At 46.9% G+C, this 144179-nt stretch overlaps 1 protein-coding gene and 2 non-coding genes across 6 annotated transcripts; all 3 read left to right on the top strand.

The window, feature by feature from the left end:
- The first annotated feature begins 27215 nt into the window (after positions 1–27215).
- On the top strand, positions 27216–127735 carry pabpc4 (poly(A) binding protein, cytoplasmic 4 (inducible form)). 4 transcript variants are annotated; one of them, XM_072500958.1, is made up of 16 exons: positions 27781–27923; positions 30125–30304; positions 41541–41734; positions 42867–42982; positions 59409–59548; positions 62120–62214; positions 78557–78694; positions 87052–87147; positions 103632–103904; positions 107389–107479; positions 111266–111382; positions 113405–113544; positions 119940–120033; positions 120484–120614; positions 121119–121228; positions 127283–127735. In XM_072500958.1, the coding sequence occupies exons 3-15, from the start codon at positions 41561–41563 to the stop codon at positions 121203–121205; spliced, it is 1692 nt and encodes a 563-aa protein (XP_072357059.1). In that variant the 5' UTR covers positions 27781–27923; positions 30125–30304; positions 41541–41560; the 3' UTR covers positions 121206–121228; positions 127283–127735. The 4 variants fall into 4 exon arrangements, 2 of the variants coding, with proteins under 2 accessions (XP_072357058.1, XP_072357059.1); XM_072500957.1 differs by lacking the exon at positions 30125–30304 and having other exon boundaries at positions 27222–27923; XR_011943266.1 differs by lacking the exons at positions 30125–30304; positions 113405–113544; positions 127283–127735 and having other exon boundaries at positions 27220–27923; positions 121119–121147.
- On the top strand, positions 79932–80063 carry LOC140430779 (small nucleolar RNA SNORA55). The gene has a single exon (XR_011949543.1). It is a non-coding gene; the product is annotated as a small nucleolar RNA SNORA55 (small nucleolar RNA).
- LOC140430774 (small nucleolar RNA SNORA55) lies at positions 105723–105854 on the top strand. The gene has a single exon (XR_011949542.1). It is a non-coding gene; the product is annotated as a small nucleolar RNA SNORA55 (small nucleolar RNA).
- Positions 127736–144179: the final 16444 nt, after the last annotated feature.

The following is a 144179-nucleotide window of genomic DNA, read 5'->3' as shown; positions in this document are numbered from 1 at the left end:
GTATTGTGCCGACCGGGCATACAGGGCCTTCGTGAAGGCGCGGATGGACCTGTGCCCCAAAGTCTGCGAGATCACAGATGGGACCCCATGTCCTGGCCCTCTCTGCATGCATCCTCATCAGAAGAGGCCTGGCATTCATCCGCCTCCTCCATCATGTAACCCCTCTACTGCGTGATGTTGTGGAGGACGAAGAAGGCCACCATGAGACTCTCCTGCAACTATACTGGAGAATCCCTCCAGAGTGGTCCAGGTGCCTGAACTGCATCTTCTGGATGCTGATACACCGCTTGATCATGCCCCTGGTCACTGCATAGGCATTGTTGTAGCGGGTCTCCACATTGGTCTGTGGCCTACAGGTAGGCATCATCAGCCACCAGCAGCAGATAACCCCTGTCACGGAGGTGCCAAGCCCTCACCCCAGGGTGCACCTCAAAGGTGTCAGGAACCATCAAGTGTGCCAGGATGAAGGCGTCGTGCATGCTGCCCAGGCATCCTGGTGAGCTCAGTCAATATTCGGGCTGATGTATTGTGCCAACCGGGCATACAGAGTCTTCATGAAGGCGCGGATGGACCTGTGCACTAAGGTCTGTGAGATCACAGACAGGTCCCCACTCACCACCTGGAAGAACCCCCGTGGCATAAACGTTCAGGGCAACTGTCACCTTGACAGCCACTGGGAGCGGGTTTCCTCCCCATACCCCATTCCAGCAGCACCATGATCCGGCAGATATGTCTCACTGTCCCCCAGCACAGCCGGAGTCTTCGGCATTTCCAGTCCCGGCAGGTCCTCAAATGATAGGCGTTACCGGTACACAGGAAGCCGGATGCGGTGCCTCCTTCCTACCTCCTCCTGTTGGGCGGCTGGCTCTCCATCCTCACCAGCTTGCTCCTGTCCCTCTGGGGCAGACTCCGCTGCTGCAGGGGAGCTCCTGCTCGTTCACCCTCAGTGCGTCCCCCAGGCCTGCAGCAGATAGGATGAAGGCCACCACTCCTAGTTGGATTCTGATGTCTGCAGGGGATGAAAGGCAGGCATGTTAGCATGATGCATATGCCCATGCCCAACCAGGTCCAACAGAGTGGTCCTAAAGGAAGAGTGTTAAATTGGGGAAAGGCCAAGTGTAACAAAATTCGGCAGGAGCTAGGGAATGTGGATTGGGAGCAGATGTTTAAGGGCAAATCCACATTTGAAATGTGGGAGTCTTTTAAGGAAAGGTTGATTAGAGTGCAGGACAGACATGTCCCTGTGAAAATGAGGGATAGAAATGGCAAGATCATTGGTGCCTATATGCACCACGACAACTGGCTGTTCACCCTCCCCCTTCAGTATGCCCTGCAGCCAATCTGAGACATCCCTGACCCGTACACCCGGAGGCAACATACCATTCGGGAGTCTCGTTTTCGACCACAGAAACGCCTGTCTACTCCCCTTACAATTGAATCCCCTATGATTATAGCCCTGCCGGTCTTCTTCCCGCCCTTCTGTGCAGCAGAGCCAGCCACAGTGCCATGAGCCTGGCTACTACTGTCTTCCCCTGGTGGGTCATCTCCCCCAACAGTATCCAAAACGGTATACCTGTTTTGGAGGGAGATGACCGCAGGGGACACCTGCACTGCCTTCCTGCTCTTTCTCTGCCTTTTGGTCACCAATTCCCTGTCTCCCTCACCAATACTAATCTGCGGTGTGACCAACTCACTGAACGTGCTATCCACGACTTCCCCAGCATCGTGGATGCTCCAAAGTGAGTCCATCCGCAGCTCCAGAGCCGTCATGCGACCTAACAGGAGCTGCAGCTGGACACACTTCCTGCACATGAAGGAGTCAGGGGCATCAGCCGCGTCCCTGAACTCCCAGATTGAGCACGAGGAGCATAACACGGGTTATCAGACATTAAAGACAATGTTGAGGGCTTATTGTCGCAGAGGATTGGGATAAAGGAATTCCATTCGTACTGTTTGCAATTAGCGATGCACCTAATGAGTCAACCAAATGTAGTCCTTTTGAACTAATTTTTGGTCATGAGGTAAGAGGACCACTTAAATTGATTAAGGAAAAATTGGTGGGTGAGAAATCAGAAATTACATTATTGGATTACGTGTCAAATTTTAGATAACGATTAAATAGAGCAGGTGAATTGGCAAGATAACATTTAAAAGTTGCACAAAATGTGATGAAACGGGTAGCAGACAAGAAATCCAAAGTTCGTAGTTTTGCCATTGGAGATAAAGTTTTAGTGCTGTTACCAGTGGTAAGTGAACTTTTAAAAGCTAGGTTTTATGGACATTATCAGATTGATAGGAAATTAAGTGAGGTGAATTATGTGGTAAAAACACCAGATAGAAGGATGACTCACCGAGTGTGTCATGTGAATATGCTTAAAAGGTACTTTGAAGGGGGAGAGAAAAAGGAGGAGGTTTTAATGATTCTAACTCAAAGTGATGAACCAAATCCAGATGACTGTGAATTTGACATACCTCAAATTAAATTGGAAAATGAGGATGTTCTTAAAACTTGGGATAAATTGTTGAGTTACCTTCCAGAGGAAAAACGAAGTGACCTGAAAGAGTTATTGATATCACATGGGCAAATTTGTGGAGATAAATTGGGAAGTACTAAAATTGCTATACATGATGTAGATGTGGGAAATGCTGTTCCAATCAAACAACATCCATACAGACTTAACCCTTTTAAATTGGCACAGGTTAACAGAGAGATTGAGAGTATGCTTAAAAATGGCATAATTGAAGTGGGTTGCAGCCAATGGAGCTCACACATAGTGATGGTACCAAAACCGGACAGTACCCAACGGTTTTGTGTGGACTATAGAAAGGTTAATGCAGTTACAAGAACGGACTCTTATCCTATCCCACGTTTGGAGGGTTGCATTGAGAAAGTGGGACAATCAGCTTTTATTTCCAAACTGGATTTACTTAAAGGTTACTGGCAGATACCTTTATCCGAAAGGGCAAAGGAGATTTCAGCTTTTATGACTCCAGATGGAATTTACCAATTCAAAGTTATGCCATTTGGCATGAAAGACACTCCAGCCACATTTCAACGGTTAACTAACAAAGTTGTTTCAGGATTACCCAATTGTGCGGTATACATTAACAATCTGGTAATTTTCAGCCAGACATGGAAAGAACATTGGAAACATCTGATGGAGTTATTCAATCGACTTCAGGAGGCGGGGTTTGGTGATAAACCTAGCCAAAAGTAAATTTGGAAAAGCCCAAGTCACTTTCCTTGGCCATACAATTATTGAGGAGTTTTCAATACCCTCGAGACAAAGGGAAATAATGCGATTTCTTGGCATGAGTGGATTTGAGCGAACATTTGTGAAAAATGTTTGTAGCGTGGTTGCTCCACTGATGGACTTGCTGAAGAAACGTCGAAAATTTCAGTGGACAGAGGACTTTCAACAGGCATTTGACTGCCTGAAAGCTGCGATAACCAATGCTCCTGTGTTGGAAATTTACAAGGGACTCTGTGATCAGATTGAACTGAAATATCTGACTTTAAAGAGAAATGCCGAGGTGGAGAGAAATGGACGGATCGTGCAGAGACCTTCTTGTTCAAAGAGACTGTCAATCGAGAAGGATTCCAGTTGGAGGAAAAACAAAAAATGGACGATATTATTATACCTGTTTGCGTGTGTTTTTTTTAAAACAAAAAGTATATTTACTGTGTGCATTTCTTAAAGGATAGTGAAAAGGTGAAAAATGAAACCATCTTGAGGTTGATGTATTTTTTTTTTCTTGGTGGGAGGTGTCATGTGAGAGTACCTTTAAGAAATGGGTGTTTATAATTGGGTGTGTATATAAATATCTGTAGTGAGAGTACCTTTAAAAAGTGGGCATTTATAACTGCAGTGATGTCAGAGAGTGGGTGGAGCTGGGCTGTCTGTCAGCTTTTTACTTTCGTTTTAGGCTGTTTGCTGCATGGTGTGTTTTAGTTTCGTTTTCAGAGCTGGATAGCTGCAGTCACAGCCAGAAGGGGTATTAGTCTCTCTCTCTGTAATCTAAATACTGTAAATCGATCCTTTGGTGGTTTAAAACTAATAACTGCTCTCAGTAGCGACTTTGACCTGATGTGCTTCTGTTAAAATTTCTTTTTTAAGTCTTATGGATGTTAAAAGGACAGCTTAAGGATTACTTACTAGTATTGTATTCTTTGGGGGTTGTATTTGAATTAATGGTTGCTAAGATGTTCACTGTATGTTTTAAAAAGGTTAACTTGAGTTCATAGAATAAACATTGTTTTGATTTTTTTTAAAAACTTTTCATTTCTGCACATGACACACACCTGTAGAGTGGGCCGTGTACTCCCCATACCACAATCTATTAAAAGTTGTGGGTCAGGTGAACTCCACAATACACTTTGGGGTTCTCTAAACCCTGGCCCATAACACCCCTGAATCGGCATTTCCCTTCATCCCGCCCACAACCTAAAGTGCTGGCACAACTGCCTCCACATCTTCAACGTCGTCACCACCGGATTCCCCAAACATCTCCTTGGGAGCGGTGCTGCTGCCAACGCCCTCAATTTGGAATTTTTTGAGGACATTACCAGTGTGGTAGACAACGGGGAACCAATGGATGTGGTAAATCTGGATTTCCAGAAAGCTTTTGACAAGGTGCCACACAAAAGGTTGCTGCATAAGATAAAGATGCATGGCGTTAAGGGTAAAGTAGTAGCATGGATGGAGGATTGGTTAATTAATAGAAAACAAAGAGTGGGGATTAATGGGTGTTTCTCTGGTTGGCAAGCAGTAGCCTGTGATGTCCCTCAGGGATCAGTGTTGGGCCCACAATTGCTCACAATTTACTTAGATGATTTGGAGTTGGGGACCAAGTGCAATGTGTCCAAGTTTGCAGACGACACTAAGATGAGTGGTAAAGTAAAAAGTGCAGTGGATACTGGAAGTCCTCAGAGGGATTTGGATAGTTTAAGTGAATGGGCTAGGGTCTGGCAGATGGAATACAATGTTGACAAATGTGAGGTTATCCACTTTGGTAGTAATAACAGCAAAAGGTATTATTAGTTGAATGCTAAAATATTAAAACATGCTGCTGTGCAGATAGACCTGGGTGTGCTAGTGCATGAGTCACAAAAAGTTGGTTTACAGGTGCAACAGGTGATTAAGAAGGCAAATGGAGTTTTGTCCTTCATAGCTAGAGGGATGAAGTTTAAGACTAGGGAGGTTATGCTGCAACTGTATACGGTGTTAGTGAGGCCACACCTGGAGTACTGGGTTCAGTTTTGGTCTCCTTACCTGAGAAAGGATGTACTGGCACTGGAGGGTGTGCAGAGGAGATTCACTAGGTTAATCCCAGAGCTGAAGGGGTTGGATTACGAGGAGAGGTTGAGTAGACTGGGACTGTAATCATTGGAATTTAGAAGGATGGGGGGGGGGTGGATCTTATAGAAACATATAAAATTATGAAGGGAATAGATAGGATAGATGCGGGGAGGTTGTTTCCACTGGCGTTTGAAAGCAGAACTAGGGGGCATAGCCTCAAAATAAGGGGAAGTAGATTTAGGACTGAGTTTAGGAGGAACTTCTTCACCCAAAGGGTTGTGAATCTATGGAATTCCCTGACCAGTGAGCAGTTGAGGCTCCTTCATTAAATGTTTTCAAGATAAAGATAGATAGTTTTTTGAAGAATAAAGGAATAAAAAGTTATGATGTTCGGGCGGGAAAGTGGAGCTGAGTCCACAAAAGATCAGCCATGATCTCATTGAATGGCGGAGCAGGCTCGAGGGGCCAGATGGCCTACTCCTGCTCTTAGTTCTTATGTTCTTATGTTCTCAACCCCGCCCTCCCTGCGCAAACTCTCCTCCATTCTAACCCACTGGGAGCGCCCCCCCCCCCCCCCCCCCCCGCCCCCCTCTAACCCTGCTCCTCACCTTCTCGGCATTTGCCGGCCAGTAATAATACAGTAACTTCGGGAGACCCAACCCCCCTAACTGCAGTCCTCTCTGTAACAGCACTGTCATAATCCTAGCCAACTTCCGCTCCCCCAAAATAAACAAGGTAATCATCTTTTCTACCCCCTTTAAAAACGCCTTTGGCAAAAGGATTGGCAGGCACTGAAAAATTAACAACCCATTCATCTTAATTATCTGTACCCGCCCTGCCAGCAACAGAGGAAGACCATCCCACCTTGCCAAATCCACTTTCACCATCCCCACCAAACTAGTAACATTATACCTACTGAGCCCCCCCACCCCAATCCAAGTCCTGTGTTAGATAACCTCTTTTTTAAAAAATGTTTTTTATTGGGTTTTGTACAAGTTATAAATACAGGTATATACCTCGCAAAGCAAAACACATAGGATCTAGGAAATATACCCGCCAGGGGGGGGGGTTCCCTCCCGTGTCTTCTGTTGCTCTTATTAGCCTTAGTTTATTTCGTTCTAATTACGTCACCTTTGCTCATGAGTCGCCAGGTATCTTTCTGATACCGCCACGTGGTTCAAGCTCGAGTTATGATTAATAAGTCAGCACACCGCTTAATAAGATTGAAATCAACGGTCATTTATTATATACAAGTAATGCTTACACAATAATGCTATTCTCTATATAGAAACCTATCACTACTGGCCAATACTTAGCTTTAGGAAGGGCCCACCAGGTCAGGGAAACGAAAGCCTTATCCAATCGGATCTGGCCCGCGGGATTCAAAAGGCTGATACAGGTCGATGGCTAGGAGTCTCTATCGGGTAGCGATCGCTGGAGTCAAACTTACGCTTTCTGGTCGATGTTCTTGCGAAGGTCGCGAGCAGGCGAAGATGAGAGAGAGAGAGAGCTCTGAACTTGGCCCCATATTTTATAGGGCCCAGGGGCTTCCCGCCTCTCGGGGCGGCCCTTGACCCTGAGTCCCAACTGATTGGACTTGTTCCCAATCACTGGGTTCGATATGTCCAATAACGGGGCGATTCCTCGATCGGGGGGTGGTCGTTCACCTGTCTTTGTTTCGGCCACTGCAGGCGCCGACAGGTCTGGCCCAGCATTCAATTGCTGATATGTTGCAATTGTTCCCGGGTATAGCCGATTAAACTGCAGATGTGTGGGTTGATGGGCCGCTAATAGTCTTGAGTATCGATCTGGGCCGACTTCCCCAGAGCCGAATACGCTATTCTGTCTGCAGCTGTCTGTTTGTGTCCTGTTGGCTTCTTTTCCCATCAGCCTTTTCGGTGAACCATTTTAAATCGGGTTTTGGCCAAATTAATAGGGAATCAGCCATTTTAGGTGGCTACACTTCTACTCTCTCCTCCTTTTTACAAATCATCTAACTAGGGTGGAGAGGGCACCTGATTAGTGGCCCTAATGCTTTTTACATTCTTTTGTGCAGTTGCTTCGGCATCGGCCATTGCTTGTTTTCCCTTTCCGTTTTTCTTCACGTTCTCTCGCCGTGTTGTGATTGCTGCCACTGTTGTCTTCCCCTGTGCTCTGCCCCCCATTTTTGCTCTCTTATCTCTTCCCCATTCTGGCTCCCCCTTTTATTCTCCCCGTTCACCCCCTTCCTCATTGCTGCCCCATTCTTTCTGCTGGATTTTGCTACCTCACCTTGCTTCTCAAACCCCCCCCCCCCCACCCCCACCGAGTCCTCACTCGCTTTCCTCTTTCAATCTTGCCCTGGCTATTTCTCCCTGGCTCCTGGTTACTTATTTAATTAGGTGTTGGCCACAAACATGTCCCAGAACAGTCGGGTGAAAGGCTCCCATGTTTTGAGGAAACCCTCTTCCGACCCTCTGATGGCAAATTTGATTTTCTCCATTTGGAGAAATTCCGATAGGTCGGACAGCCAGTCTGTAGCTTTAGGTGGTGCTGCTGACCACCAGCTGAGCAGGATTCTACCGCGGGCGATCAGGGAGGCAAAAGCAAGGGCGTCCGCCCTCTTCCCCATGAAGAGATCTGGCTGGTCTGATATCCTGAACACCGCCACTTTCGGGCAAGGCTTCACCCTCATCCCCACCACCTTGGAAATTGCCTCGAAGAAGGCTATTCCGTACCCAGCAAGTCTGGGGCAAGGCCAGAACACGAGACATGGTTGGCCGGGCCACCTGGGCACCGTTCAAATCTATCCTCCACCTCCGGGAAAACCTGCTCATTCGGGTTCTGGTCAAGTGAGCTCCATGTACCACCTTTAGCTACATTAGGTTGAGCCTTGCGCATGTGGAGGTAGAGTTGCCCCTGTGCAGTGCTTCGCTCCAGAATCCCCATCCTATTTTGAACCCCAAATCTTCCTCCCATTTCCTCCTTGTCGCGTCCAGTTCGGTGTCGGCCCTCTCTCGCAGACATTCGTAGATGTCACTACAGGTCCCTCTGCCTAGGATGTCTGCGTTCAGTAGCTCTTCGAATAACGTCTGTCGTGGTGGTCGCGAGTATGTCCTTGTCTCCTTCCGTAGGAAGTTTATAAGCTGCAGGCATCTGAGTTTGTTGGCTTTAGCTCGTTGGAATCTCTATGTCAGTTCACCGAGTGTTGTGACTGTGGTAGTAGAGGTATTACGGTACCTGGTAATGTTGGAACACCATTGGTAGAAACTGTATGCTTCCTATTGGTCAAGATGTATGGTAGCTCCGCCCTTCTAGGTGGGGTATAAGAGCCCGTGCCGCCCCAGCAGCCTTCGTTCTGTACCTGAGCTGCTGGGGGAAACATCTAGCTTATTAAAGCCTTCATTGGACTACAACCTCGCTTTAGTGGTCATTGATCGTACATCAATTTAATAAGCTAGTTTTAAAAAGGATGGAGCTCCGAATCAAGCCGGAGTGTCTGCAACTCAGCCCCCACGCGGCGAACCCAGCGGCAATCTTCAAGCACTGGCTGGCGTGCTTTAAAGGATATCTCGGGACGGCCGAAAACACACCCACGGGAGAACAGAAAATGCAAGTCCTGCACTCAAGGGTGAGCCCGGAGATTTACACCCTCATCGAGGAAGCGGAAGACTTCGATGCAGCAATAGAGCTGCTAAAAGGACATTATATTTGCCCGGTAACCAGGTCTACGCCCGACACCTGCTAGCAACGAGGCGACAAATCCCTGGGGAATCGCTGGAAGAATTCTACCGTGCACTCCTGGTGTTGGGGAGAAACTGCAGCTGCCCGCAAGTTTCAGCGAGCGAACACACTGAACTCTTGGTCCGGGACGCTTTCGTGGCAGGTATGCTATCCTCCCAAATCCGCCAGCGATTGCTAGAAAAAGACACTCTAGGTCTCAAGGAGGCACGGGCCCTTGCAGGCTCCCTGGACGTGGCCTCCAGAAACGCCCGTGCTTACGTTCTCTCAGTTGCCCCTGTGCAGTGCTTCGCTCCAGAATCCCCACCCTATTTTGAACCCTCTGCCTAGGATGTCTGCATTCAGTAGATCTTCTACTAATGTCTGTCGTGGTGGTCGCGAGTATGTCCTTGTCTCCTTCTGTAGGAAGTTTATAAGCTGCAGGTATCTGAGTTTGTTGGCTTTAGCTAGTTGGAATCTCTATGTCAGTTCATCGAGTGTTGTGACCCTGAGAGAAGCTGCAGAAGACAGGAGTACTCTGTCCTGGAGCATTTGGTAAGACAGACAGGCTGCAGCTGTGGTTGACAGTAAATGGAAAGGGCTACTCACCTTCTCACTATCTCTAGGTAGCCATTGCACTACCTTCACGTTTTTTTAGGAATACTAAATAACGCCCACGTGACTTCTCGCTGGGGATTTGGGTGACTCCTGGGGGCCACTTCATTCGGCTTCAGTCTTGCTAATTGATTAAAATGAATGCAAATTAGTCATAATTACTTTCTCGTCATTTTTGAGCGAGATCCAGAACTCGCCATCAGGGGCAGTTTGAGTGAATTGCAAAATGGCTCGTGCCCGGCTCGAATTTCAATTTGGACCTCCTGCAATTCACCCGGTGCGCCCGCATCTGCGCCGGGTGCAATGCGCTGGGAAAATCACGCCCATTGACTCTGATGGTACTAGCATTTTACGTCAAAATGCATTTTCAACTGAATTCAAATTTTCAATAAACCATGATGGCATTTGAGCTCACATTCTCTGGAAGCATCTCCAAGCATCTGAGTTATTAGTCCAGCCCTCTGGAGTACTTGTTCAGTAGTGTAACCATTACGCGGCTGTACCTGGATAGTGTAGTATCTTATTTAGTTATGCTGTACTCTATTACATATAATTGGGTTGTTTATTCAATATACTTAAAACCAGTTATTTTGTATGGAAGTCTGTGAACATCAAACATTTTTTGCTGAGCAGGTACTTACATAGGACACTATTGCAGACCATTTCTCAGCTGGTTTCAATACTTTTGTCCAGCACTTTGCACAGAATTTAACTAATTTCTCAGAATTAATTGCAATGCCTCACACATTATTGAGTGCCCAATCCTTCCAAAGCAGACTGTCTAGACTGTACTGCACAAGCTGACTTTTAGATTGCAAAGTTTGGCTGCTTTGAGCCTGCTATTTATCATAGAATATTCTGCACACATCCAGAGCTGGTGATCTGAATTTTTCTACTCTTTAAATATTTCCTGTGATAAAACACAAAAGACATATTGAAATATGTGTGAGCAGGTTTGCAAGCCCTATTACTTTTATCTTCTAACACCCTCCCCCATTTTATCCAACCTCCCTTTCCCCTTCACCTGAAGGTGTTGGCCAACAGAAAGATGGAAGAAGCCATTTTGAGGAGGGGAGACAAGTAGTGAAGTGAGGCCCGCTTTGGTTGAATATCCCAATATTACAATATGAAATTCAGGAGGTTCCTGACTGTTCTTTCTGACTTGTGTGGCTGACAGCTGCATGCAGCTTCTTTGAAATGTTTGATGGGTAAACAGAATCATAGAATCCCTACAGTGGAGAAGGAGGCCATTCAGCCCATCGAGTCTGCACCGACCTTGCAAAAGAGTACTCCTCCCAAGCCCACTCCCTTGCATTATCCCAATAATCCCTTAATTTAACCTGCCCATCTTTGGACACTACGGGGAGAACGTGCAAACTCCACAGTCACCCAAAACCGAAATTAACCGGGTCCCTGGCAATGTGATGCAGCAGTGCTAACCATTGTGCCATCATTCCGGTCAAAATCAATTCTAAATTACTAAGAATTTCTAAAATTCCTGTTTGAAAGGTCACCTGTCACCTGACAATAGCAATCAGTTTGTGAGTTTACGCTGATTTCCCTGATTACCCACAGCAACAGGTGCAGCCTCAGTTGGACTTAGAAAGTGTAATAACCTGCATGGGACACACAGGGAGGGTCGATTGTTTTCCCTATGTGACTCGAGGAGTCTTAGCTCCCTAGCTAAAAACAGGGCTGACAACCATGTTATATAAAAGGTCGGGCAGTCAGGAACCGACCAACACAGAAAGAGGACCCGGTGAGGCATAACCATAGATTATCATAGAATTTACAGTGCAGAAGGAGGCCATTCGGCCCATCGAGTCTGCACCGGCTCTTGGAAAGAGCACCCTACCCAAGGTCAACACCACCACCCTATCCCCATAACCCCACCCAACACTAAGGGCAATTTTGGACACTAAGGGCAATTTATCATGGCCAATCCACCTAACCTGCACATCTTTGGACTGTGGGAGGAAACCGGAGCACCCGGAGGAAACCCACGCACACACGGGGAGGACGTGCAGACTCCGCACAGACAGTGACCCAAGCCGGAATCGAACCTGGGACCCTGGAGCTGTGAAGCAATTGTGCTATCCACAAGGCTACCGTGCTGCCTCATGTATATAGTTGTTCTTATAAATAAACATATTCAAAAAGGGAGGCATGGGGGAGGGGGGTGAATAAGGGCAGGTGAACCAGTGGAAGGGGGGCTGGGGAAGGTGGTACTGTTTGTGTAAGCCATGTTGGCTGGGGTTTGTCACTGGGGGCTGTGTTGATTATATTGTTTCGTTCTTGTTGAAACCTGATGTTTAAAATTGTTAAAATTATAAATGCCTCATTAAAATATTTCTAAAAAAACACATATTCTTTTGTTTACTCGGCGGCCTCCCCTCAGATTTATTAAAGAAAGAACACTCATTGGCGCAGTTGCAAATTAAATGTACGTGAAATTTAAATGGTCGAGTACAATTAAAGAAGTGTTTCACAATAGATAGGCAAAAATTCAGAAAGTTCTTAAAAGGTACTTCAACGCACCATCTGCATTTTCCAAAGCTCCAGGCGCAGAGATTCAGAAGCAGTATACCAGAAAGGAAGTGAAAGACAGTCATTTGCAGAGAATTGACAAAACAGCTTAGTATTCTACCATCTGTTTATTATTAAAGGAAAGGTAATGCTGATTCGGTGGCGGGAACGCTCACTGTGCATTGCTGAGTACATATTGTAGATCAGCTATCAGGTGAGGTCACGTTTCAGACCACAGCTAATGATTAAAGTCACTAAATGCCTGTAGACCAGGCCTTCGGAGTATGGCAGCCACAAATATTTTTGCAGCAGTTTGCACAGCTTTGTATCTATTTCTGTGCTGACCCAGGCCCTGAGGTGATAGGTCCACGTAATCTTCGGCAAGTAGCTACTCCGGGAAATGGTTGGTAGCATTTTGGGAGGTGTGGCCAAGTAGGCAATTGATCACCCTGACATGCCACTTTTATGCAGTACCACTTGAAACTTGGCAAGTTCTAATTGGGTGCCTTTGAAGAACCATCCATCATAGTGGCTCGTCAGGCATTCACATATGGCATGATTCCATCAGGAGCTGGCTGGCACAGGTTCCTTTGGGAAGAGCAGCAGTCACAAGTGCTGCCGAGTGAGATCTCATTTCTCTCTGGACATATGACTGTGTGGGCTCTCTAATTCTGGAGATCTAAAATAAAAACAAAGTGCTGGATAAACAAAGAAGTGTCATAATGGATTAGAAACACTAACTCTCTCCACAAATGCTGCCACACCTGCTGAGTTTTTCCAGCATGTTATGACTTATTTCACCTATCTGCCTTGCATTGTTTCATAAGACATCCTTTTTTTTTGAACACCAGCTATTCCCAATTGGTAAATGTTAATTTACCATTATGAAAGGAAGCTGGGGGCAGCACGGCGCCGAGGTCCCAGGTTCGATCCCGGCTCTGGGTCACCGTCCGTGGAGTTTGCACATTCTCCCCGTGTTTGCGTGGGTTTTGCCCCCACAACCTGATGCACGATCAATTGCACAAAGACTAAGGTTGGGTACAACTGTGGCTTTATTGCAGTCAGATGCGTGGCCTCCTGCTGCAGCTGGCGAAATGGCAGCTGAATGGAGGACATGCATATTTATACTCCTCCTATTGGGCGGAGCCAGCCGCAGGGGCCACCAGCGAACCTGTAGTACAGGTCCTACCTTACATCCCCTAATACAGGTGTACTGTGGTTCACCACACAACCCAAAAGATGTGCAGGCTAAGTGGATTGGCCACGTTAAAATTGCCCCTTAATTGGAAAAAATGAATTGGGTACTCTAACTTTTATTTATTTTTTAAATGAAAGGGAGCTGGGACAGAAAATGAAGGGCTACTGGCACAAAAGGCCACTAAGTGCCTCCAGGAACCCTATCCATAGAAAAAATGGTCCAGAAATAAAAATACTTACCAGAAAAATTCAGTATTCTTAATGACGTGCACGTTGACCATCCATTCCTGGTAACCACGGACACCAGTTTTCCTGGGTGCATTTTTGATTTGATTGGGAGCTTGCTGTGTGTAAATTGGCTCCTGCTTTCCCTATAACAGTGACCACAGTCCAAAAGTACTTAATTGACTGGAAAGCACTTGGGATTGTGAAAAGCGGTATAGAAATGTCTTTCTGTGGCATTCCAGAACTCCATGTTGAATCCCTTCAATCAATATTCCACCCTTGTCACTGTACCAAAACAGTTCTTATCAAAGTCACAATTAAATCCTATGTGACCATGACAATAGTAAACTTTCCCTCCTCGTCCTTTGTAGGACCGTGTAGCAGCACACCTAATCTCAAAGAGTGAATTGAGCGCAGTAGCCACCATTATTCAGTGTTCTCATTATGGCAGGAAAAGGCTGCCCCACCAAAAGAATGAGGAGTGCCATTTTAAATCAGTATGCTACAGCAAAAAGCTCATAACACAGAAATTATAGAAGGAATCGAAAATTGTCAACCATTCAAGAAGTTGATGTTAGACGTTTTAGTTGCTGTGAAATGAAGAGTCTAAAGTTCTTGTTTCCTTTTCACCAAACACCATTTATTTCACTTCCACAGCCTCTGCACAAAACTCTTAACAACACACCACCTGACAGAGGCCACCTGAAGCCCCTTTACATATCAGTGTCAATTAATGGATACTTAACATAAATGAGACAACTAATTGCAATGTCTCTTAACCCATTACTTAACAGTCTCCCCTTCCTTGGAGAAAAAAAAAAATTAGGTGAAAACAAAATTTTAAGAAACTCAAAAACACACACATGATGTGCCCCCTTTTTTTTTGTTTGGACGAGAAAGAAACAAAAAACAGTCACAGAAATAAGTGCCCTTCATTAACAATATCCAAAAGTTTCTGTGAACTCGCCCCATTTTTCGTAAAACAATCTGACAGTTGATAGCTCCTGTTGACCCATTTAATTTTTGTTATTTCCCCTCTGTCCAACATCTGCTTCAAACTTGCGATGTCTACCCGTAACCTCTTTTCATTGACACTTTTTGTAGAGTGCACATTTTCCCACAGGGATTTATTGTCAATGTGACAGTCAATAGGTATACTACCCAAATCCCCTAATCCCAAAATTTCTGTCAATATCATACTTATATAAAAAGCCATATCCACCGCCTCTACAAGGCTTAACATCTCAGCAGCCAAAGTGCTTTTTATCACTCTCCTTATTTTCTTTGTTTCCCACACAAGTGGGCAACATTTACCATTGTTCCCCAAAAGGAAAATTATAAAACCTCCTGCGCTTGAAACCCCATCACATAAATTTGCGTAGGACGCATCACTATAAACGATGAGTTTCAAGTGCTTAAGGTCACCTAAAACCGGGAACTTCAAAACACACTCCTGCATTTATAGTTTGGCCAACGCTTTATTTGCTCTTATTATGTCTTCCACTTTGGGATCATTCATTTTTGTACTCAACTCTAAGACATCAAAACTCACGGCCCTAACTTAGCCTGTCCAATTTCCAGTCCAATATATTTAAATGCACCGGAAGCCTGACTTCCAACCCTGAATTCTTTCCTCAAACCAGAGATTACAATAGCTTCAAAATCACTAGTCCCACCCCACAAAAAATCATCGACATGCATCATAAAAATGTCAGAAAGATTTCCTTCATAGTGCCAGTAAAACATTGCAGGATCTGCTTTCAACTGGCAACAACCTAACTTTAACAAAACTGACCTTACCGAAAAATACCAGACTCTAGATGCATCGTTTAATCCATATACACATTTGTTCAACTTCCAGAGTACCCCTTCTGTGTTAGCTGCTTCTTTAGGAGGACGGAGAAAAATGTCTCTCTGGAGCTGATGCCCCTGCAAAAAGGCAGCTTTTATATCTATAGATTTGCATTCCCATGCCTTTGTGGCTAATAGAGCCAAGAAGATCTTTAAAATAACCTTTCCTGCTGTAGGTGAATCTACCCTTAAATCCTGATCTTCTAAGTTTTCTTCAAATCCCCTTGCCACAAGCCTGGCCTTTGCCTTATAAGTTCCATCTGGAAGAACCTTTTCCGTGCAAATCCATCTGTGGGATAGAGCTCTTTGTCCCTTATCCGGTACTTCCGTGTATACCCCAAATTCACTCCAACTATGCAATTTTTGCTGTTTAGTTTCTTTAATAACTTTTTCATCTAATTTATTTGAAGCCATCAAAATCTCACGTGCATGTAGGCTTCTACTCCTATTAGTATTCATAGTCTTACTCATGTTCCGAGATCTTGACAAACTACGTCCCCTCTCCCACCTGGTATCTCGTTCTGTACTGCTACAGCTTGATCTTTGCCTTCTACTGTGGGATGTCCTTTCAATAGTTCTCGACCTTTTCCTGCGGACCTGTTCACTATCCAATGTACTATCTGAACTGGCACTGCGTTTCTGTGCCCTCCATTTTTGAACTTCATTTTCCCAATCCATTGTCTTGACTCCTTCCCCTGAATGCTGTACATTCAACCAATGTTTATACTTTCCAGTGGCCTTCCCTGCTCTACTAATAACAGTTGCATCCTTCCATTGACTAGACCCTTCAGGCAAGTATGTCACTTTTGTACCAACTTTTGGCAGTTGCCCTTTCGGAAAATGGCCTGTTTTAATTCACCAGAAGTGTTGTGTTCCTCCACAGAAACTCTGTCTATATCAGTTGATTGGTCCTCATAGTTCTGTAACACTTGCATACCAGATGACTCTGGTTCCTCGTCATGTCTGTCTGCTCTGTCTAAATTTGAAAATTTGTAATCTGTACCCATTATCCTTGATGAATGGACTAACAGTTTGATTACCATGTTGCAAAATAATTGTTTTGCTATCTATGCCTATGATCTTCCCTGGGCCTTTCCATTCATTAGAATTGTCTCTCTTATAGTATACCATGCCTCCTTGCTGAAAAACGGCATCGGATGGCCGTACGTTATGTCTTAAAGCTCTGCGAATTCTTTCAGAGACGTCTGCTTCCAAAAAAGCTTTTCTACTGCTTTGTAATGCATTTAAATGCTCAGCAAAACCAGAGCTAATTGTAGTCCCCTCCCAAGCTGGAGGCTAGTCATCCAAAATGGACGGAATTTTAGGATTTCTACCAAACACTAATTGATAAGGACTATAGCCCCCAACCATCTGCAATGAATTCTTTGCATGTACTGCCCATGCTAAAGCTGAATTTAGCCTGCAATTTGGTCGATCTGCCAACATTTTCCAAAGCATGTCATCGATGACAGCATGATTTCTTTCACAGACACCATTACTAAATGGGCTTTCTGCAGCCGTATTCATAACTCAGATATTCATGTTTTCACACATATCCCTAAACTCATCATTAGCAAATTCTCTCCCATTGTCCGTAAGGAATTTTGCCGGTGGACCCATTCCTGTCCCTATCCATTTTTCCACGATTTGATCCAGAATTACTCTCTTTTCTTTGCTTTGTACAATCGTTGATTGACTAAATCTGGTTGCTATATCTACAAAATGCAAAATAAATATATTATTTGCTTTATCCCAGATCTTAAGGTCCATGGCCACAATGTCGTTAAAATCCCTGGCCAACGGTAGGGTTACTATCGGTCGTGCTGGTGTCCTTCTGTACTTCCTACAAACTTCAGAGCGGTCACTAACCTGTTCTGTCAGTTTAGTATAATCGTCATCCCTTACCCCTGCATCCTTTAATAATTTTTTCAGCCTCCGAGGAGACGGATGTGCAAATTGCCTATGTAGTTTTAATACCACAAGCTTTTTATCAGCTAAAGTCCCATTTTCAACTGCCATTAACACATCCTTAACCACTCTACTTGAAAAATTATTTGTCAGTAATGGAATACAATAGTGTCCCGACTGTGTAAATTGTAAGTCCACCGTCTTTCCAAAAACTGTTGCCTTATCCTGTTCCATATCCAGTTTCATGTGTGCTTTCTTCATCGACGGTCTGCTCAGAAGCAAAGGTATCTCACTTGATACAACATCCGTGCTAATGAAATGATTCACTCCGGCAATATTGCAAGGGATCACCACTCTTTTCAGCGACTTCAGAGCATTATCATCCCCAAACCTGAAACTTGTGGAACTTTCAAATTCCTTAACCTTGTTACGATTTTCAGCATTCAAAGAGTCCAGGTAACATTTTAACCAGTCAATTCCACACACAGTAGATGTGCAGCCACTGTCCAATACAGCACAGTTGATGGATTCTGCAACCAACACCCTCATTACTGGCGTAAAACTGCTTGTTAATAGGACAATGCCTTTTTTCTGGTCACTATCTTTTTCCTCTTCTGACTCTTCCGTGTCATGTGTCGCTTCAAACACTCTATCATAACGAGTTGGACAGTTGAAAGCATAATGGTATTGAGCGTCACATTGAAAACATCGATTTATCATGCCCCGTGCATTTCTGGGGTTCATCTTCCTATTGTAGGTTCTAACTGGGTTTCTGTCTTCATAATTTCCTTGTCTCGGTCTCAGTCTATAGTCTTGAGCCCTGTTCGTAGCCATACGATTTCGCCATCCTGTTACTAGTGTATCTTCCATATTCTGCCTTATTGCAGGCTGACCTATTTGGGTCATCAGAGCCATTGGAATCGAATGTTTCCCCAGAAACGTTTGTAAAGCTTTTGTCATCTGTTCGAATAAGGTATCCTTATCAGTAAACTGAACTCCTGTCAAAACCAGGAGCCTATCCATGTTGCTCACTCTCGCACAGTCAAGTAATTTAAAGGCCAACACATACTGTGGAAATTCCAGATTGTGTTTCTGCAGCCTTTTATATAGTCTGCCAAATTCCATTATATAGTCTTCCATGGAGATATCCTCCATTTTCCGGAACTTATCAAAATCCGACCATGCTCCATACGCACTTAACAAGTCATCTTTCTTATAAATCTTATCCATATAATGTAATAAAGTCTCCAGACCTTCTTCTGAGTCTAACTCTTCCAATTCCAGCTCAGAAAGCACTTTGTTTCGGATTTTACTGCCATATGGTAGAGAAAGAGCCAATGCCATACCTTGTTTTCTCTTTCCCAAAGCAGTTACTTTAGTCCACATAACTATTGCACTTCTCCATTGGTCGTACGATTCCCTTTCAGAAAATAAGGGAGGATAGTCATATCCAGCCATCTTTATCCTGGGTTCAGCCATGTATCTTTTTTTTTCATCTCACTCACTCCTTGGTTTGATCAGGAAAAGTTGTATCTTTCAAACCTTCACATTTGCACAGCAACCATCCTCTGCTACCATTGTTAGACATTTTAGTTGCTGTGAAATGAAGAATCTAAAGTTCTTGTTTCCTTTTCACCAAACACCATTTATTTCACTTCCACAGCCTCTGCACAAAACTCTTAACAACACACCACCTGACAGAGGCCACCTGAAGCCCCTTTACATATCAGTGTCAATTAATGGATACTTAACATAAATGAGACAACTAATTGCAATGTCTCTTAACCCATTACTTAACAGTTGAAGATGAGAAAGATAATGAAGCATCATTTTTGAGAGAAAATACAAGATCAAATGGCAACTTTTGGAGAACAGATATTCTGGTCAACAAATAACAAACTTCAAATTAGACACAGCAGCAGGAGTTTCAATTCTTTCAGACATAGAACAGTAGTTAAAACAAGATTTCCGCCAGCCATTGAGCATGCATCTCCACAATCCAGGCGGCTTTCAACTGAAGGTCAAGGGACAGCTGACTGCTAAACTCCAGTACTCCTGTATAAAGGAAGAGAAACCACCCAAATTTTGTATGTCATCCACAACCACAAATGTTCATTGTTAAGTCAAAAAGCTTTTACAGATTTCCAACTCACCTATAAAGCGGGTGAATAGGAAGCCCAGAAGAATCAACAGAATTCAGGACAAAATTCCAAAAATTATTCAGAGGTCTGGGGAAGCTGAAAACAGCCTGCTGCATTATATTTAACCAAATGCAAAACCAGTGTGCTTGCTTGCCCCAAGGAAGTTCCACATTCAATTTTACAGAAAGTGAAACAAGAAATTGAGGGCGGCATCCTCCGGAAAGATTTCTAAGTGGGGTAGGGAGCAGGAACTGCCGCGAGCTTCCCAGCGCTCCGCCCAGCGAGGCCGGCAATGCTATTCAACATTAATTGATCCACTTAATGAGGCCCCACGTGCTTCCCGTTACAAATGAAGACTCGTCAGCTGATTCGCTGGAACCATGCTCACCAGCTCCTCACTAACAAGGTCAAGCAGCACTTAAACAGCTCTTGCACAGCCAATCCCATCCAGTTCGCAACAGTGCTGCCCAGTAGATTTGGGGATGCAAATCTGGCCAAGTTCCTCGATGCAGTGGAGGCCAGGAGAGATGTCATGCTCCCCTGAGGGTCAGCCACAGGACAGCCAGTCATCCACAACAACAAATGTCCATTGTTAAGTCAAAAAACTTCCATAGATTTGCCTGGGACGAGGTGGCAGCGGCTGTCAGCTCGGGCAGTGTGACCAGGAGGACGGCCTCCAGTGCCGGAAAAAGGTCAATAACCTACATAGGGCAGCACGAGTGTGTCGACACCAATGTCCTGTCCATCGCGCCCCCCGAAGCCTTTCCAACCTCATCGAGTATCCACACCCCCAACTCTCCATGCGCCCTCCAACCCTCCCACCACACGCCCCTCTCCTTTCAACCCCCCCAACCATTCCTTCACACACACCCTCCCACCACTGTGAACCACGCGTGTGGTTAACGATACCTTCTCTGTGGCTGGTTTAGCACAGGGCTAAATAGCTGGCCTTTAAAGCAAACCAAGGCAGGCCAGCAGTGAGGGTTCAATTCCCGTACCAGCCTCCCTGAACAAGTGCCGGAATGTGGTGACTAGGGGCTTTTCACAGTAACTTCATTTGAAGCCTACTTGTGACAATAAGCGATTTTCATTTCATTTCATTTCAGATATGTAGCACACACTACTTTTTCCTATTGTAGACATGGACGTTGACTCCATACTTGGAATAAAATCAAGTGAATCTCTGAATCTAGTCGAGCGACCAAGAAGATGGCTAGTCAGCTGAACACTTTGGATCCCGACAAGACATTACAGTGTGTAGGGTGTATGAGAATTCGGAAGAAATCCTAGTGGAGAACTACAAATCAAATGAGGTGAGCATTCCACATTTCTGGTTAACAGTCTTCAAGAACGTGCACAGACTGAATGGCATGATACGAGACCATGATGAACCTGTATTAAAGCATCAGCAACTTATTTGCCGATGACTTGTTATTAAACGTGTCGGAACCGAGTGTGTAAATAGGGGGAATACTGGAGCTGCATTGGGTGTTTGGGTCCTGCTCGGGGTACAGATTAAATCTAGACAAGAGTGAATATTTTGTGGTGTCTCGGCCGGGGGTGGGGGCAGGAGTGAGGGGGCTGCCATTCCGTAGGACAGGGACTCACTTTAGATACCTGGGGGTGCAGGTTCCTCGGGATTGGGGGGAGTTCCGTAGGTACAAAATTTCTAGTTTGGTGGGGAGGGTAAAAGCTGATCTGGCAAGGTGGGATGGTCTCCCTCTGTCACTGGCGGGTCAGGTACAGGAGGTTAAAATGAATGTGTTGCGCGATTTCTGTTTATTTTCCAATGCCTACCGATTTTCCTGCCAAAGGCATTTTTTAGAGGGATTGAAGGGATGATTACCTCGTCCATATGGGGAGGGAAGGTGGCCAGAATTAGAAAGGTGCTACTACAGAGAGGAAGGCAGGCAGGGGGTTTGGGTCTTCCGAACTTGATGTATTATTATTGGGTGGCGAATGTGGAGAAGGTACGGAGCTTGGTCAGAGGGGTTGACTCCCAGTGGGTCGGACTGGAGGAGAGTTTGGGTCGGGGGCCGGGATTGAAGATGCTAGCAACGGCGCCGCTCCCAACGGCCCCGGGGAGATAATCAGGGAGTCCAGTGGTAATAGCTTCGTCGGGAATTTGGAGGCAGTTTCGTCAGATTTTGGGTTGGGAGCAGGGTCAAGGGAAATGCCGATTTGGAGGAACCATAGATTTGAGCCAGGGAAGTGGGATGGAAATTTTCTTAGATGGGAGGAGAAAGGAATTAGGACACTAAAAGATTTGTTTCTTGGGGATCGGTTTGCAGAATTGAAGGAGCAGGGAGCGAAATATGGGCTGGAGCAGGATGAAATATTTAGATACATGCAGGTTCGAGACTTTGCCAGAAAGGAGCTAGAGAGCTTCCTGGTGGAGCCGGCCTCCACATTGTTGGAGGAGGTGCTGATGACAGGGGGACTGGAGAAGGAGGTAATATCGGCGGTTTACGGGGCTATTTTGGAAGAGGAGAAGGCACCGCTGGAAGGGATCAAGGCAAAGTGGGAGGAAGAGTTGGGAGAGGGTATGGAGGAGGGGTTCTGGTGTGAGATGCTCCGGAGGGTGAACGCCTCCACCTCGTGTTCGAGGTTGGGGCTGGTACAATTGAAGATGGTATATAGAGCACACCTTACAAGGGCGAGGTTGAGCCGGCTCTTTGAGGGGGTAGAAGATGTGTGTGAATGTTGTAGGGGGGTGCCCGCAAACCACGTTCATATGTGTTGGTCCTGTCCAAAGCTGGAGGATTACTGGAAGGAGGTTTTTAGGGTAATCTCTAAAGTGGTGCACGTGAAACTGGACCCGAGCCCTCAGGAGGCCATATTCGGGGTGTCGGACCAGCCGGGGTTGGAAACGGGTGTGGAGGCAGATGTTGTAGCCTTTGCTTCGTTGATCGCCCAAAGGCGGATCCTGTTAGGGTGGAGATCAACCTCTCCACCTTGTGCCCTGACGTGGCGGGGGGCCCTGCTGGAATTCATGACTCTTGAAAAGGTCAAATTTGAACTGAGGGGAAGGATGGAGGGCTTCTACAATTCATGGGCATTATTCATTTCTAGAATTGGATCACATCGAACATTAGGGGAGTTGGGGGCTGGGAGGGTTGGGGGAGGGGGACTGTATGTGTTAATGGTGACTATGGGTGATCCCTGATTCCTTTTTGTCATTTGTTTATGTCAACATGAGGGCTAATGTTTGGGGGTTTGGTGGGAGGATAGAATTGTTGTTATTGATATGGGGATTGACATTGCATTCGTTACTGATTGTTGTTTATTGTTGGGTGTAAATTTGGGAGCATATATGAAAATGGAGGAGAATAAAAATATTTTTTAAAAGAAAAGCATCTGCAAGATGTGAATGTTAAATGGACAGAGCATGGGAAGCCGTGCAGCTTCACTCTGGAGTTTACTTTTGAGCCTAATGAGTATTTCACAAATGAGGTGGTCACTAAAGTGTATCAGTTGGACTTGCAGCCGCTTAAGTCATTCTTTGCTGAACCTCAAATCATTGGCTGCACAATCGACTGGAGGGAGAGAAAAAAATGTAACGATGAGAACAATCCGAATGGAACCAAAGCATAGAAGTTGAAGCACTCCAAGAACAGTGACAAGAACTGTACCAAATGAATTGTTCTTTAATTTCTTCAGTCCCACTGAAGTTCCACAGCGTAGAATCTTAAGCCATGCTTCGGCGACCAAACTAAAGGCTAACTTTGAACTTGGCGCCCTATTTTGTGAACAAATAATTCCGAATGCGATTTTTTTCAGGAGAAATCATTGCAGACGATGCTGAATCCGATGACGACTATTACGAATATCTACTCGACGACACAATGATGATGCAGAAAGTGATGGTGAGGAAGGTGAGACAGATGAAGACCAGTATGAACTTCTTGCAAATCTCTTTTCCAGCAGCGCAGACAGGTTTACTGACAAGGCTCCAGAAGCACTGCTCCGGTGGTCTGGAATGAATGACAGGGTGGTCATGGGGGACGCCCAGACCGCTCTGGACTCTGAGAAGAGTGGGAGCTTAGAGATGGCGCACTGAAAAATTGGAGTTGCTGATACAACAGAGGATCGGCCATTAACTGAGCCAGAGAAGAAATCATTCCGATATTAGATAAACTGGCCTCGGAAGTATGTGGTGACTCGCTCAAGGTCTTTGAAACGGTTCCTGCATTTCACTCCCAAACTACCCACAACAACGATGACGAATGGGAGGATGTAGATGACGACTGCGATAATAACAGCAAATTAGATGTTACAATAGTAGGCAACTCTGACACTGACCCTGAGGAAGAGCTGATGACAATTTCATTATGCAGCTCCACAGACCACTCACACATTTGTTAGTTTAACCAAGATGCCCCAGTGCCTGGATCAGCTGAGCCAGAGAGCATTGTCATCTCGAGTGACACTCAGGCACCAGAAACCGAGGTGTTCCAATAAGTCGGTGAGACCACAGAAGTGGGCATGGTCATACCACCCAAATATGACACGACGTCTAAACCTCTGCAGACCTCTCAGCACACAGCAACAATCAGCACCATGACAGAGGTTGCTACGCAGAAAAAACAAAAAAATCCATCATCGTGTTCTCAAGATAAAGAGGAGAAAGAGGAGAAGACTGGGAGAGCTAGCTCACCCCACCAACAAACCAGCAACGGAAACAGTCGCAAGTATCAAACAGCATCATGCAAGGAAGTCCCAAAGAAAGAGACTGGTAACACAATGTGGCAGTCATGGACACAGGCCTTCCAATGGCATAGAGCAAGGAGGAAAAGAAACAAGAGGCCGGCACGTAAACCAGTCTTTGAAGAGGCTGGCAACAGTTCGATTGATCACAGAGGTGATCCCATGAGGGAGGCACAATGATCTGTGCGAAGGAAACGGACACTTGCCTGGCACATTATGTTTATGGACACTTTAGTAAAACATATTCACTTTGTTAGACAAATATCATGATTGGACAATGTTAAAAGGTCATTGTTGCTTGTAAACAGAGCTCAATGTTTTGTGAGGAAGGGGGATGTGGTGATATGTCTATGGGCAATATCATAGATGGAATGTGTGCGACCTCCAACCAGCAGGTGGAAGCGCAGACACCCCATGCGGCATCAAGACCATGGTCAGGTGACCAGCTACTCCCATATAAGTGGAGACACTTCCGGTTATGGGCCATGGTTGCAGATGGTAGTAAGACATACACGTGAATGGTCAGTGCTAGGTGTAGTTCCAGGGGAGTAATAAGGAGACTCCATGATAACGTGCTCTGTAACAGATTGCTATCTTACCTCAATAAAGATCATGGTTTGGACAAGTCGAGGTGTTTGGTGGATTCCTTTGCAAGGGACAGAAGACCAAACACAACAATCATGATTTTAAAATTGTCATGCTTGTTTTCAAATCCCTCCATGCCTAAAGTCCCAGCCCTACAACTCCTGAGACATCTGCACTCCTTTAATTCTATCCTGTTGTGCATCTCTGATTTTAATCAATTCACTATTGATGGCTGTGCCTTCAGTTGCTTGGGCCCCAAGCTCTGAAATTCCCTCCCTACACCTCTCTACCTTGCTTTCCTTCAGACATTCATTAAAATCTATCTCTTTGACCTCTACCTCTATCCATCACCTGACCTAATATCTCCTTCTGTGGCTCGGTGTCATACTTTGATTTAAAATCCTCCTCTCAATGAGCACCTTGGGATGTTTAATTATGTTATGGTGCTGTTTAAATATAAGTTGTTTTGCTACCGATATGCTCGCTAGCTGTGAAATAGAGCAGGCAGATATCTACCCCGCCCCTCACCCTGCCTTGATACCAAAGTCCATGCTTTGACCGGACACCTCTACCTCCTCTCACTGACATGACCACAGCATCAAGATGGGTGGCAATCTGGCAGAACCCAATTTTCTGGTCCATTACACCCCTTGTGTAGGATTGCCAACTGTGATTAAATGTATACCTTGAGGTTTCATCACATGACTGCCCCCCCCTCCCCTCCAGTCAGTAGTTGGCCAGCACATCCATCCTTGTGACGCACTCCCTCCTTTGCCAATTGGAAAGCAAAAAGGCTCACTAATCAATTGGATGATGCTCGACTGTTAGCCAAACAACCTTTATTTGCCATTTCAATATTTTTATAGCTGGTAAAGAGAAATATTCAAAGAAAATTACAAAAGAACCCAATTTTTTTTAATGTCCTGATTTTTCTCCAGGATTGCACACAGCAGTGCCCTGGAGATTGATCTTCAATTCTGGAGGGCTGGCAACCCTACTAATTGAATATCAACACTTACAGGTTTCTCACCTTTTAAAAACAATTCTGCTTGCTTTATTCTTACAACCAAAGTGAATTACTGCAACTTCCCTATATTATACTCCATCTGGAGATTGATCTTCAATCCCAGAAGATTCCAGGTTAATTCTGAAAGGTTGGCAACACTCTGCCCTGTTCGGCCAATCTTTAGGCAGTAAGCATGAAACCATTGTCAATTGTCATAAAACTCATCTGGTTCACTAATGCCCGTGAGCAGAAGGAAATCTGTCATCCTTACCTAGTCTGGTCTACATGTGACTTCAGATCCAGATTAATAGCATCTGAAGCAGCCTAGCAAGCCAATCAGTTCAAGGGCAATAAGGGACTTCCAATCAATTCTGGAGGTCTTGTGACACAGTGGGTAGTATACCTGCCTCTGAACCAGAGGCTCTGGGTTCAAGTCCCACTTCAGTACTTGATGGCCAAAGAAGGTGCACTGGAGAGGGTGCAGAAGATATTCACCAGGATGTTGCCTGGGATGGAGCATTGAGCTATGAAGAGAGGCTGGATAGTCTTGGGTTGTTTTCTTTAGAGCAGAGAAGGTGTATACGATTATGAGGGGTGTGAACAGGGTCTTTGTTGAAGGGTCAACAACGAATGGGGCATAATATTAAGATGAAGGGCAGGAGGTTTAGATGGGATTTGAGGGCAGCAGTCTGGAATGTACCGCTTGGGAGGGTAAGTGGTGGGAAAGCTCACAACCTTTAAAACGTACATGGGTGAGCATTTGAAATGTCACAACATTCAAGGTTATGGGCCAAGTGCTGGAAAGTGGGGTTAGTGTAGATTAGTGCCGACTCGATGGACCAAAGGGCCTTTCCTACTCAATTCTTTTTTTCCAATTAAGAGGCAGCAGTGCTAAACACTGTCACCGTGCAGCCCCCGCTGTACTTTATGACTCTTAGGCGGTCAAACAGGTTGAAAATGACAACCTGTAAATCCTTCCAACACGCCAAAGGCTGGCGGTAAGAGCGGGAGAGACTCCTGATGTGGAGTAGCGGCGCCCCTCGAGCTAGAAGCCTCTGGCAACTGACCAGCGACCTGTTCCGGGAATGATTAGCTATGGAAACAGACGGAGGTCTGCCTTAAGTGCATCGCTGGGCGGTACGGGAAGCAAATTGGAATTGACGCTGGCCGAGCCAGCAATGCCCACATCCCAGGAATGGATTGGAGGGAGGGGGGCAACCTAGCTGAATATTGGTTGCCATGTGAATTGTTTTTCAAGTAATTGGTGAGCAGCCGAATTTGAAGGGACAGGAGCTTTGAGCTGTTGAGCCTGCAGAGGGCAGTGACTCTGGCTGACTTTGTTGGTTTTTCTCTCTCTCTCTCTCTCTCTCCCTCTTGTTCTCTCTTTTTCTTTGGTCTTTCTCTCTCCCTCCCTCATGGTGCAGGAAATGACGGGACGGTTTCTGGCTGCTATAAGAAGGCTTCTCCTCCATTGCACTCCCTCCGTCTCCCAGCCACACGTGGGTGTGGAAAAGCTCCAGCGGCAGCACACACTCATACTTCGGGGGGGGGAAAAAAAAAAAATTAAAAAAAACTTTATAAAGAAAGAAAAACCCAAATAAAAATCGGCGCAACTAAGTTTTAAAGAAAGGAGGGAACTCCAGTTAATTTATCTACAATTGCAAAAAAAAAGAAAAAATAAAGCCAAGCCAGGTCTCAGTCACGCTCTGAGATTTATTATCTGGAATCGGTCCGAAGTTTCTGGAAACTTAATCATTCGAAGAAGGTTTTTTTAAAATTTAAATTAAGAGACGGGGATCCCACCCCAGGCCGCAGGTTTACGGAGAGAAGAGAGATTATAGAACCGGTTCGAGCCTTTCTGGAAAGTTCTTTGCCCGGCGGTTAACCCCCCCCCCCCCTGTTTTAAATCCTCGCTCTCTCTACCCTTTCCTTTTTTTAAAGTTGATACTTCGTGTCGGACCGTCTTGAGGATGAATCAGACCGGCGCCAGCTACCCCATGGCCTCCCTCTATGTCGGCGACCTGCACCCAGATGTGACCGAGGCGATGCTGTATGAGAAATTTAGCCCGGCCGGGCCAGTGCTCTCCATCAGGGTTTGCAGAGACATGATCACCAGGAGGTCACTCGGATACGCCTATGTCAACTTCCAGCAGCCCGCAGACGGTGAGCCCAACACTTCATTTTATAAACCTTAAAACCACACCTACCCCCCCCTCCCGCCCGGCCTAGCCTGAAACCCAAGCAGCTCAATGACAGCTCCAACCAAACCCACCCCACTTCCCAAGATTGGGAATGATCAGGAGCCTGAAACCCAACCAGCTGAATGACAGCTTCCACCAAACCCACCTCCTCCCAGCATTGGGGAGTGACAGCTTCCACCAAACCGTCCACCTGGGAATGATCAGGAGTCTGAAACCAAATCAGCTGAATGACAGCCTGCACCAAACCAACCTCCTCCCAGCATTGGGGAATGATCAAGAGCCTGAAACTCAGCCAACTGACTGACAATTTCCACCAAGCCCACCTCCCCTCAGGGTTAGGGAATGACAGCTTCCACCAAACCGTCCACCTGGGAATGATCAGGAGTCTGAAACCAAATCAGCTGAACAACCTCCTCTCAGCATTGGGGAATGATCAGGAGCTTGAAACTCAGCCAACTGACTGACAATTTCCACCAAGCCCACCTCCTCTCAGGATTAGGGAATGACAGCTTCCACCAAACCGCCCCACCTTCCAAGATTGGGAATGATCAGTCTGAAACCATATCAGCTGAATGATACTTTCCACCAAGCCCACCTCCTCCCAGCGTTGGGGAATGATCGAGAGCCTGAAACTCAGCCAACTGAATGACAGCTTCCACGAAACTCACCACCTCCCAGCGTTGGGGAATGACCGCTTCCATCAAACCCATCTCCTTACAGGGTTGGCGGGGGGGGGGTGGTTCGAGGAAACATCCGACGGCACTCATGTCTCATTACCAAAAGATCAATAACTAGGTTGGCAAGCTCCGAGACTGTTTCTACTCTGTCGACTTGAATAACACCTTAAAAATCATGGCCTGCACCAAACGTTTCTATCTGGGAGATTTCCTGTCCTAATTTGTGAAACACTATCAATTGCCTCGTGATTTAATTGTGGAGTACTCAAATAATGGGCTAATAAGCAGAAAGGTTAAGAATTCTGAAGAGAAATATGACCTTGGGGATCTCCGTTTGTAAACACACAGTTGCACACGTATGAAAATCAATAATGATTTAACACTTGTCAATGTCACGGTTCGCAGTGAATTCACAGATGACAGTTTTAAAAAAAGAAAAAAACAGCCAGTGTCCTCTACCAGATTTTAGTCTTATGAACCTCACCTGGAGAGAGCATGTCAAATGATCTAAAAGTCAGCCAGCAGTTTCTGTTGAGACTTCTATATGAAGAATGACCATTTGGCCATTCACCACTGTGGAACTCTAAAATTGGGTTAGAGTCTTGTGCATATTAAAAATTCAAGATTAGAGTCAGTAGGAATAAACCCACCAGTATTCAAAGTTCAGTGAAATTAGTACGGATGTGTTGAAGAGTCGGTCTTCTTTGTGTGATGTGTACATCAATGACTGGAAGCTTCAGAATGTTGTTGAGCAGTGCTTCTCATCTCCAAACCTCAAGGTGCTGAAGTAGATTGTGATCCAGGATTGAGAACCTAGCAAGCGAGATTGAACACTGGACGTTCTTTGATGTATGGTTTATTGCTATGTCGGGCTATCCATTTACCGCCTAAATGATGAGGGAATATTTTGCTCTTTGGTCATGTGCACTCTTCTTGCTATAACATAGGTTTCTCATATTTTATGATTTTGAATTTAAAATTATTTTTGTTTTCTGTATGCTGTTTTGGACTAGTTCATTCAATCTAATCTGGCATTACTTACTTTCTGCAAAGAGTAAATCTACTCTCTTCCTTTCTCTGATTGTTGGGTCAAGTTTTGTGTATTTACAACAATGATGAGGATTATCCACAGAAGGTATTCATTGTCACTTTGGAAAACGCACTGTTCAGCCATTTCATATGCTACCTTGGTCCCTAAGGTGATTAAATTATTGGGGGAATTGGCCTCTATCTACTTGTAATCTTTGTACGTTAAGGAAAAGATATTTCGCACTGACTTTTAAATCCAGTTAACAATAGGGTAGTAGCAGATAATGTACACCATCTTGTTCAGTAGCGCAAATTTCGGCACACGAGTATATGTCTTGGCACATGTTAGAGTGCTTAAAACAGTAACTTGTGTGCAGAATGATGGATAATTGTTGCAATTAGATTATTAATTTCACTTTGTTTTAATGTCTTAAAATTTTTAAAAAATCTTTTTCAGTTGTTGTTCTGTGATCCTCCTGAAATCACAGCACCAGCTCTAACACAAAACAATGAAAGGTTCTGATGCTGAGCGAAACTGTGCAACTATCGTGGGCTTAACCACAGTTCTCAGCCAATCGGAATCCTCCTTTACCTAATTCAGAAATAAATGTTCAACTACCAGCAACCTACACACATGGTAAGGAGCAACTCGAGCATTTACACGTTATCCATAATGAAATATGAAGAATATTCTAATGTGCTCAGCATACAACTTTTTAGTGTCACTAATTATTTTCTCCCCTGTACGAGTGACTTTTCTTGTCACTTGATTTAGGCAAAGTCTTCCATTATAAAATCTGTTTTCACCCCCTTTCTGTCAAATACTATATATTTTTTTAATGCTGCTGCCTTCACAAGATAATCATAGCAGAGTTGAGCACACCACATATTAGTTGTCACTAGGCTTTTTAGCATATTGATGCCAGTATGCTTCATGGGGAAAATTCATTGTTATGGGTCAATATGCTTCGTATGATGGTTTTAATTCATTTTTTCAAATTAATCTATTGCAGTTACCATCTGCAACAAACCAATACTTTACAGTAGGGTCATAGGGAAAGTGCTTTTTCCAGACAACTTCACTTTGCATGGCCCAATGCTACAATTTCTGGGCATTTTCACAATTGATATGCTTGCAGTATAAGAACATTAAAGTCACCATTACACTACAAAATCCTCGTGACAACAATTCTTACAGGTGTCATATGGAGTAGCTGTTGGGTTGTTGTGAGTTACAAAAGGTTAAGATGGTCTCGATACCTATGTCAGCCATTTGAATTTCACAACAGGTTGACTTGTACACGGTTGGAATTGAAGTGTATTCACTCTACCCAAAAGATATTCTATATGTAAACATTAAAGACACACAATCATCAGTTTTAACTGTCTAGCATCAATGCAGGGCATAAAATCAGCCTAAGCTTTGTCCCATAAATCACTAGTCTCACATTTTAAACATGTTATAATTGCTGTCAGAAACATCAATTTCTACAGGTCCCCACAATGACTCAGTGGGTATCTGAACACTTCAAAATATCATTAATTGGTGAACAAAATCATCCTTTACTGAATTAGTACAAGAAATCAAAGTTAAGATTTTTGGTCCGCTTTACACTATTGATCGTTTTAGATCAATGGCAGCATAATATATCCACAGTAAATTGAAGGTGGGCAATCAGCAATGATGTAGATTGGCATTGAAATGCTTGAGAGTACGAAATGCTTGGAAGTACAGTTGAACTCTACAAAGTGGACTCTTGCATCTGTGCACAAAACTAGCAAAAACAAGAAGGGAAAGAAAAGGTAAAGTGCTGGAAATGCAGAATGTTACCAGAAACAATAGAAATGTCAGAAAGATCCAGATTTGAATGTCAGAAAAGGAAGCTTTAAAAAAAAGTAACAACTTTCCCTGGCACTTTTGTTCAACTCAAATTGCTTATGCAGCAGTTCAGAAGTTCAATACTGTGTTCCACAAGTTGAACGCAATTTTAAACAGCATATTGCAATTACTGCCAGAGATGTGCGATTTTTAAATGTCCCCATTGTAATTCACTAGGCATGAGTACGCTGAGTTCATGAGGCATGAGTTCAAAATGTCAATAATAGTTTGAAGAAAAATTTATTGGTCAGTTTTTTTCAATTATTTATGGTTATTAACCATCAAAGTTCAGTTCTGTTGGTTGCTTTTAAAAAAATACATAGAACTTTGTTTAGAATTTGAGACTAAATATTTTGCTCTTGAAGTTACTTTAATTCTTAAATGTCAGATGTACAACTTTTCCAGTGAATGTACTGTGATAAACTTTGAAAGTGCCTCAATCTTTAAGGCTAATTGTATACCTTGCATTAATGTCAGCTACATTTTCTTGAATTGAATAAATTGTCTGAAGGTCAGGAATGTTCCAGTGTCCCTGATTTCAAACCAGTAACTTAAATAGTGTCTGTCCATTGAGATTTTATTTTAGCTAAACCCCAGGAAAGGAGATTGGCGCTGACCATATGGTGAGTGTAATGTTGAATCAGCTCTTCTGCCAGCACATGCCTTTAAAGGACCACTTGCTAAAAATAGCAAGCAGTGAAGCACAAAGAGGTTACATCGTCCATTGATGGTGCTTTTGTGAAACGGCAGTGTATTATCATCTAACATGGCAACGTCAGCTTTCATTGGCTTTGAGAGTACATGTAAAATAAAATATTTCATAAACTTTACATATCACTTCAGAATTTACACAAAGCCTGGCAACTTACAATGCAAGTGTTTTCTTTAAATGTTATAAAGTACAGGACTGCTAATTTTATGTTGAAATTGTACCCCTGAGAGAAATTTGGAAACTGAAACCAGAGCCCTTGGGAAGAATACGTTTTTCTTAGAAGAGATATGTTAGGGTTTACCTTTCATGCTGGTAAATACAGCATTGCAGAGCACCAATTGTATTGATGTGTTACTGCAAGAGAATAAACTTAATCTGTATATCTGCCGATATGTATTTGATTGGTTTCTTTAAGCAGGAGAGGTTATCATCAAAGTTGAGATTTAAAAAGATAACTGGTAATCTCAGAGGGTCAGAAATGCCCTTCAGTTTTAAACTGCAGTTGCCTGTTAATATGAGTAGTGCTAAAATGTTTGAATTACTATATTAATGGCTGCAGTTAGATTACTAGATGGCTGCTTAATCCAGATTCAAGTCCTGTTCAATCATATATTTATATTGGAAGAAATGACTATTTAAGATCAAGTAGCCATTTAATCAAGGTTGACTGTTCTATCTTTATGGAAAACATGAAAATGCGGTGTATTTGCTGTTACAATGCTCAGATTCAAGCTGTTACTCTCTTTGATGTATTTGCATTATGAATTTGCATCATACTAGTGGCAGTGGTGGTGTTACCCTAAAGTCCAATCAGAATAATTCTTTATGTACGGAATGACTTGGGATATATCTCTATGAACTGCAGGAATCACAGTGCTCAAACACTAACGGAATCCGGGACTTCCGGTTGCGGCGATGACTAGCTAATTTCGGCGGCTCCAGCTCCAACGGACCTTCGGGCTCTTTTAAGAGCCCCAACGGGAAATTTTCGCGCGACGAAACCCGGTGTGGGGGTGAGTGAATAGGGAGTCGTCCCCCCAACGAAAGAGGAAAATATCGGCGGCGGCGGCTGCAGCGCGAGGAATCCTCGACGAGAGGGACAGAAAGGGAGAAGACAAGATGGCGGCGGAGAAAGCCCAGGTGGCATGGGGGCCCGAGCAAGATGAATTCTTGAGACGGTGTGTGGAGCTACTAAAGAGGGAGGTGCTGACCCCGATGCTACAGGCAATTGAGGGGCTCAAGGAGGCACAAAGCACCCAGGAGACAGCTCCGCGTGGTGGAGCAGAAGGTGACGGATAATGAGGACGAGATCCTGGGCCTGGCGGTCAAAACACAGACGCATGAGGCGCTCCACAAAAAGTGCATTGAAAGGATTGAGGTCCTAGAAAACAGAGCGCGAAGGAAGAACCTTCGGATACTGGGTCTCCCTGAGGGAGTGGAAGGAGCGGATTGCGGGGCTTATGTAAGCACGATGCTAAGCTCGTTGATGGGAGCTGAGGCCCCTGCGGGCCCCTTAGAGGTGGAGGGGGCACATCGGATCCCGGCGAGAAGACCAAAAGCGGGAGAACCACCTAGGGCGACAATTGTGCGATTTCACCGCCTTAAAGATAGAGAAGAGGTCCTGAGATGGGCTAAAAAAAGTACGGAGTAGCAGATGGGAGAATGCAGTGGTACGGGTGTACCAGGATTGGAGTGCGGAGGTGGCGAGAAGGAGGGCGAGTTTTAACCGAGCCAAGGAGGTGTTACACAAAAAGAAGGTGGAGTTCGGGATGCTGCAGCCGGCACGACTATGGGTCACGTACCAGGAGAGACATCACTATTTCGAAACGGCGGAAGAAGCATGGACCTTTATTAAAGAGGAGAAATTGGATCGGAACTGAGGGACTGATACTGTAGGGAATGTTATTGTCGATGTAAATAGAGAAGTTAATTGGGAAGGGGGAGACACTAAGAAATGTGGGCGCCGGTGAGGGGGGAAAGAAGGGACATAGGCGGAGAATGAGGAATGGGAGTGGGAGGGGAAAGGGAGCTGCGCCACAAGAGGCGGGTCAGATAAAGGGATGTTCCCGCGCCAGAAAGATAATGGCGGGAAGACAGGCGCAAGGCAGATGGGAGTTCCCCACACGGGGGGGTCAAGGAGGGAGCAGGAGTAGCCGGGGTCAGTTGAAGTCAGCTGACTTGCGGAAGTAATATGGGGGGAGCAATCACGCTAGAAGGGGATCTAGCGGGAGGGGGGGGGATAACTGGGTTGCTGCTGCGGAAATCAAAGAGGAAATGGCTAAAGAGTGGGTGGACGGGGATGGAATGCGACGCCTGGGGAGCGAGTGGGAGCACGGAGGCGGGATATGGGACTGGCCTAGAGAAGGTGATGGCTAGTCGACACGGGAAGGGGGCAGGTAGAGGCCTGAATGGACCGATTAAAAGGGCCCGAGTGCTCGCGTATTTGAAAGGACTAAAGGCAGACGTGGCTATGCTCCAGGAGACGCACCTGAAGGTGGCGGACCAAGTTAGGTTAAGGAAAGGATGGGTGGGACAGGTGTTCCACTCAGGACTAGATGCGAAGAATAGAGGGGTGGCCATATTGGTGGGGAAACGGGTAGCATTTGAAGCAAGGAGCACTGTAGCAGATAGCGGAGGTAGATATGTAATGGTGAGTGGCAGGCTGGAGGGAATGGAGGTCGTGCTGGTTAATGTATATGCCCCGAATTGGGACGATGCGGGATTTATGAGACGGATGTTGGGTCGTATACCGGACCTGGAGGTAGGAAACTTGATATTGGGAGGGGACTTCAACACCGTGCTGGACCCAGGGTTAGATAGATCCAGATCGAAGACCGGAAGAAGGCCGGCAGCGGCCAAGGTGCTCAAGGGGTTTATGGACCAAATGGGGGGAGTGGATCCATGGCGATTTCTTAGGCCGAGGGCCGGGGAGTTCTCCTTCTTCTCCCATGTCCATAAAGTGTACTCCCGGATAGATTTTTTTGTTCTGGGAAGGTCGTTGATCTCGAGGGTGGGAGAAGCTTGAGTATTCAGCCATTGCGGTTTCGGACCATGCCCCACACTGGGTGGACCTGGAACTAGGAGAGGAAAGGGAGCAGCGAGCACTCTGGCGATTGGATGTGGGATTGATGGCGGATGAGGGAGTGAGTGGAAGAGTGCGGGGATGTATTGAGAGCTACCTGGAGGCCAATGACGACGGGGAGGTCCGAGTGGGAGTGGTATGGGAAGCACTAAAAGCGGTGGTCAGAGGAGAGCTGATCTCCATTAGGGCCCACAAAGGGAAAACAGAGGCCAAGGAAAGGGAAAGATTACTGGCGGAGATTTTAAGGGTGGACAGGGAATTTGCGGAGACCCCGGAGGAGGGACTGTACAGGGAGAGAAGACGACTCCAGACGGAGTTCGACCTTTTGACTACCAAAAGGGCGGAGGTGCTGTGGAGGAAGGCACAGGGGAGGAGGTATGAATATGGGGAAAAGGCTAGTCGCCTGCTGGCCCATCAGCTGCGAAAGAGGACAGCGGCGAGGGAGATAGGGGGAATTAGAGACGAAAAGGGAGCTACGGTGCGGAGAGCAGGGAAGATAAACGAGGTGTTCAAGACCTTTTATGAAGGACTGTATAGGTCCCAACCCCCGGAGGGAGAGGAGGGGATGCGGCAGTTCCTGGATCAATTGAGGTTCCCGAGGGTGGAGGAGCAGGAGGTGGAAGGCCTGGGGGCACCGATTGGGGTGGACGAGGTTATTAAGGGGCTGGGGAATATGCAGGCAGGGAAGGCTCCGGGACCAGACGGGTTCCCGGTGGAATTTTATAGAAAGTACGTGGACTTGTTGGCCCCGCTGCTGGTGAGGACATTTAATGAGGCCAGGGAAGGAGGGACTTTACCCCCGACAATGTCAGAGGCGACGATATCGCTAATTATGAAGCGGGATAAAGATCCGTTGCAGTGCGGGTCCTATAGACCTATTTCATTATTGAATGTGGACGCCAAATTGCTGGCAAAGGTACTGGCATCGAGGATAGAGGACTGTGTCCCGGGGGTGGTGCACGAAGACCAGACAGGGTTCGTAAAGGGGAGACAACTGAATGTCAACGTGCGACGACTATTAGGGGTGATAATGATGCCCCCAGTGGAGGGGGAGGCAGAGATAGTGGCGGCAATGGATGCAGAGAAGGCATTTGATAGGGTGGAGTGGGAGTACTTATGGGAGGTGCTAAGGAGGTTTGGGTTCGGGAATGGGTTTATTAGCTGGGTCAAACTCCTTTATGGGGCCCCAACGGCAAGTGTGGTCACGGGTCGGCAAGGATCGGAGTATTTCTGACTATATAGGGGAACAAGACCGGGATGCCCGCTATCTCCATTGTTGTTCGCGTTGGCAATTGAACCTCGGGCCATGGCGTTGAGAGACTCTAGGAAATGGAGAGGGGTGATTAGAGGGGGAGAAGAACACCGAGTGTCGCTATACGCAGATGACCTACTGTTGTATGTGACGGACCCAGTGGGGGGGATGACAGAGGTCATGCAGATATTGAGGGAGTTCGGAGATTTCTCGGGATATAGGCTTAACATGGGGAAGAGTGAACTATTCGTGATACACCCTGGGGACCAGAGTAGAGAGATAGAAGGCCTGCCTCTAAGGAAAGTGGAAAGAAACTTCCGATACCTGGGGATTCAGATCGCTAGGAGCTGGGGAACCTTACACAGACTTAATCTGACACGATTGGTAGAACAAATGGAGGAGGACTTCAAGAGGTGGGACATGCAGCCTCAGCCGTTAGCGGGCAGAGTGCAGGCAATTAAGATGATGGTCCTCCCGAGGTTCTTATTTGTATTTCAATGTCTCCCTATACTAATCACTAAGACCTTTTTTTAAAAAATAGACAGGACCATCACGAGCTTCGTGTAGGCAGGGAAAGTCCCGAGGGTAAGAAGAGAGTTCCTACAACGTAGCAGAGACAGAGGAGGATTGGCGCTACCGAATTTGGGCGACTACTATTGGGCCGCCAATGTGGCGATGATTCGTAAATGGATGATGGAGGGAGAGGGAGCGGCGTGGAAAAGACTGGAGAGAAAGACCTGTGAAGGGACGAGCCTAGAGGCGCTGGTGACGGCGCCGCTACCGCTCTCACCAAAAAGGTTTACCACGAACCCAGTGGTGGCGGCAACATTGAATATTTGGGGACAATGGAGGAGACAGAGAGGTGCGCGGGGAGCCCTAGTGGGGGTCCCCAATCATGAACAACCACAGGTTTGCCCCAGGAAGGATGGATGGAGGATTTCAGAGCTGGCACCAGTTGGGAATTAGGAGGGTGGGAGATTTATTTATAGATGGGACGTTTGCGAGCTTGGGAGCATTGGAGGAAAAGTATAAGTTGCCCCGGGGAAACTTCCTTAGATATATGCAGGTGAGGGCGTTCACAAGACAACAGGTGAGGGAATTTCCGCTGCTCCCGGCACTGGGGATCCAGGACAGAGTGCTTTCGGGGGTGTGGGTCGGGGAGGGCAAGGTGTCAGAGATATACCGAGAGATGAGGGAAGAGGGGGAGGAGCTGGTGGGCGAGTTAAAAGGAAAGTGGGAAGAAGAGCTAGGGGAGGAGATAGAGGAGGGTATGTGGGCGGATGCCCTAAGCAGGGTAAATTCCTCTTCCTCGTGCGCCAGGCTTAGCCTGATTCAATTCAAGGTGCTACATAGAGCACACATCACGGGAGAAAGATTGAGCAGGTTCTTTGGAGTGGAGGACAAGTGTGGGAGGTGCGGCGGAAGCCCGGCAAACCACGCACATATGTTTTGGTCGTGCCCGGCACTGGAGGGGTATTGGAAGGGAGTGACGGGAGTGATCTCGAAGGTGGTGAAGGTCCGGGTCAAACCAGGCTGGGGGCTAGCTTTATTTGGAGTTGTGGATGAGCCGGGAGTGCAGGAGGCGAAAGAGGCCGACGTTGTGGCCTTTGCGTCCCTAGTAGCCCGGCGTAGGATTTTACTTATGTGGAAGGAAGCGAAACCCCCCCGGACTGGAGGCCTGGATAAACGATATGGCGGGGTTCATAAAATTGGAGCAGATGAAGTTTGCGCTGAGAGGATCGGCTCAAGGGTTCACCAGGCGGTGGCAGCCATTCCTCGACTACCTAGGGGAACGTTAGAGGGAAGACAGATGACCAGCAGCAGCAACCTGGGGGGGGGGGGGGGGGGGGGGAGTTTTAGTTTATGTTACATGATTAGTTTACCATGTTGATTAGCCATTTGTTCACTGTTAAATTTTCTTTTTTGTTATGTTTGATTTGTAAGGGGAAAAAATTGTGATCGAAAAATTTTCAATAAAATATATATTTTTTTAAAAACACTAACGGAATCCAATTATAACTTGACAAAAAATAAACTGAAGTGAATTAGGCAGCACTGTGTGTGACTACACAAAAGCTGCTCTTTCTTTAAAATGTTGTTAAACTTCCAATGTTATTTTATTAATCTTGCTCTCCACTGACCTATGAAAACTTTTATGGGTGGGGTGGGGAATGAATGTATGAAATTGATCATTTTTGATCCACAATGAGATTCATGTGTTATCCTTCTAGTAATTGCATTGAATAGTGCTTAAGAAAGTTGAAATGAGGAAGACTTGTTGTCCACAAATTTCAAGTCAGTGAAACTTTTCACAGACTAACACTGAGCATCATTAACGGAGAGCTCAGCAAAATGTGAGCAGGTTCGTTCTGCTGACTTTCAGGGCAGAGGGAATGGTGTAACTGGGGTTTGGGCATGCCTGTTTCAAAAATCTCATGGAATCAAAATGTGAAGTATTAATGTTAAAGTGGTTGACTTAGGTTTTTTGGGAAAATAAATTCTGCTGACTGTGCTAGTTAAATTTAATTTGCATAGCAATTAACTGGTAGAACTGCAAAGAAGCTTATTTGGCTATGTGTCTAGTATTTACTTTTCTAATTTGCAGGATGAGATTTCCCTCTTAAGTAATGAAGCAGTATAACACTAACATTGTCACATGAGTTTGTAGAACCACTTTAACACACTTTGCTAACCAGAAATATAGTATAATAGGTGCAAAGTGGTAAGATGTAGGTTAATGTTTTTGCCCCTCATGAGCTCCTGATTCAAGCATTTTACTGTGAGCAGTTGTGATTAGGTTGGGTGATTCTTTAGTAAAAGGTATTTATAGAGGTGAGGGAAGAGAGTGTTGACCCGAGTCATGCATTTGTCCTTCTCAACATTAGTTTTCAGAGTGTTACTGGTAAAAGTTGAGACATGACTTCAGCTGAGAAATGGAGAGGTGTAGTGTAAATAACCTTCTAAAGTTTCACTTTTATATGTAAACTTTCTTAATTTAAGTGAAAACTACAAGTGCTTTTCCATAACTATACAATGATATTAAGAGAGCTGAAGTCTACGTTTTGTGATATGGTCAGTGTCTATTTCAAGCCTTAATACACTACTTCAGTTGTTCCAGTATATATAAGACTCTTAACTTTCCTTCCCGGCACATAAATATTTTATATAATGGTCCTGTAAAAACTACGGTAAATGTACCTTAAATGCAGTGAGTAAGATGCATGCGAGTTTAATTTTCGTGGATGCTTATTTAGGTAGAATAATTTGCTTTAAAAATATAATATTTGGGTGTGGCTGTTTTAAAACCTGTAACATTTTATTGGTTTTGTAGTTGTGCACTAAGCAGAGAAAACCTAAAAACGTGCATATTGTAGTTCAACAACTTTCTATAACCCATCTCTTTGTTTTTTTATGCCATGTGATTTCCGTATCTGAAAAAGATATAATACATGTCAGTGCTACTCTATAAGCAGCTTTATTGACTTGGGTTTGAGTAGCTCTCACTTGCTGCCTTATCTCCTCCAGATAATTTCCGATGCCAAGATTAGGATCCCATTTATGCTGAATCACTGACGAAGCATTGCATTATAATACTTTATAGAGGGCGGCATGTGGTCCAGTGGTTAGCATTGGGACTGCGGCACTGAGGACCCGGGTTCGAATCCCGGCCCTGTGTCACAGTCCGTGTGGAGTTTGCACATTCTCCCCATGTCTGCGTGGATTTCACCCCCACAAACCCAAAAGGTGTACAGGTTAGGTGGATTGGCCGCACTAAATTGCCCCTTAATTGGAAAAAATGAATTGGGTACACTACATTTATAAAGGAAAAAAATAATACTTTATAGTACATAGTTTTTTTTCTTTGTTATTTCATGGGATGTGGGCGTCACTGGCAAGGCCCTTGAATCAAGTGCTTGCTAGACCATTAAAGAGGGCAGTTAAAAGTCAACCACATTGCTGTGGGTCTGGAGTTGCATGTGGACCAGACCAGGTAAAGATGGCAGATTTTTATAATAATAAGAATAATAATCTTCATTGTCGCAAGTAGGTTACATAAACACAGCAATGAAGTTACTGTGAAAAGCCCCTAGTCGCCACCCTCCAGCACCTGTTCGGGTACATTGAGGGAGAATTACTAAGACCAAGCAAATATTAGAGATTTATTAATTGAATCTAAATTCTACCAACCGCCACACCCCAGAACATTAGCTTGGATGTCTCGATTACTTGTCCAGTAATATTACTACGAGGCTGGGGCGGCACGGTGGTGCAGTGGTTAGCACTGCTGCCTCACGCCATCTAGGACCTGTGTTCGATCCTGGCCCCGGGTCACTGTCCGTGTGGTGTTTGCACATTCTCCCTGTGTCTGCATGGGTCTCACCCCCACAGCCCAAAGATGTGCAGAGTAGGTGGATTGGCCACGCTAAATTGCCCCTTAATTGGAAAAAAAATAATTGGTTACTGTAAATTTATAAAACGAAGGAAAACTATTCCTATGAGGTCACCATCACCCCTTTGATTGTGTTGACAGTAGCAGTGTTCAGAATTGAAGTACAATAGCAATCCATTAATTAATAATCCTGGCATCTGTTGAGCTAGATCTATGTACTTCTGCTTCAGCATAGGAAGTGAACAAGAAAAGGATTTATTATGTTTCGTCTCTTGGTAACAGTGACTTTCCTGATTTTGTCCAAGGTTTCTTGGACGGAGTGATTCTTTTCACCCCACTGTTGAAACAAATTTTGTGGCTTATCTGTGCATTCAATCTTGATCTGCTTGTATACGTTTACTGGGCTTGATCATCTTGGCTTTCTAGACAAAGAAGTTTGACATTGAGAGGGCAGGACAGCATTTTATTATGCAAAGCAACAGCTTCTGTATCTTGATTATAGACCCTATTAACCTCAGGTTAATTTGAACAACTTTTAAAGTTTACTTACTATTGTAGCTGAACGTGCCTTGGACACCATGAACTTTGATGTCATCAAGGGGAAACCAATCCGAATCATGTGGTCGCAGCGTGACCCATCACTGAGGAAGTCTGGTATAGGTAATGTGTTCATCAAGAATCTGGACAAATCCATTGACAACAAGGCTTTGTACGACACCTTCTCTGCATTTGGAAACATCTTGTCTTGTAAGGTGGGTTTGAAACCATGATAGAATGAAAGCTAATCTTAGATTTCTCACTATCCTTTTGTCCCCCTAATGCAGTTGCATTTAAGTTTGTATGTGTTGGAGATCTGATGGCATTAGAAAGTCTTCTAGGAGAATTCTGCCTCCGGGTACATGACCTGTAACTTTGGAAGACAGCTTGCCGCAGTAGCTTCTCAGTGAAATGAAAGATCCAATCAGAAACGCTAATCCAAAGAAAGGTTCACTTTCTCCATGGACCATATTCTGCTGCGGAAATTATGATGTCTGAACAATGCATGCAATTATTAATACGCAAATTGACCGGTGACTTGTAGAAAGGGACAAGTATCCTATGAATTGCGAAGTGCCAGAAGTTTCTAGCCATTTTGTGCCATTCCGGCATAATCCACATGAAAACAGCATCCCACCTTTAACCTCTGCAATTTTCATGAATTAGCTACACTTGTCCATAATTGCCTGTCAAACTAATCACAAAAATTTAAATCAAGTAATTTTATCAGTGTATCCTTTTGACGATGTGAAGACCGCTAATCAACCTTTTGCCAAGAAAGTAACCAAAAGTGTAGAGCCTCAATCCTTGAAGTTATGAAATGTTTAATTTAAAAATGCCAATTTTTTCTTGCTCTATCTTTCTGATCTTTCTTTCATTCTACTCCTTTATACCTGATTTGACATTGTGTTCATTCACTCCAGTTCACCTTTCTTCCTCAGTTTATTTCTCAATCCCTTCATTTCATTGGTTAAGGAAATGCATTGTTTGCCCAGTTGTTCATCAAGCTCCCAGATGCCCTGTGACCCTCGCAACATTATCAGCTTGCCCTTCTAGCAGCGAATGGCACATGCCGTGAGATGCCCCATTCAAGCAAAATCTGGCCCAATTACCTTTTCTGAGCATTTGTTTTTCAGACCAAAAAGCATTTCTTGCTTTTACTTATGAAGTGCACGGTACTAGAGGTGAACTATCAAGTTTTTGGCCTTTGCCCAAATCCTGATATCTTTTGCATTTAATCTTTGTTTTTACTGTGTCTACAGCAGAACCACTTAGTTATCGTTAAAACACATGAAAGTAAAGTACAAGTTTAGGCTGCCCAGAAACACTAGTATTTCTTTTCTTCAGGTGGTATGTGACGAGAATGGCTCCAAAGGATACGCATTTGTTCACTTCGAGACTCAGGATGCTGCAGATAGAGCTATTGAGAAAATGAATGGCATGTTGCTTAATGACCGGAAAGTGTGAGTACTTCACACTGTTGGTGTTTAAAATCAAGGTTTTAATATGTATGTGCTAGACTGGAAAGTGTTTTAAGTAGTTAATTGGTTATATTTCATTCTGGGACATGGCAAATCTGAAAAGTTGGTGATATGAATTTATTTAAAGTTTATCTATCTATCTATCTATATATATATATTTATATCTAGGTTTGTCTGAAGGAGAAAGCTGTCAACATTTCCACATGGTATTTCAATTGTACTACTTTAATAAAGATGTTTTAATTTGAGTCAATTTAACTAAAGTAAACACTAACTTTTAAATAAAAGACCTTCCCTTTTCTCCCTATTCTTCTTTTCTATTTTAACAATACCTTCTCTTTTATTTGTATTTGTTTTTTTAAGCTTTTTTAACACCGATTGAAACACCGTTCTTTTGTTAGGCCTTTCGTTCGATCTTCTGCCTATTTTTCAATGATTCAAGGCCTAAAAGTAGAAGTAAATAGTACTTCATGAGATTTTAATTTAGCACCAAAGACAGGAATTCCACCATTGACAAGTTAGCTCTTGCGTGGACAAAATAAATGGTTCATGGAACACAAATTGTTTTTTTATTAATTTTTAAGAAAACCTCCAATCGAGGGCCAATCCACCTACCCTACACATCTTTGAGCTGTGGAGGTGAGACCCACGCAGATACAGGGTGAATGTGCAAGCTCCACACGGACAGTGACCTGAGGCTGGGATCGAACCCGAGTCCTCGATGCTGTGAGGCAGTAGTGGTAACCACAGTGCTGCCCCGGAACACAAATTGTTGAAAGACATTAGGTGTGATTCTCCGGAACGATTTCTAAGTATTGTAGCGAGCGGGAATTGCTGTGAGCTTCCCGGCGTTTGGTCCACCGAGGCCGGCAACGCTATTTAATGAGGCCTCATGGGCTTCTTGCCGCAAATGAAGGCTCCCCAGCCGATCCACCGGCATGGCGCTCGCCAGCCCCCCGCTAACAATGTCGAGCAGCACTTGCTCAGCCAACCCCAACAATGGCGCCGATGAGACCAGCCCCAAGATTCGGGGATGCTGATGTGGGGAGGCTGCTTGTTGCTGTGGAGGCAAGGAGGGATGTCCTGTTCCCCCGAAGGTCCAGTAGGGTTAGCCATATGGCAGCCTGTGCTGCCTGGAATGAGGTGGCAGCAGCTGTGCGTGCTGAGAGTGAGCAGGAGATCTGCCCTTCCCCCCTCCAAAAAGACCTGCCCACCCCCACAGGTGCATCCACTCCCTACTCTCCATGTGACTCCAACCCTCCCACCACCTCCCTCCTTCAACGCCCCCTCAACTGTCCATTCACACACCCACCCACCACCACTGCGAACCACGAGTGGCTAACGATGCTCTCTGTCTCCTCAGGAAAAGCTCTCCCATAATCACCAGGAGAGGGCCCAGATTGGCAGATGAGTGCCAGACATCAGAATCCTCAGCACCTTCGAGGAGCGTGCCCTGGAGGTGACTGCTGTGGCTGAGGACGGAGCGGTAGCCCACGTGGAGTCTGGCAGATGCCGCAGTGGTGAGGAACAACCGGGCTCCACCCGGGGGTTCTGTCAAACGTGATTTGTTATTGCCTTACTGACCCATCCCTCCCACTGACCATATGCCCATTCTCCTGCAGATCCTCCAGCCAATGGCGCCGGCCCATCCTGGAGGGTATCCTCTCCAGCCTCCCAGGAACCCACCTCGGAGGAGAGTTCCAAGGATACCACCATAATAGGTGCGGCACAGCTGTCATTTCCATCCTCCACCAGCGTAGATACAGACACCTTGGTAGGAAATGTTAGTGGTCAGGCTTCTGGGGCACAATCTGGTGAGCACCACACAGCTGCTGATGTACATCAGGTAGAGGCAGGAATCCCCAGGCAAGCCAGCAATGGGAGTTCTGCTGAATCCCAGGACCCAGCTGGGTTCCAGTCTGATGCTGAGCCTGTGTAACAGGGTTACGTGGAACTGATGGAGATGATAGGGAGCGGCTGGAACATTCAGAGGGTGATGTCAGTGACACTCCAGCAGATCCATAGCCGCTTGGAGGAGTCCCAGAGGCTACGAGCACAGGAGATGTCACTGGCAAAGCGTGACACCGAGGCCAACACTGCTAGGATGGCAACCACAGTGGGAGCCTGGTAGGCGACGTCGACACTATTAGTGAAGGTGTCCATGGCCTCGGGCAGTCGGTGATGGCCATGGCTGAGGGCCTAGGCAGAATGTCTGCCTCGCTGGAGGATGTGATCCAGTACCAGGCTGGCCTTGATGAGGTTCTGCGGGACATGTCCTGCTCTCAGGTGGGCATTGTCGAGGCGCTACAGAGCATGTCCCAGTCACTGAGGAGCATTGCCAAGTGCATGGGGAATCGCCAGGGCTAGCAGAACCAAGTGATGCAGAGGTAGCCGGGGTTCGCATCAGCTGCCCCTCTGTCCCAAGGTGAACCCCAAGGCCCTTTGGCACCAAGCGGGAGGTGGGGGCGCTGGATGATAACCCTGATCCATCACATGGAGTGGGGACGGTGACCATCAGCCAGCATGCAGGACAGGGCGGCACGGCTATGCATGTGCTGTTGACAAGTGGCCCCAGAGCCCCCAGGTGACGCCTGACAGGGGCATCGAAGGCCACGGGAAGTGGTAAGCAGCTGGCTGCCCTCCACCTCTAATGTGCATCCTGGGGAGACACCTAGACATATTGGTAGAGCTAGGAAGGTCCAGCACAACGAGAATCACTGAAGGCACTGGGGGAGGGGGGATGAGGCTAAGTAGGGGGTGAGGGTGGGCCGCATCATCAGGAGAGTGGGGAATTCTATTGCACACAACCAGGATGATGACTCTTTCACTTCTTATTACCGCAATGCGGGCCGATCCCCGGCCCATCTCCCCCCCCCCCCGGGCACACCGTGTGCAGGTGATGGGTGTGAGCAAGCACGCAGCAGACAGGCAGGCCAGCGGTGGAAGAGTACGCCTTGAACTTGGGGCTCAATTCTTATAGTTCCCAGGGGCTTCCCGCCTTTCAGGGCGGACCCTGTACCTGGTCCCAAGTGATTGGACTTTGTCCCAATCACTTGGTTCGATTTTCTCCAATGCTGGAGCAGTTCCCTGATCGATGGGAGGTCTTGAGGTGGTCGTTCACCTCCTTTTGTGTAGGCTTCTGCTGGCGCCAAAGAGCCTGGTTTTGCTTTATGTGTCTAAATGTTGCTTATTGTTCCCGGGGATTGCTCATTAGTATGCAGATGGCTGGTGTTTTGTTATGCTGATGGTTGCTGGTATTGATCTTGTCTGGCCTTTCCAGAGGTAAATACACAGTCAACCTGCAGCTGCTTGTTTTTGTCCTGTTGGCTGACTTTCCCATCAGCCTTTGCCGTTCACCATTTTAAATCGGGAGTTAGCCATTTTAAGCGGCTACATTCCCTCCTTGTCATCCTAACGCGAAGCGTGAAGGATCACATAACTATGTTGCTTTCCATTCCCTGACCTGGGGGGGGGGGCACTTCCTTCATGGCCTCTGCACTGACCATAGCTTTGCAAAAAATTTTTTAACTAACAATTCTAAGGGCGCTATGTCAAATAGGGACATGCATTACAAAACAATAAACTGGGAACCTCTAACTATCCTTAATACACTACACTCACTTAAACATTTCATCATCCTAACTTCCTCAACCATACAAACAAAATCATAGCATTTTATACACAGTTTTCCTGGCTTGGCAGTCAAGCTCAGGATCGTACAATTTGCTCATAAACAGTTCTTTACATTTCTTTATTTACAATAAACGCAAGTGAATGCTCTTTATTATAGATCGCGGGGGTCGGGGGTCTGGTCGTATCCGAAAATAGGAGATCTGATTCTATATACCGGGGTTCGAGCGCGGTAGGCTGTCCTTCTCCATTTCCTTAGACGCATAGTCTGCACTATGCAGCAGAGTATCGCCAATACCAGTAAGGTTTCTATTACATAGGACAGGGAGTACCAGGTTATAAACCTGGCACACCAAGATGATGTGGTGTCGCTGGTGACTGGGCTCTGGGTACTGTGGGGAAGTGAAACATTAACGGCTGGGGTGCTTGAAGTCATGGGGTTCGCATTCACGCGCAACCAAATGTCCGTAAAGATGACGCTGATCCATGTGAAGGAAGTTCTCATGGCTCTTCTCTTTCCTTTTCTTCTCTTCTCCGGTCCTGGAGCTTCTGGAGTTCTGTGGAAACAAGCATAGTGTCTGTAACTATCTTTGTTTGACATCTCGTACGATAGTGTGTCTGTCCTGTAGTGCCAATTGCTCCCTTTATAATTGGTCACTATGTGTGACTCCTTCATTTTTTTTTTTTTTTAATCGAATTTTAGGACAAGACACACTTCCCAATAATGAACCAGTGCGAGCCGTCTCGTAGACTGCGTGGTTTACCATCCAAATGTTTCAGGATGTAAATAGCATGTGGTTGGCAACCGAAAGGTTACCAAAACAAAACAAAACTTTTTGAACTGTAAGTGCCAAAATGAGGTGCGTATGGGCCGCGACGGGTAAAAGTTGGATGGAGTCCCCGGGTAGGACGGCTACCAATGCCGTGTCTCTCCTACCCGAGCGTAGTTGACCAGAGGGGGGGGGGGGTTCCCAGGCAGGGCGGGTCCCAAGCCGTTTCTCCACTGCCTGAGCAACCGACAAGAACGGGCAAGAAATGTAGTCATCGTGGTGGGGCTGCCGTAGTGGTTCTACCTTCGAACCAGAAGAGCAGTTACGAACGGGCGTCTGAACAAGTCTCTGCAGACAAGCTAGTTCCGCTGAACTAGCGTCTGGCAATAGTGAGTCTCTGTGGGCAAGTCCTCGGAGGTTTCGGCTGAAAAGGCGTGGGGCCGTGAAAACTTTTTTTCCTGTCGGACATACAACATTTAACAAACTTACAAACAGCATAAAACATGCTGCAGGTTCCATCAGAAAGGACACCACTTCTCCCAAGCGGTTCCTTTAAAACATCATCTGGACACCTCAGTTCTCGGTTGCGAACAGGGTCGCAATGGGGTTCTCGGTGTGGGAGTCAGACCCAAGGTCGTCATCTTCTCCCGGGTGCCATACTCTTGAGTGTATCAGGGCTGAAAGGGCTGCATGGTGTGAGGTGGGGTCGCTCTCGTCATTGCGGACGAGTCGGAACTAGTTATCTCGGTGCCAATAGTTGGTGTCTAGCTGTGTGGGGACAAAATTGGGGTCGTCAGTGTAATTCGGTGGTCGGTGGTGGGGTTTGTTTAGGAAAGTGATTATGAAGGGATCACTTGGATCGTAGTCGGAATCGCTGGGTGTGGGTCCTGTTGCATGGGGGTAGTAGGGAGGCGTGCTGTGGCTATCGTCTGAGTCACAGTCGCTGTCTCTGCTGCTGCAGTCTGTGGGCGTTCTGAGGCGGATGTGGGCGTTCTGGGGCGGAGTGTATATTTCGGGGGTGGAGTCGAGGCCGAGTCCGTGGCTGGGCTGGACGTGTTGGGGGATGGTAGGGTTACGTTGGCTGTGGGTGGGGCGTGGTGTGCTGCGTCGAGCATGACGGGTGCGTGGTTAGACTGTGTTCCATATGCCTTCAGCTGGTTTATATGGAACCACGCAGTCTTACCGTTGGGGTACTTTATTTTACATACAGAAGGGCTTACTTTATCCGCAATGGAATACGGACCCGAGTATTTTGGTGACAGGAATGTGCTAGGGTTATATACAGAGAGCATAACTTGCTATCCTATACTGTACTCAGTCGCATGCACTGTCTTGTCGAAACAAGCCTTGCTCTGTTTCTTTCTTGTGCCCAATTTTACTGCGGCTGCTAGCTGAGCCGTTTTAACATTTTCAACTAATTGCTGTACTGTTTTCTCGTGTGTGAGGGCTGTCACTTCGGGGAAGTCTAAACCTAACAAATATTCTGTGCCTTTCATGGGGCGCCCTGTCATGAGGGTGTGTGGGGTGTAACCTGTGGAAATAGACATTGTGTTACGCAAGAACATCAGCGCAAAAGTGAGGACTGAGTCCCAAGTGGTGGTGTTCTGCTGGACCATTTTTCTGAGGGTGGATTTTAGGGTCCGATTCATGCGCTCCACAATACCACTCGACTGTGGGTGGTATGCTATGTGGAATTTTTGGGTGATGCCAAATATCGTGAGGACATTCTGCATGACGCGTCCTGTAAAATGGGAACCTTGGTCTGATTCAATACTGCGGGGGAGTTCCCATCTTGTAAAGATGTGGTGGGTCAAAATCTTGGCTGTAGTTTTTGCAGTGTTGGTGCGGGCTGGGAATGCTGCCACCCATTTCGTAAATGTGTCAATTACCACAAGTACATATTTATAGCCATTCCTGCAAGGGTGCAATGGTCCTATAAAATCGTTCTGGAGGTTAGTCCAGGGGCCAAATCTTCATCCTCTGTCTCTGTCAATGCAAAGCCAGCCATTGAACTATGTAGCCCATTGTTTTTTTCCCCCCACCCTCTCTTTACTTGTGCGTTTTTTTGAATGCACACTCCTTTTTCAAGATGTCCAGCGTTTTCTTTTTTACCCTCTTCACTAATTGGAATCCCCATTTTAAGGGCATTTTCTTGCCAAATTAATAACATGATCTTATCCCTCTCATGTTGACAATATTGTCTCCATAATCTAATTCACTCTTTAGCTTTCATACTTTGGCTCTTTTTTAAAATTATTATTATTTTTTTTTTTTTGCCTATTTATAACCAATGGCAATTTTTGCTACTTGGCAAAATTATTGAAAAGGTTTTAACAGTGTTCTTGTAAAACTTAAAATGTTTGAAAATTCAAATTGAATTACTGCAACCTGCAAGCTTAGCTCTGATCTCAACTCAGAACTAAATTTACGATTTGCTTAACACAAACTTGTATAACTTTTACAACTTAATTCTTTATCTTAACAATTTTTCTTTTAACAAGTTTTTCTTACATTCACAAAAATGTTGCCTGCTATCAATGAGGGAGCAGTTAGCTGCGGTGATTTATACCGGAGCAAAGTCAACTGTCATCGCCAGATTTACACTTTTTAAAATGGAGTTAAAGAAACTCTTTAAGTTTCTATTAATTCACAAATAAAATGAGATAAACATTATTTCAAGTAATTAAAACTTAAGATTCTGGTAATTGCTTTCGAAAATAATAAACTTTTATCAAAGAGGTGGAGAAACCCACTGGTTTCCTTTAATTAATTCAAAACGAAACTTTGCTGGAGTTTCACTGACTCGAAAGAAAGATATCCAATTACACCACAAGCTGCCTGTTATCTCAAGCTGCTGTTAACCCTTTGAGAGACTTCTGCTTTAACTAACATGCAGCATCCAGTTTGTTTTAAAATTTATCGTTTCTCGCCACTACAGTCCAAGGATACAATTTTAGCTTAATCAACTATAGATTTAAAAACACTCATTGAACTAAACCCTCTTCCTGAGGTCCCATTAGTTCTTAAAAACACTCACACATGGAATTAACCATCTTTTTTAGATGTCCCATTAATCCCAAAACCGAATCATAACTCACACATGGAATTAAACCATCTTTTTTAGATGTCCCATTAATCCCAAAACCTAACCCAAAACCGAATCATAACTCACACATGGAATTAAACCATCTTTTTTAGATGTCCCATTAATCCCAAAACCGAATCATCAATTATGAAATCCCATCAGTTAAATTTCTAATCCCCAGACTGACCTTTGATTTCGTCGAGACGATCTTTCCGTACCAATCGCGAGTGACCAGACTAATCAGACCATAAGAAGAGGGGAAAAATCAATGCACGGTCATTTTCCAGCTATACATTGTGGGCCCTTTTCCACTCTCCTTGTCCAAAATCAATCCAATTCTGATTTTGCGGTTGGTCAGAACCGTCTTGAGAAATCCCGGGTTTCGGCACCAAATGAGAAATTAATAAATTCTTTACCCGTCAGTCTGGCCTCAATAAAACTCGAGATGGATTTGTAGGCATAGCATTAGTTATTTTTATTCGACTTGCAAGTCTGACTCGTTTCTCAGAACCAAGAACACAAACTGCTTCTTAGATCTACAGAATCGAGTGATTCTCAAGAACAAAGAAATCTCTACCAATACATTCAAATGGCATCAAGTTTCACATACACGATTCCCATAGGTCATCCTATACCCCTCCTGACCTGGCCATGCATCCTAATTGGCTCACTTCTCATCCCTTCCCCTGGCCTCTTATTACCCAGCATCCTTTTCTCCTCATACTCTAAACACCCCATCCCCCCTCCTTTGCCATGCTCTCTGAAATCATTTGTCTGTGAACTAACATAAATTAGACCGGCCTATATCTACATTACAGTAACTAATATCTTTAAAGCAACTATTTTATATCACATTTGTCACTGGCACGCCTTTGCCAATGAAATGGACCAGAATCCATGACTGACGTCCAAAACCGTAAAGAATCGGGAATTGAGTCCCTGCTTGAGCATGGTCTCGGGACTTGTGGCTACTGTGGGGGCTGCTGCGGAGGTGATTTTGTTGAGTTCCCGGTAATCAATGGTCAGTCGCCATGATCCATCGGGCTTTCTCACTGGCCAAATCGGGGCATTATTAGTGGAGGCTACTGATCTAACTATGCCCTGCTCTAATAAGCTTTCTATTACCTTGGAGATTTCTCCCTCTGCCTCTTGGGGAAATCCATACTGTTTTTGGGGTCTAGGGTCAGGTCCTGTTATTTGTACGGAGCCAGTCATCCGTCCACAGTCGTGCTTGTGGGTCGTGAATGCTGCCCTGTTCTTTTGCAGAACTGCCCTAACCTGCTTGTCCGTGCTATGCGTGGTCGGGTTGAACCAAAATTCGCCTACGGCGCTAATTTTGTTCGCATACTCTCCTGTGTTGAACGTTGCGGGGGCTATTGCGGATTTTGCCATCTTCCAGACACACTGGTTGACTTGATCGAATGAAAGATTATGGGAATTCATGAAATCGATTCCCAGAATGTGTTCTGCTGTGTGGGGCAGGTCAACTAAAACTACGGGGTGCCTGGTGGTGATGTTACCGATTTGAATGGGTACAGGGGCTGTGATGTGTCCCTGCTGTGAGTGGCCTGTAAAACCGCTGAGGGTGATAGTGGCTGTAGTGGGCCACGTGTCTTTTTGAAACAGGGTGGAGGAATTTATTGTGGTGCGGGACCCTCCTGTGTCCCAGAGAAATTCGATGGGCTGTCCCCGAATTTTCGCTGCAACTACCGGTCGTCCGGACCTATCCCAAAGGGTGTCGCAGACCCAACTGGGGGAGCCCATACACCGTCAGTCCGTTCCGGTCAAGTCCGTCTGATCTGAATGGGCGCTAACGCTATGAATGGGCTGTCTTTTTCTTACTCCGAGTGCCCGTCTGCTGGGCTCTCTGTGGCTTTTTAGGGGCATTGCATTCCCTTGCGAAGTGTCCCAACTGTCCGCAGTTGTAACACTCCTGTGACTTGGGTGGGGGGCTGTTCTTTCCCTCATTCACCCATGTGTGGTTCTGGTGTGTTGTTTTTACTGCCTGCATATCTGCACCGGCCTGCGTTTCCTCAGTATTCTTAACTGCGGGTTTACTTTGAACAGATTGCTCCCAAGCGCGGGACAATCTTTTCACTACCCACTTCTCGTTATGGGCCTCCTCTGAAGGATCATAACTCGCGCAAGCTTTCTGTCTTGTTTCTGTGGCATGGGAGATAAGGGTGCGGGTCCATTTGGCCATGTTGTCTGGGGACAAATGGGCGTGGTCTAAGTCTCCAAAGACTGCTGCAAAGTGGATCCACAGGCGTCCAGCAAACGCTGTTGGGTGCTCGGATTTCTTTTGCCTACGTTTGTTGAGGCCATCTACGGGGTCACCCCGGTTATACCCGATCGCTTCCAGGATCGCGGTATGCATTTCTGCGAGGGTGCCTCCTCCTACACTCTGTGGGTCGGGAAGGGCTGCTGCTACTGAAGGGTCTAAACTTAAAACCGTGAGCTTTACATGCTCTCGCTCATTCAGGCCGTACATGGTCGCCTGATGCTTAACTGTGGCAAAGGAATGGTGGGGGTCTGAGGTGGGGAGGAATGGTGTGATCTTATCGCACGCGTCCCGTAATTGGGTCACTGTTAAGGGGGTGGAGTATAGAAATTCCGCATCGTCCGATGTGGCTGTGCGGTGGGCGGTTACAGGGTTCATTGGAGCTTGAACTATCTGCTGTGTGGGGGGTTGGGGCGCTTTTCTCTTTTGTGGCTTTCCCTGCGCACATGTTCCCTGAACATATCTCTGCGCTGTTTCGTTCAATTCTTCCCAATCAGGGCCGTCTTCCTGATCTAATATTTCTCCAAAAGTTTCCGGCACTTTGCGTGATCTAACGTGCTTTGCCTTTGTTCTGTGGTGTCAGCATGGAGTGCTCTTAATGCTGCCTTTAGATCGCTGCACTGTCTCTGTAATGCTTCTACCTGTTTTTCAGTTTCCTCACGTACCAGGACTGCATGTTGCGTGTCCTGATAAGCCTTTTCGTATTGAGACTGGAAGCTGCTTAAGTGCGCCAGACAAGACTGGTGTGCCCTTTTGGCATCCTCCACCTCTACATCTTTTGCTGCCAACTTCCTTCTTAATTCCAAATTCTCCTTTTCTACCTCACTTACATCGACCTTACTCATTCAAAGTATGCCCTCAACTTCTTTGCGGAGCGTCCTAAGGACCTCCTCTGTGCCTCGCAATTGTGCCAAGCAGGACACGATTGCCATCGGCTTGCGAGCTTTCCCTAAGCACTTTTTGTGGATCTCGCTCAGGTTCTCCCACCAAGTATGACCTATACTCCCGGGGCCTGATTCCTCGTTGTCTCAGAATTCTCATTCCAAAGGGGCCATCTTTTCCCTTTGAGGTATTTCCTGATCTCTTCCTCCCAAATGGGACATTGTCCCACTCTACTGCTGCTGGTCGCTGCGACCGCAAATTCCTCTGGGTTCATTAGGCGCTGCATTGCCATCCTTCCTATCCAAATGCTGCTCTTCAAATTATGGGACAGGGGTATTAATCCGAATGCTGCTCTTCAAATTTGGGACGGGGTATTAAGGCGGTGCTGTAAATACGGGTACGGCTTTCGCTACTTTCTGATGTACAAACTTCCGACAGTTTTGTCGCAACAAAAAATCTATCAGTTTTACCTTATCGCCCTGTTAGTTACGCATGCATACACACACTTCCGAATTATGAGTATTGATCAGAACTGCTTGAACACTTGTGGTTTTCTGTTTCCAATTGGATCTCTAATTCAAATTCTGGGTTCTCCTGGAGTGGTTTTCCACTTCTAGATTGGGTAGAGTCAGGATGTCGCCAAATAATGTTGCTAACTTTGCCTTAGTTTAATTGCTCTGTTTTATCACCTTTGCTCTTGAGTCGCCAGGTATCCTTATGATACCGCCACGTGGTTCAAGTCCGAGTAATGATCAATAATCCAATGCACGCCCCGAACTGGGATGATGCAAATTTTATGAGGCATATGTTGGGACGTATCCCGGACCTGGAGGCGGGAAAGTTGGTAATGGGGGGAGACTTCAATACGGTGCTTGATCCAGGGCTGGACCGGTCGAGGTCCAGGACGGGGAGGAGGCCGGCAGCGGCCAGGGTGCTCAAGGACTTCATGGAGCAGATGGGAGGAGTAGATCCCTGGAGATTTAGTAGGCCTCGGAGTGAGGAGTTCTCATTTTTCTCCCATGTTCACAAAGTATACTCACGGATAGACTTTTTTGTCTTGGGAAGGACACTGATTCCGAAGGTGACAGGGACGGAGTATACGGCCATAGCCATTTTGGACCACGCTCCACATTGGGTAGACCTGGATGTAGGAGAGGAAAAAGAACAGCACCCACTCTGGAGAATGGATATGGGCTTATTGGCGGATGAGGGGGTATGTCTAAGGGTGAGGGGGTGTATCGAAAGGTACTTGGAGTTTAATGACAACGGAGAGGTTCAGGTGGGAGTGGTCTGGGAGGCGTTGAAGGCGGTGGTCAGAGGGGAACTGATATCCATAAGGGCACATAAAGGGAAGCAAGAGGGTAAAGAAAGGGAGCGATTGTTGAGAGAACTTCTGAGGGTGGACAGGCAATATGCAGAGGCACCGGAGGAGGGACTGTACAGGGAAAGACAAAGGTTACATGTGGAATTTGACCTGCTGACCACGGGTAAGGCAGAGGCACAGTGGAGGAGGGCACAGGGTGTACAGTATGAGTATGGAGAGAAGGCGAGTCGGCTATTGGCCCACCAATTGAGGAAGAGGAGAGCAGCGAGGGAGATAGGTGGGGTGAGAGATGAGGAGGGAGAGATGGAACGGGGAGCGGAGAGAGTGAACGGGATGTTCAAGGCATTCTATGAGAGGTTATATAAGGCTCAGCCCTCGGAAGGGAAGGAGGGAATGATGTGTTTCCTGGATCAGCTGGAATTCCCGAATGTGGAGGAGCAGGAGAGAGCGGGACTGGGAGCACAGATTGAGATGGAGGAGGTGGTAAAAGGGATTGGGAGCATGCAGGCGGGGAAGGCCCTGGGACCGGACGGATTCCCGGTGGAATTTTATAGGAAATATATGGACCTACTGGCCCCGCTTTTGACGAGAACCTTTAATGAGGCCAGGGAAAGGGGGAAGTTGCCCCCGACTATGTCGGAGGCGACGATATCACTCCTTTTGAAGAAGGAAAAAGACCCGCTGCAGTGTGGGTCCTACAGGCCCATTTCCCTTTTAAACGTAGGTGCTATGCTCCTGGCCAAGGTGATGGGGACGAGGATAGAAGACTGTGTCTCGGGGGTGGTCCACAAGGATCAAACTGGGTTCGTTAAGGGGAGACAGCTGAACACGAACATACGGAGACTGCTAGGGGTGATGATGATGCCCCCACCAGAGGGGGAGGCGGAGATAGTGGTGGCGATGGGCGCCGAGAAAGCATTCGACAGAGTGGAGTGGGACTATCTGTGGGAAGTGCTGAGGAGATTTGGTTTTGGAGAAGGGTTTATTGGATGGGTACAGCTGCTGTATAGGGCCCCGGTGGCGAGTGTGGTCACGAACAGGCAGAGGTCTGACTACTTCCGTCTTTATAGAGGGACGAGGCAGGGGTGTCCCCTGTCTCCGCTACTGTTTGCATTGGCGATTGAGCCCCTGGCCATAGCACTGAGGGGCTCCAGGAAGTGGAGGGGAGTACTCGGGAGGAGAAGAACACCGGGTATCATTGTATGCAGATGATTTATTGCTGTATGTTGCGGACCCAGTGGAGGGGATGCCTGAGATAATGCAGACATTCAGGGAGTTTGGGGAATTCTCGGGGTACAAATTGAATATGGGGAAGAGTGAGTTGTTTGTGGTGCATCCGGGGGAGCAGAGCAGGGGAATAGATGATTTACCGCTGAGGAAGGTAACAAGAGATTTCCGGTACTTAGGGATTCAGATAGCTAGGAGTTGGGGAACCTTACATAGGCTTAATTTAACACGATTGGTGGAACAGATGGAGGAGGATTTTAAGAGATGGGACATGGTGCCCCTGTCACTGGTGGGTAGGGTGCAGGCGGTCAAAATGGTAGTCCTCCCGAGATTCCTTTTTGTGTTTCAGTGCCTTCCGGTGATGGTCACGAAGGCTTTTTTCAAGAAAATCGAGAAAAGTGTCATGAGTTTTGTGTGGGCTGGGAAGACCCCGAGAGTGAGGAGGGGGTTCTTGCAGCGTAGCAGGGATAGGGGGGAACTGGCACTACCGAGCCTAAGTGAATACTACTGGGCCGCCAATATCTCAATGGTGTGTAAGTGGATGGGAGAAGGGGAGGGAGCGGCGTGGAAGAGATTGGAGATGGCGTCCTGCAAAGGAACCAGCCTACAAGCACTGGCGACGGCGCCGTTACCGCTCTCCCCGAAGAAATACACCACAAGTCCAGTGGGGGTGGCAACACTGAAAACTTGGGGGCAGTGGAGACGGCATAGGGGAAGGATGGGAGCCTCGGTGCGGTCCCCGAGAAGAAATAATCATAGGTTTGTCCCGGGGAGAATAGATGGGGGATTTGGAGCATGGCAGAGAGCTGGGATTGTGCAACTGAGAGATCTGTTCATAGACGGGACGTTTGCGAGTCTGGGAGCGCTGACGGAAAAATATGGGTTGCCCCAAGGGAATGCATTTCGGTACATGCAACTGAGGGCTTTTGCGAGGCAACAGGTGAGGGAATTCCCACAGCTCCCGACGCAGGAGATTCAAGATGAGTGATCTCAGGGACATGGGTGGGGGATGGTAGGGTGTCGGATATATACAGGGAAATGAGGGACGAGGGGGAGATCATGGATGAGCTGAAGGGAAAATGGGAAGAAGAGCTGGGGGAAGAGATTGAGGAGGGGCTGTGGGCTGATGCCCTACGTAGGGTAAACTGATACAATTCAAGGTTTTGCACAGGGCACATATGACCGGAGCAAGGCTCAGTAAATTTTTCGGGGTAGAGGATAGGTGTGGGAGATGCTCGAGAAGCCCAGCAAACCACACCCACATGTTTTGGTCATGCCCGGCACTACAGGGGTTCTGGGTGGGGGTGGCAAAGTTGCTTTCGAAGGTGGTGGGGGTCCGGGTCGAGCCAGGCTGGGGGTTGGCTATATTTAGGGTTGCAGAAGAGCCGGGAGTGCAGGAGGCGAGAGAGGCTGATGTTTTGGCCTTTGCGTCCCTAGTAGCCCGGCGAAGGATGTTGCTTATGTGGAAGGAAGCCAAACCCCCGGGCGTGGAGACCTGGATAAATTACATGGCAGGGTTTATAAAACTAGAACGGATAAAGTTCGCGCTAAGGGGTTCGGCTCAAGGGTTCACCAGGCGGTGGCAACTGTTCATTGACTACCTCGCAGAACGATAAAGGAAATGGGACGGTGACAGCAGCAACCCAGGGGAGGGGGGGGGGGGCGGGGGGTGTGCTTGGGTGGGTCCTCAGGGATGGTTTTTGTATAGATATTTGTACTTGGTTATGTATATTGGATTGTTTGATTTTATTATCTGGAGAATTATTATTTTTGTTATTTACTTGTTAAAACGGTCACTTATTTATATTGTTTTATTGTTGTAAAAAGGGAAAACATTTGTATTGTTTTGTTTGGCCGAAAAATTTGAATAAAATATATATTATTTTAACATAATCCAATACACCGCTTAGTAAGATTTAAATCAAAGCACATTTATTATACACAGTAATCACTGCTCATGCATAAATTCTATGTCTAAGCTCCTTCTTACAACTAACAGGCCTATACTTAACTTGGAACTGGCCCACCAGGTCAGGGAAACAAATGGCCTTTCATTCGGGTTCTGAGCCTGTGGGATTCGAAGTAGGTACAGATTGATAGCTAAGAGCGCCTATCTCATAGCGAGCGTTGAAGTAAGACTTACAATTTTGAATGGCTGTTGAAGAGTGAAGAGCGAGTGAAGAGAACTGCCAGCAGTGGAAGAGAGCGCCTTGAACTTGGGGCTCAATTCTTATAGTCCCCAGGGGCTTCCCGCCTTTCGGGGCAGATCCTGTACCTGGTCCCAAGTGATTGGACTTTGTCCCAATCACTTGGTTCGATTTTCTCCAATGCTGGAGCAGTTCCCTGATCGATGGGCGGTCTTGAGGTGGTCGTTCACCTCCTTTTGTGTAGGCTTCTGCTGGCGCCGAAGAGTCTGGTTTTGCTTTATGTGTCTAAATGTTGCTTATTGTTCCCGGGGATTGCTCATTAGTATGCAGATGGCTGGTGTTTTGTTATGCTGATGGTTGCTGGTATCGATCTTGTCTGGCCTTTCCAGAGGTAAATACATAGTCAACCTGCAGCTGCTCGTTTTTATCCAGTTGGCTGACTTTCCCATCAGCCTTTGCCGTTCGCCATTTTAAATCGGGAGTTAGCCATTTTAAGTGGCTACACTGCCTCTCCCACTATTCACCGGCCTTGTTTCGTTTGAGCAAGAGTGTAACATGGCCAGAGAATCACGCCCATTATGTCAAAGTATCATAGTGAATTAACTATGTTCAAATCCATCTTTTGTTTCCAAGTATTTGTATTTACAAGCTCAGTTGCAGTGCTGGCGCAGATCAGACGTTTGTTATAAAACATCAGTTCCACAGAAAGGGTTATGATTCATTCAATGTGCCTTTTTTGTCTAATGCTAATATTTAATCCCCTTTGACAGTACAGCTTCAGGATTAGGGCAGCATTACTACTTTCTATGTGTGTGAGAGTTTATAGTTATTGCTTACTGTGAGGACGAATGAAGAAATCTTACTTAGTGGAGGAGATGAAAGGAATGAGGTTATTCAGACTGGTTCAATTGTCAAAATGTTGCAAACTACATCATAAGTTTATATATATTTTCAGAACAAATATCTGATCTAAAGGACCACAATCAATTTTCAATCTATGCATCATGGAAGCTTTTGTTGATTTTTGTGTTTTACTAAATATTATATAACTTTTTAATTTAGATTTGTTGGCCGTTTTAAATCTCGGAAAGAGAGGGAGGCTGAACTTGGTGCAAAAGCAAAAGAATTTACCAATGTTTACATAAAGAACTTTGGAGATGATATGGATGACGAACGACTAAAAGAAATGTTTGATAAATTTGGTGAGTGTAACCCTGCTACATGTGTGGCTGGAGATGGAGATAATATAAACTGGTAGTGCTGTGCTCCTGTTTTTCAATTCCGGTAGTGATGGAAATGCACTCCTCTGCAGGACTGCTTCCAGATGTCATGGGTTGTGTTTTCATTTATTTTTCAAATTATTGTATTTTCATTTGTCTTTGAATTTTCAAGCTCTTAGCACTTGAGCATTGTTTCATGGCAATTTGTTCACCTGAAGGTTTCCTGGTATGATTAAATTATCTCAACGGTCACTTTGCTCTTTCTTGAAAATTCTTGATCAGTGCTTTGCTGTGGCATGATGCTGCTTGAGGCCAGATGCCTTTCCATCGAGAAACAATGTTTGACTCCTTCCGTATGCCTCCTAGTGAGCAGCACTGACAGGGTCCTGAATTCAGTTTTAACTGCAGATGGCCTTGGTACCGGGCAGTAGAGGAGAGAATAGTAATATTCATTCTTCAAAGAAAATCATTGAATTACCTCATTTTTTCTGGGATTTCTTTCCTCTTTATTGCTTTTTTTCATTCTTGCTAGGAAAATGTATCACTTCACAATTGTCTGCATTAAATTTCTTGAAATTCTGCCAGCCTTTCTACATCATCTTGAAGTCTATTGCTGTCCTCCTCACGGTTCATGATACTTAGTTTTATATGCTGATGGTACTTTTTGTAAATGGGGAGAGAGATAAATGCCCAATTTTAAAAATTGAATTTTCATTTTACAACCGTTTCAGGATTGTTTTATTGAGTTCATTTTTTAATGGAATGTGGGCGTTACTGGCTAGGCCAGAATATATTGCCCATCCCTAATTGCCCTTGAGAAGGTGGTGATGGGGGCAGCAAGACGGCACAGTGGTTAGCACTGCTGCCTCACGGCACCGAGGTCCCATGTTTGATCCCGGCTCTGGGTCACTGTTCGTGTGGAGTTTGCACATTCTCCCGGTGTTTGCGTGGGTTTCGCCCCCACAACACAAAGATATGCAGGGTAGGTGGATTGGCCACACTAAATTGCCCCTTAATTGGAAAAAATGAATTGGGTACTCTAAATTTAAAAAAGAGAAGGTGGTGGTGAGCTGCCTTGGACCGCTGCAGTCCCTGTGCTGTAGGCACACCCACAGTCTACTACGGAGGGAATTCCATGATTTGGACCCAGCAACTGTGAGGAACGGCGATATATTTCCAAGTCAGGATGGTGCGTGTGGTGAGTGACTTGGAGAGGAACTTCCAGGTGGTGGTGTTCCCATGCATTTGCTGCCCTTACCCATCCAGATGGTAGGGATCGTAGGTTTGTAAGGTGATGCCCAAGAAGCCTTGGTGAGTTCCTGCAGTATATCTTGTAGATGGTATACACAGCTGTCACTGTTCATTGGTGGTGGAGGGATTTAATGTTTTTTTTTTTGTTATAAATCTAGAGTACCCAATTCATTTTTTCCAATTGGGGCAATTTAGCGTGGCCAATCCACCTACCCTGTACACCTTTGGGCTGTGGGGGGGGAAACCCACGCAAACATGGGGAGAATATGCAAACTCCACATGGACAGTGACCCAGAGCCGGGATCGAACCTGGGACCTCGGCGCCGTGAGGCAGCAATGCTAACCACTGCGCCACCGTGCTGCCCTGAGGGATTGAATGTTTGAGGATAGGGTGCCACCAAGCGGGGCTGCCTTGATCTGGATGCTGTTGAGTGATGTTGCAGCTGCACTCATTCAGGTAAGGGGAGAGTATTCCATCACATTCTTGACTTGTGCTTGTCGATGGTGGACAGGCTTTGGGGAGTCAGAATGAAACTTGCATTGCAATATCCAGCTTACACATTATTGTTGCTTCCTTTATTTTTCTCTATGATCCAGCATCGCTTATGTTGTTGGAAGTCTATGTTGCATTAAAACTGAGCAGTTTCAATATTAATTGAGCTAATGTTTACCCTTTTAAACACTTGTAGAATTTAAATGAAATCATGTTACAGTTCTTCAGTTTACTCTGAGAACAGAATAAGCAAGTGCCTTTTCTGCTTCTACAATTGCCATCATTGCAACTATTGTCACTACTCGCAGTTTAAAATAAAAGGGATTCTGTGGAGATGAAATTGATTAATGCAACATTCTGAATGAGGCATAGATAGTACCAAACAAAAGATTGCACACAAAATCTGAAGACATTTTTATCAAATAAAGAACTGATGAAAATTCTACACCTATATTGCATCAATTGTTTCTCATTGGACTTAATGGGACCAATTTAAATTTTGGGGTACAAGTACCCTGAGGATGCAAGCATGCCTAACCTTTTCAGATAATGAGTCTAAAATTTTGGGTTCCTTTTAGAGGAGACACAAAGCTTTCATAACTCAATAGCAATGAAAAAATGAGTGCAAAGGTTATTACAGATGTAAATCACCAGAGAGCAGGGAAGGGAGGGGCAGTACAGATCTTCTTCTCCAGAAGGGAGCGCTTACGCTATTTCTGCAAAGGAATGCTAATTCTATTTGCTGCTTCATTAGTTTCTTATCTGCTGATATTCATCTGTCCTTTTTCTGTTTCTCTTTGCCCTCTTAGGCAAAACCCTCAGTGTCAAAGTAATGACAGATCCAAACGGAAAGTGCAAAGGTTTTGGTTTTGTTAGCTATGAAAAACATGAAGATGCTTTCAAGGTGTGTATGGAGGTCCGCAGGAGCTTTTAACTTTATGGTCCAGCATGGAAATGGATCGTGACTGCTAATTTTCTTTGGCACATGCTTAATATGCAGCTACCCAGAATGCTACTCTTACTAGACAGAATTAATCAGTCACCAAAATGAATTACTGATACCTGAAGAACACGGAGAAATTGAATTGGCCCCATACTCCCAAATTTCAATATGGTCAACTGAAAGAATTGGTGTAAAATTGGGATTTTCCAAAATTGGCATTTTCTCAACTATTTTATTTTCCAAATAAAATTTGAGGTGCTTTGAGAACTTCTAATTCTGACATTAAGAATTAGTTTCAGTGATTATAATTACTGAATTGAGAAATGAATTTTGGAATGCAAAATTGACTTCTAATAATGCAGACAAATGCTAACAATTCTGCTTTATTGAGTGCCACATGGATTAATGGAAAATGAGGCAGCCTGAGCCATAAACATATTGTACCATAAATTTCACGAGCATTTTCTTATGGTGAAAGCAAAGACAAACAATGCAGTACAACAAGATTGCCTCTATAATGTGACCTTGTTTGGATGATGTTAGACTTAATTAGACATCGTCATTTACAAAATGATTTGAAACATCAGGGTCAGTCAAACAATGCTTTGCTCCAGAAGTCAAGTCACTACAGAAATCGTTTGGTTTGTTTTTACGATTTCACCCAGTCATTTTCTTCTCTTAACCTCAGTTCGATTTTTATTTTCCTAATGACCATAACTCTTCGCTGTCGAAGCTTCTAGTTGCCAAATGCTGATTTAACTTTGCTTCCCACTTTGCAGTTTTGATGTGGAAGACAGGAAGTTGTGCATGTTTTGTGACCAGACCGCAATCTATGGCTAATACATTAAAATATTTTCGGTTTATTTAATGTATGCTGAAAGGACGATCTTACATTTTGTTACCTTTTTTTTGTTTCAATTCAGTGTTTTTGAGAGCATCTTTAAAAGCAAATGTTATCACTCACATTGAAAAGGCAGCACCGTGGCACAGTGGTTAGCATTGCTGCCTCACACCACCGAGGACCCGGTTCGATCCCGGCTCTGGGTCACTGTCCGTGTGGAGTTTGCACATTCTCCCTTTGTTTGTGTGGATTTCACCCCCACAACCCAAAGGTGTGCAGGGTAGGTGGATTGACCATACTAAATTGCTCCTTAATTGGAAAAAATGAATTGGGTACACTAAATTTATATTTTTAAAAATTACTCACATTGAATTAGAGTTTTGTCTTTTACGTTGAGAACACATTACCACTATAGTTTAATTCACATCAAAATATCTGGTTAACGCTTAAAAAAAAAAAAATCATCTTTTTAAAAGTCTTTCATGGGATTTAGGCATTGCTGGCAAGGTCCGCATTTATTGCCCATCCCTAATTGACTTCAAACTGAGTGGCTTTTATAGGACAGTTAAGAGTCAACCACATTGCTGTGTGTCTGGAGTCACATAGCAGGCCAGACCAGGTAAGGAGGGCAGATTTCCTTCCGTAAAGGACAATAGTGAACCAGATTGGCTTTTACAACAATTAATGACAGTTTCATGGTCACCATTACTGAAGCAAGCTTTATATTCGAGATTTTATTAACAGAATTTAAGTCCCACCAGCTGCTGTGGTGGGATTTGAACCAGTGTCCCCAGAACATTAGTCTATGTCTCTGGTTTGCTAGTACAGTGACAGCACGACTGTGCCATCATCTCCCTATTATTGCAAGGGTACATTTCAGCTTTTGCATAAAACATGAATATATCATTAGTTTTAATGGACACTGCAATTATTTTATTAGATAAGCTAATTTCTAAGTTTGCGAAAAGTCTATCAATATCTATTAATCAGCTGAGCCTTACAGACCATGAAGCCTTGGGTCAAATGCTTGCATTTTGCTAGGTCAGCTAATTTGAGATAAGGCAGCAGTAGGATGCAACCATGAGTGTTCTTCTACTTGGGAGAAGAAAATTAGCCAGGATTTCTATTGCTCATTATTATCCAGGTGACCCTGCTGGCAGTTAATTTGCACAGGTGAGGACAGGATTGTGTACAGTGTAAAGATCCTCCTGTTTAAACCCTGTTTGTTTACTGTTTTCCCCTTTTGTTTTTTGCTATCACAATTTTTAGCCATGGATATTAAATGTGCCTGTGACTTTAATGCGGGCTTTGCCTTTAATTCAAGAGATTAGTGATGACTCAGTGTGACTGACTTGGCTGGTGGCCAATGAACTGGCTTGAAATGCTGGGTTTTGTCAATTGGTTTTGATTTCTCTGGAATGTCTCTCTCCCCAGTAAGGCTTGGTTGTTTTAGTTTCACTTTCAATTCAGAAGCTGGAAGAAGCATCTCTGATTTTTGCTCCAAAGATCTGATGAATTCTCTGTAAAGAATCCAGTGTAAGAACTCTTCTTTTTTCCCAGTAAAGCTGGTTGTAATTTTAGTGAAACTGCAAAGGATTGAGATTGAAACTCGGGCTGGAAGCTGGGTTTGATGTGAGACAGAAAGTCTTAAGAGAGAAGTAGGCTCAAAGGTGGACCTTTGAGTTGAAGGCCCAGTTTAGTAAAGGCTAAAGTGTTTCTCCAGAAGAAATCCTACTGCCTGTGAGTACTGAATGATCACTTTCTGCTAGAAGACCATCACCAACTGTACACTGGTGGCTTTTTTAAAAAATTATATTTTTATTCAACATTTTTTTTTGTTGATAAATTTAGAATACCCAATTATTTCTTTTTCTTTCTCCAATTAAGGGGCAATTTAGCATGGCCAATCCACCTACACTGCACATCTTTGGATTGTGGGGGGTGAAACCCACGCAGACATAGAGAGAATGTGCAAACTCCACACGGACAGTGACCCAGGATTCTGACCCGGGTCCACAGCGCCGCAGTCCCAGTGCTAACCACTGCGCCCATGCCGCCCCTTTATTCAACATTTTAACATATTTACACCAACAGTACCTGGCGCCCCATCCCCTACCCCTCGACAGCAACCAGGTCTCCAAAATGAAAAATAAACAGCCCCCATTTCTGGTGGAATCCCTCAATTGTTCCTCTCAGAGCAAATTTCATCTTTTCCAAGGACAGAAACTCTCAACAAGCCCCCCAGCCACGCCAAGGCACTAAGGGGAGAAGCTGACCCCATCACAATAAAACCCGCCTACGAGCAATCAATGAGGTGAAGGCTAAAATGTCTGCCCTCGCTCCTGTCTGCAACTCCGGCAGGTCTGACACTGCGAATATAACCTCTAGGGGACCTAGCTCCAATTTCATATGCAGAACCGTGGATATGGTGCTGAAAGACGACCCCAAATATTTCTCCAACTTCGGGCAGGAACAGAACATATGGACATGGTTGACTGGGCCCTCCCACACCGCTCGCGACTATCCTCCACCTCAAACAGCCGGCTCATCTTTGCCTTCATTAAGTGCACCTGAATCAACCCCAGCCTCGCATACGAGATTGAGGCATTGACACTTCGCACCATAATCCTTCTTCCAGCCCCATCCTCAACTCTTCTTCCCACTTGGCTTTAATCCATTCCATTGACTCCTTGTGCTCCTCCATAATCCTACTATAGGTGCCACTTGAAAACTCAGGAAAGGCATTCTTGCAAAATTCCGCACCTGCATATACCTAAAGTCCTCCACACTGCAGCCCATACTTCACCCCCAACACCTCCAAACGACAAGCCCAGCCTATCCATCCCTCGGAAAAATGCCTTTGGCAAAAAGACTAGCAGACACGAACAAAAACAGAAACTGTGGCACAGTGGTTATCACTGTTGCTTCACAGCGCCAGGGACCCGGGTTCGATTCTTGGCTTGGATCACTGTCTGTGCGGAGTCTGCACGTTCTCCCCCTGTCTGCGTGGATTTCCTCCGGGTGGTCCGGTTTCCTCCGCAAGTCCCGAAAGACATGCTTGTTAGGTGAATTGAACATTCTGAATGCTCCCTCTTGTGTACCCGAACAGGCGCCGTAGTGTGGGACAAGGGGATTTTCACAGTAATTTATTGCAGTGTACATGTAAGCCTACTTGTGACACGAATAAAGATTATTATTAGATTCATTTTGACTGCCTACACCTGGCCAGCCAATGAAATAGGAGACTACAAGGGAGGAGGGAGGTCGAGGGAGAGAAAGCGAGAGTGAGGAAAAGTGTGAGATAGAGTGAGAGGAAAGATCGGGGAAGAGCGAGGGAGAGGGCGAGAGCGAGTAAGGGCAGGCAAGTGATGGCGAACGTGAGCAAGAGAGAGGGACTGGGAGTGCGAGCGACAGGGAGACCAAGGGAGAGGGAGTGTGAGAAGGGGGAGAGCGAGAATGAAGGAGAATGAGAACGAGGGAGAGCTAGCAGCAGGGAAAGCAAGGGGCTTGGAGAACGAGGGAGAGGGAGAACAAAGGGGAGGGAGAGTGAGAGGGTGGAAGAATGAGGGGTCGGAAGAACGGGGCGAGGGAGATCGTGGGGCAAGGAGGGTGTGTGAGAGCGAGAGGGAGGGAGAGTGAGCAGGAAAGCGGGTGCGGAGAAGTGAGGGAGGGGGAGGGAGAGCAAGGGGTGGGAGAGTGAGGGAGGGAGGAGAGTGTGGGGGGAGTGATAGAGAGGGGGACAGAGAGTGTGAGGGGTGAGAGAGTGTGGAGGAAGGGGGAAACCATTACAGACTCAAAATGGAAATCTCTACCTGAAAGCCTCGATTGAAGAAAGCTGTGCTAGAAACAGCCATCTGTAACAAAGTCTCTTTCGTTTTACTTTCAGCATTATTTTTACACCCATCTTCCCCCCTCTGTGTTTGTCTGTCTTGTGTGCGTGAGTGTGTGTGAGTAGGGGGGGGTTAGGAATTAGTCAACCTTTTGTATTTGCTGCATATTTAACTATAGTGTCATTAATAAAATTAGTTGTTTTTAAATTAAAAAAAGAAAAGAAATAGGGAGACTATCCCACCTTCCCAAATCCTCCATCACCTTTTCCACCAAGCTCGTGAAATTTAGGTTATGGAATCGAGCCAAATTCCGCGTACCTGTACCCCCAAGTACCTAACGTCAGCTGTCGCTACCCGAAATGGCAACCCTCCCACTCCCACCAGCACCTAGAGGAGATACAACAAAATACTCACTCTAAGTTCAATTCATACCCCGAAAACGCCCCAAATTTCCCTAGCCAACCCCATTATGTCCCTCACCGATGAGCCTAGGTCTGAAATTTACAACATCAAATCATCTGCATACAAAGATATCCTGTGTTCCATCCCCCCCCCCATAAGACCAAACCACTCAGCGCAATCGGCAAGGGCTCAACTGCCAACCGAACAAGAGGGTGGACATGGGACATCCCTGTCTCGTTTCCCGGAATAGTGGAAAGTACTCCAATTGCGTCTCGTTCGTCCACAAACAAGCTGTCGAATCCTCGGAGAACAATTTTACCCAAGCCACAAACTTAGGCCCAATCCCAAACTTCTCCAGTACCGTAAACAAATAACTCCACTCCACTCTGTCAAATGATTTCTCTGAATCTAACACCACCACCATCTCTAACTCCCTCCCCTCTGCTGGAGAAAGAACCACATTCAGCAGCCGCCACACGTTCGATGACAGCTGCCTGTCCTTAATGAACCCCGTCTGATCCTCCCCCATTACCTTTGGGAAACACTCCTCCAGCCTCACCGCCAACACCTTTGGCAATATCTTGGCATCCACATTCTGTATATAATAGGCCTATATGACCCATACTCCACCGGATCCTTCTTTTTCAGTAACAATGAAATAGATGTCTGCCATGTTGTCTCCGGCAGCCCCCCCCCCCCAAAACCATTGCATCTTCAAACATTTCCAACATCATTGGTGCCAGCTTGTCCTTATAACTTTTTATAAAACGCCACTGGGAACCCATCCAGCCACGGTGTCTTACCTGATTGCATATTTCCTATGGTTGCCTCCACTTCGTCCTAATGGCTCCTCTAACCCGGCCCTCTCCTCCTCTCCCACCTTTGGCATTCCCAGTCTCTCCAAAAACTCCCTCATCTCCGACACATCCTCCGGCAACTCCGAAACCTCTATAAAAGTCCTCAAACACCCTATTTACCTGCTCCGGAGCTGTTCCATCCTTAATCAACATGATCTCTCTTGCCACTACCTGCCAACGGAGCTGGCCCACCAGCAATAGACTGGCCTTCTCGGCATACTCATACACAACGCCCGCGCTTGCCTCACCTGACGGACCACCCTCCCCGTAGACAGGCGGTCAAAGTTTGCCTGCAATTGCTTCCTCCTCACCAATAGCTCCGACTCCGCATATCTTCCATCCACCTCCAAAATCTCTATTAGCCGCTGCTGCTCCTCCCTCACCTCCCTATCCACCCTTGCCTTGAAAAGGCAAGAAAACCTGCGCTCCACTCTCCGGTCCTCCCAGCACTCGTACGTTCCATATCACCACTCTGACTGGACCAAATTCAGTCCAGTCACAGGCCTTCTGCCTTCACAAACACCACCATCGCCGTCTCAAAGTAATAGTCTCGGCTGTTGTGCGTAACCCGCAGCTTCGCTGGGTAGACCGCACCAAACCACACGTTGTGCTTGTACAGCACTGCCCGAAGGCCGCCCGCCTCTTTGTCAGCTCCGTAGTTAAGTCCTGCTATATGCATATACCCTTGCTTTCCCACTCCATCACGCGCTTCTGCTTCGCCCATCTCAGGCACTGTCTCCTTCACCTGGAAATTATGGAAACAGACGATCAGTGACCTCAGTGGTTCATTCATCCTCTGTTTCGGCTAGAGCGACCGGTGAGCCCTGTCCAATCCATTCTGGGGGGGATCCTCCCCCATCAATTTGCAAGTATGCTGTAGGCCTCTGGCTCTCCACCCCTTCAGGCACACCCACGTTCCTCAGGTTATATCTGCCGAACATGTTCTCCTGGTCTTCTACTTTGGCTCTCAGCTGATCTTTGCTGATCACTGAAACCCTCTGCAGCTCCTCATCCATCGAGGTGAACTGGTCACTGTGTCATGACAAGGCTTCCTCCAACCCTTTCATTTTCTTCCCCTTCTCCCGTACCGTTGTCAAAGTTCTCACCAACTTCTCTCTCACCGGGGCAAGGGTCTCTTCCACCCACACCTTAACCAATTCCATCGTCACCATTTGATACTTTTCTAAATAATTCGAAAACAGCCGTTCGAACTCTACAGCCATCACCTCCGTCATCTTCTCCACTGTGATGAGCGTGCTCCCACCCAACGAGCTCTCCCACCTTCTTTCCTCCTGCTGCATCTTTCACCACGCTCGTTGGCGGCCTTTTGCTCACTACTTTCTTCCCTAGATTCTTCTCTGGTTTTTGACATTCTACAAATGCCCTAAATCTTCCCACAGTTCCTCATGGACAAATTGTCACCAAACACCGGGCTGAAAGGGCCAAAAAAGACTGCTCTGGCAGGAGCCACCAAACATGCGACCTCTACCTATGTGCCGCAACCGGAAGTCATCGTATACCGGTAGCTTTGCATGCTGGAAGGAAACTTACGGAAAGGAATTCAACATTAAAAGCAAGGACTCTTAATCCTTATTGCTTTTACCCCTTTCCATCCCTCGGTTTGTTTCTCTTGTGTGTGTGATTTAAAAAAAAATATATATATTTTTATTCTCCTTTTTCACATTTTCTCCCGAATTTACACCCACCAACAATAAAAAATAACCAGCAACAGATATGTCAATCCCCATAACAATAACAACGCTCCCATCCTCCCACCAACCCCCAAACATCAGCCCTCATGATTACATAAACAAATGACAAAAAGGAATCAGGGATTACCCATAGTCACCCTTAATATACACAGCCCCCCCCCCCCACCCCAAACTAATGTTCGTGATGCTCGATCAATAACTCCAGAAGCGAGATTGGAGACAATTGAAGTCTTTATTACACTCTATATTTCCCCCAGCAGCGCAGGTGCAGAAGGCAGCTGCTGGGGCGACATGGGTTCTTATACTCCGCCTTACTGGGCGGAACCAGCAGGCAGGCTTAACCAATGAAAACAGTACCTTCTACACCAATGATCTTACAGCATTACAGTGTACCGTAATACCTCTAATACAGACTACCACATGATTCCGGCGGGGGTGGTGGCCTCGCATTACACAGTGGTCGAGGTTAAGGTTATGGAGGTACCTGGTATGCATCAGTACAGTGGTTTTGCTTTGTTACATCGCAACTATTTACAAAATTTATTTACAGTTCAGAATGAAGCAATTAGTCGATCGGGGGCCCTAGTCGGCCTCTGCGATCGTCGTAACTTCGGTAGTGATGCAGGCGCCGGTTCGGGCATCTGTGGCTCCGGGAGCGTGGCTTCGGCTCCTTCGGCAGCTTCATCACCCCTAGACGGGACCGGTGGGAGGACCGATCCACCTGGGTAGGCTGTGGGGTGCGCCGGTGGGAGGGAGGGTGGGATTGGTGGTGGGGGTGTGTGTGGGGATCCAGCGGGCGCCAGGTCCCGTAGGGAGACCGTATCCTGTCGGCCGTCGGGGTATGCCATGTATGCGTATTGAGGATTAGCGTGGAGGAGATGGACCCTCTCGACCAATGGGTCCAACTTGTGCACCAGCACATGTTTGCGGAGCAGGATGGGGTCCAGGAGCTGCCAGCCAGGTTGGGAGTGAGGTCCCGGAGGAGGACTTCCTAGGGAAGACAAGGAGACGTTCGTGAGGTGTTTGGTTGGTCGTGGTACACAGCAGTGACCGGATGGAGAGGAGGGCATCCGGGAGGACCTCCTGCCAGCGGGAGACTGGGAGATTCCTGGACCGTAGGGCCAGTAGGACAGTCTTCCAGACCGTTCCGTTCCCCCTCTCGACCTGTCCGTTTCCCCAGGGGTTGTAACTGGTCGTCCTGCTCGAGGCAATGCCCTTGCTGAGCAGGAATTGACGCAGTTCATCGCTCATAAAGGAGGACCACCTATCGCTGTGTATGTAGGCGGGGAAACCGAACAGTGTAAAGATACTGTGGAGAGCTTTTATGACTGTGGCTGCGGTCATGTCAGGGCAGGGAATGGGAACCGGGAGTACTCGTCAATCGCGTTCAGGAAGTGTTGCGGTCGGTGGAGGGATGGGGCCCTTTGAAGTCCATACTGAGGCGCTCAAAGGGACGGGAAGCCTTTATCAGGTGCGCTTTCTCTGGCCTGTAGAAGTGCGGCTTGCACTCTGCGCAGATTTGGCAGTTCCTGGTGGCTGTCCTGACATCCTCGATGGAGTAGGGCAGGTTGCGGGTCTTAATGAAATGGAAGAATCGAGTGACCCCTGGGTGGCAGAGGTCCTCGTGGAAGGCTCGGACGCGATCCGCTTGTACGTTGGCACATGTGCCGCGGGATAGGGCATCAGGAGGCTCGTTTAGCTTCCCGGGACGATACAAGATCTCAGTTGTAGGTGGAGGTTCGATCCTCCACTGTAAGATCTTGTCGTTCTTTATCTTGCCCCGCTGTGCATTATTGAACATGAAGGCCACCGACCGTTGGTCAGTGAGGAGAATGAATCTCCTGCCGGCCAGGTAATGCCTCCAATGCCGCACAGTTTCTACTATGGCCTGGGCCTCCTTTTCAACTGAGGAATGGAAGATTTCTGAAGCGTGGAGGGTGCGTGAGAAGAAGGCCACGGGTCTGCCCGCTTGGTTGAGGATGGCCGCCAGAGCTATGTCGGACGCGTCGCTCTCGACTTGGAAGGGGAGGGACTTGTCGATGGCGTGCATCATGGCCGTTGTGATGTCTGCTTTGCTGCGGCTGAAGGCCTGGCGGGCCTCTTTCGACAGGGGAAAAGCCGTGGATTGGATCAGCAGCGGGCCTTGTCCGCATAGTTGGGGACCCACTGGGCATAATAAGAGAAAAATCCCAGGCAGCGTTTCAGGGCTTTGGAGCAGTGAGGGAGGGGGAACTCCATGAGGGGGCGCATGCGTTCAGGGTCTGGGCCTATAACTCCATCATGCACTACGTAGCCGAGGATGGCTAGACGGTTGGTGCTGAATACGCATTTATCCTTGTTATATGTGAGATTAAGGAATTATTGCGGTATGGAGGAATTTTCAAAGGTTGGTGTCGAGGTCTTGCTGGTCGTGGCCGCAGATGGTGACATTACCGAGGTACGGAAATGTGGCCCGCAAACCGTACCAGTCAACCATTCGGTCGACCTCTCGTTGAAAGACCGAGACCCATTAGTGACACCGAAGGGAACCCTTAGGAAGTGGTAGAGCCGCCCATCTGCTTCGAAAGCAGTGTATTTGCGGTCGCTAGGGCGGATGGGGAGCTGGTGGTAGACGGGCTTTAGATCCACCGTGGAAAAGACCTTGTATTGTGCGATCCTGTTGACCAGATCGGATATGCGGGGGAGAGGGTACGCGTCAAGCTGCGTATACCTGTTGATGGTCTGGCTATAATCGATGACCATCCTATGCTTCTCCCTGGTCTTTACAACCACTACTTGAGCTCTCCAGGGATTATTGCTAGCCTCAGTGACACCTTCCCTCAGTAATTGCTGGACCTCCGACCTAATAAAGGTCCAGTCCTGGGCACTGTACCGTCTGCTACTGGTGGCGACTTGTTTGCAATCTGGGGTGAGGTTCGCAAACAGGGAAGGCGGATTGACCTTGAGGGTCGCGAGGCTGCAGACAGTGAGGGGTGGTGTAGGGCCGCCGAATTTAAAGGTTAAGCTTTGGAGGTTGCATTGGAAATCTAACCCGAGGAGTGTGGCAGCGCAGAGGTGGGGAAGGACATAGAGCCGGTAATTTTTAAACTTCCTTCCCTGGACCGTGGGGTTCGCTATGCAGAACCCCTTGACCTCCACTGAATGAGACCCGGAGGCCAGAGAGACTTTTTGGTTAACTGGGTGAACGGGGCGAGAACAGCGCCTTACCGTGTTGGGGTGTATGAAGCTCTCAGAGTCGATCAGACAGGATGTTTCATGCCCATTGATGAGCACGGTCGTCGTTGCAGTCGAGAGTGTTCGGGGCTAAGACTGGTCCAGGGTCACCGAGGCTAGTCGTGGCAGAAGTTGGATGTTCTCCTCAGGTGGTGTGTGGTCATCCGAGTCGGGGTCCTGAGAGTCCAGCCAAGATGGCGGCGCCCACTGGTCGCACATGGCTGGGGGTGCACAAGATGGCGGTGCCCATCCATCACACGTGGTGTCCGAGAGACGAGATGGCGGCGCCTGGAGGCCACACGTGGCCCTGAAGGAGGAAGATGGCGGCACCCGCTGGCCACACGTGGCCCGTGGAGAGGGTTGTGGCGGCCCCGAATCGCCTCCGGAGACCGCAGCGACCACTCGGGCCTGGCATACCGCCCTTTTTGCCGCATCCTTTGCAGAGTGATGAGGGGGCCGGACAGTGCTGTCGGGGGTGCTTGGCTTGCCCACAAAAATAGCAGCGGGGCCCCCCGAGGTTGCCTGGCAGTCTCGCAGCGCAGGCTTGTGGGGTGATGGGGATGCATTGGAGTCGGTCGCGGGGGATTCCATGCTGCCCAAGGGGCTGCCGCGCAGTCGGGGAAGTAAGCGTGGGCATTTCGGGAGACCACATCCAGGGAGCTAGCAAGGGCCCGTGCCTCCTTGAGGCCTAGTGTCTCTTTCTCCAGCAATCGCTGGCGGATTTGGGAGGACAGCATACCTGCAACAAATGCATGCCGGATCAAAAGTTCTGTGTGATCGCTGGCCAAAACCTGCGGGCAGTTACAGTTCCTCCCCAACACCAGGAGCGCACGGTAGAATTCATCCAGCGATTCCCCAGGGATTTGTCACCTCGTCGCTAGTAGATGCCGGGCGTAGACCTGGTTTACAGGGCGAATATAGTATCCTTTCAGCAGATTCATTGCGGCCTCGAAATCGTCCGCGTCCTCGATGAGAGTATAGATCTCTGGACTCACCCTCGAGTGCAGAACTTGTATTTTTTGGTCCTCCGTGGGTGTAATTGCGGCCGTCCTGAGATATCATAGATGTCATAGAATTTACAGTGCAGAAGGAGGCCATTCGGCCCATCGAGTCTGCACCGGCTCTTGGAAAGAGCACCCCACCCAAGGTCAACACCTCCACCCTATCCCCATAACCCAGCAACCCCACCCAACACTAAGGGCAATTTCTTTGGACACTAAGGGCAATTTATCATGGCCAATCCACATAACCTGCACATCTTTGGACTGTGGGAGGAAACCGGAGCACCCGGAGGAAACCCACGCGCACACGGGGAGGATGTGCAGACTCCGCACTGACAGTGACCCAAGCCGGAATCGAACCTGGGACCCTGGAGCTGTGAAGCAATTGTGCTAGCCACAACGCTACCGTACTGCCCTCATTGAAACATGCCAGCCAGTGCTTGAAGGTTGCTGCTGATTTTGGCGCGTGGGGGCTGAATCCGGCTTGTTTCGGAGCTCCATTCTTTAAAGTCTAGTGTAATAAATTGATGCTCGATCAATAACTCCAGAAGCGAGATTGGAGGCAATTGAAGGCTTTATTACACTAGATGTTTCCCCCAGCAGCACAGGTACAGAAGGCAGCTGCTGGGGCGACATGGGCTCTTATACTCCTCCGCCTGGACGGAACCAGGCTTAACCAATGAAAACAGTACCTTCTACACCAATGGTCTTACAGCATTACAGTGTACCGTAATACCTAAATACCGACTACCACAGTTCGATGTTATCCAGTTCTTGAAAGTGCATAATAAATAGTGCCCATGACTTGTAATACCCCTCCGAGCTTCCCCTCAGTTCGAACTTAACCTTCTCAAGGGTCAAGTATTCCAACAGGTCCCCCCGCCACGCCAGGGCACAGGGTGGAGAGGCTGCTCTCCATCCCAGCAGGATCCGCCTTCGGGCGATCAACGAGGCGAAGGCTATGATATCTGCTTCCGCATCCGTTTCCAACCCTGGCTGGTCCGACACCCCAAATATGGCCTCCCGGGCCAGTTTCACGCGCACCATCTTGGAAGTTATCCTACCTAAAAACCTCCTTCCAGTACTCCCCTAGCTTTGGACAGAACCAAAACATTTGAACTTGATTAGCGGGGACCCCCCCCCCCTTCAAAAAATTGGCTCACTCGCCCTCATGAGGTGCGCTCTATATACCACCTTCAGCTGTATCAGCCCCAACCTCGCACATGAGGTGGAGGCATTCACTCTCCGGAGCACCTCACACCAGACCCCCTCCTCTATAACCTCTCCCAGATCTTCCTCCCACTTTGCTTTGATCCCTTCCAGTGGTGCCTTATCCTCTTCCAAAATAGCTCCGTACACCACTGACACTGCCCCCTTCTCCAGTCCCCTTGTCGTCAGCACCTCCTCCAGCAATGTGGAGGCCGGTTCCTCTGGGAAGCTTTATCTCCTTCCTGGCAAAATCCCGAACCTGCATGTATCTAAACACTTCTCCCTGCTCCAGCCCATACTTCGCTTCCAGCTCCCTCAATCCTGCAAACCGACCCCAAAGAAACAAATCTTTTAGCGTCTTAATCCCTTTCTCTTCCCATTTCTGAAAACTTCCATCCCACCTCCCTGGCTCAAATCTGTAGTTCCCCCGAATCGGCATTTCCCTTGACCCTGCCCCCAACCCGAAGCGTTGGTGAAACTGCCTCCAGATTTTCTTGTGTGTGTGATTAGCAGGTGTGACAGTAAAAGGGGGGCAGTAGGTTAGCTTGCCATTATTTTGTTATAATTCCTGCATATCTCATTATATCTGTTATAAATAAACGGTAATTGGTCAACTTACAAACCCGGTGACTGTACTTATTGGACAGCCCAGAGGCCAAAGATCAGGGGCTGGATTCTCCGTTTCAGGGACTATGTCCCCACGCCGTCGTGGATATTGTGGTCTTTTGCGCCAGAAAACCTGGCATCAAACGACCACAGATTCACAGCTCTGCAGGGGGCTAGCAGGGTGCTGTTGTGAACCTCGCAGCTCCAGCTGCAGATATCGCCCCCTGCACTTCCGGGTCAGAGGCCGCGCATGCGCACGGCGGCGGCCTGCAGCGGCAGCACCGTGATCCATGGCGGACTCAGACCGCGGAAACAGACCCCCGATCGGCCGCGCGCCCAACCCAGACTGCCTGCATAATAAAGGCACAGTTCCGTATGTGGCCCCTCCTGCCCTCTGATCAGCCTGCCGCGACCTAGGCGGCCGCACACTGAGTCCGCAGCTGCCTCGCGAGTTTCCCGAATGGCTGGGACAATATTAGAAATATGCCGTCGGGACTTCGGCTGATCGGGGTTGGAGAATAGAGGGGTGGGCCTCAAGCAATGGCCGCAGGTGGGGGATACACGCCTTACTCCCCGAGTACGCCGCTTTTAGGCGGCCGGAAAATTGAGAAACCGCCGCCAGTCCCGATTCCATGCGTGAAACTGGATTCTCCACCCCGGCGCCGGACGCGATGACAGAACTCCGATGTCTTGAAGCACTTTGCAGCTAATGTAGTACTCTTAAAGTGTAATAAAAGGAACATAGAAATACCTGGACTAAAAAGGACCGTTTTCTCTGGTTTGCCTTCAATGATGGTGGTCACATAATACAACGTTAATGGAGATTTGACTAAACACAGCAGTCAATCTTTATCAGTTAGTTTGCAACAAACCCAGACATGACTCAAAGAAAACCATCAGTGATGGAGAACATTGTGAACCGTAGGTCCAGAGTCAGCTGTTCTGTATTGCTTGCTACATTTACCATATCATGAATCAAATTATTCATTCCAAAATGTTATTTTCTGAAATGAATCAATCTAATTTGCATTTGAATGAGTTAATACGAACAGCTTCCAACATTTCCCTGAGAGGCTGTTCCATTAAGCACTGGCTTATTGAAATATTATTTTGGTCGGTAGTCTTGTATGATGAAGCCGTGCCCCTGTTTCTGTTGTTCTGGACAAGGTGAAATTGCATGTCATGGTGTACGTTATCTCATTTCTTTAGTATCCTAAACACAGCAATTATTTCACTGTAATCTTCTCTTGCATCATTTGTTGTGATGAAGACAACATAACAGCCATTTTGCACACAGCTAAGTTCCATAAACAGCAATCTGAACAGATCATCCATTTTAAGTGCTGGTTAGATTTAAATATAAAACACTGGGATATAGAACAAAGAACAAAGAAAAGTACAGTACAGGAACAGGCCCTTCGGCCCTCCAAGCTTACGCTGTCCATGCTGCCCGTCTAAACTAAAATCTTCTACACTTCTGGGGTCCGTTTCCCTCTATTCCCATCCTATTCATGTATTTGTCAAGATGCCCCTTAAACATCACTATCGTCCCTGCTTCCACCACCTCCGGCAGCGAGTTCCAGGCACCCACTACCCTGTGTAAAAAAAACTTACCTCTCCTCTAAACCTTGCCCCTCGCACCTTAAACCTATGCTCCCTAGTAATTGACCCCTCTACCCTGGGAAAAGTCTCTGACTATCCACTCTGCCTATGCCCCTCATAATCTTGTAGACCTCTATCAGGTCGCCCCTCAACCTCCTTCGCTCCAGTGAGAACAAACCCAAGTTTATTCAACCTCACCTCATAGCCAATGCCCTCCATACCAGGCAACATCCTGGTAAACCTGATGCACTGATCCCTTAGAGGTGCACTCCTGATGTGCCAGCCTAGATTATGTGCTCATATTTCTGAAGTGGGCTTGATCGTATGACCTTCTGATATGAGAGTACAACACCGAGCCAAGGCTGGATGGAAGTAGTAGTGGTAGCACTGCTGCCTCACGGCGCCGAAGTCCCAGGTTCAATCCTGGCTCTGGGTCACTGTCCGTGTGGAGTTTGCACAATCTCCTCGTGTTTACGTGGATTTCACCCATACAACCTAAAGAGGTGCAGGGTAGGTGGATTGGTCATGTTAAAATGCCCCTTAATTGAAAAAAATGAATTTGGTACTCTAAATTTATTTTTAGAAAGTAGTATTGGGTGCTGGTTCCAGGGTAAAAAATTAATATCTTTGAGAGAACAGGGAAGAAAATTGGTGAGAAAGAGGAAAGTCTGCCCCAGTTATCTCTGTTGATGTAGAAATATATTTCTTTAAACAAAATGCTACATCATTATTTATGCTGCTTAGATTACTTTCAGAATGCGTTTTAAGTTTTGATTGTTTAATTTCATTCAAGCAGCTACTATTCCATATAATAAGCAACTAAATTCCATGGAAAGAAAATGTTTCAATATAAATTGCAATATTTCGGTAGTTGAAGCACTGCCAAAATCTGCCACCACAGGGTTGGCTTTCATGTAGCATTGTGTAGTGTTGAGTAACCCTGGCTTATGTATACTATCGTAAGTGTGAAGTTTGTTATATTTTACTCATCTTAGTTGCAGTGATGCCCTTTTCTTGTCTGTATATGTAGGCTGTGGAAGAAATGAATGGAAAAGAACTGAATGGGAAGATCCTGTTTGTCGGTCGTGCCCAGAAAAAAGTAGAGCGACAGGCTGAACTGAAACGAAAGTTTGAACAGTTAAAACAGGAACGGATCAGCAGATATCAGGTAAGCAATGAAGTTGAAATAAAAACAAAAGCTCAAGGAATACTGAGCAGGTCTGGCAGATCTGAAGAGAGGCAAACAGAGTTTAACATTTCAGGTCAATGACCTTTCATCAGAATTGGGATGTCTTAATAATGGATAACCACTTCGTAAGATGCTCCTACCAAAATTAGTTGTTTTCTGTTGAAATAAAAGAATAGAAGTAAAGCAGATACTTGTTTGAATTTTCCCTATTATAGACAAGTACACAAGTTGTATAATGTCATTAAATTTGACTTACTGTTCTTAAACTTATCTTTCTGATTATTGAATGATAATTCCTTGCAACTTGTTAAAGAGCGGAGGAACCTGCATGCGTCAGTTTGGATATAAAGTAGCAAACAAACTGGAAATCTCTTGATTCATTTGTTGCGGGCATACATTATATCCAGAAGATTCATTTTGGCTGTTGTAAAAGTCAAATTTGGAGTAGTCACTCTTAAGTGAACATTAAATTACACTACTGCTATTATAATTTGAGAATTTTGTGAGGGGTCAGGGCAAATTGCCTTACAATGTTTTTTCATAATCAGCAGTGTGCTCAGTTATTAAAATAGGCATTGCAGCAGCCTAAACCTTCGCAACATCTTCTGTTATTGTTTTATGCTTTGTTTGTGGTCCAATCAAAAAAAGCGTCCATGTTCTTTTAAAATTTACTTGCGAGTTTGGATTCAATCCATGAAAAATGGTTTGGCCTTTATGTCCCAGCTAGGACCATTGTTGAAGTTGAATGGTTTATACTAAAATTTAGCAAAACAAATTTTAAATGTTGCTGTTCTCCTTGCCGCCCTGACCCTTCTCTCCCTGCCCTCCACCCCTTTGCTTCCGCATACATAGAAAATCCTGGACATCCATATGTGTGTATGTAATGTGCAGAGGAAGAAATTCCTTCACAAATAGAGAGGTATCAGCTGACAGTTACATGCCTAATATATGGTACATGAGTTAGCAATTTATCTAATCCCATGATAATCGACTACAGCTAAAGAAAACTCCTCTAACTATAGTACTGTCCTAGAAATAGGAAAACATTTGTGCATGCAACAAACATACTGCTACATGTCTTTGTCCATATATAGGGCAGGATTTTCTGACCCCGCCCATCGCCGGGATTGTCTGGTCCAGCTGAAAGTCAATGGACTTTAGGCTGGGCCACCGCTTCCCCCTGGAAAATCCTGGCCATAGTTCTTTGTGTAATGAAGCACCTAGTTCCAATATCCGCTTCTGATTGTCGATGCAGAACCTGGAGGAGCTGCTGTGCCAGAGCAATGCTGAGTAAATCCAGACGGGTCTCTTCTAAATTGAGGCTTGTCTCTACAACTTAGCAACAGACATCAAGTATTGTTACAGGTTTTGAGGATTTCCCCCCCCCCCCCCTCTTTTCTTGAAGGTTTTGATTCATTTTGGGATATGGCTGCATGGGTGCAGACAGTCTTTGATCTGCAGCAAGTGGTTATTTTGTTGTGTGGGACAGGATATTCACTATTCCAAGTTTCTGAATCCCATTGACACACGCATTAAGCATGACAAAAGATTTGCAGTGACGCACCCCCATTTCAGAATGTTAAGCTTCAATGTGCCTTAAAGCTTTCATAAAATTTTAGATGAACTTCTTTTTTTTTAAATAATATTTTATTGAAAATTTTTGGTCAACCAACACAGTACATTGTGCATCCTTTACACAACATTATAACAATACAGATAATAATGACCCTTTTTTATTTAAACAAGAACAAAAGAAAACAACAACAAATAAATAAATATTAAATAACAAAAAATAAAAACTAGCCCTAATTGGCAACTGCCTTGTCTCAGGCCACACCCCCCCCCCCCCCCCCCCCCCACACCCCAAGTCCTGGGCTGCTGCCTTCTTTGTTCTCCCCTATCTATCTTTCCGCAAGATATTCGACGAACGGTTGCCACCGCCTAGTAAACCCTTGAGCCGACCCCCTTAGGACGAACTTAATCCGCTCTAACTTTATGAACCCCGCCATATCATTTATCCAGGTCTCCACCCCCGGGGGCTTGGCTTCTTTCCACATTAGCAATATTCTGCGCCGGGCTACTAGGGACGCAAAGGCCAAAACATCGGCCTCTTTCGCCTCCTGCACTCCCGGCTCTTGTGCAACCCCAAATATAGCCAACCCCCAGCTTGGTTCGACCCGGACTCCTACTTTCGAAAGCACCTTTGTCACCTCCATCCAAAACCCCTGTAGTGCCGGGCATGACCAAAACATATGGGTATGATTCGCTGGGCTTCTCGAGCACCTCGCACACCTATCCTCCACCCCAAAAAATTTACTGAGCCGTGTTCCAGTCATATGTGCCCTGTGTAATACCTTAAACTGAATCAGGCTTAGCCTGGCGCACGAGGACGACGAGTTTACCCTGTTTAGGGCATCTGCCCACATCCCCTCCTCAATCTCCTCCCCTAGCTCTTCTTCCCATTTCCCTTTTAGTTCGTCCATCATAGTCTCCCCTTCGTCTCTCATTTCCCTATATATATCCGACACCTTACCGTCCCCCACCCATTTCTTTGAGATGACTCTGTCCTGCACCTCTTGTGTCGGGAGCTGCGGGAATTCCCTCACCTGCTGCCTCGCAAAAGCCCTCAATTGCATGTACCTGAATGCATTCCCTTGGGGCAACCCATATTTCTCGGTCAGCGCTCCCAGACTCGCAAACTTCCCATCCACAAATAGATCTTTCAATTGCGTTATACCTGCTCTTTGCCACATTCCATATCCCCCATCCATTCCCCCCGGGGCAAACCTATGGTTGTTTCTTATCGGGGACCCCCCCAGTGCTCCGGTCTTTCCCCTATGTCGTCTCCACTGTCCCCAAATCTTCAGTGTAGCTACCACCACCGGACTCGTGGTATAGTTCCTTGGTGAGAACGGCAATGGGGCTGTCACCATAGCCTGCAGGCTGGTCCCCCTACAGGACGCCCTCTCTAATCTCTTCCACGCCGCTCCTTCCTCCTCTCCCATCCACTTACTCACCATTGAAATATTAGCGGCCCAATAATACTCACTTAGGCTCGGTAGTGCCAGCCCCCCCCTATCCCTACTACGCTGTAAGAATCCCTTCCTCACTCTCGGAGTCTTCCCGGCCCAAACAAAACCCATAATACTCTTTTCTATCCTTTTGAAAAAAGCCTTCGTGATCACCACCGGGAGACACTGAAACACAAAAAGGAATCTCGGGAGGACCACCATCTTAACTGCCTGCACCCTCCCTGCCATTGACAATGCTACCATGTCCCATCTCTTGAAATCTTCCTCCATCTGTTCCACCAACCGCGTCAAATTTAGCCTGTGCAATGTGCCCCAATTCTTAGCTATCTGGATCCCCAGGTAACGAAAGTCTCTTGTTACCTTCCTCAACGGTAGGTCTTCTATTTCTCTACTCTGCTCCCCTGGATGCACCACAAACAGCTCACTCTTTCCCATGTTCAATTTATACCCTGAAAAATCCCCAAACTCCCCAAGTATCCGCATTATTTCTGGCATCCCCTCCGCTGGATCCGCCACATATAGTAGCAGATCATCCGCATATAAAGATACCCGGTGTTCTTCTCCTCCCCTAAGTATTCCCCTCCATCCCTTGGAACCTCTCAGCGCTATCGCCAGGGGCTCAATCGCCAGTGCAAACAGTAATGGGGACAGAGGACATCCCTGCCTTGTCCCTCTATGGAGCCGAAAATATGCCGATCCCCGTCCATTCGTGACCACACTCGCCACTGGGGCCCTATACAACAGCTGCACCCATCTAACATACCCCTCTCCGAACCCAAATCTCCTCAACACCTCCCACAGATAATCCCACTCCACTCTATCAAATGCTTTCTCGGCATCCATCGCCACTACTATCTCCGTTTCACCCTCTGGTGGGGCCATCATCATTACCCCTAACAACCTCCGTATGTTCGTGTTCAGCTGTCTCCCCTTCACAAACCCAGTTTGGTCCTCATGAACCACCCCCGGGACACATTCCTCTATTCTCATTGCCATTACCTTGGCCAAGACCTTGGCATCTACATTGAGGAGGGAGATTGGTCTGTAGGACCCGCATTGTAGCGGATCCTTTTCCTTCTTTAAAAGAAGCGATATCGTTGCTTCTGACATAGTCGGGGGCAGTTGTCCCCTTTCCTTTGCCTCGTTGAAGGTCCTCGTCAGTAGCGGGGCGAGCAAGTCCAAATATTTTCTGTAAAATTCAACTGGGAATCCGTCCGGTCCCGGGGCCTTTCCCGTCTGCATGTTCCTAATTCCTTTCACCACTTCTTCTACCGTGATCTGTGCTCCCAATCCCATCCTTTCCTGCTCTTCCACCTTGGGAATTTCCAGCCGATCCAAAAACTCCATCATTCTCTCCCTCCCATCCGGGGGTTGAGCTTCATACAATTTTTTATAAAATGTCTTAAACACTTCATTCACTCTCTCCGCTCCCCGCTCCGTCTCTCCATCTTCGTCTCTCACCCCCCCTATTTCCCTCGCTGCTCCCCTTTTCCTCAATTGGTGTGCCAGCAATCTGCTCGCCTTCTCTCCATATTCATACTGTAATACTGTACACCCTGCGCCTTCCTCCATTGTGCCTCTGCAGTGCCTGTGGTCAGCAAGTCAAATTCCACATGCAGCCTTTGCCTTTCCCTATACAGTCCCTCCTCCGGTGCTTCCGCATACTGTCTTTCCACCCTCAAAAGTTCTTGCAACAACCGCTCCCGTTCCTTACTCTCCTGCTTCCCTTTATGTGTCCTTATTGATATCAGCTCCCCCCTAACCACCGCCTTCAACGCCTCCCAGACCACTCCCACCTGAACCTCCCCATTGTCATTGAGTTCCAAGTACTTTTCAATGCATCCCCTCACCCTTAAGCACACCCCCTCATCCGCCATTAGTCCCATATCCATTCTCCAGGGTGGACGCCCTCTTGTTTCCTCCCCTATCTCCAAGTCTACCCAGTGTGGGGCATGATCCGAAATGGCTATAGCCGTATATTCCGTTCCCCTCACCCTCGGGATCAATGCCCTACCCAACACAAAAAAGTCTATGCGTGAATAGACTTTATGGACATAGGAGAAAAACGAGAACTCCTTACTCCTAGGTCTACTGAATCTCCACGGGTCCACCCCTCCCATCTGCTCCATAAAATCCTTAAGCACCTTGGCTGCTGCCGGCCTCCTACCAGTCCTGGACTTCGACCTATCCAGCCTTGGTTCCAAAACCGTGTTAAAGTCTCCCCCCATTATCAGCTTTCCGGTCTCTAGGTCTGGGATGCGTCCTAGCATTCGCCTCATAAAATTGGCATCGTCCCAATTCGGGGCATACACGTTTACCAACACCACCATCTCTCCCTGTAATTTGCCACTCACCATCACGTATCTGCCCCCGTTATCCGCCACTATAGTCTTTGCCTCGAACATTACCCGCTTCCCCACTAATATAGCCACCCCCCTGTTTTTCGCATCCAGCCCCGAATGGAACACCTGCCCTACCCATCCTTTGCGCAACCTAACCTGATCTATCAGTTTCAGGTGCATTTCCTGTAACATGACCACATCTGCTTTAAGTTTCTTAAGGTGTGCGAGTACTCGTGCCCTCTTTATCGGCCCGTTAAGCCCCCTCACGTTCCACGTGATCAGCCGAGTTGGGGGGCTTCCCACCCCCCCCCCCCTTGCCGGTTAGCCATCATCTTTTTCCAGCTTCTCGCCCAGTTCCCACGCAGCTGTATTTCTCCCAGACGGTGCCCCCCCGCCCATCCTTTCCCGTACCCACTCCCCCCTTTCCCCAGCAGCAGCAACCCAGTAATTCCCCCCTCCCCCCCGCTAGACCCCCCGCTAGCGTAATTACTCTCCCCATGTTGCTCCCAGAAGTCAGCAAACTCTGGCTGACCTCGGCTTCCCCCCGTGATCACGGCTCGCCCCGTGCGGCGCCCCCTCCTTCCTGCTTCTCTATTCCCGCCATAATTATCATAGCGCGGGAACCAAGCCCGCGCCTCTCCCTCGGCCCCGCCTCCCATGGCCAACGCCCCATCTCCTCTCCCTCCCCACCTCCCCCCATCACCACCTGTGGGAGAAAGAAAAGTTACCATACCGCAGGATTAATCATACAATCCCTCTTCACCCCCCCCCACTCGTCCCACCACTTTGTCCAAACGTTCATTTTCGTAGTCCAATCATTCCAATTTTTCTTCTACAATAAAAGTCCACGCTTCATCCGCCGTCTCAAAGTAGTGGTGCCTCCCTTGATATGTGACCCACAGTCTTGCCGGTTGCAGCATTCCAAACTTTATCTTTTTTTTGTGAAGTACCGCTTTGGCCCGATTAAAGCTCGCCCTCCTTCTCGCCACCTCCGCACTCCAATCTTGATAGACGTGGATCACCGCGTTCTCCCATTTACTACACCGAGTTTTCTTCCCCCATCTAAGGACCATTTCTCTATCCTTAAAACGGAGAAATCTCACCACTATGGCTCTGGGAGCTTCTCCTGCTCTCGATCCTCGCACCATAACTCGGTATGCTCCCTCCACCTCCAACGGACCCGTCGGGGCCTCCACTCCCATTAACGAGTGCAGCATCGTGCTCACATATGCCCCGACGTCCGCCCCCTCCACACCTTCAGGAAGGCCAAGAATCCTCAAGTTGTTCCTCCTTGCGTTATTTTCCAGTGCCTCCAACCTCTCCACAGATCGTTTCTGGTGTGCCTCCTGTATCTCCGACTTCACCACCAGGCCCTGTATATCATTTTCATTCTCTGCTGCTTTCGCCTTCACGACCCGAAGCTCCTGCTCCTGGGTCTTTTGTTCCTCTTTCAGCCCTTCAATCGCCTGTAATATCAGGGCCAACAACTCTTTCTTCATTTCCTTTTTTATCTCCTCCACGCAGCGTTTCAAAAACTCTTGATGTTCAGGACCCCATATGAAACTGCTACCTTCCGACGCCATCTTGGTTTCTGCTTGCCTTCCTTGCCGCTGCTCCAAAGGATCCGCTGCAATCCGGCCACTTTCCTCTCCTTTTTCCATCCGTGTCCAGGGGGAACACCCTTCTGGTTTACCGCACGGTGTTTTCAGCCGTTAAAATTGCCGTTGGGGCTCCTATCAAGAGCCCAAAAGTCCGTTTCACAGGGAGCTGCCGAAACGTGCGACTCAGCTGGTCATCGCCGCACCCGGAAGTCTTAGATGAACTTCTTAAGAGACTTTGTCTTTGTACATTTTTTAAAATAAATTTGCAGTACCCAATTCATTTTTCCAATTAAGGGACAATTTAGCGTGGCCAATCCACCTACCCTGCACATCTTTTGGATTGTGGGGGTGAAACCATGCAAACACGGGGAGAATGTAGAAACTCCACACGGAGAGTGACCCAGAGCCGGAATCGAACCTGGGACCTCGGTGCCATGAGGCAGCAGGGCTAACCCACTGTGCCACCGTGCTGCTCTGTCTTTGTACATTTGATGCCCCTTTTGAAACTGAGCTGCTAGGAACTGTATCTCTGTCTCCAGGATTGTACATAATCCAGAACAATGAGATTTCTTACTTGATTTTCCTTCATCACGCTTATGCAGTTATCAATATTGGAGATAAGTGCATTTTCGAAATTATAATTCTTTGATTGTAATCACAGCCCACAAAAATATATTTTTTTGCTTTTACTGCCTATCATAGAAATAGTTGCAGCCAATAATTAATTGTGAATTTCCATCAGATGGATAATTAAAACTTTTAAAAATAAATTTAGAGTACCCAATTATTTTTTTCTAATTAAGGGACAATTTAGAGTGGCCAATCCACCTACCCTGCACATCTTTGGGTTGTGGGGGTGAGACCCATGCAGCTACAGGAAGAATGTGCGATCTCCACATGGACAGTGACCCGGGCTGGGATCGAACTCGGGTCCTTTGGGCCGTGAGGCAGCAATACTAAGTACTGCGGCATCGCGCCGCCCCCGGATAATTAAAACTTAACGCCGTATAATGTAAACTCTAATTTTGCATGGTCACCTGTATCATTTAGTTTGGAGTATTATTTAAGTTGGAGCTTACCCACTTTGGTTCCTGTGCTATATTGTTCTTTGTTCTTTAGGGTTTTTTGCCAAGGGTAGTAACATGACTGGTACAAGCTTGGAGGGCAGAAGGGCCTGTTCCTGTGCTAATTTGTTTTTCGTTCTTCTTTGTTGTATGCTGAAGCATTGATAGTTTTATTGCATTAGGTTTGAATTATGCAACATTTGTTCACCATTTTTATTCTATTTTTTAACTGCTAGATGTGGAATACTAACTTAATCAATAACTATTGGGTTACTGAACTTCATTAAATGTTTTTAGGGTGTGAATCTATACATCAAAAACCTGGACGACACCATTGATGATGAAAAACTGAGGAAAGAGTTTGCTCCATTTGGTTCAATCACCAGTGCCAAGGTATGTTTATCAAGGCAAAATAACAAGCAAGGGTAAAAAAAAATTGATAAGGTTTATGATTGCCTTTCCAGGTCAAGTTTAACTTAAAGAGCAAAATAATGTACCAGCCAGAATTTTATGAAAAGTCAGTGTCCCTTAATAAGTTGTCCTTAAGGGCTGTGTTTTATTTGGAAATCTTTTTATTGGCATTTCTCATATTTATAAACAATTGTATGTATACATCACATTTTTCTTACCCACGTTAATTTACTTTATTGTACTGAAAGGTTTATTTTGTCTTTCTTTTAATTGGTCCTATATACATTTCGCCACCCTCTGGGTCGGTCTGTGGTCCCTGCCCCTCCTTGCGTACTTAGCCTGTCCTTCCCCCTCTTCTTTTTGTGGTTTCTCCGCCTTCCTTCCATTCCCCCCTCCACCTTCCTTCCATTCCCCCCGGGTTGTGCAGTCCTTTGGTTCCTCATCTATCTTGTTTTTTTTATTCTTAACTTACTCCTCGTTGCTGGCCTCGAACAGGTCTTGGAACAGGCTGACAAACCACCCTCAAGTATCTAGGACGTCTTCCTCTGACCCTCGGATAGTGTACTTAATCTTCTCCAGGTGAAGAAATTCCGAGAGGTCAGCGAGCCAGTCTGCAGCTGTGGGCGGTGCTGCTGATCGCCAGCCGAACAGGATTTTCCGGCGTGCAATTAGAGAAGCGAAAGCAAGGGCATTAGCCCCCTTGCCCATGTGTAGTTCTGGTTGCTCCGATACCCCGAAGATTACCACTGGTGGGTATGGCTTCACCTTCACCCCCACACCCCTTGGACATTGCCTCAGAGAAGGATGTCCAGAACCCAGCAAGTTTGGGACAAGCCCAGGACTCATGGGTGTGGTTGGTTGGGCCCTTCTGGCACCGTTCACATGAACCTGCTCATTCGGGATCTGGTCAGGTGCGCTCTGTGCACCACTTTGAGCTGCATTAGGCTGAGCCTTGTGCAGGAGGAGGTGGAGTTAGCCCTGCTCAGTGCTCCGCTCAAGAGTCCCCACCCTACCTCTGCCCCCAGTTCGTCCTCCCATTTTTGTCTGTTCTCGCCTAATGGTGTTCGAGCTCTCTCCAGTAACTGTCCGTATATTTTCCCACATAGCCCCCCTCCTTGCTGCCTGTGTCTACCAGGTCCTCTAGTAGTGTGGTTTCTGGGTCCCCGAGGTACCCTACTGTCTCTGCGGAGGAAATGTTTTATTTGCAGGTGTCTCATTTCCTGCCCTTTTGCTAGTTTCCACTTCCTCGTCAGTTCGTCCAGTGTCGCCAGTCTGTGCCCTACGTAAAAGTCCCCGACCGACTTCCGGGTGCGGCAATGACCAGCTGAGTCGCACGTTTCGGCAGCTCCCTGTGAAACGGACTTTTGGGCTCTTGATAGGAGCCCCAACGGCAATTTTAACGGCTGAAAACACCGTGCGGTAAACCAGAAGGGTGTTCCCCCTGGACACGGATGGAAAAAGGAGAGGAAAGTGGCCGGATTGCAGCGGATCCTTTGGAGCAGCGGCAAGGAAGGCAAGCAGAAACCAAGATGGCGTCGGAAGGTAGCAGTTTCATATGGGGTCCTGAACATCAAGAGTTTTTGAAACGCTGCGTGGAGGAGATAAAAAAGGAAATGAAGAAAGAGTTGTTGGCCCCGATATTACAGGCGATTGAAGGGCTGAAAGAGGAACAAAAGACCCAGGAGCAGGAGCTTCGGGTCGTGAAGGCGAAAGCAGCAGAGAATGAAAATGATATACAGGGCCTGGTGGTGAAGTCGGAGATACAGGAGGCACACCAGAAACGATCTGTGGAGAGGTTGGAGGCACTGGAAAATAACGCAAGGAGGAACAACTTGAGGATTCTTGGCCTTCCTGAAGGTGTGGAGGGGGCGGACGTCGGGGCATATGTGAGCACGATGCTGCACTCGTTAATGGGAGTGGAGGCCCCGACGGGTCCGTTGGAGGTGGAGGGAGCATACCGAGTTATGGTGCGAGGATCGAGAGCAGGAGAAGCTCCCAGAGCCATAGTGGTGAGATTTCTCCGTTTTAAGGATAGAGAAATGGTCCTTAGATGGAGGAAGAAAACTCGGTGTAGTAAATGGGAGAACGCGGTGATCCGCGTCTATCAAGATTGGAGTGCGGAGGTGGCGAGAAGGAGGGCGAGCTTTAATCGGGCCAAAGCGGGTACTTCACAAAAAAAAGATAAAGTTTGGAATGCTGCAACCGGCAAGACTGTGGGTCACATATCAAGGGAGGCACCACTACTTTGAGACGGCGGATGAAGCGTGGACTTTTATTGTAGAAGAAAAATTGGAATGATTGGACTACGAAAATGAACGTTTGGACAAAGTGGTGGGACGAGTGGGGGGGGGGCGAAGAGGGATTGTATGATTAATCCTGCGGTATGGTAACTTTTCTTTCTCCCACAGGTGGTGATGGGGGGAGGTGGGGAGGGAGAGGAGATGGGGCGTTGGCCATGGGAGGCGGGGCCGAGGGAGAGGCGCGGGCTTGGTTCCCGCGCTATGATTATTATGGCGGGAATAGAGAAGCAGGAAGGAGGGGGCGCCGCACGGGGCGAGCCGTGATCACGGGGGGAAGCCGAGGTCAGCCAGAGTTTGCTGACTTCTGGGAGCAACATGGGGGGAGTAATTACGCTAGCGGGGGGGAGGGGGGAATTACTGGGTTGCTGCTGCTGGGGAAAGGGGGGAGTGGGTACGGGAAAGGATGGGCGGGGGGGCACCGTCTGGGAGAAATACAGCTGCGTGGGAACTGGGCGAGAAGCTGGAAAAAGATGATGGCTAACCGGCAAAGGGGGGGGGGGGGGGGGGGGTGGGAAGCCCCCCAACTCGGCTGATCACGTGGAACGTGAGGGGGCTTAACGGGCCGATAAAGAGGGCACGAGTACTCGCACACCTTAAGAAACTTAAAGCAGATGTGGTCATGTTACAGGAAATGCACCTGAAACTGATAGATCAGGTTAGGTTGCGCAAAGGATGGGTAGGGCAGGTGTTCCATTCGGGGCTGGATGCGAAAAGCAGGGGGGTGGCTATATTAGTGGGGAAGCGGGTAATGTTCGAGGCAAAGACTATAGTGGCGGATAACGGGGGCAGATACGTGATGGTGAGTGGCAAATTACAGGGAGAGATGGTGGTGTTGGTAAACGTGTATGCCCCGAATTGGGACGATGCCGATTTTATGAGGCGAATGCTAGGACGCATCCCAGACCTAGAGACCGGAAAGCTGATAATGGGGGGAGACTTTAACACGGTGCTGGAACCAAGGCTGGATAGGTCGAAGTCCAGGACTGGTAGGAGGCCGGCAGCAGCCAAGGTGCTTAAGGATTTTATGGAGCAGATGGGAGGGGTGGACCCGTGGAGATTCAGTAGACCTAGGAGTAAGGAGTTCTCGTTTTTCTCCTATGTCCATAAAGTCTATTCACGCATAGACTTTTTTGTGTTGGGTAGGGCATTGATCCCGAGGGTGAGGGGAACGGAATATACGGCTATAGCCATTTCGGATCATGCCCCACACTGGGTAGACTTGGAGATAGGGGAGGAAACAAGAGGGCGTACACCCTGGAGAATGGACATGGGACTAATGGCGGATGAGGCGGTGTGCTTAAGGGTGAGGGGATGCATTGAAAAGTACTTGGAACTCAATGACAATGGGGAGGTTCAGGTGGGAGTGGTCTGGGAGGCGTTGAAGGCGGTGGTTAGGGGGGAGCTGATATCAATAAGGACACATAAAGGGAAGCAGGAGAGTAAGGAACGGGAGCGGTTGTTGCAAGAACCTTTGAGGGTGGACAGACAGTATGCGGAAGCACCGGAGGAGGGACTGTATAGGGAAAGGCAAAGGCTGCATGTGGAATTTGACTTGCTGACCACAGGCACTGCAGAGGCACAATGGAGGAAGGCGCAGGGTGTACAGTATGAATATGGAGAGAAGGCGAGCAGATTGCTGGCACACCAATTGAGGAAAAGGGGAGCAGCGAGGGAAATAGGGGGGGTGAGAGACGAAGATGGAGAGACGGAGCGGGGAGCGGAGAGAGTGAATGAAGTGTTTAAGACATTTTATAAAAAATTGTATGAAGCTCAACCCCCGGATGGGAGGGAGAGAATGATGGAGTTTTTGGATCGGCTGGAAATTCCCACGGTGGAAGAGCAGGAAAGGATGGGATTGGGAGCACAGATCACGGTAGAAGAAGTGGTGAAAGGAATTAGGAACATGCAGACGGGAAAGGCCCCGGGACCGGACGGATTCCCAGTTGAATTTTACAGAAAATATTTGGACTTGCTCGCCCCGCTACTGACGAGGATCTTTAACGAGGCAAAGGAAAGGGGACAACTGCCCCCGACTATGTCAGAAGCAACGATATCGCTTCTTTTAAAGAAGGAAAAGGATCCGCTACAATGCGGGTCCTACAGACCAATCTCCCTCCTCAATGTAGATGCCAAGGTCTTGGCCAAGGTAATGGCAATGAGAATAGAGGAATGTGTCCCGGGGGTGGTTCATGAGGACCAAACTGGGTTTGTGAAGGGGAGACAGCTGAACACGAACATACGGAGGTTGTTAGGGGTAATGATGATGGCCCCACCAGAGGGTGAAACGGAGATAGTAGTGGCGATGGATGCCGAGAAAGCATTTGATAGAGTGGAGTGGGATTATCTGTGGGAGGTGTTGAGGAGATTTGGGTTCGGAGAGGGGTATGTTAGATGGGTGCAGCTGTTGTATAGGGCCCCAGTGGCGAGTGTGGTCACGAATGGACGGGGATCGGCATATTTTCGGCTCCATAGAGGGACAAGGCAGGGATGTCCTCTGTCCCCATTACTGTTTGCACTGGCGATTGAGCCCCTGGCGATAGCGCTGAGAGGTTCCAAGGGATGGAGGGGAATACTTAGGGGAGGAGAAGAACACCGGGTATCTTTATATGCGGATGATCTGCTACTATATGTGGCGGATCCAGCGGAGGGGATGCCAGAAATAATGCGGATACTTGGGGAGTTTGGGGATTTTTCAGGGTATAAATTGAACATGGGGAAGAGTGAGCTGTTTGTGGTGCATCCAGGGGAGCAGGGTAGAGAAATAGAAGACCTACCGTTGAGGAAGGTAACAAGAGACTTTCGTTACCTGGGGATCCAGATAGCTAAGAATTGGGGCACATTGCACAGGCTAAATTTGACGCGGTTGGTGGAACAGATGGAGGAAGATTTCAAGAGATGGGATATGGTAGCATTGTCAATGGCAGGGAGGGTGCAGGCGGTTAAGATGGTGGTCCTCCCGAGATTCCTCTTTGTGTTTCAGTGTCTCCCGGTGGTGATCACGAAGGCTTTTTTCAAAAGGATAGAAAAGAGTATCATGGGTTTTGTTTGGGCCGGGAAGACTCCGAGAGTGAGGAAGGGATTCTTACAGCGTAGTAGGGATAGGGGGGGGCTGGCACTACCGAGCCTGAGTATTATTGGACCGCTAATATTTCAATGGTGAGTAAGTGGATGGGAGAGGAGGAAGGAGCGGCGTGGAAGAGATTAGAGAGGGCGTCCTGTAGGGGGACCAGCCTGCAGGCTATGGTGACAGCCCCATTGCCGTTCTCACATGGAACTATACCACGAGTCCGGTGGTGGTAGCTACACTGAAGATTTGGGGACAGTGGAGACGACATAGGGGAAAGACCGGAGCACTGGGGGGGTCCCCGATAAGGAACAACCATAGGTTTGCCCCGGGGGGAATGGATGGGGGATATGGAATGTGGCAAAGAGCAGGTATAACGCAATTGAAAGATCTATTTGTGGATGGGAAGTTTGCGAGTCTGGGAGCGCTGACCGAGAAATATGGGTTGCCCCAAGGGAATGCATTCAGGTACATGCAATTGAGGGCTTTTGCGAGGCAGCAGGTGAGGGAATTCCCGCAGCTCCCGACACAAGAGGTGCAGGACAGAGTCATCTCAAAGAAATGGGTGGGGGACGGTAAGGTGTCGGATATATATAGGGAAATGAGAGACGAAGGGGAGACTATGATGGACGAACTAAAAGGGAAATGGGAAGAAGAGCTAGGGGAGGAGATTGAGGAGGGGATGTGGGCAGATGCCCTAAACAGGGTAAACTCGTCGTCCTCGTGCGCCAGGCTAAGCCTGATTCAGTTTAAGGTATTACACAGGGCACATATGACAGGAACACGGCGCAGTAAATTTTTTGGGGTGGAGGATAGGTGTGCGAGGTGCTCGAGAAGCCCAGCGAATCATACCCATATGTTTTGGTCATGCCCGGCACTACAGGGGTTTTGGATGGGGGTGACAAAGGTGCTTTCGAAAGTAGTAGGAGTCTGGGTCGAACCAAGCTGGGGGTTGGCTATATTTGGGGTTGCACAAGAGCCGGGAGTGCAGGAGGCGAAAGAGGCCGATGTTTTGGCCTTTGCGTCCCTAGTAGCCCGGCGCAGAATATTGCTAATGTGGAAAGAAGCCAAGCCCCCGGGGGTGGAGACCTGGATAAATGATATGGCGGGGTTCATAAAGTTAGAGCGGATTAAGTTCGTCCTAAGGGGGTTGGCTCAAGGGTTTACTAGGCGGTGGCAACCGTTCGTCGAATATCTTGCGGAAAGATAGATAGGGGAGAACAAAGAAGGCAGCAGCAGCGGCCCAGGACTTGGGGGGGGGGGGGGAGGGGGGGGAAGGAGGGAGGGATGGGGGGGGGGGGGGTGTGGCCTGAGACAAGGCAGTTGCCAATTAGGGCTAGTTTTTATTTTTTGTTATTTAATATTTATTTATTTGTTGTTGTTTTTGTTTAAATTTAAAAAGGTCATTATTATCTGTATTGTTACAATGTTGTGTAAAGGATGCACAATGTACTGTGTTGGTTGACCAAAAATTCTCAATAAAATATTATTTAAAAAAAAAAAAAGTCCCCGACCGTCAGTGTGCTCCCATCCCGCCTCCATCTTTTGAAGGTGATATCTAGCATGGCTGGGGGAAATTTGATTGTCGCAGATGGGGGCCATGAGGGACATTTTATTAGCCCGAAGTGTTGTCTCAGCTGGGCCCACGTTCTGAGAGTTGCCGCCACCACTGGGCTTGTTGTGTATCTTGCTGAGGAGGATGGGAGTGCTGCTGTAGCCAGGCCCCGGAGGGTCATTCCTTTACAGGCGGCCTCCTCCATTAATACCCACTCTGTGCCGAGTTCGTGTAACCATCCCTTCACTCTTTCTGCCATTGCTGCCCAGTGGTTCTATTGTAGGTTTGGGACTTCTCGGATTCTTACACCCCCCCCACCCCTCCCACACACACACACACAAACGCCATGATTAAACTGTCTACTTTTTGGAAGAAGGCCTTGGGGAGACTGTCTTCATTTTAGAAGAAGGTCTTGGGGACCTCATGATCTGAGGAACTTATGGTCTTCTGTATCACTAAGATTGAGACATCTCTTTTGTTCCCTCTGTCATTTTGTTCCTTTCTTCTAGCCCAACGAGTCAAACTTCCACCACCACATTGGCCCTGAATCCTTTAGTTTCTCTCTTATCTCCCCAAATGTCCTATCCAATCTCGTCTTTGTCTTAAGACCCATTCCTCCTTCCTCGACTCTATTCCCACTGAACAACTGATCACCCAACTTCCCCTCCTGGCCCCCATTCAGCTGATATTTTTTTTTAATATGTTTATTATAATTTTTTCATAATAATCAACTCAAACAACAATGCAAAAATTTCACAGGCAAATATGAAAGTTAAAAAAAAACACAACACTTAATTAACTTAAATACTAAAACTAACCTAAACCCCCTAACAACTGACGGTGACTAAATCCTTAAAAAAGGAAATCAATGGCATCTTGGGTAGAACCTCTCCTTATGTGAATTTGACTTTCCAGGTGTAGAAAAGACATTAAGTCACCCAACCAAGCAGAGGCACTGGACTGAATGGGAGACCTCCACCAAACAATATTTGTCTCCAGGCTATCAGTGAGGCAAAGGCAACATCAGCCTCTGCCCCAGACTGAATCACCAGAGAATCCGACATCCCAAATATGGCCATCAAACAGTAGGCAATAAATCCACAAGGAGTATCTCCGACATGGTATTAAAGAAGAAAGCCCAGAGGCCTACAAGTTTGGGGCAGGACCAGAACATGTACGTGTGGCTAGCTGGGCCAAGAGAACAATGATCACACCTCCTTTTCACCCCCCCCCCCCCAAAAAAAAAACACCATCACTATTGAATGTAACCACACCCAAAAGCAAATTTAATATAATATCTTTATTAGTGTCACAAGTAGGCTTACATTAACAGTGCAGTGAAGTTCCCCTAGTCTCCGCAGGTACACTTGGGGGGGGGGGGGGGGGGATTCAGAATGTTCAATTCACTTAAGCATGTCTTTCGGGACTTGTGGGAGTGAACCGGAACACCTGGAGGAAACCCATGCAGACACTGGGAGAACGTGCAGACTCGACACAGGCAGTGACCCAAGCCGGGAATCAAACCCAGGTCCCTGGTGCTGTGAAGCCACAGTGCTAACCACTGTGCTACTGTGTCGCCCTCAAATAAAAGAGGCAAACAAAGACTTATCCCAACACTAAAACCTACATTTATTTAACAAACAAACCCAAACAAAAAGTTACATTTCTAAAAAAAACTACTATAATGAACTGTAGGAACCCTCTGAAATCACTCCAGTTAGCTAACTCCCTAGTTATCAGGGAGACTCCCAACTGGAGAAAAATAAATAACATTTTAAAAATACCAAAACCCCATTTAACATGATTAAATATCGTGCCAAACAACAACGTTAAAAAAAGAAAGGAAACTATAAATGTAAAGAACGAAACCCCGCATGGTAGTGAACCTCAAATCCAATCGAAAACAAGAAGAACACCCAACAAAAACAAGAAAATACAAGAAATACAACATGCCCATCAACAGTGCCATAAACTAAATTACACAGTGCAGAACTTGTGCCTTTTAACAAAAGAGTCTGCATCTCGCGGCATGTGAAAGGAATAAATCTTTTTACTCAAACGTGACTCTTAAGACGAGCTGGATAGACCATTCCAAACCTGGCTGCACTCTTGTACTCCATTAAATGCTGCCCTTTTTTTCCCCTAACTCCACACATGTCCTGATACAGCTTAATAGAGTAACCTTCCCACTTGAAATCTTGGTGTTCCCTTGCCCATCACAGAACCGTCTCTTTCTTTCAAACTGTAGAATTTTACGATCGCTGCATGCGGTGAATCTTCAGAAAGAGGCTTCGGTCGAAGTGAGCAATGGGCCGGTCTAATTCAGGCGGGGATGCAAATCCACCGTCGCCCACCATTTTGAGGAGCTTGTCCGAGAAATATTCTGTAGGGGTATGGCCCTTGATTCCTTCCGGCTGCTCCACAATCCGGATGTTCTGCCTCTTAGATCTGTTTTCCAGGTCATTCAGCTTGGTTCTTAACAACTTATTGGTTTCAGCCACCGAAGTCAGATCAGACTCCAGCATGTCAAGCTGGTCACTGTGGTCTGATAAAACCACCTCCATGCTCTTAATCATGACTCCAGGATTTTGATGGTCTTACCAGTTTTTTCTGAAACCACACAAATGGGGGCCAAGGCCTCTTCACTTGATCTTTTAAGATGCTCCGACACGATTTGTTGGTGTTTCTCAAACTCCTTCACAAAAACACTAATGAGAGCCTCGGCCATTAGTGGAGTGGATGCAGAGAAAGAAGCCGACTCCATCGTCTTATTTCCTGATGATCCCTGAGAGGCTTCAGATTCCGCCGACGATTTTCTGCTCAAAACCTTCTTAGCTTTGTTTTCTCTGGACATCTCAGTAAAGAAAGAACTCTGCCCCATAACCTCCATGAGTTTCAAGCAATAAACAACCCATGGCACCAAGAAGAACGGCAAAAAGATAAGTTCTTCAATGGGAGCCACGTCATGCGTGTCTACCCCTTACATTGTGTCACCGGAAGTCGTCAACTGACGTCAACGATTCTCTGGTCCTTTCCCTTCTCAATCTCTTTGGGTACTGTCCCACTCTCCTTCAAATCTGCTATCATCAGCTTGTATTCAGGAAACCAACTCTTTACACCTCTGTTCTTGCAAACTATCACCCCATCTCCAACCTCACTTTCCTCTCCAAAACTCTTGAACTTGATGTCACCATCCAAATCTGTGAGCATCTTTCCCATAGTTCCCATGTGTGAATTCCACCAATCATCATCTGCCCTGCCACAGTAAGAAAACTACTCTTGTCAAAGTCACAAACGACAGGGGTGGCGAAGTGGTTAGCTTTGCAGCCTCTTGGCGCTGAGGACCCGGGTCAGGCTTCGATATCGGCCCCGGGTCACTGTCCGTGTAGAGATGCACATTCTCGCCGTGTCTGCGTGGGTCTCATACCTACAACCCAAAGAGATGCAGGGTAGGTGGATTGGCCACACTAAATTTCCCCTGAAAAAAAAAAAGGTCACAAATTACATCCTTCTTGAATATGACCAACCTCCTCCAACACATCTCACTGTTGTCCAGCTGGATGGGATTGTTTTCTCCTAGTTCCATTCTTATCTTTATAGTTGTAGCCAGAGTATCATCTGACCCAGCTTTCTGTCAAGCTCCATTACCTCTGGTGACCCCAAGAATCTATTCTTGGCCCCCACCTATTTCTAATCTAAATGCTGTCACTCTTCATCATATCCAAAAAGTGTTGCTTTTCAAATGTACATTGATAATAACCAGCGTTACCTCACCACCACCTCTCTCAACCACTCCACTGTCTGCAAATTATCATATTTTTAATTCATTTATGGGATTTGACGAGCATTTATTGCCCATCCCTTGTTGCCTCCAGAAGGTGATGGTGAATTCCCTTCTCGAACCACTGCAGTCCTTGAGGTGTGTGTACACCCACTGTGCTGTTAGGGAGGGATGTTGCCCCAGCAACAGTGAAGGAACAACAATATATTTCCAAGTCAGGGTGGTGAATGACTTGGAGGGGAACCTCCAGGTGGTGGTGTTCCCAGGTGTCTGCTGCTCTTGTCCTTCTAGATGGTTGTGGTCGTGAGTTTGGAAGGTGCTTTCTAAGGAACCTTGGTGAGTTACTGCAATGCATCTTGTAGACGGTACACATGGCTGCCACTGTTCGTCGGTGGTGAGGGGGTTTGAATGTTTGTGGTAGGGGAGCAATCAAGCGGACTGCTTTGTCTTGGATGGTGTCGAGCTTGAGTATTGTCCAACATCCAACTCTGTATGAGTAGAAATTCCTTCCAGTTAAATAGCGGGAAAACCAAAACTATTAGCGAGATTCTCTTGTCTCCCTGCGGCGTGTTACTCGGCAGCGGAAAGCAACCCTGCGTTGGCCAGCAGTTGGATCATCAGGTCCCGCCACTGTCAATGGGATTTCCCATTGAATCCACTCCACACCACTGGGAAACCCATGGCAAGGGTGCAATGTCAGCAGAACAGCCAAAAGATCTCACCCTTTGTCTTCAGTCACAGACTCCTGTTCTCTATTTACCAACTTCATCACTTCCCTTGGCAGCTGTCTGACACTTAAAAGACTTCTAGCAACCTTGGAGTCATATTTAACCCTGAGGTGAGTTTCTGATCATGTAACCATGCACCACTTACTTCCACCTCTAGTAATGCCAGAATTTGCACCTGCCTCAGCTCATCTGCTGCTGAAACCTTCACCCAGGCCTTTGCTACTTGTAGATTTGACTATTCCGATGCATTTCTGGCGGGCCTCCCATATTCCACTCTCTATAAACACAAGGTCATTCAAAACCCGACTACCGCAACCTAACTTGCACTACATTCTATTTATCAATTGCACCTGTGCTTGCTGACCTACATTGGCTCCTGGCTAAGCAATCCCTCTATTTTAAAATTCTTATTTTGTTTACAAATCCATCCATAGTTTCACCCCTACCCATCTGTAACTTCCTCCAGCCCTTACAAACATTCTAGAAGGTATAATGCTTGGAGATATCTTCACTCCTTTAATTCTACAGTATCCGAGATAGTAATCACTCCACTGTTGGCAGCTGTGCCTTCAGCTGCTGAGGTCTAGGCCTTTGCGACCCACGCCGGCGGCCCTTTGCGACCCACGCCGGCGGCCCTTTGCCACCCACGCCGGCGGCCCTTTGCCACCCACGCCGGCGGCCCTTTGCCACCCACGCCGGCGGCCCTTTGCCACCCACGCCGGCGGCCCTTTGCCACCCACGCCGGCGGCCCTTTGCAACCCGCGCTATGTTTGCTTACCTTTTAAAACAAACAGTCAGCCAGCTTGGTCCTCATGGCCTCACTTGAATCCAGTTCAAAGGAACAGAGGGTGACGCGCAAATCAGGTGCAGACTTCAGCCAGTTCCTTTGTGCCGTCTTCATCTTTATGAAAACGGAAAGTCCAACCTCGTACATATAGGTCATTGTGAAGGGCAATAGCAATAAAATGTAATTTTTACTCCACACTGAATACCCCTGTGAGATGCTGCAACAGAATGCTGACAGCCTCGTGGGTCTTTGACATGTTTTTAATGTGTTATAGCAGTTAAGCTGCAACGGGATAGTCTTTTAATTTGGAGTCAGCTCTAGTTAATAATTGACCCTGCGGTCTCAACTTGAAAAAACATTTTCACATGCCACTTCTCTTTCAAATTCTGAAACTTCTCTTATTTGTTCGTACTTCCCTGCATATAACACACATGGGCTTTGTCTCCTTATTTGCATTGTCACAATTGACAAAACCATACCTCAAGAAATCATCTTTATACTTCTTTGTTCTGAGTTAAGTTTCTTTTTTCAGGCCGTTAACCAGAGGCCCTGGAACTCTTAACACTACCACTGTTATTGTCTTACCCTGGTCTCTCCTGAGCAATTCTCCAGCACATTCTGTTGTGAGATCCCGTCCAATAAGTAAACTGCCTATTTGAGTCTCTGGCCGTCTCTTACTTTTAAGAAAACCATTGATCTTCACAATTCACTTGCCTTGCTTAAGACCATAAGACATAGGAGCGGAAGTAAGGCCATTCGGCCAATCGAGTCCACTCCGCCATTCAATCATGGCTGATTTCAACTCCATTTACCCGCTCTCTCTTCATAGCCCTTAATTCCTCGAGAATTTTTTTTACAGCTTGCCAGCAGCTGTAAAATCAAGCAACTGTCCTCCTTGTTTTGGCGCCAAAAGCACATACCTGGACGATGCTTCACTTCAATTCTACATGCAGGGTACGTGACCTGCTCTCTACTGCCGCTTCTGGCCGGAAGACTCCACACAGCCTATGTATCTCCATTTAAAAGGCAACAGTGGCTGCAATTCCTGATGTTCGGTGCTTCTCCCATGATCTGGACCACTGCGGGTGTTGCTCTTTTTAGCCTTAGTTTTATTACCTCTGATTATGTCACCTTTGCTCACGAGTCGCCAGGTATCTTTCTGATACCGCCACGTGGTTCAAGTTCAAGTTATGATTAATAAGTCAGCACACCGCTTAGTAAGATTGAAATCAACGGTCATTTATTATATACAACAATTAATGCTTACACAATAATCCTACTATCTATATAGATACCTATCACTACTGGCCAATACTTAACTTTAGGAAGGGCCCACCAGGTCAGGGAAACGAATGGCTTATCGAATCGGATCTGGCCCGCGGGATTCAAAAAGGCTGATACGGGTCGATGGCTAGGAGTCTTTACCGGGTAGTGATCGCTGGAGTCAGACTTACTGTTTCTGGTCGATGTTCTTGCGAAGGTCTCGAGCAGGTGAAGAAGGGCGAGAGAGCGAGATCTGAACTTGGCCCCTCACTTTATAGGGCCCAGGGGCTTCCCGCTTCTCGGGGCGGCCCTTGACCCTGAGTCCCAAGTGATTGGACTTGTTCCCAATCACTGGGTTCGATATATCCAATAATGGGGCGATTCCTCGATCGGGGGGGTGGTCGTTCACCTGTCTTTGTTTCGGCCACTGCAGGCGCCGACAGGTCTGGTCCGGCATTCAATTGTTAATATGTTGCAATTGTTCCCGGGGATAGCCGATTAAACTGCAGATGTCTGGATTGATGTGCTGCTAATAGTCTTGAGTATCGATCTGGGCCGACTTCCCCAGAGCCGAATACGCTATTCTGTCTGCAGCTGTCCGTTTGTGTCCTGTTGGCTGCTTTTCCCATCAGCCTTTTCGGTTAGCCATTTTAAATCGGCTTTTGGCCAAATTAATAGGGAATCAGCCATTTTAGGTGGCTACAGGGATTGGCGGGACCGATTGCTCTGCAACCCTCCTGACACCCGCCCGTGACCCACCCCCCCAGGTCACAAACCTGACTTTGAAAAGCCCTGCTATAACATGCCTTGGCATAATTTGAGACCTTAAAAGTGCTATATAAATGCAAGTTGTTCTGTTCTAGTATTTGAAGAAAGGACACCAGCCATCTCCTAAACCATTTTTGTGAGACTCTTTGAATGCTTCCTTAAGTACCTGTGCTTACGCACAAAGATTGATATAAAAGACAGAAAAAACATAAAGGATTCAATTAACAACCTCATTCCTGTTCTATAGAACATTACGGCGCAGTACAGGCCCTTCGGCCCTCAATGTTGCGCCGACCTGTGAAACCACTCTAAAGCCCATCTACACTATTCCCTTATCGTCCATATGTCTATCCAATGACCATTTGAATGCCCTTCGTGTTGGCGAGTCCACTACTGTTGCAGGCAGGCATTCCACGCCCTTACTACTCTCTGAGTAAAGAACCTACCTCTGACATCTGTCTTATATCTATCTCCCCTCTGATCATCTTGTATGCCTCAATTAAGTCACCTCTTAACCTTCTCTCTAACGAAAACAGCCTCAAGTCCCTCAGCCTTTCCTCATAAGATCTTCCCTCCATACCAGGCAACATTCTGGAAAATCTCCTCTGCACCCTTTCCAATGCTTCCACATCCTTCCTATAATACGGCGACCAGAATTGCACGCAATAAACAGCATTAAAACTAAACATCCTCGCTGGTCCTGAAAGTAATTTTACATTTGTTGAATTTTCCCAGTAGGATAATAAATTCCACATTTTTTTAGAATAACCTTCTTAAATTTACATTTTAGCAACTACTTTAATTCATGTGTATGTCCCAAACATTTTGAAATATTTGTAAAATGCAATTAAAAGTGAAGTGATTCAGACGTTCTAATTCCTGGTTTGCTTTTGGTAAGAATACATCAATATCATTGGCTCCTTACCCTGTCTGAGAACATCACTGTTGCTGGGTGCCTGGAGATTCCTTTGACTTGGCATCAGATTCAAACAGACATTGAGAGAGGGGAAATTGCTAGATTTTTGTGGTCAGTGTTCAGTGGCAAGAACTGTTGCTTTGCTGACTGTTAAATCTTATAATGAATAGGCAACATTTATTGCCATCCTTAATTGCCTTTAAACTGAGTGGCTTGATGGGCCTTCAAAGAGCTTTGCTGTGGATCTGGAGTCACATGTAGACCAGACCAGGTAAGGATGGAAGATTTCCTTCCCTAAAGAACATAGTGAACCACATGGGTTTTTATGACAATGGTTTCATGGTCATCTTTAGACTCTTTAATTGCTGTTTTTAAAATTGTATTCAAATTGTGCCATCTGCCGTGGTGGGGTTTGAACCCGGTCCCCAGAGTTGGGGTTATCCTGCCATTGTATTAATCAACTAGTATGAAAAGCAGTCACATTTATGCTATTCCCTCTGGAATGTCTCTGGATTACTGGTTCAGTGACAGTACCACTACGCCATCGCTCCCTAACATATTCAACCATTAGCAACAGCATGAGACCCTTAAATGGTCAGTTATGGGTCTCAATTGGCCTGCAGACTTAATTGGGGGAGTTGGGAAGGCGACAGGGTCTCCACCCTGCACTTTCCCAGCCCCACTATATAGCTCCTTATCTCCCAGCCCGCTCATGAGAAGAGCATTAATTTCACCTTTAGCTTCTAGAATAATATATGTGGTGGCTGGTGGAAAAGGAGGAACATACCATGGGAATAGCATAAATGTGACTGATTTTGATACTAGTTGATTAATACAATGGCAAGACAGTCTTTATAAATGGAATGGAAGAATATTTAAAACTTATGCTCTAATATTCCAAAATAATTATACCCTACAGAAATGTGAGATTATCTATTGGATTTGTAGATTTAAATAACTGAGAAATGAAAATATATGAATATCTAAAGTAGTTTTTTTTATCCTTCAAGTCTCAATACAGCTCCTTAACCCACCTAACTTGGATTGTATGTAGATGGGTGATTTGGTCCCAAACCTATGTCAGCTATAAGAATAGGCTCCAAGAATAGTGTACAATGGGCCTTTGGTATAGTTAAGATAATAAATTTGGCTTGTGGCTTACCCTAACTTGGTTCCTGCCCACACTGTGTAGCTAAGATTAGAAACTCTAACTGTTGGGAACTGCAGTTGCAAATCTATGTTCTATCACAGTATCTTTTTCTTTATAAATTTTAAATACTACGACTTTTATTTTGCTTTAAAAGGTTATGCTGGAAGATGGCCGAAGCAAAGGTTTTGGTTTTGTCTGCTTCTCCTCTCCTGAAGAAGCCACAAAAGCTGTGACAGAAATGAACGGACGTATTGTTGGTTCCAAGCCATTATACGTAGCCCTTGCCCAAAGAAAAGAAGAACGCAAGGCACATTTAACTAATCAGTATATGCAACGAATTGCAGGGATGCGGGCCATGCCAGCCAATACAATCATCAACCAATTTCAGCCAGCTGCGGGAGGCTACTTTATGCCAGCTGTGCCTCAGGTGAGTTCTTGATAGGATTTTTTGTTGTCCTAGCACTCCAGATCAGGCAACTTGCAGGCAGTACATTTGGGAAATCTGGTAGAAATTAGCTCTGCCCTAATCGCGCTGGTTTTTGGCCCATCTGTATATTCTGGTCATGGCCTCAATGAAAGCAGGCGGGAGCCTCAGTAGTGTATGTAAAAGGAGGTGGGGAATTAAAGCCACATCATTTACCTCTCCATATACATGCTGGAGTGAGCCTCACCATGGCCATTGATACCTGGTGGGGGGTGGAAGAGGCCATGGATGGACATGCAGATTTTAAATGTAAGTAGCCTTTCTTGTAATTTACGTTTGTGTTTTTTTTCTAATCAGCTGAGATTTGGGCTTTCCTGAACCTTGTACCAGTTGCATATATTATTGCCCCGCCAATACCATTATTGATCAGCAGCCTGCTGAGATGGTTTCATATCATTTTGTATGAGAATGTTTTGTCGACAGCTTGAAAAGAGCAGAGCTTGAACTGATTACTCGCACATCATCATACTGTTCTTGCCATGTCATTTTCCTGTATTTAACTTGTATGTTATTGCATGATTTTTTTCTATTTAATTAAGACACAGTTTGTTGGCGTGAGGTTTTCTTTGTACCTGAATTCCTCTGGTGCCTCCCCTGGGACAGGCATTGGCAGGCTACCTTGGAGAAGGGGGTGTCACAGCTGAACCAGATCTGTTGTGACTAGAGAGCTACTGAGGTATATTTTCCACCAGGTGTTGTTTAATAATGATTGGATACAGAAGCCACATGAATTCTTTCTTTGTAAAAACACTCACTTTTCCCTTCCTTGGCTTTTCTTTCCAGTTTCAAAATCACAGAATTGATATGCACAGAAGAAGGCCATTTGGCCATCCTGTCTGCACTGGCTCTCTGAATGAGCAGCTCACCTGTTCCATTCTCCCACCTCCCTATAATCCTGCACATTCTTCATTTTCAGATAACAGTCTAATCCTCTTTTGATTGCTTCAATTGAACCTGCTGCCACTACAGCCTCAGGCAGTGTATTCTAGACCACTTGCTGTGTTACAAATTTTATTCTCATATCACTGTTGCTCCTTTTACTAATTATTTTAAATCTCTGCCCTCTGGTTCTCGATCGTTTCACGTGTGGGAACGTTTTCTCCCTATATATTATATCCAGACTCCTCATGATTTTGAATACCTCTCCTCTCTCAGCCTTTTCTCTAAGGAAGACAGTCCTAACTTTTCTGGTGTATTTTCATAACTGAAATTCTACATCCAGGGAACCATTCTCACAAATCTTTTCTGCATTCTCTCCAATGCCTTTACATCCTTCGTAAAGTGCGACGCCCAGAACTAGACGCAGTACTTCAGCTGAGGCCGAACTACTTACTTATGCAAGTTTATCACTACTTCCTTGGTCTTGCACTCTTGCCCCCATTTGAGGATAGTTGAAATCTCCTAGAATTATTATTCTGTGTTTTTTTTTTTTTACTCACTCCATAGATTTTGCTATATAGTTTTCCTCCATTTCTCTTCCACTATTGGATGATCAGAATACTACTATACATGAGCAATGCGATCTTATCCCTTATTTGTGTAGCAAAGGATTGAGATGAGGGAAAGATTAATCAGCTTACATTATACACATTAAGATATTGTACAAGAGGAAACCGTTTACCTGAGACTATGATAATCGACTACAGCAATGGAAAAACACATCTAACTAGTACTGTCTTAGCAGTAGGAAAACATAGAAGTTTGTGTACACAACTATACAGTTACGTAGCTTTGTTCCTTTATAGTTTTTTATGTATTGGAGCACCTAGTTTTTATAACCAATTCTGATTGTCGATGCAGACCCTGGAGGAGCTGTTGTGCCAGAGCAATGCTGAGTAAATCCAGATGGGTCTCTTCTAAATTGAGGCTTATCTCTACAACTTAGCAACAAAATATCAAGCTATTTTTATCAAATCATTTTAGGACGTGTTTCTTTTTCTCTCCTTTTCTTGGAGGCTGTGACTCATGTTGTGATATGGCCATGAGTGCAGGCAGTCTTCCAGTACCTTCACCAAGTTTTTTTTTGCACTATCCAATCATTAGGAATCATACCCCTGTTTTTCAATAAGAATCTTTTGAAAGCTCCTAAGTTTGGAAATTTTAGGTAATTTTCTTCTCCTTCTCTGACCTTGCAGTGGCTTAATATCCACAATCCTGCTGAAGACCATGCATCAAGCCAAAGATTTTCCCAAGTCTGTAAAGCCTTGTAACACCATTCAGTGTAATGACTCACTGGGCCACCAGGGAACTTGTGTTTCAAACTGCCCACTATGCGTTATCTGTCTATTGTCTTAATTCATAGTAGCCATAAAGTCAGAGTATTGAACACAGACATGGCATTGAATATTTTTGGATTTCATATAGAAATAATTTAAATGTATTTAACACTATATCACATCCTCAGGTAGTCCCCAAAATACATTGCACCAAATGTTTTTTTTTATTTGAAGTATACTCATTATGTACATATCTTGCACATATGTCATAAGTTTAACATATTACAGTGTTCCATTATATTTCAAAGGAACATTAGAGAAATTGGAAAGCTTGGTCAAAAGGAGGTGTGTGAAGGAGCACCTTTGGGGAGAGAGATGGAAAGCTTTAGCTTTTCTCTCAGAAAATGAATAGACTGTTGACTTTGTTTTATAAAGATAGAAACTCAATTATTTATATAGCAAGCCTGATAGGACGTGACTGTAAGCCAGCTAATGAAGAACATGTTTGTTTGAATCAATCTAAATCAAGTCTTCCTACACTACATGGACTGGAGAGGTTCAAGAAAGCAGCTTGGGGATGGGCAATGAATGCTGGCCTAGCTAGCAAAGCCCATATCCCAAAATGAATTTTAAAAAATATTGGAATTGCTTTATAACAGTCATTCCTTTCATTACATTACTTGATCATAATGAATGTTTCACATCTACTAAATGCCTCTGGTGCTAGTAACCTATATTTGGTAAACACTTTCCCCCCACCCAAAAATTATCAATATGTACAGAATAAATGCAGAACTAGTTTGAACATGTAGCTTGTATTGCAGTTTCCCATCTGGACTACAGTTTGAACGTTCCATATTTTATACCACCTGTGGAGAAGTTTTTGCCTACTAGTATGATTTTTATGTTCTGCTTTTGGTACTGCATCAGTCAAATTACACTGGACCTAAGAGGCAGTGAGTAAATTAACACAAAATTAGCAGGGGGAAAGTAATATAACCAAGTTCCCGAAACAAATTGAAAGAATGCTCTGATGAAGGACAGCTGCTGAAATCATCCATTCATTTCTAGTCACTTTAATTACTGTGTAAGATTAACACAACTCTAGGGTTTAATTTCAATTAAAAGTAATTATGAAAAGAAAATTATCTGGGGGTTTCAAGAAGAAATGTATTGCTGAAAGGATAAAATAGGTTCTTTGTTTTTCCCAGGCCCAAAGCAGAGCTACCTATTATGCACCAAATCAGATGGCTCAGATGAGACCTAGTCCACGCTGGCAACAGCAACAAGCCAGGCCCCAAGGTAAGCATTACAACATAGGCATTTGTCATGTTTGCTTGCGACTCTACAGCCTCTGGGGCAGAGAATTCCAAAGATTCACCACCCTCTGAGTGAAGACATTCCTCCTCATCTTAGTCCTAAATGGCCTGCCCCTTTTTCTGAGACTGTGTCCCCGAATTCTAGACCCCAATCCCCAGCTAAGGGAAATATCCTTCCTGCATTTACCCTTTTGACCCCTGTAAGAATTTTGTATGTTTGAATGAGGTCACCTCATTATTCTAGATTCCAAAGAATAAATACCCAGTCTATTGATCTTTCATCATAAGATAATCTTCATTCCTAGGAGTTAATTTATTAAACCTTTTTTTGCACTCCCTCTATGGGAAGTATATATTTCCTTCGGTAAGGAGACCAAAACTACAAAGAAAACTCTAGGTACAACTCACCAAAATGCTATATCTTTACAGTGAGGCATTTTTACTCCTATACTCAAACCCTCTTGTAATAATTGGCCACATACCATTTACCTTATTTGCTTGCTGTACCTGCATGTTAGCTTTCAGTGACTTGTGAACAAGGACACCCAAGTCCCATTGAAGTTCAACACTTCCGAGCCTCTACCATTTAAGAAATACTCGGTATTTCTAGTTTTCCTGGATAACCTCACATTTCTGCACATTGTGTAGGTGGCAAGGTAGCACAGTGGTTAGCACTTGCTTCACAGCACCAGGGACCCGGGTTCAATTCCCGGCTTGGGTCACTGTCAGTGTGGAGTCTGCATGTTCTCCCGTGTCCGAGTGGGTTTCCTCCGGGTGCTCCGGTTTCCTCCCACAAGTCCCGAAAGACGTGCTGTTAGGTGAATTGAACAATCTGAACTCTTCCTCGGTGTACCCGAACAAGCGCCGGATTGTGGCGACTAGGGGCTTTTCACAGCAACTTCAAACTTCATTGCAGTGTTAATGTAAGCCTACTTGTGACACTAATAAAGATTATTATTATGTTCAGTCTGCCAAATGTTTTGCCCCTTCACTTAGCGCTTAGCCTCTCAAAATCCCCTTGAAGTGTCTTTGCATCTTACTCAAAAACTCACAGTTCCACCTAGTTTTGTGCCATCTGCAAACTTGGAAATATTACATTTAATCCCCACACCCAAATTATTGACATAGATTATGACGATTATGACTAGCTGGGACCCACACTGATCTTTGCTCGTCACAGCCTGCTAATCTGGCACGTTTATTCATAGAATCATAGAATTTACAGTGCAGAAGGAGGCCATTCAGGCTATTGAGCCTGCACTGGCTCTTGGAAAGAGCACCCTACTTAAGCCCATGCCTCCACCCTATCCCTGCAACCCAGTAACCCCAACTAACCTTTTGGGCACTAAGAGACAATTTAGCATGGCCAATCCACCTAACCTGGGCAGCACGGTAGCATTGTGGATAGCACAATTGCTTGACAGCTCCAGGGTCCCAGGTTCGATTCCAGCTTGGGCCACTGTCTGTGCGGAGTCTGCACATCCTCCCCATGTGTGCGTGGGTTTCCTCCGGGTGCTCCCACATTTGTTTTTAAATATCTATAGAAGCTTTTACAGTACTCTTTTATGTTTCTCACTAGTTTACTCTCATATTCATAATGAAGAATATTGTGTATGAAGAAGATATTAGATATTATAAATCCATAAAATTGCAGGAACTGTGGAGAATGTTTCTCAATGTTGGATTTTCCTCCCTAGCTTTTTCAGTGCACTTTTGTCACAACTGCTAACTCATAATAAACACTTTTTTAATGTCAAGGTAGAGATTTCCTCAATAGTTCAGTGAGTGAAAGGTAGCCCTTGATGTTGTGGATCAGGGAAGACCCAGCTTGATCCCTCACTTAAGTTAGTCTTTGCCTTTCATTCTGTTGTGAGATTTCTAAGTTGCACATTTTAAGATGGGCAGCTGGTGGAGTCAGCATAAAATGTTAATAGAGAAATGGGAACTGGTAACCTACAACTAATGTGGTAAGAAACATTAACTTGTGTTAAAAGATGCCAGCTTGCCCTATGATCTTGGACACGAGAGCATTTGAAGCGTTAACTTCTAAACCTCCCCTGAGGATAATCGAATCTGGAATAGGTGGGAGGGGAAGATAAATTCAGACTATTCACAACTAATTCAAATTCCGACCCCAGTTGCTGGTAAGGAGTGTATGCAAACATATCTCCATGAGTTCTCGACTATTATTTGTGTTGCAATTGTACATCTAGTTTGGAGTTGTGGAATTTTTAAAAATATAACACTATAGTTGTACCTAACAGCTGACCAATTTAGATGTTCAATTGTAAGCTGGCCCTGGGAAGACAACAGATTGTGATGCTGTGCTGTGTGGAACATGAATATTAGCACTGCTACAGCATGTCATTGAAAATGCTATTTTAAACTGAGAATTCTTATTTACATAGAATTTACAGTGCAGAAGGAGGCCATTCGGCCCATCGAGTCTGCACCGGCTCTTGGAAAGAGCACCCTACACAACACCTCCACCCTATCCCCTGTAACCCAGTAACCCCACCCAACACTAAGGGCAACTTTGGACACTAAGGGCAATTTTTCATGGCCAATCCGCCTAACCTGCACATCTTTGGACTGTGGGAGGAAACCGGAGCGCCCGGAGGAAACCCACGCACACACGGGGAGGATGTGCAGACTCCACACAGACAGTGACCCAAGCCAGAATCGAACCTGGGACCCTGGAGCTGTGAAGCAATTGTGCTATCCACAAGGCTACCGTGCTGCCCATACCTGTAAATGCCCAACCTGTGGCTGCCCATACCCTGCTGCATTTCAAGCAGTTTATTACTGGATTTTGCCGATTTAAGTGGAAAATTCCTAGTTCCTAAGAATAGTCTGTAATATTGTCATGTAGGTTTTTTACTTGAAAGGTTGGAGATGTGAATTGTGCACAAGTACGATGGATTTTTGACAGCTAGCGTAAATCAGAAGTATAAATGTGTCCTGCTACAAATCTGCAGGTATTGGGCAACGTTCCTTTTAATTTTCCTTTCTTGTGTACAGCCTGTTTGTTGCATTGTACGTTCCCTTTCGATTGTTATGCAGCTACGCACACTCGCAGCATGCAAGGGAATGTTAGCTGTGTGTGACCTGTTCGTTGCGCTGTGCATATATGTTCTGGATTGCTGCATGACTGTTCAGCTTAGCAGGAACATTAGTTTTAGAGTAATACATCTAATATTCATTAAATGCGGCGCAGTGGTTAGCACAGCTGCCTCACGTCGCCGAGGTCCCAGGTTCGATCCCGGCTCTGGGTCACTGTCTGTGTGGAGTTTGCACATTCTCCCCGTGTCTGCGTGGGTCTCACCCCCACAACCCAAAAGATGTGCAGGGTAGGTGGATTGGCCACGCTAATTTGCCCCATAATTGGAAAAAAAATAATTGGTTACTCTTTAAAAATATTCATTAAATATCCATCCCCCAAAAATTCAAATCTTTTTGAGCACACAACAAATTTTAAAATGTAAATCTGAATTTATCCTCAAGTTGCAGTTATACAGAAGTATAACTTGGAGAGTTGCTGCAATGCATCTCTGCAGATGATGAAAACAAGACAGTATGGGAATAATCATATGTGGAAACAGCATATGTGGAAGAGAAACATTGACTTGAAGCATTAACTTTTATCAGAACTGGGAAAAGTTCCCGATGGTGTTGTGTTTGGTTTCAAAACCTTAAGTATGTAATATATATATCTAATTTAAAACAAAGATGAATGATTGTTTCTGGTATCTGTTTCTTGCTTCAACAGGGTTCCAAGCCATGCCAAATGCCCTTCGTCAGGGAGGTCCTAGACCTTCACTGCGTCACCTAACGCCAGCAGGAAATACTCAGGGTCCTCGAGGTATTCCTGGTGCACAGAGAATGGGTGAGTGCCTCTGTAATTACAAAACATTATTGCAACTTCGTTCGCGGCATGTGGCAGGCGCTGGCTATGCCAGCATTTATTGCCCTTGAGAAAGTGGTGGTAAGCTGTTTTCTTGAACCGCTACAGTTCATGTGATGTAGGTACACCCACGGTGCTGTTGGGAATAAGGTTCCAGGATTTTGACCCTATGACAATGAAGGAACGGCAATTTATCTCCCAGTCAGTGGCGTGTGGCTTGGAGGGAAATTTACAGGTTGTGGTATTCCCATTCATCTTGTCCTTCTAGAAGGAGGTCACAGGTTAGGAAGGTGTTGGAGGAACCTTGGAGAGTTGCTGCAATGCATCTTGTAGATAATGCACACTGCTGCCATTGTGCATCGGTGGAGGGGGGAGTCGATGTTTAAGTTATCAAGTGGGCTGCTTTGTGTTGGATAGTGTTGAGCTTGCTTCTTGACTGTTGTAGGAGAAGTGCTGTGACTCCTGACTTGTTCCTTGTAGATGGTCAACAGTCTTTGAGTATAAGATGGTAAATTAATTGCTGCACACTTCCCAACTTGTCTTGCTCTTCCAGCCACAGTATTTTGTATGGTTGCCCCGTTCAATTTCTGGTCAATGACGATCCCCATGATGTTGATAGTGGGGGATTCACCAATAGGAATGCCATTGAATGTCATGGGGAGATGGTTAGATTCTCTTTTGTTGGAAATGGTCATTGCCTGGCACTTGTGTGGAGCGAATGTCACTTATCACAATACTTCTTATATTAGTGTATCTTTGGGCAGCACGGTAGCACAGTGGATAGCATTGCTGCCTACGACGCTGAGGACCGGGGTTCGAATCCCGGCCCTGGGTCACTGTCCGTGTGGAGTTTGCACATTCTCCCCTATTTGCCTGGATTTCACCCCCACAACCCAAAAATGTGCATGATAGGTGGATTGGCCACGCTAAATTGCCCCTTAATTGGAAAGAAAATATAATTGGGTACTCTTAAAAAAAAAAAATTAAAAAAAATTAAATATTAGTGTATCTTCCATTATCCAAACAAAATGTACAAAATAGTTTGCAATGCCAGTTGAGGAAAGCATTGATGAAAATGATTGAATGCACAGAAAGTAGATGAAGAGCCCCTCAGATCTATTACATTCAGGAGATAATTTTAAATATATTTTATTCCAAACTCAAACAAGGTTAGGTTACACCCACAATAATTAGACACAATTTGTAATATCCGCCCTGGACACAATACTCCAGATGTGGTCTCACCAACACCCTATACAATTGCAACAACACTTCATCTGAAGAATGGATATAAGTGACCAGATAATGTTCAGTGATGTTTGTTGAGGGATAAGTGTTGACATTGCTGGCAGAATTCTTGCACTCTTTAAATCGATCCATGGGATCTTTTACATCCACCTGCAAGCATTTACAAGGCTGCAGTTTGGTATCTCACCAGAAACCAGGTAATTCTGACAGCGCAGTGCTCCCTGACTAGTGTCAGTCCAATTTATATGCTGATATTTTTGGAGTGAGGCTTGAACCCATGATATTCTGACACGGGTGAGGCTGACACCTTGCTGCTGGAAACACTGCTCATTGCTGATAAATGGCCACTTAATGAGGTACAATATCTAGCTGAAATTGGCAGGTTCAGAACAGAACGAGAGAAAACGCGGTATTTCCTCTAGGGAATTGCGCTCCACAGGACATGAAGATCCTAGGTTTGAGCTGGAATTTGTGTTGAATTCTTTGATCTCAGTCTTGACAGTAGCAGGTGGTGAGACAGTTTGCCTACTCGCTCTCAAGGACTGAATGTGAAAAATCAGTTTGTACTCCATATTATTTTGCAGGATCCCTCCTCGGAAATGGGTGAATACTTTTCATAAACCTGGCAATAGTTGCCTGGTTTTACTAATAGTGTGTACATGTTACCTCGTGTAGAAGTTGCTATCCTTGCCTTGACGGGCATGGATTCTATTGTTCAGCTCTGTGGAAATATAGCTCATGGCTTTGTTGTTTCAGGGTTGTCCACAGCTCAGAGTCTGGCTCATCGCCCTGGAATTGCTGGCCCAACACCACGGGGTGTTCCACCTTACAAATATGCTCCCACTGTCCGCAACCCACAGCAATCAGTCGTACAACCTCAAATGACTGTACAACAGGTACTATAAAGTCATGAAATTTCCATTCAAAAATTAGGTTGGATTACCCTGATTGAATACATGATAAACTGGACTAGTCTAATCTATTTTGCATATCGTCACTGATGTAATATATTCAGCTAGCGAGTTTCCGGGTGCGGCGATGACCAGCTGAGTCGCACGTTTCGGCAGCTCCCGGTGAAACGGACTTTTGGGCTCTTGATAGGAGCCCCAACGGCAATTTTGGCGGCTAAAAACACTGTGCGGTAAACCAGAAGGGAATCCCCCCTGGATACGGATGAAAAAAGGAGGAGAAAGTGGCCGGATTGCAGTGGATCCTTTAGAACAGCGGCAAGGAAGGCAAGCAAAAACCAAGATGGCGTCGGAAGGTGGCAGTTTAACATGGGGCCCTGAACAACAAGAGTTCTTGAAATGCTGTGTGGAAGAGCTCAAAAAGGAAATGAAGAAAGAGCTGTTGGCCCCGATACGACAGGCGATCGAAGGGCTAAAGGAGGAATAAAAGACCCAGGAGCGGGAGCTTCGGGTCGTGAAGGCAAAGGCAGCCGAGAATGAGGACGACATACAGGGCCTGGTGGTGAAGACAGAGACGCATGAGGCACATCAGAAACAATGTGTGGAAAGGTTGGAGGCACTGGAGAACAACGCAAGGAGGAACAACCTGAGGATTCTTGGTCTTCCTGAAGGTGCGGAGGGAGCGGACGTCGGGGCATATATGAGCACGATGCTGCACTCGTTAATGGGAGCGGAGGCCCCGGCGGGTCCGTTGGAGGTGGAGGGAGCATACCGAGTGATGGCGCGAGGACCGAGAGCAGGAGAAATTCCCAGAGCCATAGTGGTGAGATTCCTCCGTTTTAAGGATAGAGAAATGGTCCTTAGATGGGCAAAGAAAACTCGGAGCAGTAAATGGGAGAACGCGGTGATCCGCGTTTATCAAGACTGGAGTGCGGAGGTGGCGAGAAGGAGGGCGAGCTTTAATCGGGCCAAGGCGGTGCTTCATAAAAAGAAGATAAAATTTGGAATGCTGCAACCGGCAAGACTGTGGGTCACATATCGAGGGAGGCACCACTACTTTGAGACGGCGGATGAAGCGTGGACTTTTATTGTGGAAGAAAAACTGGAATGAGCGGGTTATTAAAAAGAACGTTTGAACAAAGTGGTGGGGCGCATGTGGGGGGCGAAGAGGGGGGTTAAAAAGGGGGGAAAGAGGAGTTTTATGTACTAATCCTGCGATGTGGTTACTTTTCTCTCTTCCACAGGTGGTGATGGGGGGGGGAGGGGAGGTGGAGGAGATGGGGCGTTGGCCATTGGGGGCGGGGCCAAGGGAGAAGCGCGGGCTTGGTTCCCGCGCTATGATAATCATGGCGGGAATAGAGAAGCAGGAAGGAGGGGGCGTCGCACGGTGCGAGCCGAGGTCACGGGGGGAAGCCGAGGTCGGCCAGAGTTTGCTGACTTCTGGGAGCAACATGGGGGGAGTAATTATGCTAGCGGGGGATCTAGGGAGGGGGGAATTACTGGGTTGCTGCTGCTGGGGAGAGGGGGGAGCTGGTATGGGAGGGGATGGGCGGGGGGGCACCGCCTGGGGGAGATACAGCTGCGTGGGAACCGGGTGAGGAGCTGGAAAAAGGGGATGGCTAATCGACAAGGGGGGGGGGTAGGAAGCCCCCCAACCCGGCTGATCACGTGGAACGTGAGAGGGCTGAATGGGCCGATAAAGAGGGCACGGGCACTCGCACACCTTAAGAAACTTAAGGCAGATGTGGTTATGTTACAGGAAACGCACCTGAAACTGATAGACCAGGTTAGGCTACGCAAAGGATGGGTGGGGCAGGTGTTCCATTCGGGACTAGATGCGAAAAACGGGGGGGTGGCTATATTAGTGGGGAAGCGGGTAATGTTCGAGGCAAAGACTATAGTGGCGGATAACGGGGGCAGATACGTGATGGTGAGTGGCAAACTACAGGGGGAGACGGTGGTTTTGGTAAACGTATATGCCCCGAACTGGGATGATGCCAATTTTATGAGGCGGATGCTAGGACGCATTCCGGACCTAGAGATGGGAAAGCTGATAATGGGGGGAGATTTTAATACGGTGTTGGAACCAGGGCTGGATAGGTCGAAGTCCAGGACTGGAAGGAGGCCGGCAGCAGCCAAGGTACTTAAAGATTTTATGGAGCAGATGGGAGGTGTAGACCCGTGGAGATTTAGCAGACCTAGGAGTAAGGAGTTCTCGTTTTTCTCCTATGTCCATAAAGTCTACTCGTGAATACTTTTTTGTGCTGGGAAGGGCGTTGATCCCGAAGGTGAGGGGAACGGAGTATACGGCTATAGCCATTTCGGATCACGCTCCACACTGGGTAGACTTGGAGATAGGGGAGGAAACAGGAGGGCGCCCACCCTGGAGAATGGACATGGGACTAATGGCGGATGAGGGGGGTGTCTAAGGGTGAGGGGGTGCATTGAAAAGTACTTGGAACTCAATGATAATGGGGAGGTCCAGGTGAGAGTGGTCTGGGAGGCGTTGAAGGCGGTGGTTAGAGGGGAGCTGATATCAATAAGGGCACATAAAGGGAAGCAGGAGAGTAAGGAACGGGAGTGGTTGCTGCAAGAACTTTTGAGGGTGGACAGACAATATGCGGAAGCACCGGAGGAGGGACTGTACAGGGAAAGGCAAAGGCTACATGTAGAATTCGACTTGCTGACTACGGGCACTGCAGAGGCACAATGGAGGAAGGCACAGGGTGTACAGTACGAATATGGGGAGAAGGCGAGCAGGTTGCTGGCACACCAATTGAGGAAAAGGGGAGCAGCGAGGGAAATAGGGGGAGTGAGGGATGAGGAAGGAGAGATGGAGCGGGGAGCAGAGAGAGTGAATGGAGTGTTCAAGACATTTTATAAAAAATTATATCAAGCTCAACCCCCGGATGGGAGGGAGAGAATGATGGGCTTCTTGGATCGGCTGGAATTTCCCACGGTGGAAGAGCAGGAAAGGGTGGGACTGGGAGCACAGATCGAGGTAGAAGAAGTGGTGAAAGGAATTAGGAGCATGCAGGCGGGAAAGGCCCCGGGACCGGATGGATTCCCAGTCGAATTCTATAGAAAATATGTGGACTTGCTCGCCCCGGTATTGACGAGGATCTTTAATGAGGCAAAGGAAAAGGGACAACTGCCCCCGACTATGTCTGAAGCAACGATATCGCTTCTCTTAAAGAAGGAAAAGGACCCTCTACAATGCGGGTCCTATAGACCTATTTCCCTCCTAAATGTAGATGCCAAGATCCTGGCCAAGGTAATGGCAATGAGAATAGAGGAATGTGTCCCGGGGGTGGTCCACGAGGACCAAACTGGGTTTGTGAAGGGGAGACAGCTGAACACGAATATACGGAGGCTGTTAGGGGTAATGATGATGGCCCCACCAGAGGGGGAAACGGAAATCGTAGTGGCGATGGATGCCGAGAAAGCATTTGATAGAGTGGAGTGGGATTATTTGTGGGAGGTGTTGAGGAGATTTGGTTTTGGAGAGGGGTATGTTAGATGGGTGCAGCTGTTGTATAGGGCCCCGATGGCGAGCGTGGTCACGAATGGACGGGGATCTGCATATTTCCGGCTCCATAGAGGGACAAGGCAGGGATGCCCTCTGTCCCCATTATTATTTGCACTGGCGATTGAGCCCCTGGCGATAGCGTTGAGGGGTTCCAAGTAGTGGAGGGGAGTACTTAGAGGAGGAGAAGAGCACCGGGTATCTTTGTATGCGGACGATTTGCTACTATACGTGGCAGACCCGGCGGAGGGGATGCCAGAAATAATGCGGATACTTGGGGAGTTTGGGGATTTTTTCAGGGTATAAATTGAACATGGGGAAAAGTGAGTTGTTTGTGGTGCATCCAGGGGAGCAGAGTAGAGAAATAGAGGACCTACCGTTGAGGAAGGTAACAAGGGACTTTCGTTACCTGGGGATCCAGATAGCCAAGAATTGGGGCACATTGCATAGGTTAAATTTAACGCGGTTGGTGGAACAAATGGAGGAGGATTTCAAGAGATGGGATATGGTATCCCTGTCACTGGCAGGGAGGGTGCAGGCGGTTAAGATGGTGGTCCTCCCGAGATTCCTCTTTGTGTTTCAGTGCCTCCCGGTGGTGATCACGAAGGCTTTTTTTAAAAGGATTGAAAAGAGCATCATGGGTTTTGTGTGGGCCGGGAAGACCCCGAGAGTGAGGAAGGGATTCTTACAGCGTAGCAGGGATAGGGGGGGGCTGGCACTACCGAGCCTAATTGAGTATTATTGGGCCGCTAATATTTCAATGGTGAGTAAGTGGATGGGAGAGGAGGAGGGAGCGGCGTGGAAGAGATTAGAGAGGGCGTCCTGTAGGGGGACTAGCCTACAGGCTATGGTGACAGCCCCATTGCCGTTCTCACCGAGGAACTACACCACAAGCCCGGTGGTGGTGGCTACACTGAAGATTTGGGGACAGTGGAGACGGCATAGGGGAAAGACTGGAGCCTTGGGGGGGGTCCCCGATAAGAAACAACCATAGGTTTGCCCCGGGGGGAATGGATGGGGGATATGGAATGTGGCAAAGAGCAGGAATAACGCAACTGAAAGATCTGTTTGTGGATGGGAAGTTCGCGAGTCTGGGAGTGCTGACCGAGAAATATGGGTTGCCCCAAGGGAATGCATTCAGGTATATGCAACTGAGGGCTTTTGCGAGGCAACAGGTGAGGGAATTCCCGCAGCTCACGACAGAAGAGGTGCAGGACAGAGTGATCTCAAAGACATGGGTGGGGGATGGTAAGGTGTCAGATATATATAGGGAAATGAGGGACGAAGGGGAGACTATGGTAGATGAACTAAAAGGGAAATGGGAAGAAGAGCTGGGGGAGGAGATCGAGGAGGGGCTGTGGGCAGATGCCCTAAGCAGGGTAAACTCGTCGTCCTCGTGTGCCAGGCTAAGCCTGATTCAGTTTAAGGTATTACACAGGGCGCATATGACTGGAGCACGGCTCAGTAAATTTTTTGGGGTGGAGGATAGGTGTGCGAGGTGCTCGAGAAGCCCAGCGAATCATACCCATATGTTTTGGTCATGCCCGGCACTACAGGGGTTTTGGATGGGGGTGACAAAGGTGCTTTCAAAAGTAGTAGGGGTCCGGGTCGAACCAAGCTGGGGGTTGGCTATATTTGGGGTTGCACAAGAGCCGGGAGTGCAGGAGGCGAGCGAGGCCAATGTTTTGGCCTTTGCGTCCCTAGTAGCCCGGCGCAGGATATTGTTAATGTGGAAAGAAGCCAAGCCCCCGGGGGTGGAGACCTGGATAAATGACATGGCAGGGTTTATAAAGCTAGAGCGGATTAAGTTCGTTCTAAGGGGGTTGGCTCAAGGGTTCACCAGGCGGTGGCAACCGTTCGTCGAATACCTCGCAGAAAGATAGATGGAATGGAAAAAAGAAGGCAGCAGCAGCAGCCCAGGATCGGGGGGCGGGGGGGGGGGCGGGGGGGGGGGGGGGGGGGGGGGGGGGGGGGGGAGGAACCAGAAGGACTCTCCGGGTTGTTAATATATACTGTATAATATGTATAGGTCGTTGCGACAGATAATTATATATTGGACTGTTAAATTATATTTTTGGAGAGTGTTACTTGTGATAAGGCAGTTGCCAATTAGGGCTAGTTTTCATTTTTGTTATTTATTATTTATTCATTTTTTGTTTATAAAATAGGTCATTGTTATTTGTGTTGTTATAATATTGTGTAAAGGATGCACAATGTACTGTGTTGGTTGACCAAAAATTTTCAATAAAATATTTATTTAAAAAAATATATTCAGCTAGCCAACTGAGGACCAGCGTTATCAATAATAATTGTCTTTCATCCTTTTCAATAGCCTTTATAAGTTCACAGAAAAACATAACTTTGTGAATGTCCATGATTTGTAAATTTGAGATAAGGCGTATGAGTAATAATGCCAACTAAATGTTTATTATTACTTTTTTATTGGTATGTCTGGCTGTGCCCTTCTCTTCTATATATATATATATATATATATATATGTATATGTATATATGTGTGTGTGTGTGTGTATATATATATATATATATATATTTCTTATTCTGTGTACATAAAGATAAATATACTTTGTTCAAAAACCCAATAAAAACATTTATTTTTAAAAAAGAGTGATCTTGAGCAAAAACCAGATGCAGCCAGTGTCAGGAAAACTGGAGACAGAGCGAGTTTATCCATGTTTGTCCTGTACATTCCCATGGTAACTGGTCCAAGAGTCAAAATATGGAAGCTTGTTTTAGGCTTACCTAACTTTAGGTAATGGTGTGTTACTGTCAGAGAGTCAAAAGAAAGAGACATTTTGGCTAACTAATGACCATGCTTTTTCTGTGTGTAATTTTTTTAGCCCCCTCAGTCTGCAGTGCTTGTACAAGGACAGGAACCACTGACTGCCTCCATGCTTGCTGCAGCCCCGCCTCAGGAACAGAAGCAGATGCTGGGTGAGTGAAATCTGAAATACCTCTGCCGTATGACTACGATAAAAGTAAATGAAATAATAAGTGTTGCTTTGAGCTTTCAAATGTATCATTTGATAAATGCAAGACTATTTTAATACTTGCGGAAAGTGATTAATAAACGTTAATTCGCCCCTCCTGGGGTAGCACGGTGGCACAGTGGTTAGCACTGCTGTCTCACGGCTGCGAGGACCCGGGTTCGTTCCAGGTCACTGTCCATTTAGAGTTTGCACATTCTCCCCATGTCTGCATGGGTCTCGCCCCCACAATCTAAAGATGTGCAGAGTAGGTGGATTGGCCATGCTAAATTGCTCCATAATTAGGAAAAAGAAAATTGGGTACTTTAAATTTAATTTTTTTTAAACATTCTCCCCTCCTTTATCCACCATTGACTTCAATTAAATGACAGATCTAAATTCTGTTCTGCATTCTCAGGTGAACGCCTCTTTCCCTTGATTCAGAGTATGCACCCTTCCTTAGCTGGCAAGATCACTGGAATGCTTCTAGAGATAGACAACTCTGAGCTGCTACACATGTTGGAGTCCCCAGAATCACTCCGGTCAAAGGTATGCTGATACTAATCTATTTTATGACTGTTGGTAGAGACTAGTTTTATCATCCAAATAACTGCTTTATGTTTAAAGAAATGTGACTTTGTGGGGACTGGTTTCAATATAAAGCACTACGTCCCCTCTGGACCTTAAGGCAGTCTCACTATTTTCTCATTCTTGTAGAAACCTGTGTTTAAGTCTTTATTATCCATTGTGGATCAGTCCACTGACTGCAGCAGAATCTGAGATTGATTCTGCACCTAAATTTGCAGTTGTTGTTTGGGATGGGCCAGGATGAATGTAACCCGTAAACCCAGTGCAGCTGATTACACAGCAGTATTGAACTGGTTTTGACTTTTGGTGACTTCACATAAGTGACATTTTAACAAAGAAATCCAGCAACTTTTATCAAAAATGTTTACAGATGTAATTGGAAAGAATGTTGCGCAAACTTCATAGCGAATAGTGATTTGAGGACCAGTTTTGATTCATGTTGGAAATATGAAATCTATCTTCCAGGTTGAAGAAGCTGTGGCTGTGCTACAAGCTCATCAGGCTAAGAAAGAGGCTGCACAGAAGGCAGCTGTGGTTGTAGCCACATCCTAGTCGTGGGAATGAGTTGTCCAATGGTAAGTGTTCAAACAATTAATTGACTCGGCAGTATTCATTCTGTTTTTCAAATCCTGAACTGATTTTCCTGGACTTCTACTGTGTCAGTGGAACCAGACATTTGACTATATTTGAATTGGCCCTGGGGGGGACTAACATAGGAATAGGCCATTCAGCCCCTCGAGCTTGTCGCGCCATTTAATGAGATCATGGCTGATCAGTGACCTAACTCCATGGGCGGGATTCTCCGTAGCCTGACGCCGAAATCATGTTCAGTGATCAGGTGGAGAATGGGCTCCGACACTGAAATCGTGGCTGATGCCGGTCAGCCATGCTCCGCCCCCTCTGAAATAGCGTCATTGTTTTTTTTAAATTTAGAGTGCCCAATTCATTTTTTCCAATTAAGGGTCAATTTTAGTGTGACCAATTCACCTACCCTGCACATCTTTTGGGTTGTGGGGGCGAAACCCACACAGACACTGGGAGAATGCGCAAACTCCACACGGACAGTGACCCAGAGCCGGGATCGAACCTGGGACCTCGGCGCCGTGAGGCAACAGGGCTAACCCACTGCACCACCGTGCTGCCCAAATAGCGTCATTGTGATGAGTACCGTGCGCAGTCGCAATGCTGTTGGTGCCTCCTCGGCCGGCCCACCCGTGATGCTCAGCCCCCGATGGGCCGAGTTCCCGACAGCGCGGGACACGTGGTCCCACAAATCGTGAAGCAGGCATACAGGCTGCGGACTGTGTCCAGCACCGCCACACTCGGCTGGGATACATGCCGCTGGCCGGGGGAGGGGGGCTTCTGCGAGGGCTGGGGGGACTGATGGGGGATGGCCAGAGGGTGGGCTGTGGGTTCGCGGAAGGCTGGTTAGGTCCACGCACGGCCGGCACCATGTTGTACAGCGCAACAGCTGCAGGTCGGCAGCCGTGCGCATGCGTGGCCTGAGACCCGGCCAATCTCCCGCCGTTTCTGGAGCAGGAGGCGGGAGTTTCAGCCGGCGCCGGTGCTCGCCCCTCACCGGTGCTGGAATCGTTGAGGGGTTCGTGCCGATTTTTTTTTCACATGAATCTCTTGCGGAATTTCCGTTCGAGCCGGCACTTAGCCACAGGACCAGCAAATCCAGCCCCATAGATCTGCCTTTGGCCCATATCGCTTAATATATTTGCTTAACAAAAATCTTATCTACCTCAGATTTTAAAGTAACAAATGTTCTAGGTTCAACTGCTGTTTGTAGGAAGAGTTCCAAACCTTTGAGTAAAGAAGTGCTTCTCAGCATCTCTCCTGAATGGTCTAGTCCTAATTTTTAAACTATGCCCCCTTGTTTTAGAATTTCCAACTAGTGGAAATAATTTATCTATATCTACCCTGTCTTTCCCTGTTAATATCTTAAATAGTTCAACAATGCCTCATCTTAAAAGCCTCACAGTACCAGGGACCAGATTCAATCCCGGCCTTGTGTCACTGCACATTATCCCCGTGTCTGTGTGTGTCTCACCTTCACAACCCAAAGATGTGCAGGGCAGGTGGATTGGCCACGCTAAATTGTCCCCTTCATTGTAAAAAAATAAATAAATCTCTAAATTTATAATTAAAAAAAGAGTGGGGAGGGTCAGGTGAAGCAAAATGGGAAGGCAGGGATAGATTAGAGGGCAACGGTGATAAATGGCAAAGATGTCATGGAACAAAAGACAAAGGGAGTGGAAATGGTTGTAGTAAATTAAAAAAGCATTGGTCCAGAGTAGGTGTCAATAGCAGAATGATGGTCAGCATTGCCTGAAAGCAAAAGCATGAGAACAAAATACTGACTGCCACTAGTGAGAAAAATACAAAATGGCAGACAGGGTGCATGCTCTGAAATTGTTGAACTCAACGCTGAGCCCCGAAGGCTGCAAAGTGCCTTATCAGAAGTTTGGGTGCTGTTCTTCAAGCTTGCATTGGGCTTCACTGGAACATTGCAACAGGCATAGGACAGAAATGTGCATGTGAGAACAACTTGGTGAATTGAAATGACCCCGACCGGAAATTTAGAGTCATGCTTGCAGACTGAACTGACATGTTCTGCAAAGTGGTCAGCCTGTCAGCATTTGGTCTCCCAAGTGTACAGGACACCACATTGTGGGCAGCGAATAAAGCATGCTAAATTAAAAGAAGTACAAGTAAATGGCTGCTTCACCTAGAAGATGTGTTTGGGGCCTTAGTGAGAAGGTAAAGGGCCAAGTATTACAGCTTCAATGATTGCATAATAATATAATCTTTATTGTCACAAGTAGGCTTACATTAACACTGCAATGAAGTTACTGTGAAAAGCCCCTAGTCGCCACCTTCCGGTGCCTGTTCGGGTACACTGAGGGAGAATTTAGAATGTCCAAATTACCTAACAGCACACCTTTTTTGGAACTTGTGGGAGGAAAGCGGAGCGCCCGGAGGAAACCCACGCAGACACAGGGAAAACGTGCATACTCCACACAGACAGTGACCCAAGCCTGGAATCGAACCTGGGACCCTGGAGCTGTGAAGAAACAGTGCTAACCATTGTGCTACCATGCATGGGAAGGGGATGAGGTGTTGGGGTTGATAGAGGAATGGAATCAGGGTGTCACGGTGGAATGGTCCCTAGGGAATGCTGACGGGATGGTGAGTGGATGAGGTTTGGTGGTGGCATCATGCCGGAGTTGGAAGAAATGGTGGAGGATAATCCTTTAAATGCAGAGGTGGGTGGCGTGGAAATTGAGGGCAAGGGGAACCCTATCATGGGAGGGTGGGGAAAGGACGGACAGGAATGGGTCAGACATGCTTGGGGAACCCTGTCAACCACAGTGAGTGGGGAATCCTCAGTTGAGGGATAAGGAAGACATGTCATAAGCGCCATTGTAGAAGGTAGAATCAACAAAACAGATGGGAAGGAGGTCAATTGGATATCATTAACCTATACTGTTGAAATAGATTTTTATAGCATTAATGGAAATATGTTAACCATTTTCTTAAAAAATAAACTTGTTCCACAATTTCTTTCTCCCCATTTTTGGGCTAGATAAACCTCATTGGTGCTCGAGGATGGCAGAGGTTATTGAGGCTGCTTTTGGAAAGGAGTAAAATTAATTTTAGTCCAGATAATACTCGTAAAATTTGTAGTTTATTTAGGACAGAGATTAATTGTGTAAGACTCAAAAATACTACAGCCAGAGGCCAAGCTAAAGATGATAAGCAAGTTAAAGATGGAAAAAGGAGTTATAAATGAAAGCAACAAGTTGAAGGGCAATTAAAATATTTAGTATGTTGGTATCAGAAATAAAATGTGAGAATTACAGCCTATTTTAACATTAGAGAAATTGGATATTTTAAAAAATAAATTTAGAGTACCCAATCCATTTTTTCTAATTAAGGGGCAATTTAGTGTGGCCAATCCACCTACCCTGCACATCTTTGGGTTGTGGGGGCGAAACCCACACAAACACAGGGAGAATGTGCAAACTCCACACGGACAGTGACCCAGAGCCGGGATCGAACCTGGGACCTCAGCGCCGTGAGACAGCAATGCTAACCACTGCGCCACCGTGCTGCCCGAGAAATTGGATATTTTGATAGTTATTATGGAGACATGTTTGAATGTTAATAAGGGATTATAAGGAATTCAGGAAGGATAAAGCAATATAGAAAGCAGATGTCAGTATATTTGTTAATTAAATTTATCTTCCAGAATTAGGTCATTTTGTTGCATTAGCTTCAGCTGAGGTTATTTGGTGTCAAGCATATTAAAATATTGGCTCCAAATTGATGATTGGCATTTGTCATAGACTTCCAGGACAAGTGGTGATAAAGACACACAGTACAAACCAATAGAGTGACACTGAAGTTTCCTTAATTCTGCCAGACAAAATGTGTAACTATAAATGTCCACTCACAAGGAGGGTACCACAGACACAAATGGACTGTACAAACCAAGGTTTTAGTTATATTGTTATTTGTTTTCATTGTTAATATATGCACTAGATCCAGCAGGGTCAGAATCTGGATTATGTTTTCTGTCTCCTGAAATATCTGACAATTCCAGAACAGAATTCTGAAAAATAACTTTGCTTTAATTGTGACATTGCAATTAATAATTGCAGGATGCCAGCTTGGAAGTATCGCTGTAATGGGCATGATGGGTGGTGGGGTGTAGTGGTAAGTCAATTAATGTTGAGGGCAGCGCATCTGAAAGATTTGTGGACATTTTAAATGGCTCTTTTTGATTGTAGCATATTAGTAGTAACTGGTTACTTTATGCAATATCAAATCTCTGTGTGGGGGAGTGAGTACCTGTGCAACAGTGACTACAATATTATTAGATTCAGCTTTATCAGGCAAACCAAAGTCACCAAGAATTTAACACTAAATATGGACGAGGATTAAACTATGGTGCTAGGCAGGGATATGACCACGGCATAAGAGAACTGCAATGCCTCTAAAACCATCCCAATTCAAAAGAAGGCTGTATATTTCTCGAGTCAAAAGGACAGATGGTAAAACAAAGCTATGAGTAGCAATTATAAAATCATTTTTAGCTATGTTAGAAGTTAGTGCAATTAAGGGCCGCTTAGGGTTGTTGAATGATTCCTCTAGGCAGCTTCAGCTCCCACTAGGGAGCATGAGCTCCCACGATATGACAAAGGTATTAAAATTACCATCAGACTGTACTTCATTACGTTAATTCAGTGTCTCGTTCTATAATATTGTGTCAAAATGGCAACAGATATAATCCTGGAAAAAATAAGTAGTCCTGATTTATTTCATCCAATGCTGCTCAAAGAAATGGAAGCAGTGATAATCAAGTTTTTAATATATTCATTTAACAGAGCACTAAAGTCAGGGATTCCCACAGCCTGAAAGGTTATGTAATGCTAATATTCAAAAAGGGCAGCAAGTCCGAACAGGGAAATTGACTTTGGTTGTGGGCAAATTGTTTTCAGGGATGATTGGAAATACTCTGGGTGACATCTTGAGAAGGGATCAATGAAGACTAAAGAAAATCATGTCTTACTGATCTTTTTTGAGTAAATTTCTAGGTAGGTGGATAAAGGTAGCCTAGTTTGCATTGTATACTTAGATTTTCAAGAAGCTATTGGCAACAGGCTACTTTATAAAACGTGGGATTGACTGAATACAGCAGAGGTCAAGTATGTGTCTACCATGCAGGGTTCCAAATTAAAGACTTGTTTAGGAGGTTCGATTGCCTGTGGGTCACTGTCTGTGCGGAGTCTGCACGTTCTCCCTGTGTCTGCGTGGGTTTCCTCCAGGTGCTCCGGTTTCCTCCCACAGTCCAAAGATGTGCAAGTTAGGTGGATTGGCCATGCTAAATTGCCCTTAGTGTCCAAAAAGGTTAGGTAGAGATTTGATGGGCCGAATGCACTGTAAATTCTATGAAAAGCAGACAATGCGGGAAATACTCAGCAGGTCTGACAATCCCTGTGGAGAGAAAAACAGTTCACATTTAGGAGTACCTCCACCAGTTTCTATTATTTCAGATTTCCAGCATCCATGCTTTTGTAAAGTATCATTTTGTTTTGCTAGGACAATACTACATGGACAACATGGTACAATTTGTCCAATATTGTGCACTTTGTCTTTGTGTTATACCTCTGTTAGATCTCATCTCGAATAGTGTTCAGTTTTGTCCCCTCATCTGGTAGATGATTGAGGACCTGAAAAAAGGTCAAAGGGGGGACCACTAGATGGATACCCAGTTTAAAAGTTATTAGATACCATAATAAATCTGGAAAGCTGGGTCTTTTAAAAACCTACCATTTTTATAAAATCATGTGCTCAGTTGCACCATGAACAAGCTCAGTGGACCAACTGGTTACCTATCCGTCAATTTCATATATAGGTATTTTTCCTTTTCACTCACTCCACAATTCCAAAGTAATTTAACTTTCAGATTTTACATGAAACCAAACAACAGTTATTTCAGCTAGTTCGCTAACTGGGATGTTACTCTGTAATTGGTCTATAATATTGATTTTAGAGTTTTTTTTAAATGAACACTATTTGAACTGCAGTTAACCAGTTATTTTGTTATTTCTTTGCAGATTGCCAAGGATTCCACAAATTTTGATTCAGATATATTCAGACTGGATGCGTGGATTGTGCTTATCTTTGAGGGGGGAAAAAAATCAAACAAAAACATTGCAAAATTTCAAATAACCAGATTTTGAAACATTTTAAACTTACCTTAAAAATTTAAAAGAAATATATTTTGATAAATCAAACTATAAAGTATCAAGCAGGGCACCACTTTAATTTAGAACTTGCTTTGTTTGAAGTATGTGTGGCCAGGATAGATTTTTTTTTTTTTCCTTCTCTTTAAAGAACAGGAAATAAAAGTTTATCGGTATGAGAATGGAGCTAGATTTTATTTTGCAGTTGGGTTTTATCATTAAGGTGTGTTTTAATTTTTAAAACTCAAGTTTGCCAAAATCTGGAAAAGTGTGTTTCTGATTGGGGAAGGGAGAAAACAATTAAAAATCTCTTTCACTAAGAAATGTCAATTGTCTTCATTTACTTTAGACAAATTGTGATTATCTTTCTGCTTGTTTTGTTTATTAGATTGTGGCAGAATTTTTTAATTAGGGGAGTGGAGCTTTTTTTAAAAAACAATTAATTTAAGAGTACCCAATTCTTTTTTTCTGATTAAGGGGCAATTTAGCGTGGCCAATCCACCTAGCCTGCACATCTTTTGAGTTGTGGGGGTGAGACCCACGCAGATGCAGGGATAATGTGCAAAGTCCACACGGATAGTGACCCAGACCGGGATTGAACCTGGGTCCTCAGCGCCGTGAGGCAGTAGTGCTAAGCACTGACCCACCGTGCCACGGCGGACAGGGGGTAGGAGGTTGCAAATTTGGTAGCTCCCGCTCGTGACAGACCTTTTGGACCTCTTTCCCCAACTTTTTTCGAATTTTATTTGAAAAATCGGGAGTGGGTGGAACAGTGAGGAGGAATCCCACATCAGTATATGGTGACGTGGACCAGAAGTGGTCGTATAAGAAGGAAAAACCGAGTAGAGAAGGCATATGTAAAACCCACAGCACAGAAAAACATGGTGGAGGTGCAGGGTACTGGCTCAGCGGCCCAGTGGTCAATGGAGCAGCTGGTGAAATTTATTCAGGAGGGTTTTGCCAAGCAAAAGGAGGAAGGTCTAGACCCGATCAAGGCATCGATCGACCGGGTGGAGCAGGGGATGGAAGCCCAAGGTCGTGCGATCCAGAAGGTTGAGGAGAAAGGTGGTCGAGCACGAGGAACATCTAACTGCGCTGGAGTTACAGGTGGGACTGATGAGGGATCAGCAGAAAAGGCTGCAAGAGAAGGTGGAGGACCTGGAGATCAGGTCCCATCGACAGGACTTGAGGATACATAGGAGATATAAGGAGGAGGCCTTATGGCCCTTGGAGCCTGCTCCGCCATTCATCACGACCATGGCTGATCATCCAACTCAATAGCCTAATCCTGCTTTCTCCCCATAGCCTTTGATCCCATTCTCCCCAAGTGCTATATCCAGCCGCCTCTTGAATAAGCTGCAGGATCATCAGCCTCCCTAAGGGCTGCGAGGGAACAGACGCAAGGGCCTATGTGGCGAATATGCTTGAGAAGTTAATAGGTGATGGGGCGTTTGCTCGACCCTGGAAGTGGATAGAGCACATAGAACGCTTGCGAGGAGACCGCGTGTGAACGAGCCGCCGAGGGCGATGATTTTGCAGTGGGCCAAGCAGACACGGAACTGCAAGTGGGAGAATAGCATGCTGCCCATCTACCAGGACCTGGGTGCGGATCTGGCCAAAAGAAGAGCGGGATTCAACCGAGTAAAATCAGTCCTTTTCAAGAAGAATGTGAAGTTTGGACTGCTATATCCAGCTCGTTTATGGGTCACTTTTGAAGATCAGGAACCCGGACTTCCGGCGGTGGCCATGGAGTGAATGGCGCACATTTAGCAGCTCTCGCCTCTAGTGGTCTTTTAACTGCTTTTAAGCTGGATTTTTGTGGGAATTTCTCAACATAAGTTGATAAAAGTGAAAGGAGAAGGAGGCGACCCCCAATTTATGGAACTGCAACCAGAAAATAGTCGGAAAAGAAGAAATCAAAGGATGGATGGAAGCAAAACTCCGAAAGCAGCGTGTTTAATGACAACGAGGCAAAGTTCAGCTGCGTCTGCCCAATGGATGATGGACCAGTTGGTTGAATACTTGGATGGGAAGTTTGCCCAACATCGCAAGGAGTGTGCTGAGGACCTGATCCAGGCGGTGGCCTCGATTAAAGGGGTGGTCGACCGGGTGGAGGAGAAAGTGAAGACTCGGGGACAGGAGATTCAAAGGCTGCAGGAGCAGGCGACGGAACGAAAGGAGGAGCCCACAGCGATGGTAATGGAAATTAGTATTCTACAGGAGCGGCAGAAATGGCTGTTGGAGAAGGTGGATGACCTGAAGAATTGTTCTCGCAGGCAGAATATCCGGATCGTCGGTCTGCCAGAGGGAAAGGAGGGATCAGATGTCGGTGCGTGTGTGGGGAAGATGCTGGAGAAGCTGATGGGGGAAGGTTCATTCCCCAAGCCGTTGGAGGTGGACCAGGCCCATAGGGCTCTTATGCATAAGCCCCAGGGCCGTGAGCCCCCGAGGGCAATTGTGGTACGACTGCATTGGTTCCTGGATAAGGAATGTATTATGAAGTGGGCTAGGCAGACAAAACGGTGCACCTGGGAAGAGTCAAGAGATCCAGGTGTATCAGGATTGAGGAGCAGAGCTTGCAAAGAGGAGGGCGATTTTAATAAAGTCAAGGCGGCCCTGTATGCGAAAGACATAAAATTTGGACTGCTCTACCCGGCCCGTCTCTGGGTGACCTACGAGAACCGGGAGCTATACTTTGGCTCACCGGAAGAGGTGGAGGTCTTTATGAAAGACAAGAACTTGGTGGATGCAAAAGGAGTTTAGAACCTAAACTGTGGTGGACTGAGTTTTTTGTAAGAAGCCGGGGGGGGCGGGGGGTTGTGTGGTTCTTACTGTCCCTGGAAAAATCTCAACCTTTCAATTCTGTAATTTAAGTTGTGACTTTCAGGAGCAGCACGGTAGCATAGTGGATAGCACAATTGCTTCACAGCTCCAGGGTCCCAGGTTCGATTCCGGCTTGGGTCACTGTCTGTGCGGAGTCTGCACGTCCTCCCCGTGTGTACGTGGGTTTCCTCCGGGTGCTCCGGTTTCCTCCCACAGTCCAAAGATGTGCAGGTTAGGTGGATTGGCCATGCTAAATTGCCCTGAGTGTCCAAAATTGCCCTTAGTGTTGGGTGGGGTTACTGGGTTATGGGGATAGGGTGGAGGTGTGAGCTAGGGGAGGGTGCTCTTTCCAAGAGCCGGTGCAGACTCGATGGGCCGAATGGCCTCCTTCTGCACTGTAAATTGTATGTATGAAAAGGAGGAGACGGGCTTTTTCTGCTTGATTTGTTGTTGTATGTGCCGAATTGCAGTGACAAGGTTTTTGAGCTGCAATGTTTTTTCTCTTCTGTTGGAAAAAAGTTGGTTGAGTTTCTGTATGCATAATTTTTTTTCCTACCCCGTTTGATGTCTCTTCTATTTTGATTCTGTTTGAAGGAGATGGGATAGATAAAGATTCTGTTAAGGGGTGGGGGGATGGGCCTTTGCGCCTGGGCCTTGGGGGATTGTTTGTTTGCTTTCTGTGTTTGATGTTATTGTGTGAGAACTTATGTTAAGGGGGGGGGGGGAGGAGATCCGGCAGGTTGTACAATGTTAGGCACCGGGGGCGAGAGCTGCTAGGCTAGTTGGATAGCTAGTTAACGGGAGCAAAGTGGGGGGAGAGCCGAGGAGAGATGGAGTGGGGGGGGGGGCAAGGGACTGCTGATGAGTAAGGGACTTTCGGGGGATTGAGGATGGAGAGCAGAGGGCGGTAGCTGCTATGGGGTGGACCAAGAGAGATGTGGGGCATGGGTTAACAGCTGGCCTAGGAAAGGTAATGGACGATCGACAGGGGAGGGGGACGAGAGCCCCCTCGACCAGACTAGTTACGTGGGATGTTCGTGCACTGAATGGGCTGGTCAAAAGGGCATGTGTGTTCGCACACCTGAGACTTAAAAGCGGATGTGGCCATGCTACAGGAGACACTTGAAGCTGGGAGAGCAATTCAGTTTGAAGAAGGGATGGGTCGGACCGGTGTTTCATTCGGGACTGGACTTTAAAACAAGGGGGGTGGCCATCCTGATTAACGAGAGTGGCATTTGAGGTGGGGGAGGATAAAGGCAGACTCCGGGCCGGTGGGGGGGGGGGGGGGGGGAGATTTATTATGGCTGGAGGGAATGGCAGTGGTGCTGGTCAATATATACGCCCCAAATTGGGATGATGTCACGTTTGTTAGGAAGGTGCTGGGAAAGATCCCTGACCTGGACTCACACTGGTTTGTTATGGGGGGGTGACTTCAACACGGTCCTGGATCCAAGAATGGACCGGTCAGGGAAAGTATCAGCAATGGCGAAGGAATTGCAGGGGTTCATGGAGCACATTGGAGGGATGGATCCGTGGAGATTTGGGAGGCCAAGGAGCAAGGAATATTCATTTTACTCCCATGTGCACAAGGTATACTCCAGGATAGATTTCTTTGTACTGGATAAAACATTGTTAGCGAAGGTGGAGGACACTTGAGTACTCAGCAATTGTGGTGTCCGACCATGCCCCACATTGGGTAGACCTACGGGAAAGCAGGACGCCCCTGCTGTTTTCGCCGGCTCGGTACTCTACGAGCCCTGTGGTGATGGCAGCCCTTAGGGTGTGGGGGCAATGGTGGCAACACATGAGATTGGAGGGGGCGTCACTGTGGTCACCAATTTGTAACAACCACCGGTTTGCCCCGGGGGGGCTGGACGGGGGTATAAGGGATGGCAGCGGGCAGAGTTTGAGCGATTTGGGGACCTATTCATTCAGGAGGGTTTCCCGACCTTGGAGGCATTAGAGGAGGAGTTTGAGTTGCCGGGCGGGAACAGGTTTCGGTACCTCCAGGTACGAAATTTTGTCTGGAGGCAGGTTCCTGGCTTCCCTTTCCTCCCCCTGAGGGGATTACAAGATAAGGTGATGTCAAAAACAGAGGCTGGGGAGGGTAGGGTCTCGGAGATTTACAAGGAGTTGATGGAATGGAAAGGGGCCCCTATCAGGGAGGTGAAGAGAAAGTGGGAAGAGGAGCTGGGTGGGTGGAGATAGAATTCGAGCTGTGGGAAAAAGCCCTGAAGAGAGTCAATCCATCCACGTCGTGGATCCAGTTCAAGGTGGTCCACAGGGCCCATGTGATGGCAGCCCGAATGAGCAGGTTCTTTGAGGAGGTGGAGGACAGATGTGGGTGGTGTGGGGGTAGCCCGGCTAACCATGTACATATGTTTTGGGCATGTCCGAAATTGAGGGGATTCTGGCAGGGATTTGCGGATGTTATGTCAGGTCCTGGAAGGAAGGGTAACTCTGAGGCCAGAATTGGCAATATTTGGGGTATCGGACTCCCTCCATCCCAGCAAAATCAGGGGGGGGGGGAGGGAGGCCTGTGTTCTGGCCTTCTCCTCCCTGGCGGCCCGGAGACGGATTTTGCTGGGATGGAGGGAGTCGGAGCCCCCGAAGTCAGGAGTGTGTGTCAGCAATATGGCTGGGTTTCTCAGTCTGGAGAAAATTAAATTTGCTTTGAGAGGATCAATTCAAGGGTCCGCCCTGAGATGGCAGCCGTTCATAGACTACTTCAAGGAAAATTGAATGTCAGCAGTAAGGGGTGGGGGGGAGGAAAACAGGATGCATGGTAATGTTACAACGGGACAGAGAATACAGTTAACGGGCAGTTCGTGAATAGAGCGGGGGGAGTAGGGGGTGTTCTGAAGGTTTTTTTTTTCTTTTTTTACGTGTGTCGGCCCGCGCGGTTGGTTTAAGAGATGTGAATGTGTTAAATCTGAAAATTACAAATGCTTCAATAAAATATTTTTTAAAAGAAAAGATCAGGAACTCTATTTTGAGTCACCGGAAGAGGCGATGGACTTTATTAAAAGTAAAGGGCTGGCAGGTGGCTGAGGGCACTGAACTCTTGGGACGGGTAATGCTATATCGATTTTGTTAAAGTTATTCTCGCTTTTGAACTGTATGTGAAATGTTTTCTATATTGATTCTTGGGCTGTTGCTCAGTTTTGTAAGTGGTGCTGATGGGGGATGGGTGGATGGATCTTCTTTGTCTTTTCTTTGTGTTTGTTGGAACTGTGCTTTTTAATAAGTATGTCCGAGCAGGGGAGGGGGGAACATTAGTGGGTAGGATGTTTTGTGCCATGCTGGGGAACTACCAGGCTAGCTGGGTGGGCTAGCTCACGGAGGCGCAGTGAGGGGTGAGCAGATGATAAGTTTGCTGAAGGGGATTAGAATTGTTGTGTTGTTAAGGGGGGGGGGGCACGGGGGGAATTGCTCTGCTGACGGGTGGGATTGTTGCTGGGAGACAAATGGAGGGTGCCGAAGGGTGGACCTGCGAGGGCAAGCTGGAGGCTGGCCTAAGAAAGGTGATGGTTGATCGGCTGGGGGGGGGGGGGGGGGGGGGCGGGCGAGATGCCTCCCGGTCAGGCTGATCACGTGGAACGTTAGAGGGCTGAATGGGCCAGTTAAGAGGGCTCGCGTGTTTGCGCATTTGAGGGGATTGAAGGTGGACATGGCAATGCTACAGGAGACACACCTGAGGATAACAGATCAGACCAGATTGAGGAAGGGGGGGGGGGGCAGGTATTTCACTCTGGGTTGGACTCAGACTCGGTGGGAGGGTATCGCGATCCTGATTAATAAACGGGTGTCATTTGAGGCGAGGAATAAGTTGCGGATATGGGGGGGCAGGTATATCATGGTCAGCGGGATGCTGGAGGGGACACCGGTGGTGCTTGTGAATGTCTATGCACCAAACTGGGATGATGCAGAGTTTATAAGACGGGTGTTAGGGAAGATCCCAGACCTGGATTCACACAAGCAAGCTGATCATTGAGGAGGACTTTATACGATCATTGATCCAAAGTTGGACCGGTCGAGCTCAAAAGACGGGGTGGGTGCCAACAATGGCGAAGGAACTAAAGAGGTTCATGGAGTTGATGGGTGGGGTAGACCCATGAAGGTTTGGTCGGCCAAGAGCGAAGGAGTTTCTTTTCGCATGTACATAAAGTATACTCCCGGATCGATTTTTAAATTCTGAACAGGGCTCTACTGGCAGAGGTGGTTGATACCGAGTATTCGGCAATTGCTGTGTCGGACAATGCCCCACATTGGGTGGATTTACAGGTATGCAAAGAGGAATGTCAGTGACCGCAATGGAGATTGGACGTAGGACTGTTAGCAGACGAGGGGGTGTGAGGGAGTCTATCCAGTGCTACCTGGAGATTAACGACACTGGAGAAGTTTCGGCAGCAACGGAAGCGCTGTGGCAGTGGTTAGAGGGGAACTAATATTGATACAGGCCCACAGGAGGAAGATGGAGAGAGAAGAGATAGATAGGTTGGTTGGGGAAATACTCCAGGTAGACAGAAGATAGGCAGAGGCCCCGGAGGCAGGGTTATTGAAGGAGTGGCGGAGGCTCCAGAACGGGGGAAGGAGAAGGGAAGGTTTCAGATATTTATAAAGAACTCATGGAGTCGGAGGAAACGCAGACAAAGGAGCTAAAGCACAAATGGAAAGATGAGCTGGGTTCGGGGGGGGGAGATGGAGGCTGGTCTTTGGTTGGATCAATTCAGCAGAGTCAACACGTCCTCATCATGTGCCAGGCTCAGCCTGATTCAGTTTAAGGTCGTTCACCGGGCACACATGACGGTGGCCCGGATGAGCAAGTTTTTTGGTTTAGAGGGCAGGTATGCAGGAGGGCCAGCAAACCATGTCCATGTGTTTTGGGCATGTCCGAAGCTTAGTGGATTTTGGCAGGGATTTGCAAAGGTCAAGTCCGCGGTGTTAAAAACAAGGGTGGTGACGAGTCCAGAGGTGGCGATTTTCGGAGTGTCGGAAGATCCGGGAGTCTAGAGGGTAAGAGAGGCTGACGTCTTGACCTTTGCCTCCTTGGTAGCCCAGAGACAGATATTGTTAGTGTGGAAGGACCGGAAGCCCCTGAATTCAGAGATTTGGCTTAGTGACATGGCTTGGTTTCTCAGACTGGAGAAAATAAAGTTTTGTTCTAAGAGGGTCAATGCTGGGGTTTGTCCTGAGGTGGCAGCCGTTTGTCGACTTCTTTGGAGAAAGCTAATTGTCAGCAGAGGGGGGGGGGGGTTAGAAAAGGTGGGGCTTGGGAGGGAGGGAGGTGATCTTTGCACTATGTTTCTATTTGTATTTGTACTGTTATTATAAAATTATGAATGCCTCAATAAAATGTTTTTCAAAAGGAAAGAGAACTCCGTTGCACAATGGAGGAATATTGTTGCTGACACGTGGTGCTGATAGTGCTTTAGCATGTTTGCAGTTTTTCTTCTACTCCTCATCTAAGTAGCAGCAGATTCCAGACATGAATGCCAGGGTTCCTTTCTTTCACAACTGCCAAGGTGCACTGCTATCATAGAAGCATTCTGGTGCTCTGCTCTCCCTAGGCCTATTTCCTCCAAGCCATGAAACATCTTTAAATTAATAAATAAAGTATGCAGAATGGTTCATGGCTGTGAAGTGATGTTGGGGTGTTGAAGGGAGGAAGAGTTTGTTTCCCCACATGGCTAGAGGTAATACCGTGTGACTGTGATGTGTATTCCCAACAGGAAGAAATGTAACTTGAAATTAGTGTGCATCTACTGATGGTCGGTTAACAGGACCAGAATGCTAATGATTCACTGAGGGTCATCAATGTGGTGATGTGCATCAATGTAAATACATGTAGGCTAGCTAGACACTAGAGGGAGCACCGGAGACATCACACACACACTCAACCAATAGATCAGTTAGATAGGACACGGCCAATGGACATTCACGATATACACAGAGGTGACACCACCACAGGAGGGCATTACACCAACCCATATATAAAGGACACCACACACATGATCTGCCTCTCCAGTGGAGACAGTGAGTAGAGACACAGGGATGTTTCAATATTACACCCACCACATGGATTGCAGCAACTGGTTAGTCAGTCTGGGTAGCTATGGTAGGATGAGCCAGTAGTGTCGAACCTGAGTAATAGAAGTGTAAATAGTTTAATAAACGTGTTGAAGTTATCTCCACGTCTGAACCTTCCTTTGTCAAGTGCACCACAAGGAAGCCGCTTATGTTACACCAAGAACATAACAAATCATGGTACCAGGCGTGAACTGTTTAAATCCATATAGCCATACCAGCAACGATACCCAGGCAAGATGTTCGAGATCCGGGTTCCGCAGCAGCTCCAGTGTCACGGCGATCTCAGCGAAAACTGGCGGGTATTCCGGTAGATGTTTGAAATCTTCCTGGTAGCAGCCGACCTGGAAGACGTGGCCGATGCTGAAAAGACAGAGCTTCTCCTCACCATCGCCGGTGCCAGAGCAGAAGAAATCTTTTAAAAATTCAAGTTCTCCAAGGGGCAAAACAGGAGCGACTTCCAGGCAGTCCTGGACAAATTCGGCAAATACTGTGAGGAAAACACACTCCAACCAGCAAGAAAAGATAAGAGAAGTGTCAGTACTCACCACGAGGCCAGGATCCCGGAGCAGAGAATAATTTTGATCGGCGGCCACCTTTCTAAAGGGACCAATTGCGCGAGAAGCGCACAGAACGGGAAGGTCTGTTTGCGCATGCGCAATCCCGAAAACGGCCATTGGTACAGGAACAGCGACTTGCACATGCGCAAACGCTTCCTATGTATGATGTCACGTGTCATGACATCAGAGGCCCAGGACCACGCCCTTTTAAAGGGGAAACTGCCCAAATCAAAGAAAAACTCTTTTAAAGCCGTAAAACAACCTTCCTTCACCTGGAATGACAGCACAATGCCTCAAATTGAACCAGGAACTGAAATTAACCTCCGAGGAACCCTGCAACAAGCAGTTACCTACGCCCAAACCAATGATTCCGACCTTGAATACTTCGATACCGACCGTTACATTTTCTCTGGACCTCGCGAGCCCAATGCCAGCTCCCGCTAAAAACGGACTTTTGGGCTCTTTTTAGGGCCCGTAACGGTGCTTGTTCGACGTTTCCCGGTGTGGGAAGGGGACAGCAACATTCCCCCGATAGTGTATGGATTGGACCAGGAGTGGGGCGATTAAAAAAAGTGGCATTGAAGCAAAGAAAGGTGCGAGGGAGGAGGACCAAGATGGCAGCGGGCGCAGACCAGGCACCGTGGAGGCAGTGGGCGCAAGAGCAGCAGGAGCTTCTCCAGCGCTGTTTTAAGGAACTGAAAGCAGAGCTGATGGAGCCGATGAAGGCTTCAATCGATAAGCTGCTGGAGACCCAGATGGCCCAAGGGGCGGCGATCTGGGGGGTCCGGCAGAAGGTCTCGGAGAACGAGGACGAGATCCTGGGCCTGGCGGTGAAGGTGGAGGCGTACGAGGAGCTCCACAAGAAATGGCAGGCGAGGTTCAAGGAGATGGAGAACCAGTCGAGGCGGAAAAACCTGCGGATCCTGGGTCCCCCTGAGGGGCTGGAGGGATCAGACGTGGGGGCCTATGTGGTCACCATGCTGAATTCGTTGATGGGAGCGGGGGCTTTTCAGGGGCCCTTGGAGCTGGAGGGGGCCCACCGAGTGCTGGCGAGGAGGTCCAAGCCCAGCGAGCCGCGGGCGGTGCTGATGCGGTTCCACCGGTTTGCTGATCGAGAATGTGAAGGTGGGTCAAGAAGGAGCGGAGCAGCAGGTGGGAGAACGCGGAGGTCTGGATCTACCAGGATTGGAGCGCGGATGTGGCGAAGAAGAGGACCGGTTACAACTGGGCGAAGGCAGTGCTGCACAGGAAGGGGGTGAAGTTCGGTATACTGCAGCCGGCGCGTCTGTGGGTCACCTATAAGGATCGACACCACTATTTTGAGTCCCCGGAGGGAGCGTGGGCCTTTGTTCAGGCCAAAAAACTGGACTCAGACTAAGGGTCGGGGACGAGGGGTCGCGATGGAGGGATGGTTGGGGATTGTTGGGTTGTGTTTCAAGGGGGGGGTTCTTTGTTTTTTGGGGGTTGATTGAGCATTGTTCTGATTAGGTCCGCCAGGTGGGCTGGGGGTAGGTAAACTACTTGGGGGGTTGATGGTCTGGAGGGGAGATGGGGGGGGGGGGGGAAGAGACCGGGGTTGGGGGTAGTGGGACCAGGCCTGGAAAGGGAGCTACGCAAGGGAGGCGGGGCTGGGCGAGTGGAAAGCGTGGGCTTTTCCCCGCGTTTAGGGCCGAAGGGGCGGGGCCGGAGCTGGGCAGCGCGGACTTTTTCTCGCGCGCTGGGAGTGGAATGAATGAGATACTGCGGGTGGACAAGGGGGGGGGAGGGGAAGTTCCACACTGGGGGGGTCGATGGAGCGGCAGGAGTTGCCGGGGTCAGCAGGAGTCAGCTGATTTACGGGAGTGCAATGGGGGGAGCAATGCAGCTAGGGTGGTCCTAGCTGTGGGGGGGGGGGGAGACCGGGTTGCTGCTGGAATGGCCAAGGCGGAGCTGGAGTTGGTAGAGGAGGTTGGGTCGGGGTTCTGCCGCTGTGGGGAACGGGTTGTGCGGGGGGCGCGGGCACGTGGCTGGCCTAGGAAGGGCTATGCACGTGGCTGTCCTAGGAAGGGCTATGGCTAGTCGGCGGGGGAGGGGGGTGAGTAGCCCCCTGATCCGGCTGATAACCTGGAATGTAAGGGGACTGAATGGGCCGGTCAAGCGGGCCCGGGTGTTCGCCCACCTGAAGGGGCTGAAGGCGGATTTGGCCATGCTTCAGGAGGCGCATCTGAGGGTGGCAGATCAGGTAAGGTTGAGAAAGGGGTGGGTAGGGCAGGTGTTTCATTCGGGTTTGGATGCAAAAAATCAGGGGGTGGCGATCTTGGTGGGGAAGAGAGCGTCGTTCGAGGCGTCGAGCATTGTGGGAGACAATGGCAGTAGGTATGTGATGGTAAGTGGCAAGCTGCAGGGGGAGCAGGTGGTGTTGGCCAATGTATACACCCCGAATTGGGACGATGCGTGGTTCATGTGGCGTATGCTGGGCCGGATTCCGGACCTGGAGACAGGGGGCCTGATAATGGGGGAAGATTTCAACACGGTGCTGGACCCGGCATTGGATCGCTCTAGGTCTAAGACGGGCAGGAGGCCGGCGGCGGCCAAGGTGCTGAGGGGGTTCATGGACCAGATGGGAGGGGTGGATCCATGGAGGTTTGCGAGGCCGGTGGCCAGGGAATTTTCATTCTTCTCCCATGTCCACAAGGCCTACTCCCGGATTGACTTCTTTGTCATGAGCAGGGCGCTGATTCCGAGGGTGGAGGATACAGAGTACTCGGCGATAGCCATTTCTAATCATGCTCTGCACTGGGTGGACCTCGAGTTGGGGGAGGAGAGGGACCAGCGCCCACTGCGGTGCCTAGAGGTGGGGTTGCTGGCGGACGAGGAGGTGAACGGGCGGGTCCGGAAGTGTATAGAGAGGTACCTGGAGGCTAATGACAATGGGGAGGTGCAAGTAGGGGTGGTCTGGGAGGCGCTGAAGGCGGTGGTCAGAGGAGAGCTGATCTCCATTAGGGCACACAAGGAGAGGGGGGAGAGGAGAGAGAAGGAGAGGTTGGTGGGGGAGATGGTGAGGGTGGATAGGAGGCACGCGGAGGCCCCGGAGGAGGGATTGCTTAGGGAGCAGCGTAGCCTCCAGGCTGAGTTTGATTTGTTGACCACCACGAAGGCGGAGGCGCAGTGGAGGAAGGTGCAGGGGGCGGTATATGAATACGGAGAAAAGGTGAGCCGGATGCTGGCGCACCAGCTTCGGAAGCGAGAGGCAGCTAGGGAGATCGGGGGAGTTAGGGATGGAGGAGGGAGCACGGTGTGAAGTGCGGTGGGTATCAATGGGGTCTTCAGGGACTTCTACAAGGAACTGTACCAGTCTGAGCCCCCACTGGAAGAGGGAGGGATGGGTCGCTTCCTGGACTGGCTGAGGTTTCCGAGGGTGGAGGAGGGGCAGGTGGCGGGGTTGGGGGTGCTGGTTGAGTTGGACAAGTTGCTCAAAGGGATAGGGAACATGCAGGCGGGGAAGGCACCGGGGCCGGAGGGGTTCCCGGTTGAATTTTACAAGAAGTATGCGGACCTGCTGGGCCCGCTGTTGGTAAGGACCTTTAACGAGTCAAGGGAAGGGGGGGCTCTGCTCCCGACGATGTCTAGAGCACTGATTTCCCTGATCCTGAAGTGGGACAAGGATCCCCTACAGTGTGGGTCATATAGGCCGATCTCACTCTTAAATGTAGGTGCAAAGTTGCTGGCAAAGATTTTGGCCATGAGGCTAGAGGACTGTGCGCCGCAGGTCATACACGAGGATCAGACGGGGTTCGTGAAAGGGAGGCAGTTGAATACTAATGTACGGAGGCTCTTGAATGTTATAATGATGCCGGCGATGGAAGGAGAGGCAGAGATAGTGGCGGCGATGGATGCGGAGAAGGCCTTTGATAGGGTGGAGTGGGGGTACCTGTGGGAGGTGTTGAAAAGGTTTGGGTTCGGGGGGGGGGTTCATCAGGTGGGTGAGGCTGCTGTATGAGGCCCCGGTGGCAAGTGTGGCCATGAACAGGAGGTCAGTGTATTTCCGGTTACACTGGGGGACGAGGCAGGGGTGTCCCCTGTCCCCTCTGCTCTTTGCGCTGGCGATTGAACCCCTGGCCATGGCGCTGAAGGAGTCGAGGAACTGGAGGGGGGTGGGGAGGAGCATCGGGTGTCGCTCTATGCGGACGACTTGATGCTATATGTGGCGGAACCGGTGGGGGGAATGCCGGAGGTGATGAGGATCCTAAGGGAGTTTGGAGATTTCTCCGGGTACAAGCTTAATATGGGGAATAGCGAGTTGTTCGTAGTGCACCTCGGGGACCAGGAGAGGGGGATTGGTGAGCTCCCGCTAAAAAGGGCGGAGAGGAGTTTCAGGTACCTGGGGGTCCAGGTGGCTAGGAACTGGGGTGCCCTACATAAGCTTAGCTTCACGAGGCTCGTGGAGCAGATGGAGGAGGAGTTAAGAGGTGGGACGTGCTGCCACTCTCCCTGGCGGGTAGGGTGCAGTCAGTTAAAATGACAGTGCTCCCGAGGTTTTTGTTCCTGTTCCAATGAAATGAAATGAAAATCGCTTATTGTCACAAGATTTTAATTTCAAGTGGGCTTCAAATGAAGTTACTGTGAAAAGCCCCTAGTCGCCACATTCCGGCGCCTGTTCGGGGAGGCTGTTACGGGAATCAAACCGTGCTGCTGGCCTGCCTTGGTCTGCTTTCAAAGACAGCGATTTAGCCCTGATCCCTAGGGCCTTCTTCAGGCGGGTTAACAGGAGCATTATGGGGTTTGTGTGGGCGCAGAAGACCCCGAGGATGAGAAGGGTGTTCCTGGAACGGTGCAGGGATGGGGGGGGGGGGGCGTTGGCGCTGCCTAACCTCTGTGGGTATTATTGGGCCGCCAACGTGGCGATGGCGCGCAAGTGGGTGATGGAGGGGGATGAGGCGGCATGGAAGAGGCTGAAGATGGCGTCCTGTGTGGGCACGAGCCTGGAGGCGCTGGTGACGGCGCCGCTGCCGCTTCCTCCGACGAGGTACACCACAAGCCCGGTGGTGGCGACTACCCTCAAAATTTGGGGGCAATGGAGACGTCACAGGGGGGATGTGGGGGCCTCGGTGTGATCCCCGATACGGGGGAACCACCGGTTGGTTTCGTTTCTCGTGAGCAGGCGTGTATTTTTGCCTTTGTGTCGATGAAAGCTGTTAATTTATTATTTATGTATATGGGGGGGGGGGGGGGTTGTTCTTTTCTTTCTGTATTTTGTTGTTGATATTTTGTGAAAATTTGAATAACTTTTTTTTTAAAAGCGACGATGACAGTCCAAGCCCAAATGAAGGACAACAGCAAGACAATGACAGTCCACCTACATTGTTTGCACCATTAGATGAAGACTCTGACAATTTACCCAACCCAAGTGAACAACAAGCAGCTACTGAGGATCTACCCACGGTATGTGAGACGAGTGACGACAGCATCCCACTTCCCATGCAAGATGTGCAAAGTGACAGACCTCAGCTAGTGTGTACAGAGGCACTCGACGATCACTGTGAGTCCACTGGTGACTCCGGTGACACCAGAATACTTCCACCCTTAGTTGCTCGAACCTCTCCACAAATCAATGCATTCCTGCATGTTCCGACTCCAGACGTGCAGCTTCAAGAAATCTCAGCTGACTCCAGTGAACCTGCTAAGACTCCGGGCGGGGAGCATCAACAAACCACCACTGACTCAGTTAAAACAGACCAGACTCCAGATGGGGAGCAACCAAACGCCGACTCTGATTCACATAAGCCGGACTTTACTCCAGACAGGGAGTGCCGCAACCTCAGTGATGGCACGCTCAGGGTGACAGCAGATGCCACAACAACAGGAGATGGATCACTTAACAATTACCACTGGGTCAGTAATGACAAGCAGCGGCTACAGTCCAAGAGGAATTCACCAATATTCACCACAGCTATATCCACACATTTTTTCCACACCAGCAGTGCAGCAAATGACAGCTCATGCTGGACAAACCCAGTATTCCGGCATGAAGCAGCCAGCAGTCTATGCAGCATATTCTCAAACAGGCCAGCACTACGGATTGCCCACTAATGGAATCAAAACCGAAGGAGGACTACCGCAAGCGCAATCTGCACTACAGACTGGATGCCTTAGTTACAGCCCAGGATTTGCTGCACCCCAACCTGGCCAGACGATATTCCTATCAGATGCAAGGTTCTAGTTTCACACCATCACCAGGTATTTATGCGAGCAGCAATTCTGTTTCCAATTTGACAAGCTTCAACGGTTCTCAGCAGGATCACACTTCCAGCACAGCATGTGGCCAGAACGAGTATGTACAGTCTTATCCAACTTCAACATATGACACATCCATGACCTCGAATGATACTGTTGATGGCACCTCTTCAACGTCAACACCTTATCAGCTACAAGATGCCATCGGACAGCACCATCACAAATATCGAAAAAGAAAGGGACTCCAAATCAGACAGCGAAGTGATTTGACCACTTTTTGGTTCCTGTGGCACAGGGACGTTGATGGCATTCATAACCAAGAGAGACATTTGACCATGATGATTGATGGTTTTTGGACACACACAAATAATTTGGACTTATTGTTCAATCACTGTTCCCATGACTTGTATATACCTTACCTTATCTACCTGTTCATTGTTCAATTTTCTTAAAGTGTACAGAAAATATGGAACATATAAAAAAGGGGGAATGTGGTGATGTGCATCAATGTAAATACATGTAGGCTAGCTAGACACTAGAGGGAGCACCTGAGACATCAATCACACACACACTCAACCAATAGATCAGTTAGATAGGACACGACCAATGGACATTCACGATACACACAGAGGTGACACCACCACAGGAGGGCATTACACCAACCCATATATAAAGGACACCACACACATGATCTGCCTCTTTCCAGTGGAGACAGTCAGTGAGTAGAGACACAGGGTTGATTCAATATTACACCCACCACGTGGATTGCAGCAACTGGGTAGTCAGTCTGGGTAGCTATAGTAGGATTAGCAGTAGTGTTGAACCTGAGTAATAGAAGTGTAAATAGTTTAATAAAACGTGTTGAAGTTATCTCCACGTCTGAACCTTCCTTTGTCAAGTGCACCACAAGGAAGCCGCTTATGTTACACCAAGAACATAACAAATCAATCAACCCCCAGAAGATCCATCTGGTTCAGAAGAGAATTTTTACTTTAAATGGAAGGAGAGAATATAAGACAAGCAAACCAGTGTTAACTGCTTTTGAATGATCACTTGTGCTTGTTGAAATTTTAAAAACCTTATTT

The sequence above is a fragment of the Scyliorhinus torazame genome, chromosome 1 (genome assembly GCF_047496885.1).
Source record: "Scyliorhinus torazame isolate Kashiwa2021f chromosome 1, sScyTor2.1, whole genome shotgun sequence".
Classification (NCBI taxonomy): domain Eukaryota; kingdom Metazoa; phylum Chordata; class Chondrichthyes; order Carcharhiniformes; family Scyliorhinidae; genus Scyliorhinus; species Scyliorhinus torazame.
This window is presented reverse-complemented; position numbering and strand designations above follow the sequence as displayed.

Coding starts and splice junctions, on each gene's coding strand:
- pabpc4 (XM_072500957.1), top strand. CDS start 27,731: ATGAATCAGACCGGCGCCAGCTACCCCATGGCCTCCCTCTATGTCGGC. Junction 62,215..78,556: donor AACATGAAGATGCTTTCAAG/GTGTGTATGGAG, acceptor CTGTATATGTAG/GCTGTGGAAGAAATGAATGG. Junction 111,383..113,404: donor TCCTGGTGCACAGAGAATGG/GTGAGTGCCTCT, acceptor TTGTTGTTTCAG/GGTTGTCCACAGCTCAGAGT.